This window comes from Dama dama, chromosome 32, assembly GCF_033118175.1.
Source record: "Dama dama isolate Ldn47 chromosome 32, ASM3311817v1, whole genome shotgun sequence".
Taxonomy (NCBI): domain Eukaryota; kingdom Metazoa; phylum Chordata; class Mammalia; order Artiodactyla; family Cervidae; genus Dama; species Dama dama.
This window is the reverse complement of record NC_083712.1, coordinates 22,592,560-22,727,575: the sequence shown is the minus strand read 5'-3', so window position 1 is coordinate 22,727,575 and position 135,016 is coordinate 22,592,560. Positions and strand designations below refer to the sequence as shown.

General features: G+C 40.6%; 3 protein-coding genes across 4 annotated transcripts; all 3 read right to left on the bottom strand.

The window, feature by feature from the left end:
• Positions 1–71,529: 71,529 nt before the first annotated feature.
• On the bottom strand, positions 71,530–90,558 carry F11 (coagulation factor XI). The gene is made up of 15 exons (XM_061134761.1): positions 90,451–90,558; positions 89,518–89,573; positions 86,907–87,069; positions 85,508–85,614; positions 84,444–84,603; positions 82,716–82,825; positions 81,846–82,005; positions 78,971–79,080; positions 78,715–78,877; positions 78,519–78,625; positions 75,570–75,738; positions 74,305–74,480; positions 73,417–73,512; positions 72,578–72,717; positions 71,530–72,032 (listed from the first exon to the last, which is right to left on the bottom strand). Exons 2-15 carry the CDS (start codon positions 89,570–89,572, stop codon positions 71,871–71,873), a joined length of 1,878 nt encoding a protein of 625 aa, XP_060990744.1. The 5' UTR covers position 89,573; positions 90,451–90,558; the 3' UTR covers positions 71,530–71,870.
• A 4,828-nt stretch (positions 90,559–95,386) lies between these two features.
• On the bottom strand, positions 95,387–114,343 carry KLKB1 (kallikrein B1). Its single transcript, XM_061134801.1, has 13 exons — positions 114,295–114,343; positions 112,436–112,598; positions 110,743–110,849; positions 109,940–110,099; positions 108,356–108,465; positions 102,644–102,803; positions 101,483–101,592; positions 101,178–101,340; positions 100,971–101,083; positions 100,640–100,805; positions 98,744–98,919; positions 97,731–97,826; positions 95,387–95,391 (listed from the first exon to the last, which is right to left on the bottom strand). Exons 2-13 carry the CDS (start codon positions 112,540–112,542, stop codon positions 95,387–95,389), a joined length of 1,473 nt encoding a protein of 490 aa, XP_060990784.1. The 5' UTR covers positions 112,543–112,598; positions 114,295–114,343.
• A 3,063-nt stretch (positions 114,344–117,406) lies between these two features.
• LOC133050526 (cytochrome P450 4V2) lies at positions 117,407–134,240 on the bottom strand. 2 transcript variants are annotated; one of them, XM_061134774.1, is made up of 11 exons: positions 133,698–134,238; positions 129,964–130,076; positions 129,505–129,590; positions 128,541–128,731; positions 128,072–128,141; positions 126,665–126,791; positions 124,869–125,060; positions 122,390–122,492; positions 121,275–121,409; positions 121,001–121,180; positions 117,407–119,881 (listed from the first exon to the last, which is right to left on the bottom strand). In XM_061134774.1, exons 1-11 carry the CDS (start codon positions 133,933–133,935, stop codon positions 119,709–119,711), a joined length of 1,608 nt encoding a protein of 535 aa, XP_060990757.1. In that variant the 5' UTR covers positions 133,936–134,238; the 3' UTR covers positions 117,407–119,708. The 2 variants fall into 2 exon arrangements, with proteins under 2 accessions (XP_060990757.1, XP_060990758.1); XM_061134775.1 differs by lacking the exon at positions 124,869–125,060 and having other exon boundaries at positions 133,698–134,240.
• Positions 134,241–135,016: the final 776 nt, after the last annotated feature.

Sequence of the window (135,016 nt, the reverse complement as noted above, 5' to 3'; positions counted from 1 at the left end):
TCTGTTTCTTCATTTGCTATTATTTTCTCCCATTCAGAAGGCTGTCTTTTCACCTTGCTTATAGTTTCCTTTGTTGTGCAAAAGCTTTTAAGTTTAATTAGGTTCCATTTGTTTATGTTTGCTTTTATTTCCAGTATTCTGGGAGGTGGGTCACAGAGGATCTTGCTGTGATTTATGTTGGAGAGTGTTTTGCCTATGTTCTCCTCTAGGAGTTTTATAGTTTCTGGTCTTACATTTAGATCTTTAATCCATTTTGAGTTTATTTTTGTGTATGGTGTTAGAAAGTGTTCTAGTTGCATTCTTTTACAAGTGGTTGACCAGTTTTCCCAGCACCACTTGTTAAAGAGGTTGTCTTTTTTCTATTGTATATCCTTGCCTCGTTTGTCAAAGATAAGGTGTCCATAAGTATGTGGATTTATTTCTGGGCTTTCTATTTTGTTCCATTGATCTATATTTCTGTCTTTGTGCCAGTACCATACTGTCTTGATGACTGTGGCTTTGTAGTAGAGTCTGAAGTCAGGCAGGTTGATTCCTCCAGTTCCATTCTTCTTTCTCGAGATTGCTTTGGCTATTCGAGGTTTTTTATATTTCCATACAAATTGTGAAATTATTTGTTCTAGTTCTGTGAAGAATACCGTTGGTAGCTTGATAGGGAGTGCATTGAATCTATAGATTGCTTTGAGTAGTATACTCATTTTCACAATATTGATTCTTCCAATCCATGAACACGGTATATTTCTCCATCTATTTGTGTCTTCTTTGATTTCTTTCATCAGTGTTTTATAGTTTTCTGTGTAAAGGTCTTTTGTTTCTTTAGGTAGATATACTCCTAAGTATTTTATTCTTTTTGTTGCAATGGTGAATGGTATTGTTTCCTTAATTTCTCTTTCTGTTTTCTCATTGTTAGTGTGTAGGAATGCAAGGGATTTCTGTGTGTTAATTTTATAGCCTGCAACTTTACTATATTCATTGATTAGCTCTAGTAATTTTCTGGTAGAATCTTTAGGGTTTTCTATGTAGAGGATCATATCATCTACAAACAGTGAGAGTTTCACTTCTTCTTTTCCTATCTGGATTCCTTTTATTTCTTTTTCTGCTCTGATTGCTGTGGCCAAAACTTCCAAAACTATGTTGAATAGTAGTGGTGAGAGTGGGCACCCTTATCTTGTTCCTGATTTTAGGGGAAATGCTTTCAATTTTTCACCATTGAGGGTGATGCTTGCTGTGGGTTTGTCATATATAGCTTTTATTATGTTGAGGTATGTTCCTTCTATTCCTGCTTTCTGGAGAGTTTTTGTCATAAATGGATGTTGAATTTTGTCAAAGGCTTTTTCTGCATCTATTGAGGTAATCATATGGTTTTTATCTTTCAATTTGTTAATGTGATGTAGTACATTGATTGAGTTGTGGATATTAAAGAATCCTTGCATTCCTGGGATAAAGCCCACTTGGTTATGATGTATGATTTTTTTAATATGTTGTTGGATTCTGTTTGCTAGAATTTTGTTATGGATTTCTGCATCTATGTTCATCAGTGATCAGACTTTCTTCTATTTTAAAGTTATGCAAAAATAAAAACAACAACAACAAAAACAAACTATCACATTCTTGAATGTATTGGTGTTTTGCAACTATATGCAGAAGAAAAAAGTGATCTGGATATGTTTGCTAATATCTCTACAGCTGTATAGTCAGAATCTCCTTGGAAAATTCTAGGGTCAATAATTGTAAAAGATATCTCTGATAATTTGTTTGATCAAGCATATTTGGGAAATACTAAATTATTACAGACTTTACTTTCTTTGGCTCCAAAATCACTGCAGACAGTGACTGAAGCCATGAAATTAAAAGACACTTGTTCCTTGGAAGGAAAGCTAGGCAGCATATTAAAAGGCAAAGACATCACTTTGCCAACAAAGGTTCGTATATCAAAGCTATGGTTTTTCCAGTTGTCATGTATGGATGTGAGAGCTGAACCATAAAGAAGGCTGAGCACCAAAGAACTGATGCTTTTGAACTGTAGTGTTGGAGAAGACTCTTGAGAGTCCCTTGGACTGCAGGGAGATCAAACCAGTCCATCCTAAAGGAAACTGAATATCCTAAATATTCAGTCCTGAATATTCATTGGAAGGACTGATGCTGAAGCTGTAGCTTCAATAGTTTGGCCACCAGATGTGAAGTACTGACTCATTGGAAAAGACCCTGCTGGTGGGAAAGATTGAAGGCAGGAGGAGAAGAGGGTTCAGAGGATGAGATGGTTGGATGGCATCGCTGACTCAGCAGACATGAGTTTAAGCAAACTCCGGGAGATAGTGAAGGATGGGGTACCCTCGTGTGCTGCAGTCTATGGGGTCTCAAAGATTCAGACAGGACTTAGCGACTGAACAACAACAACAAATTATAGTTTGTGGTGACAAGTTATAGTTGATGGTGATAGTGATGGGGGATATGTGTGTGTGTGTGTGTGTGTGTGTATGTTTGTAAGTTATCTCTAAAACTTTTCCCATCAAGTCATGTATGTGTTAAAGGTCTAGTCAGAGGTAAATTAAATAGTAAATGTCATTTTAAAGCTAATGTTCCAAATTTCAGATAACTGAACATTCAAAAAGATTAACCATGGTAACTCTTTTTGAAAGATATTATACTTTGTTCTTGATGCTGAGGATGAATTACTGTGTTGCGAACTATGTGTAGTATGATTTCTTGCTCTTTATAGCATTTTATTTCATAATTTATACAATAGGAAAAATACTGCACAGAAACTATGCCTTTTAAAAATTATCTGCCAAGTAGAGTATCTCAATTGAAGATCAAGTATGTGACTTTAAAGTCTAGAAATGTTTTTCTTCTCTATCATCAAAATATTAGCTAGTTAAAAGAATGATAATGAAAAAGTAACTCATAAAGATCAAAGACTGATATTTTCCTCTATTGAAATCACATTGTAAAAGATGTGTAAGCCTTCAAGACACAGATCAGCGGTGTCCTCACTGTAATATTAATAAATAGAAAATGTTTCTCTCCTGAAAAAAACCTCAGATAGGTAGGTAATCTGCTGGGCCTGATTTCCCCAGTGTGTAAATCACTTTGTGAACTGTTTGAAAGATTAACTCTTTAAAGACTACTAGATTACTATTGATCCAATGATAAGTACTGTTGTATAGTACAAAATGAATAGCTGGCAATGTGTTGTGTTATTAAAGGGAGCACATTTTCATCAGGTCTGCTATGTTAATTAACTATAAGCCTCTGATAAGGTAAACTTCTTTAATCTATCAGAATTACTTACCAATGTAATAGTTTTTGTCAACCTTCCCTCTTTCTGTCAGAGTACTGGTGGTAATATGAGGGTTAGCAGTGAAATGAAATGACATTTGAAGTGGCACAGTTTACAGATTTAGTTTTATGAGTTTCTGTAGGTTGCATTTCACTGCCTAGGCTGGTTGCTTTGTGAAGCTGATAGCAACATCTATGTTGTAAGGTGAGGAAATAGCTTTTTTTTTTTTTTTTACCAGAATCTGGATACACAAGGTCTACACAAGACTGTTTGATGTAGGATAAGAATAGTAAAAACAAAAACAAAACCCCAAAACTATCGTTGTCTTTTTAAAAAGTCAATTGCTAGAATCATGTGCAATTTCTAGCATAATATTATTTACATTCCTACACTAATATCCAGCTGTAGTGGACAGACTCCAGAGTCTGACCATTCCAATTTACATCAATCATTTGCATATTAACTCTGGAGTGTTTGCCTCAATTGTATTTCTTTCTGAAAAATTTAAATCACACAGAATTCTGGTTTGCCCCTGTTTGCCCCTACTGAATCTCACTTTTAAACATATGTTGTATTTCTTATACCTGTTGAAACATATTAGTTTGGGACTTTTATTGCCTATGTTTCTTTATGTAAGCATCATAATCACACAAAATAGGATTGTTTTTGTTTAAAACTAAGGAGTTAATAGAGTATTGTGCTTTGAGGGAGGAATAATTTCAGTTTTCTACTTTATTTCAAGTTCCATTACCATATATTTGGGTATATAAATCATTTGTGTGCATAAACAACATTATTTCTTGACAAAGCAGCAGAACTACTTGATATTAAATATTCTGGGAAGCAGTGTGACACTATAACCAGTCTTGGATATTAAATCTATAATTGCTCATTGAGTAAACACATTCAACTTGAATGTTTTGTAATAATTTTGACCATTTTTTGGACTGCCTCTGATGCATTATCAAATATTTCATTGTGAATAAGCAAACACATGTGGCCCATAATAGATGCATATCAAATTTAAATGACTGAATGTTACATTTGAGAGTTATCTCAGCATAAGCGTATCTCAGTTATCTCAGCATAAGCGTATTCCCAGGTATCTCAGTGGTAAAGAACCTGTCTGCCAATGCAGGAGACACAGGAGATGGGATTTTGATCCCTGAGTTAGGAAGATCCCCTGGAGGAGGAAATGGCAACCCACTCCAGTATTCTTGCCTGGAAAATTCCATGGAGAGAGGAGTCTGTAGCCGGCAGGCTACAGTCTGTAGTGTTGCAAAGAGTCAGACACAACTGATCGTGTACACACACAATCTTCTTTAAGCAGCCTTTTCTTTTTTAAAAAATAATTTTCAGAGTTTTTTTTCATTGTTTTACTTCTCTTTACTCTTATGCTTGAAAGTAAATCTTTGTTTAAAAATTATTTTGTACAGAACAAAAAAAGCTAGATTCTCTACAAAGAGGAACAACAGTTTTGTTATTTTTTGTTGCAACTTTTGTAAATCTCTCAAAATAGCATGTTGGTGAAAATTTAGGGGAAAAGGGAGATTTCAGTTGGGTCTGATATTTATGTTACTGATGAGTGATTACTTGTTTCAGCAAGGGTCTTTTGGAACACCAAAGACTGAATGTAAAGGAGAATTGTAAAATATAGGAAAAGGCCAAAATATTTGGCCAAAGTCTTAATCTACATATAATGTAGCAATAACAAATAGGGTAAAATTTTAGGAATAAAATAAGCAGGTACCAGGAGATGGTCTGGTAATTGTAAGGTTTTTAGATAGATGTGATCTAAACTTTTGTGACAAGTTCCTGAAATGTGGGAGATATCCTAACTGGGTTCAGCTTACACTACCTACCCCTGAAGTCACTGCACAAGATGTGCAATCATCTTGTTTTGTTTTGTTTTGTTTTATTCTCCGTAGCATGTGGGATCTTAGTTCCCCAACCAGGGTTCAAACCCACAACTCTTGCAGTGGGAGTGTGGAGTGTTAACCACTGGACCACCAGGGAAGCCCCTTAATCACCTTACTTTAAGGTGGCAAAGGGAAGTTTAAATTCCACTATGAGATATCAATCATAAAGGAATATATAATTACAATCACAAGACTTAATCACTTTTGTAGTATGTACCATCTTCAGAACAGAAACATTTTAAATTAGTAAAAATGATTATTTCAGTCAGTTCAGTTCAGTTGCTCAGTCGTGTCTGACTCTTTACGACACCATATGCTGCAGCACGCCAGGCTTCCCCATCCATCATTAATTCCCAGAGCTTGCTCAAACTCATGTCCATCGAGCTTTCTTTATGGTCCAACTCTCACACCCATACATGACTACTGGAAAAGCCATAGCTTTGACTAGACAGACCTTTGTTGGCAAAGTAATGTCTCTGCTTTTTAACATGCTGTCTCAGTCAGTCAGTCAGTTCAGTCATTCAGTCATGTCCGACTCTTTGTGGGGCCATGGACCACAGCATGCCAGGCCTCTCTGTCCATCACCATCTCCTGGAGTTTACTCAAATTCATGAACATTGAGTGGTAATGCCATCCAACCATCTCATCTTCTGTCGTCCCCTTCTCCTCCTGTCTTCAATCTTTCCCAGCATCAGGGTCTTTTCACATGAGTCAGCTCTTCGCATTAGGTGGCCAAAGTATTGGAGTTTCAGCTTCAGCATCAATCCTGCCAATGAACACCCAGGACTGATCTCCTTTAGGATGGACTGGTTGGATCTCCTTGCAGTCCAAGAGACTCTCAAGAGTCTTCTCCAACACCACAGTTTAAAAGCATCAATTCTTCAGTGCTCAACTTTCTTTATAGTCCAACTCTCACATCCATACATGACCACTGGAAAAACTATAGCCTTGACTAGATGGACCTTTGTTGGCAAAGTAATGTCTCTGCTTTTTAATATGCTGTCTAGGTTGGTCATAACTTTCCTTCCAAGGAGCAAGCGTCTTTTAATTTCATGGCTGCAATCACCATCTGCAGTGATTTTGGAGCCCCAAAAAATAAAGTCTGACACTGTTTCCACTGTTTCCCCATCTATTTCTCATGAAGTGATGGGACCAAATGCCATGATCTTTGTTTTCTGAATGCTGAGCTTTAAGCCAACTTTTTCACTCTCCTCTTTCACTTTCATCAAGAGGCTTTTTAGTTCCTCTTCACTTTCTGCCATAAGGGTGGTATCATCTGCATATCTGAGGTTATTGATATTTCTCCTGGCAATCTTGATTCCAGCTTCTCATGATGTACTCTGCATATAAGTTAAATAAGCAGGGTGACAATATACAGCCTTGATGTACTCCTTTTCCTATTTGGAACCAGTCTGGTGTTTCATGTCCAGTTCTAACTGTTGCTTCCTGACCTGCATACAGGTTTCTCAAGAGGCAGGTATTCCCATCTCCTTCAGAATTTTCCACAGCTTATTGTGATCCACATAGTTGAAGGCTTTGGCATAGTCAATAAAGCAGAAATAGATGTTTTTCTGGAAGTCTCTTGCTTTTTCGATGATCCAGCAGATGTTGGCAATTTGATCTCTGGTTCCTCTGCCTTTTCTAAATCCAGCTTGAACATCTGGAAGTTCATGTATTGCTGAAGCCTGGCTTGGAGAATTTTGAGCATTACTTTACTAGCTTGTGAGATGAGTGCAATTGTGTAGTAGTTTGAGCATTCTTTGGCATTGCCTTTGCCTTTCTTATGTAGTCTAGGTTGGTCATAGGTTTTCTTCCAAAGAGCAAGCGTCTTAATTTCATGGCTGCAGTCACCATCTGCAGTGATTTTGGAACCCAAGAAAATAAAGTCTGCTGCTGTTTCCATTGTTTCCCCATCTATTTGCCATGAAGTGATGGGACCAGATGCCATGATCTTAGTTTTTTGAATGTTGAGTTTTATTTAGGAATGTTTTTATTGTTGAGTTTAACATAAGAGAAAGTGTTTGTGTGTGGGTATCTGTGCGTATATGTACATACATATCGTGTGTTTTAACTAGTTGACTGCTTTTTGTTTCTTCTTTTAATCTCAATGATTTCAGAGAATGTGAATGTTCTCCATAGCTTTGAAAAGTGAAAAGATTATTTGGGTATTGTGCTCTGTTGTTAGTAATAATGAAATGATGCTTTGTCCGTAGGAAGCAGTACCTTTACTGTGAGAACACATTACTGTTCTGATTACAAGAGGGCTATGATTAACATGACTATTTCAAAACCAGTTGGTTATTGTTGCTTTGATATATTAGGTACTGATTCTGTCTTTTCATGGGTCATCCGGTGCTCTAATTCCTGATAAAACTGTTTCTTTGAAGTGAGTGATGTGAGCATATCTGTCTTAGTAACATAGAGGGGAGAAAATAGTTTTGTTAATTTAAAATAGAAAAAATTGTACCTTCTTTTGCCACGATGAGTGTTTAGCACTCTGACCATTGAGCTAAAGTTTAGACAAACTCAAAATAGGAAGTATCAACCTGAGTTCTGACATTTTTTTTATACTTGTCACCATTTTCTTGTTGTTTGAGTATAAATTTAAATAAAAACCTACAAAACCTGCTTTTTCAAAAAACAGTTTATTTTTATATTTTTGAAAAAGCAACCCATCATGTAATATACTTCATATTTTTCTTTACTTCTTTTTACCTGTCTGTACCTAGTAACTGCCAAAGATGAAATTCAGTGGGATGTTTGCTTGTATTTATTTGTTCTAATAAAACTTATATGTGTGTATATGCATATATATATCTGTATACATGTAAAGATGGCTGATTTCTTGTCATTGTTTTCAAGGTGGTTAGTAAATGTTTCCTGTTATTTGTTGGAAATTATAAGCTGATTAATGATAGAGGGTCATTTGACAGTTATTTAAGATATATGCCTGTTTGTCAGCAATAAGCCTGTCTTTCTGTTTTTGGCATTTTACTTAGCAGAATATAAATTACATAGCTATTCATATGTGTGTGTGTGCTCAGTCGTGTCTGACTCTTTGTGGCCCTATTGACTTTAGCTCCCCAGGATCCTCTGTCCATGGGATTTTTCCAGGCAAGAATACTGCAGTGGGTTGCCATTTCCTACTCCAGGAGATCTTTCCAACCCAGGGGTTGAACCCTCATCTTTTGTGTTAACTGCATTGGCAGGTGGATTCTCTATCACTGCGTCACCTGGGAAGCCCAGGTGTTCATATATCATATATTCATATATTCTTGTCCATCATGGAAGGGAACTTAGATTAATTGAACATGATTTTCTCCGGCTTGATTTGTGCAACCAATAAGCTGTACTCTGTTTCAAATATAAATTTGTTGCACTGTCTAACAAATGTGTTTCTATAAAATAATTTTTTTTAATCCCAAAACATTTTCTCTTGTTCCATATACATGCATGGGATTTATTTCTTTATTTCTTCCTGAAACCTCTGGTGGTAGGGGAAAGACAGCTTATATTCTAGACCTTGGCATGACTGTTTCATAGAAACATCAAAAGGAAGTTCAAGGCCATGTTCAAGTCAGTCCTTGACTTGAATGTATTAGTTATTTGTTACTCTGTAACAAACTACCCCCAGACTTACAGGCTTAAAGAAGCAACACTTATTAACTCACAGTTTCTGTGGGTGGGTGATTCTGGTCTTTGGCTGGTCTGAGGAAAGCTCTTTAGGTTAGAGTCTCCCAAATGGTGCAAGTAGGTGTAAGCTGAGGATGCAGTCATCTCAAGGACTGACTGGGGGAAATTGACTTCCCAGCTTATCCACCTGGTTGTTGGCAGCATTCATTTTCTTTGGGCTGTTTGGACCCAGGACCTCAGTTCCTCATTATCTCTATTTGGAAACCATCTTCTCTTCCTTGTCCCATGTGCCCCTTTCTTAAAGCAGGTCCCAAGAGACAGAAGCAGCCAAATAGAGCCAGAGAGCAGGAAGTGAAACCAAAGAAAGTCAACTGCTTTAATAACTGGTGTCTGAACTAACATTCCCATCACTTGTGCTGTATTGTTTTTGTTAAAAGCAAGTCACTGGGTCCAACTAATGCCCAGGGTAGGTGATTACTTTGGAGCACGAATGGCAGGGGGTGGAGATCACTGGAAGCCACTTTAGAACTACCTATCACATCCAGATACCCCTAGACCCTCTGGACATGAAGAAATGGTCCATTTCTCATGTGAAAGTCTGCTGGTCCCCCTCCCCCTTGCCTGAAGGTGAGGCGGAAGCCTCTACCTTGAAAGACAACAAATGCCCTGCCGAGGCTCTATCCCCATCTTCCCTCCCCTCCACCTGAGTCATAATTAGAGTTAAAACACATCACCAGGCTAGGGAAGTGCTAGAAATAGTAAGAGAGGAAAGAGGGTGCAACCCAGAGAAATTCTAGAACATCGCTCACGTGTGAATCAGAGCTAGTTAGTGCATGTCAGGCTGGATCCTGAGGATTCTGGTTCAAGGGGAAGGAAACTTAGAGTTTATCAATATGAGAACACTCTCTGTTCTTCTGGGTGAACACTGAACACCCTGATAGGGGCTAATGGGTTGGTAATGTGGTTCTTAGAAGCTTGAAGAAAGTGATAGCCCATATGAAGTGTGAAACAGAATGCTCAAATTTCCTTTGCAAATGCTACAAGAAGGTGTAGATAGATTCAGTGAGTGTATAGCTAGAGACACTGGATAGGGAATGAATGTATTAATGGGCAGAAAACCTATCAGATGACTGTGCTCCCCAAGACCACCAGTAGGAAACTTCATAGACCAAGTGTGTTAGCTGCTCAGTCAGGTCCAACTCTTTGCAACCCATGGACTGTAGGCCGCCAGGCTACTCTGTCTATAGAATTCTCCAGGCAAGAATACTGGAGGGGCTTGCCATTCCCTCCTCCAGGGGATCTTCCCCACCCAGGGACTGAGTGTGGGTCTCCCCCATTGGAGGCAGATTCTTTACTGACTGAGCCACTGGGGATGCCCATAGGCCAAAGCTATCAGAAATTCACCAGTGAGAAGGTCATCACTGTGGTGCTCAGTGTAGGTGTCCAGTTCCATAAGCTCAGCCAATGTTAGGAAATGTCAGTACATAACTGGACTCTGTGATAGCATTGGGAGTAACAGGGTGTCAAATAATAGTGCCTGGAGACTCCCCTGGCTGGTCTAGTGGTTAAGACTTTGCCTCCCAATACAGGGGGTGCAGATTCCATCCCTGGTCAGGGAGCTAAGAGTCCACATGCCTGAATGCCAAAAAACCAGAATGGAAACAAAAGAAGCAGTATTGTAAGAAATTCAATAAAGACTTTTAAAATGGTCCCCATTTAAAAAAAAATTAAAAAAAAACAAAAACAAACACTGTTAAAATAAAAACAGTGCCTGGGTAGGAGCATTTAACCATTAGTAGCAAGGTGGGTAGAGTCATTGTAAAGCCTGGAAAGGTTGGGAAGAGCAGCTTTCGGCTCTGCTGACACTAGCTTCTCTGTTGCTGCTTTTCTTCACCTAAGCTGAAATCTGTGTTATAATTCTGAACACCCATCATCTCGGACAACGTTGAGTACATCGTAAATTCTCAGATGCTTGCAGTTTAAAGTAAAAAGGAAAGAGCTCTCTTTTCTAGCTGCCTAAGCCAAAGAAGAGTTTAGAAAAAATTTAGGAAAGAGAGACAAAGTAAAAACAAATAAAGGAATATGCTGAGATATTTCCTAGTAAGTCTGTCTCAAGGTGGGATTGTTTTCAGTCATCTCATATTTTTTCTATCACCGTTTCCTCTAATCAGTCTCTGTTCCAATGATAGAAATAGGGGATGATTTTTTAACAAGGGGGCATTTGGCAGTATCTGAAGGCATTTTTGTTTTTTGGGCTTCCATGGTGGCTCAGATGGTAAAGAGTTTGCCTGCAATGTGGGAGACCAAGATTCGATTCCTGAGTCAGGAAGATCCCCTGGAGAAGGAACTGGCAACCCACTCCAGTATTCTTGCCTGGAGAATCTCATGGACAGAGGAGCCTGGCAGACCATGGGGTGTGGGTGGATGCTGCAGACACCTAGTGAGAAGAGGTCAGGGATATTACAGTGGATAGGACAGACCCCTGCACAGAGAATTATCCAACCCCGAATGTTAATAGTGCTGAGATTGAGAAAACTTCTTCATCACAGTCACAGGAGCAGTGTAGCAAAGTCATTCAGAACTTGGATGCTGATACCATGGTACCTGAGTTCAAACCCCAGCTCTGCCACTGATGGACCAGCTGCGTGACCTTGGGCAAATTACTCAGTCCTTAGATTTCCTCATGTTTAAACGAAGAATATGACTCTTTTTGTTCTGTACAAAATAATTTTTTAATGGAGATTTATTCTCAAGCATGAGAGTGAAGAAAAGCAAAAGGGTGAAAAAGAAATTGTGAAAGTGATTTTTTAAAAAAGGAAAGCCTGCCTCAAGAAGACTGGGTGTGTGCATGCTCAATTGTGTCCAACTCTCTGCAACCCTATGGACTGTAGCCTGCCAGCCTCCTCTGTCCATGGGATTTCTCAGGCAAGAAAACTGGAGTGGGTTTCCATTTCCTACTCCAGGGGAATCTTCCTGACCCAGGGATAGAACCCGTATCTCTAGTGCCTCCTCCATTGGCAGGCAGATTCTTTACCACTTTGGCCACCTAGGAAGTCCCAAATGAGTCAATAATCATACTTAAAACAGTACTTAAGCAGTGTACTTAAAACAGTGTTTGCAATGCAATAAGATTATAAGTTTGTTAAGGAAAACACTCTTTCCATGAGTTTTATGTTCTGTAAGTTGGAGATGCTATCCATTCTGAGGGTGTTACCCAGTCTCATTATCAAGGAGAATATCTGAGCAAGATGTTGTGTACAGAGTTTAGCCTTGATTGACTTCATCGCCCGTGGCTGAACGACAGACAGATCCCTGTTTTGACATTGATACCTGTGACCATCTGAAAAGTAAAAAGTGTGTTGTGCTAAGTCGCTTCAGTTGTGTCTGACTCTTCGTGACCCCATGGACTGTAGCCCACCAGGCTCCTCTGTCCATGGGATTCTCCAGGCAAGAGTACTGGAGTGGGCTGCCATGCCCTTCTCCAGGGGATCTTCCCGACTCAGGGATCAAACTCATGTCTGTCATGCCTCTTGCATTAGCAGATGGGTTGGTTCTTCACCACTAGCACCACCTGGGAAACCATAAAAAGTGCAACTAGTTTAATTCAACTTTAACATGGTAATTCAACCTTTCAGTGTTTCTCTGAGAGGACTGAACTGTAGTAAATAAATCAGTGGTTGAACAAGCTCTTTCAAGTAAGAGCTGATATGTTGATTTGAAGTTTTCACTGAATTCCACATAGGGAGAGCCGCACATTGTCAGCCATGCAAATGGCCAGGTCCAGTTCAACAGAAAGGACACTTAGAGGTTCCTCGGACAATTAGGATAATTAATGGGAACTACATAGAATAAACACACTCTTTTCTGAGAGGAATCATTTTCTATGGCTTTTTCCAGGTTTTCAATTTATATTTTTTATTATTTTTAATTTATTTTAATTGGACGATAATTACTTTATGATATTGTGATGGTTTTTGCCATGTATCCACATGAATAGGCCACAGGTATACATGTGTCTCCCCCAATCCTGCACCATCCTCCCACCTCCTTCCCTACCCTCATCCTCTGGGTTGTCCCAGAGCAGCGGCTTTGGCTGCCCTGCTTCGTGCTTGAACTTGCATATGGTCATCTGTTTTACATATGGTAATGTACACGTTTCAATGCTATTCTCTCAGATCATCCCACCCTCACCTTCTCCCACAGAGTCCAATAGTCTGTTCTTTAGCCTCGGTCTCTTTTGTTGCCCCGCCTATAGGATCACCAGTACCATCTTTCTAAATTCCATATATGCGTTAATATACAGTATTTGTCTTTTTCTCATCTCATAAAGCAAAGAGTATAGTGTGTCTGCGTGTGTGTGTATGTGTGTGTGTTTAAAGTACTCATCATAGCAACTTCACATCTGAATTGCAAAAGTACCGTGGTTATCTACAAGTAGGTGAATTTCCCCTGTATCATAATGAATTTTCTTAAAATGTGGATTTTTGTCTCCTGATTCTTTCTGGGAGCTGGACTCACAGGAGCGTTAGAAAGACTGAATCTAAAATGTACTGTATTATAACTTTTATAACCCAAGGATAAATATAATCAGACCATACCTTAGTCTTTCCTAATTCACCTTAAATATAAGACTTCTAAAAATAGTTGGCAACTGGCTTCCATTTCCTTTGCGTTTAAGTCTCTGTGTTGCAAGAGAGGGTAGAAAAATAAATTAAAATTAATTAATATGTGTTTTCATCATTGATAACAATTTCTCAATGTCCTGTAGGAATAGTCAGATTCTGGGAGCAGCTGAAATCAATATTTTAGGGTCTCATTGTTTCAGTAATATAGTAACAAGAGTCACTATATATTAAGAATAATCATTAATTGGGGTGTGAGATAACAAAACATAATCTAAGGGGAAACAATAGTACTACACACAAAGCTTGTGATATATATTGTTCTCTAAGAAATGATATTGGTTAATTATGAAAATTCAGGTTTATTTTTTATTAAAAGATATTGTAAACTTCCCTTTTTTTTAAAATTTATTTATTTTAGTTGGAGGCTAATTACTTTACAATATTGTGGTGGTTTTTGCCATACATTGACATGAATCAGCCACGGGTGTACATGTGTTCCCCATCCTGAGCCCCCCTCCCGCCTCCCTCCCCATCCCACCCATGGTATGCTTATAACTCCAAGAAGTGTCTCCAAGAAAAGAAAGAAGGTCTCCTTTGAAGGCCTTGATTGTAAGTTCTAGGAGAGGGAAAATTCTGTTTGCTGCGGTGTAGCAAAATGAATGCTGGACGTGTAATTTTAATACTTGTGTCGGATTTAAGTTATAGCTATATATTTTATTCATGTTTCTTTATGTGAACAAAATAAAATTATTCAACACTAGTTCCAATATAATTGTATGATTTCTTAGTTGCCAGTAAAAATAATGGTGTATGTTTCAGAGTGAAATCTTAGCTGTGCTAAACCATGAGGGAAAACATTGATGAGTAGTCTGTTTTGCTGGTTAATGATTTTTTCCTCCATAAAAAAACCCTTAAACTTAAAAATACCTAACCCCTTTTAATGAAAAACTTCTAAAGTCTTATATCATTAAAAATGAAGAGAATACACGCATGTGATTAAAATTTCAAAAGGAATGGGAAGGTATAAAATATCACTTCTACTCCCAAATGCTCAGTTTCATTCAGCTGTAATCACTATGAACAATTTATTGTGGATTTTTAATGTGTTTTTATATGAATATAAGCTATAGTCTTTTTAGAAACATAGGAATTCATATTATAACTGTGAGTAAATACCAATGTCACTTGGTTCATTTTGAAGATTTTTCTATATCAACAGAGTTCCTATATCCTAACTTATACTCTAAACACCTGCCATTCCCATTATATAGTTCAGAGTTTAAACCAGTCCTCCACAAACAAAAATTTACAATTTTTTTCTATTTTTCACAAGTAGTGAAAATGCTAGAATGATCTTACTTGTACATATTCCCACCCTAGGTGTGTGTGTGTGCATGTAGATAATTGCCTAATAACGAAAGTGGTATTTTTATCTTAAAATGATAGCTTTTCTCAACATTATATACAAATGCCTATTTCATGCCTTGTCAATACTAGGTTTTATTTATCTGTTCAGTTTTTACCAGCAGGAGCTGTAAAAGGCAGTAAATTACATTATCTTGGTTTTCATCTTGCCTGAATTTACATGGCCATACACTAATTGGCCATCATTACACCTTTTAATTTTCTATTAAATTTTGCTTCCTTTTGATGTGGAGGAGTACTGAGTACTTCTCTAAATGACTTTTTTTCCTCTAAATGTCATGTATTTCGAACTTGAGAAAAGCCTGTGTTGTGCTTTGTTTGTATGAGCAGGCTGTCGGGTGGGCTGACCGTATCTTCCGCCTTCAGTTGCTTGCATCCCTGTCTTTCCCTCTGTGTTAGTATTTCTGGTCCTTCCTTGCTGCCACCAATTTACTTTGCAGCTCTGATCGTTGTTTCTTGCTGTTTCTAATTTATTATGTTCCCAATGGCATTCAGTCTTCTATTTCCTTTCCTAAATCTCCAGTCTCCTGTTGACCCATTTTAACTTTTTGTTTGGTTGATTCCTGCTCTGTTTAACTGTTTTCCAGAGTACAAAAAGTGCATTAAATATATAATTCTTAGCTCCTTTGTATGTTTCCTCCTGAATGTGGGCCTATCCTGTATCTTGTATATACTTCTTCCTATGATGCTTTTGCATATTTACTACCCTCTAGTGCCTAAGAGGCTTATTCCTTGGAAGGAGAGTTATGACCAACCTAGACAGCATATTAAAAAGCAGAGACATTACTTTGCCAACAAAGGTCTGTCTAGTCAAGGCTATGGTTTTTCCAGTGGTCATGTATGGATATGAGAGTTGGACTGTGAAGAAAGCTGAGCGCTGAAAAATTGATGCTTTTGAACTGTGGTGTTGGAAAAGACTGTTGAGAGTTCGTTGGACTGCAAAGAGATCCAACCGGTCCATCCCAAAGGAGATCAGTCCTGGGTGTTCATTGGAAGGACTGATGCTGAAGCTGAAACTCCAATACTTTGGCCACCTAATGCGAAGAGCTGACTCATTGGAAAAGACCCTGATGTTGGGAGGGATTGGGAGCAGGAGGAGAAGGGGCTGACAGAGGATGAGATGGTTGGATGGCATCACTGACTCGATGGACATGAGTTTGAGTAAACTCCGGGAGTTGGTGATGGACAGGGAGGCCTGGCATGCTGCAATTCATGGGGTCGCAAAGAGTTGGACACGACTGAGTGACTGAACTGAACTGAACTGAGTGCCTAATACCCAGCAGCACAGCAAGATCTCCTTGAAATAGTTTTGAAAATTCCAGTGCCAGGGACCATTCCAGAACTCACTGACCAGGCATGGCCAGTTGCCCCAAGCTCTCCTTAGGGTTGGAAGCCACAGGAGGGTTGAGAAGCTTGCCTCTTACAGTCCTCCATGCATCATTTTATATAAGGGTATTGAATATCTGTGGCATTTGGTATTCTTGGAGGGGAGGGGTTCCTGGCATCAATATAGGACCATATCCCAGAAGCATTTGATTTTTTAAAAAATATTTATTAATTTTGGCTGCACTGGGTCTTAACTACAGCACACAGGTTTCTCTCTAGTTGAGGGGTGCGTGTTTAGTTGCCCCACAGCATATGGGATCTTAGTTCCCCAACCAGGTATTGAACCCCAATTCCCTGCATTTCAAGGTGGATTCTTAACAGTTGGACCACCAGGGAGGTCCTCCAGAAGTATTTTTAAATCACTTAACAGATACAAACCACCTTACGTAAAATAAACAATAAGAAGTTACTATATAGCACACGAAACTATATTCAAAATCGTATTGTAATTTACAATGGAAAATAATCTGAAAAAAAAAAATATGTATAGCTGCTCACTTTGCTGTAGACCCAAAACTAATCCAAGTAAATAAACTGTACTTCAATTTTCAATTAAAAAAAAATCAGTTAAGGCTCATTTTGTCTGAGTCAACTGACCTTTCTTTAGCTTGCTAGAACATACCTTGCCGGAGTCTAGCTTGGGCTAAAGTAGAAACGAGGTCTAATCATGTGGCTTTTCACTCTTCTGAGGATTAATCTTGGGCAGTGTCTTTCCAATGTCTTCCCTTCCACTGGGGTGGCACATGTGGTCTCTTACCCTGGCTTATGTCCTAAGGGGTTGAGGAGTCCATTGTTCTTGTTGCTGTCCAGTCTCCTAGTCGTGTCTGACTCTTTGAGACCCCACTGGCTGTAGCACGCCAGGCCTTCCTGTCCCTCACCATCTCTTGGAGTTTGCCCAAGTTTATACTCACTGCATCGGTGATACCATCCAGCCATCTCATCCTGTGACACACTCTTCTCTTTCTGCCCTCAATCTTTCCCCAAATCAGGGACTTTTCCAACGAGTCATCTGCTTGCATCAGGTAACCAAAATACTGGAGCTTCAGCTTCAACATCAGTCCTTGCAGTGAATATTCAGTGTTCATCTCCCTTAAGATTGACTGTTTGATCTCCTTGCTGTCCAAGGGACTTTCAGGAGTCTTCTCCAGTGCCATAATTTGAAAGCATCAATTCTTTGGCATTCTGCCTTCTTTATGGCCCAGCTCTCACAACCGTACGTGACTACTGGGAAGACAATAGCCTTGACTATATGAATCTTTGTCAGCAGAGTAATGTCTCTGCTTTCCAACACACTGTCTAGGTTTGTAATAACTTTCCTGCCAATAAGCAATCACCTTTTGATTTCATGGCTGCAGTCACTGTCTGCAGTGATTTTGGAGCCCAAGAAGAGGAAATCTGTCACTACTTCCACCTTTTCCCCTTCTATTTGCCATGCAGTAACGGGGGTGGGTGCCATGATATTAGGGGGTTTTTTGTTTGTTTGTTTTTAATGTTTAACCTTAAGCTGGCTCTTTCACTCTCCTCCTTCACCCTCATCAAGAGGCTCTTTATTTCCTTTTCACTTTCTGCCATAGAGTGGTATCATCTGCATGTCTGAGGTTGTTGATGTTTCTCCTGCCTATCTTGATTCCAGCTTGTAACTCATGCAGCCCAGCATTTCTCATGATGTGCTCTGCGTATAGGTTAAACAAACAGGGGGACAGCAGAGAGCCCTGCCATACTCCTTTCTCAATCTTGAACCAATCAGTTGTTCCATACTCGATGGCATCCTCCTTTAGGGATCTGAGTAGTTCTGCTGGAAATTCATTGCATCCACTGGCTTTGTTAACGGCAGTGCTTCTTGAAGCCTACTTGACTCTGCACTCCAGAATGTCTATCTCTGGGTGACTAACCACTCCATCATTGTGATCTGGTTCATTAAGATCTTTTGAATACAGTTCTTCTGTGTATTCCTTCCATCTCATCTTGATCTCTTCAGTGTCTACTAGGTCTCTACTATTTTTATCCTTTATTGTGCACAACTTTGGGCGGAACACTCCCTTGATGTTTCCAATCTTCCCCCGTCTTTCCCCTTTTGTTGTTTTCTTCTGTTATTAAGCACTGCTCATTGAAGAAGGCCTTCTTGTCTCTTCTAGCTATTCTTTGGAACTCTGCATTTAATTGGATGTGTTTTTCCCTCTCTCCCTTGCTTTTCACTTCTCTTTGTTCTTCCACTATTTGTAAAGCCTCCTCAGATAACGACTTTGCCTTCTTGCTTTTCTTTTTCTTTGGGATGGTTTTGTTCACTGCCTTCTGTACATTATTATGGACCTCTGTCCATAGTTCTTCAGGCATAATGTTAACTAGATCTAGTCCCTTGAATCTATTCATTACCTCTACTGCAAATTCATACAGGTTTTGATTTAAGTTATACCTGTTTGGCCTAAGTATTTTAAGCCTGAATTTTGCTATGAGAAGCTGATGATCTGAGCCACAGTCAGCTCCAGGTCTTCTTTTTTTTTTTGCTGACTGTCTACAGTTTCTCCATCTTTGGCTACAAAGAATGTAATCAGTTTGATTTCAGTATTGACCATTTGGTGATGTTCATGTGTAAAGTCATCTCTTGTGTTGTTGAAAAAGGGTATTTGCTGTGCCTAGTGCATTCTCTTGGCAGAATTCAGTTAGTCTTTGTCCTGCTTCATTTTGTTCTCCAAGGCCAAACTTGCCTGTTATTCCAGGTATATCTTGACTTCCTACATTTGCATTCCAATCCCCGATGATGAATAGAACATCTGTTTAAAGTGTTAGTTCTCGGAGGTCTTCTAGGTCTTCATAGAACTGATCAACTTCAGCTTCTTCAGCATAGTTGGTTGAGGCATAGACTTAGATTACTGTGATGTTAAATAGCTTGCTGTGGAAACGAACTGAGATCATTCTGTTGTTTTTGAGGATGCACCCAAGTACTGCATTTCAGACTCTTTTGTTGACTATGAGGGCTACTCCATTTCTTCTATGGGATTGCCCACAGTAGTAGATATAATGGTCATCTGAATTAAATTCCCTAATTTTGGTCCATTGTAGTTTGGTGAGGAGTTCATTAGTGGTTCCTAAAGCAAGGTTCCTTTGGCTGGCTGGCTCCAGGTAGGGGGATGAGGTAGGGTAAGATGTAGTAAGGGACAAGGCTGTCACCTCTCTCTGGGAAATGCCACCTGTGGTCCCAGCAGCAGCCTAGTGCTCCTTCTGGACGGGCTCCTTCACAAGCCTGCAGGAACATACATTTGCTTCCTTCTCCCAAGAGTCTTCTCCAGCTGCTCTGAGCTTCACTTCCTTAATGCACAGAGGCAATTAGGAGAACTCTTCCCAAACTCCCTAACCGTCCCTTCCCCGCCCCCTGGCAACCATAAGTTCGTGAGTTTGGGATGGACAAGTACACACTGCTATATTTAAAGTGGATGATCAGCAAGGACCTGCTATATAGCACATGGAACTCTGTTCAATGTTATGTGGCAGCCTGGATTGGAGGGAGGCTTGGGGGAGAATCGATCCATGTGTAAGTATGGTTGAGTCCCTTTGCTGTCCATCTGAAACTATCACAACATTGTTAATTGGCTATACCCCGATACAAAATTAACAGTTTTTTGTTTTTTTTTTTTTTTTAAAGAAAACTTAATTCTCAGAGCTATTGTGATAAGTACCCAAGTTGACAGCTGAGTGTAAAAACGTAGCCTGCCCCATCTTGGAAGCCAGGAGACAGAAATTGTTTATCTGGCCCCACCATTAGTCAATAGTGAAAATGCTATACACTCCTTTCCCCTCTGCAATCTCAAATTCTTCATTTATGAAATTTAAGAGTTAAAGTCCTGTTTAATCCTGTATCTCTGAATTTCTTTTTGGAATCTGGGCTAAGTATAGGTGAGTTTTTACTCCCTCTGCTGGTGGATGTAAGTAAAACAGCGAAGCAAAATTTCTTGCAGAATTCTGGTTAGGTCTCCCAACCTAAGTTGGACAGTCCTCATGTAGACGCATTGCTTGCTTGAAGTGGCTTTTATTGGCTGTGGCATGTTTATATCGATACCATCTTTTATGTTCTCTCTAGAATATGTAATTAAGATTTACTGAAATGTCTCAGCTCTTTTTATTTGACCATAATTTAGGCTTTTAATGAATAGTGTTTTAGGTCAGGGGCTTCCCTGATGGCTTCATGGAAAAGAATCTGCTTGCCAATGCAGGATTCGTGGGTTTGAACCCTGTGTCAGGAAGATCCCCTGAGAAGGAAACGGCAACCCACTCCAATATTCCTGCCTGGAGCCTGGTGGGTTACATGGGGGTGGCAAGAGAGTCAGGCATGACTTAGCAACTCAACAATAACAACTTTTAACTTAGAAGAGAAAGTAATTCAAATTTTAACTCTGTTCAATTTCACAGTTTCTTTAAATGTTATTTGACATTTCTTCATCAAAGAACTCAAAGAGAATACCAGCTTTGCCTCAGATCTAAATGATCATCAAGTAAAAAATAGTGGTATTCCAAATTATTAAACCATAAATGGCACCATAGTGGTTTAAATATAACTGGTAGTTTGGGAGCAATTTGGATTTATATTTCTAAAATATGTGAAAAGCTCTATTAAGTTCCTCTATAGTTTTATCTGCAAATGTCGAGTAAGTTTATCCAATTTTACTCTTCACCAATTTTACTTGTTTTTTGCATATTAACTTAATTGTTTCAGTGTATTGTTTCACAAGTATTGTTGGGTTGATTACAACACTCATGTGACTATCTAGAATATGAATTTAAAGAGTTCATGACAGGATAGAGAATAACATGTTTGATTATGATGGCTTCAGAATTAACAAATTATAATTGGAACTAGATAGACACATAAGAAAAGAGCTAGAGAAAATTATGTGACAGTCATTCTGTTAGATTCAAGGCCATTTTCATCAATAAGATTGCCTGGAATTGAGATAGAAATTTCAAACAGGTCATCTGATTGGTTTCTTTTTTTAGTCAGGTAGTTAAAAAGACTCAAGAAAAAAAAATCTTCCTTTGAAATGGGAAAAAAAGGAGAATAAAGGGATATGGTACTTAAGTTCTGTTACCTGATTTTACCTTTTTCACAATAATATATAAACCAGCTGTTCTCAAACTTTAATGTGCATGAAAATCAACCAGGGGGCTTATGTAATACAGATGACAGGGTTGTGTTTTCAGAAATTTTGATTCAATAGACATGGGTAGGATCCAGGATTTCAAATTTTTTTATACAATCCTGATTCTCATGCAGGTGATTGTTGAAGTGCATTTACAGAGGCATCAGCTATAAAGCTCATGACCCACTATTATGCTTTCCTACCCTTTCATGAAACACTGCTAGGCAAAGTTGATATTTGGCTATATTAAGATATGTCAGAGCTAATTTCATGAGAAAATCTTAAGAAAATTTTAGATTCTTATATATGTAGTTTCATGTAATAATTCTACTAAATTATGACAGAAGCATTTCCTCATTTGTATACCATTATGAGTGTTAAGGGGCTTCCCAGATGATGCTAGTGGTAAAGAGCCTGCCTGCCAATGCAGGATACATAAGAGACACAGGTTCAATACCTGGGTAGCGAAGATCCTCTGGAGGAGGGCACGGCAACCCACTCCAGTATTCTTGTCTGGAGAACCCCATGGACAGAGGGGCCTGATAGGCTACAATCCATGGGGTCGCACAGGGTCGGACACGGCTGAAACAACTTAGCACACAGCACACACATGAGTGTTAACACACATTAAAGGTAAAAGTAAGTGTTACACTATAAAGATCTTTTCATAGTTAACTATCGTAAAGCCATGGAAAATTCATGTCTAGCCCGAGAGCTTGGGAAGAGACTGAGGGTCTGCTGTCTACTTTACTATTGCTTTTTCTCTTAATCAAAACTTTGTAGGGTACAGGCAAAACTTCAGAGATGTTGAGGGTTTGATTCTAGACCACCACAATAAGTTGAATATCGCAATAAGCAACTCATATGAATCTTTTGGTTTCCCAGTGCATATAGAAGTTATGTTTACACTTTATCATAGTCTAGTAAGTGTGTAATAGCATCATGTCTTAAAAAACTATGTTACTACCTTAATTTAAAAATGGCTTATTGCTAAAAATGCTGCCCATCATCTGAGCCTTCAGTCAGGAGTTATTATTATTATTATTATTATTATTATTTTGCTGGTGGAGGGTGTTGCCTGGATATTGATGGCTGCTGACTGATCAGGGTGGTGTTTGCTATAGGCTGGGGAGGCTGTGACAGTTCATTAAAATAAGACAGCAGTGAGTTTGTCCCATCAAATGATTCTCTGTTTCATGAATGATTTCTCTGTAGTATGCAACCGTGTTTGATAGCACTTTGCACACAGTAGAACTTCTCTCAGAACTGGAGTCAGTCTTCCCAAACCCCGCTGCTGCTTTGTGGTGAAGATCATGTAATTTTCTCAATCCTTTGTTGCCATTTCAACAATCATCACATCCTCTTCACCAGGAGTCGATGCTGTCTCAGGAAAACACTTTCTTTCTTGTGTGTGAATGTTCCTTCATCTATTATTTGGCTGCCCTGGATCTTAGTTGCAGTACTCGGGGTCTTTCCTGGCAGTGCATGGACTCCAGCTGCAGCACACAGGCTCCAGAGCGTGAAGGCTCAGTGGTTGTGGCGTGTGGACTTAATGACTTAGTTGCTCCACAGCACGTACGTTCTTAGTTCATGGGCCAAGGATCAAACCACTGGCATTGCAAGGCGGATTCTTCACCCCTGGACCACCCAGGTAGTCTCAGGAAACCACTTTCTTTACTCATCTATAGGAAGCAATTCCTCATCTGCTACAGTTGTATTATGCAATTGCGGCAATCCAGTCATATCTTCAGGCTCCACTTCTAATTCTAGTTCTCTTGCTGTTTGTACCACATCTGCAATTACCTCCTCCACTGAAGTCATGAACCCCTCAAAGTCATCTCTAAGGGTTGGAATTAACTTCTGCCAAACTCCTGTTAATGTTCCTATTTTGACTTCTTCCCGTGGATCAGCATTGTTCTTAATGCCATCTGGAATCGTGAATCCTTTCCAGAAGGTTTTCCATTGACTTTGCCCAGATCCATCATAGAAATCATTATCCATGGCAGCTATAACCTTACAAAATACATTTCTTCAATAGAAATGCTTGAAAGTCAAAATTACTCCTTGATCCATGGACTTCAGGATGAATGCTGTGTTAGCAGTCATGAAAACCACACTAATCTCATATACCAGAGCTCTTGAGCAACCAGGTGCATTATCAATCAGTTGTAATATTTTGAAAGGAATCTTTTTCTAAGCAGGTCTCAACAGTGGACTTACAGAATTCAGTGAACCATGCTGTAAACAGATGTGCTTTCATCCAGGCTGTGTTCCATTTATAAAGCAAAGGCAGAGTAGATTTAGCAAAATTATTAAATGTCCTAGAATTTTTGGAATGGTAAAAGAGCATTGGCTTCAACTTAAAAATCACCAGATGAATTAGTCCCTAACAAGAGACTTAACCTGTCCTTTGAAGCTTTGAAGCCAGGCATTGACTTCTCTCTAGCTATGACAGTCCTAAAAGGCAGATGGCATCTTCTTTCAATATATATCATTGATAACATCGATCTTAAAGGTTGAACTGACTTTGCACATGCCATGGACAAATATTTACTGAGCATCTACTAATATTCCTGGGCAGTGTTCAAGGCAATAGGATTCAGCAGCAAATGAAACAGACCCTGTCAAAAAAAAAAAAAAAAAAACCAGTCCAAGGGAATTTAAGGTTTATCTCCAAACACTGCAAAGATGCTGAGGTAAAACAGAAGACATTGTATCAGAAAGTCTTTTAGCAACAAAACATAAACTAAAAACTCACTTTTTTTGTAAGATAACATTTGGGTTCATATAAATGCAAAATCCGAAAATATACTTGATCTGAAGTTTTCCTCCGTATATCAAAAAGTCACAAGGACCCAGCTGGCATCTGTCTCACTAATCTGCTTTTCCTGTTACACACAGGACCCCTTGCAGGCTAAGAATGTCTCAACTGGCAGCAAAATGGTTACTATAGTTTCAGTTCTCCAACCTCACATCCAAGAGAGGATGCCTTTCAGAAGCTCCTCAAACCAGAAGAAAAGACTTTAGTTTTGCAGAATCCCCAGAATATACCACCTGGGTTTTTATTAGGTTATTTGCCGCTCTCTAAGAAAATCTCTTTGGCAAAGGGATAAGAGATTTGGCTTCCCTGATAGCTCAGTTGGTAAAGAATCTGCCTGCAATGCAGGAGACCCCAGTCCAATTCCTGGGTCAGGAAGATCTGCTGGAGAAGGGATAGGTTACCCACCCCAGTATTCTTGGGCTTCCCTTGTGGTTCAGCTGGTGGAGTATCCACCTGCAATGCAGGAGATCTAGGTTTGATCCCTGGGTTGGGAAGATCCCTGGAGAAAGGAAAGGCTACCCACTCCAGTATTCTGACCTTGAGAAATCCATGGACTATATAGTCCACAGGGTCGCAAAGAGTCAGACACAACAGAGCAACTTTCCCTTTCACTTTTCAAGGGGTAAGATGTGTTGATTGACTAAAACCCTTCACATTTTACCTTTGGAGTTGGAGGTGGGTTTTCCCCTCCACCCAAATCAGAGGAGACTGTCCTCCAAAAGAAAATTTTAAGAGAAACAGAATATAAAGTGAAAGCGTTAGTCACTTAGTCATGTCCAGTTCTCTGTGACCCCATGGACTGTAACCCGCCAGGCTCCTCTGTCCATGAAATTCTCCAGGCAAGAATCCTGGAGTGATGACAGTTTCGATTTCCTTGCTTGTGATGGGTCTGTTTAGATCTTCTATTTCTTCCTGGTTCAGTTTTGGAAAGTTACACTTTTCTAAGAATTTGTCCATTTCATCCAAGTTGTCCATTTTATTGGCATAGAGCTGCTGGTAGTAGTCTCTTATGATCCTTTGTATTTCAGTGTTGTCTGTTGTGATCTCTCCATTTTCATTTCTAATTTTGTTAATTTGGTTTTTCTCTCTTTGTTTCTTAATGAGTCTTGCTAATGGTTTGTCAGTTTTGTTTATTTTTTCAAAAAACCAGCTTTTAGCTTTGTTGATTTTTGCTATGGTCTCTTTAGTTTCTTTTGCATTTATTTCTGCCCTGATTTTTAAGATTTCTTTCCTTCTGCTAACTCTGGGGTTCTTCATTTCTTCCTTCTCTAATTGCTTTAGGTGCAGAGTTAGGTTATTTAATTGGTTTTTTTCCTGTTTCTTGATGTAAGCCTGTAATGCTATGAACCTTCCCCTTAGCACTGCTTTTACAGTGTCCCATAGGTTTTGGGTTGTTGTGTTTTCATTTTCATTCATTTCTATACATATTTTGATTTCTTTTTTGATTTCTTCTATGATTTGTTGGTTATTCAGAAGCGTGTTATTTAGCCTCCATATGTTTGAAGTTTTAACAATTTTTTCCCTGTAATTGAGATCTAATCTTACTGCACTGTGGTCAGAAAAGATGACTGGAATGATTTCAATTTTTTTGAATTTTCCAAGACCAGATTTATGGCCCAGGATGTGATCTATTCTGGAGAATGTTCCGTGTGCACTTGAGAAAAAGGTGAAGTTGATTGTTTTGGGGTGAAATGTCCTATAGATATCAATTAGGTCTAGCTGGTCCATTGTGTCATTTAAGGTTTGTGTTTCCTTGTTAATTTTCTGTTTAGTTGATCTATCCATAGTTGTGAGTGGGGTATTAAAGTCTCCCACTATTATTGTGTTACTATTAATTTCCTCTTTCATACTCGTTAGCGTTTGCCGTACATATTGCGGTGCTCCTATGTTGGGTGCATATATATTTATAATTGTTATATGGGATATTTCAAAAGAACAGCATGTATGCTATCTATGGTGAAACAGATCACCAGCCCAGGTGGGATGCACGAGACAAGTGCTCCGGCCTGGTGCACTGGGAAGACCCAGAGGAATTGGGTGGAGAGGGAGGTGGGAGGGGGGATCGGGATTGGGAATACATGTAAAAAAATAATAATAAAAAAAAAAAGAATCCTGGAGTGGGTTTTCATTCCCTTTTCCAGGGGATCTTCCTGAGCCAGGGATCAAACCCAGGTCTTCCGCACTGCAAGCAGATTCTTAACCATCTGAGCCACCTTCCCCAATGGCTCAGAAGTAATTAAAAGATACTACATATAGTAAAAATAGCATGTCAAACACTAGTACCTTCAGGCCACCTGAAGTGTTAATTATCATATTGTCAGAAACATGAATAGAGTTTGTCGGTTTTGATCTCCTTGGCCACTTACAAGAAAGACCTGGCCTCCGGGCTTATAAGGAGTATGATAGGTCATCTTAGACATTCTCAAAACATGTTAATATTTTTAAAAATATAGTAAATGAAGGTTAGGACATCTGGAATCTTTTATAATTAACACAGTTATTCCTATCAGTTCAAAGGAAAAATGGGAAACATATTTAACAAGGATTAAAGGATCTCCTTTTTGTGTTCTATTAATTTTTAATAACTCACAGAAATTTCTTGGTGACATCAAGGGCTTCACTCTGTTTCAACAAGGTAAATTGGGAGAGAAAACTGTTTTCAAGGTAAGTGAGAATATAACAGACAGTAAACCACTGCATAGATGCCTATGGTGGATTCTGGAGAAATATGTAGATTGAAGGCTCAAACTTACAATGTCTGAGAAAAAATACTTGTCTTTAAGTAACTGCCATGGATTATGAGAAATGCAATAGTTAACATATTTTTTGAGTGACTATGTAACTGACTTCTAAGTTTTAGGTGTTTTTCTCCAAACCTTTCTACGCGTAACTTTTTTTCACATGTATTATCTTTTACTTTCAAGTGCATGTCTACAAAATAATTTAGGCCACAGTTCAAAAAACTGAAGGCCTTATTAAAATTTGTTTCTCTTCTTCAGAGGATGATGAAAACAGGAGACTGACAAGAAGGGGCTCTGAATTTTAGAGTCAGCCTGAGTCAAGCCACTGCAGATCTCTTTCTATGTCTAATATGATTATACTTTCATCTCTCGGATTAAGTGGCAATCTGTCTAGTGACGTCAGCAGTTTCATCTGTCATGTAGATGCGCCTTTGCCGTTTTAACCTAAATCCCACCAGCGTCTAGTGGTAACTTAATCAGGTTCTTCCCTCCTAGATCCTCAAGAGAATTTAAGGACAGCAATTCACCCAGGGATCTCAATTGCAACTCCTGATGACACACAGTCTCCTCTATGAGGCTGGTTGGAGCAGGGGTGTCTCAGTTACCTACTGCTGCATAATGGACTGTGCTAATACTCAGTGGCTTAAAACAACAACCATTTTATCAACCATCCTAACTGTTGTCGTTGTTCAGTTGGTAAGTTGTGTCCGACTCTTTCTGACCCCGTGGACGGCAGCACGCCAGGCTTCCCAGTCCTTCACTGTCTCCAAGAGTTTGCTCAAACTCATGTCCATTGAGTCAGTGATGCTGTCTATCCACCTCAACTGTGGGTCAGGGATGTGGGCTGTGCTCCTGTGGGCGATTCTGTTACACACAGCATTGACCTGGGACAGCTGGTGGCATTTTGTGGACCACTGGTCTGATCTGGAGGATCTAAAATAGCTTCACTCTCAGGGTTGGCACCTTGGTGGGCACAATGGAAGGCTGAGCTCAGCTGGGCACCTACTCCTTTCCATGTAGTCTCAGAGTCTCTTCCTATGTCTTTCAAGCCAGGCAGTTAATGTAATGGCTCAAGGCTCCAAGAGAGACACTTGTTCCACCAGGGACCCTGATAGAAGCTACAAGACTTCTTCTGATCTCACTGTGGGAGCTCTTCTTCCAAGTTGCTCCTTCTGTATTCTACTCCTCAAGCAAATCACTAAGGCAAGGATGGTTTTAAGGGGGAAAATATTAGACTGCATCTTTCAATGACAGTAGAAAGGAATTTGCAACCATCTGTATTCTGCCTTAGGCAGCAAATCCATGGATTGCTAGGCATTCATCCAAAGCCATACTGAAAAAATAAATTAGGTGAATCACATCCTCCTCTTAGCAATCTGGAATCAGGAAAGTGATAAGATGGGACAGGTAGCAATGATGAAGTGAGGCACAGGTGGCTATTAGAGGACAACTTTGAGAGAGACAGCATTTATAGATCCACCTTGCAAGGGATTACTGGGCTCCTGAGAGATGGGGAGATGGTGAGGGCAGCTGCCTAAGTCCTGCTGGCCTTTTGATACCAATCCTCTTGTACTTTTTAAAAATTTATTTTGTTTATTTATTTTTGGTTGCACTGGATCTTTATTGTCGTTCACAAGCTTTGTCTAGTTGTGATCAGGTGTGGTGCGTAGACTTTTCATTGTGGTGACTTCTGTTGTTGGGGAGCACAGGCTCTAGGGTGCATGGGCTAAGCCACCCTGCAGCATGTGGGATCTTCCCAGATCAAACCGGGGTCCCCTGCATTGCAAGGTGGGTTCTTAACCACTGGACCACCAGAAAAGCCCAATCCTCATATATCTTGATGATGAACCTTGCTATCTTGGAGGTTCGTTACATGAGCCACTATTTCTCAAAACCAAAAATTTACTGAACCAGCTCTTCACTACCTGTACACCATGTTTTTGCAGAACAAATTTGAATTTTAAAACAAAATACTACATCTTACTGCATCTTCTGCAGCAATATTTACTTCTTAAAATATTTCTCATGTGGAATCATACTAAACAAACTCTTTAGAGTTATGGATCTACTTTAGTGTTTTTATTTCTCTCCAACCAACATTGTATCCAGTCTCAACCACATAATGTGTTTATAGTTTTGAAAAATGTTCAATCTGAAGAGAAAGCATATAACAAGTACAAAAAGCACACTGTCCTGTCACCCATTTGCAGAGATTTTAGTGGGATCAACAGAATCCATCCTAAGTAAAATCTACATGGCAAGGCTTGGAGGTGGGAACATCTCAAATGGTTCAAACATCATCTCCGACTTTAAGAACACTATATTCAGGCAAATGGTGCTTCATGCACCCTTTCTGGAAGAGAAACCATCACTGCCATTACAAAGCCTTCGTGTTCTTTTTTGCTTATTAGATGCCATATTAACGTGACACTGAAACAAATGTTTATCTTCTTATACAGAAGCGCAAAACTGAAGGTGAAATTAAACTATGCATTTTTTATGTGCCACATACTTAGCTGATTGCTCTCTGAGTATTCTCTTTGATGCATATATGTGTGTTGAGAATGTGGTCATGCTATGCTTAGGGATGATCCTTTTCTGTGAAAGTAAACTGTTTAAGGTAGAGACCACGGTGGAGGGCTGGTCTCAGAAGAGGGTGCCAGGCCCTGCCTCACCAGAAAATGTTGCAGAAATTTGTAAAGGTGGGGAGGGTAAACCTCCCCCCTCTGCCAAATGTGATTTAATGAATAATAGAGTCTAGGCACTGGGGATCAAATGAAATTAAAATTTTTTATGTTTTTGCTACTTCTGCAAACAGAATGTTTGCTTCTGAGGCAAAGATACTGTCATTTCCACCTTATGATTGAACATTTAATTAAACAGAATGTTACCCTAGTTTTTACATCATACTAGGAACATTGCAATTAGTCGTGAGGATGAGGTCTCAAAAAATTGTTCTATATAGCAACATAGTGTACTCACCAAAAACTGATTGCCACAGAAAATATTATTTCCAATAAATACAAATTAAAACATATGCAAGTAGATGTTTCTGGTCTGAGCATTGCTGTATAAATCATCATTTTTCTCCATCTCCTGCTGGAAATCATAAAGGAAAACCCTCCATTTTGAGCAAAACTGGGAGATGGATGTAATCACTATAGTCAAAAATACCTGTATCACATGTTAGACGCAGTTGGGATCTAGCAGAAATATGTAGGCAAACCTGAAGCATAAAAACATGAAGAATTATTGGTACCTAAGTGGCCAGATCTCAGGAAATGGCAAGAAAAGTACACCTCCTGAAAATGGTGCCCTCAGCCTGATCTTTTGGGTTCTCATGCAAATGGATTTCTCCCCAAGAACCCTGTTCTCTCACTGGCAGCTCTCTTGTTCTCCCCAGGTGAGGAGGAATTACTTACCTAATGCGTGATTTAGAGAAACGCCCCCCCCCCCCCCCCCCCCCCGCTCTTTTCTGCAGAGGGCATCAGCTCCCTGCCTCCCACCCCGGCAGGGTCCTAGGCTCCGTCTGCAGAGCATTGCCCATGAATGGTGGGCGAGCCTGCCCAGCCCTGTAACTTGGTCTGTTCAGGCAGCTGTAACAAAACACCACAGACCGGGTGACTTATGAACAACAGAAATTTATCTCTCACGGTTCTGGAGGCTGGAAGTTCTAGATCAGGTGACCCACATGGTCAGATTCTGTGTCTGGTGAGACCTTGCTTCCCAGTTAATAAATGTCTGTCTGTGGCTGTAACATCATGTCATGGAAGCATCTTTTTATAAGGGCACTAATCCACCTGAGGTGAAGAACTGACTCATTGGAAAAGGCCCTGATGCTGGGAAAGATTGAAGGCGGGAGAAGAAGGGGATGACAGAGGATGAGATGGTTGGATGGCATCACCAACTCAATGGACATGAGTTTGAGTAAACTCCGGGAGCTGGTGATGGACAGGGAGGCCTGATGTGCTGCAGTCCATGGGGTTGCAAGGAGTCAGACATGACTGAGCGACTGACCTGAACTGAACTGAATCTCTCTTCTGAGGGCTTTGCTCTCATCCCCTAAGCACCCAAAGGATTCGTCTAATACCAGCACAGTGAGCATTAGAATTTCAACATATGAGTTTCTTTGTGGGGGCGGTGGGGGAGGCACACAGACATATAGCACCCAGGGTCTGGGAGTTAGGAGTTTTTTGTGGTCTTAGAACCAAGTCGTATTCTTAACGGTTCTATCAGTGACAAAAGTTGACCTTCTCTCCATCTGCTGGGTTCCTTTACTGATCTCTGGGTTGGTTCAGGACTGAGGAAGTGTGAAACATGGCCTCCCGTTCCCTCTCGCCTCCCTCCTCCCCTCCCTCATCCCCTCCTGTCCTCTCTTCTGCTTGCCTTTCCTCAGGGTCAGAGGGCTCAGTCCTCATGGCCCTCAGCCCCCCGCACCTCATCATCACTGGGCCATGTGAGGACTCTCTCTCTAATTTTATTTCTCACCCATGTGTGTGAGTGCTCAGTCACTTCAGCTGTATCTGACTCTTTGTGACCCCATAGACTGTAGCCTTCCAGGCTCCTCTGTCCATGGGATTCTCCAGGCAAGAACACTGGAGTGGATTGCCATGCCTTCCTCCAAGGGATCTTCCTGACCCAGGAATTGAACCTGTGTCTTTTGTATTGCAGGTGGATTCCTTACTGCTGAGCCACAGGGGAAGCCCTTCTCACCCACTGACCCCCTCAAATCCCAACCAAACTCATCACTTTATACAAATGTAGAATGATTTGTTCCTTCCTTCTTCAAAGTGGGAACTTTCATTGGAAGCTCAGAGTGTGCCTGGAGTGAAAACTGACCATTTGCCTCCCTCTCAACCCTTCCCATAGGGACAACTCAACTAAACATGCAGGATTTCTAGGCATTAAACTTCATTGAAAGGGAGGATAGAAGAGGCTAACCCATGGCCTTTTCTTTCATGTGTCTTCCCCTATGGATGTTAAGGTACAGCTTCTTCTTGGCCATAGCTTCTCTGTGTAATGCCCTAGATCAACCTCTTACACAGAGCAGGTGGAGGATAGACCCAAGGGACAGTTTTGTTGTTTTGTTATTCAATCACTAAGTCATGTCTGACTCTGTGACTCTATGGACTGAAGCATGCCAGGCTTCCCTGTCCTTCACTATCTCCCAGAGTTTGCTCAAATTCATGTTCATTGAGTCAGTAATGCCATCCAACCATCTCATCCTCTGCCACCCTCTTATCCTTTTGCCTTCAATCTTTCCCAGCATCAGGGTCTTTTCCAATGTATCAGCTCTTCGCAGCAAACGACCAAAGTACTGGAGCTTCAGCTTCAGCCCTTCCAATGAATATTCAAGGTTGATTTCCTTTAGGACTGACTGGTTTGATCTTGCAGACCCCCAGGCAGAAATATGCTGACTGCCAATGCCAAGGCTCAGAGTAGAGGAGGGGTCCCAGCCTTTATGGCCCTTTTCTCCCACCTTCCCCTTCAGACCAAGCAGCCTGCTGTTGACTAGCCCATAGATCCCAAAGTTACTTTATTCAACGTGTGGGTAATTCTGAATTGGTTCATGTACTCCAAAGCTTTACTCATTGAAAGCCTGATCGAGCTGATGTAGTGCTTCCTTGAGCCCTAAATCTCTTTTTTCAATTCACATCTCCTTGGAAGGTAAACATCTCTAATACTAGCACACAACATTTTTTTTTTTTCATTCCTTTTTACCCCAAGAGTAGAAAATCATGACAATACTATTGAGAAGCCCACACCCCCCTGCATCCACTTTCTTGAGCAATTTATAATATGGTATTTTACACAGGAAATGTTGACATCCATTGCTGTCACATGCCTAATTTCTTGTTGTTTCTGCTTTGAGTTTACCTCCTAGTGAGGTTAGTGGGATGGCTAGCTTTCCCTCAATCATGCCAGTTGTCCATAGTGTGAGACTTTTAGGACACTCTCTTCTATCTGTTCAAGTAGAGCCATTTCTGCTAGTTAAGAATCTTCTAGTGCACAGAGTTCCATTGAAAAGGAAAGTGAGACACACAGGAGAGAAGAGAGGAAAATGAAGGCTTCTTTTAGTGCTTCCTTTAACGCCTCAATCTGTGAACCCATGTTTTGGAAAAGAGACATGTCCCACTCTAAGTCTGTAGCCATTTCTAGTGTCTTTGTTTCAGACAAAGAAGCTTTTTAGAGATTCAGATGGCAGGTGCTTTGTTTTTATTTTTGTTTGGTTGGTTTTTGGTTTGTTTTGCTGTACTGTGTGGCCTGAGGGATCTTACTTCCCTGACCAGGGATTGAACTCATGCCCCTTGCAGTGGAAGCACAGATTTTTAACTACTGAACCACCAAGGAAGTCCCAAATGGCAGGTGCTTTAAAAGTTAAAAGGTTGAAAAGATTCCCCTCTAATACTGTCAACTATCTTTTGTCAGATCTGGGCAACATAGGAAAATAGTATTCCAGTTTGACCGGACATATCTACAATCAGATCTAGTTTCAGACGCATTGCTCCATGTTTTTCTAATTTATTCAATGGATATAGTTTGTAACTACTGTTATTTATTTGTTTTAATGCTCAAATTGCCCCCAGTTTAGCAAATAGAAGCCAATTAAAATTGTCTCTCTGTTCTTTTATATATCCTATCATTTTTGAGCACTTCTTCATATTCTGGTACTAGATGTTCTAGTTTCATCTTGCAATTTCCTACATTACACCTTGTACGTATTCTGCAACTATTATTTTTTCCAATAACTAGTATATACTCAAAATGGAAATCATAAAATTTTTTCTTTCTCATCTTAAATCTCGTAGGCACATTTTAAAAATAAAGTACTTGAACCAGATGTTCTTCCACTAAAATTATGATAAAATGTATAGCAAAAAAATATGAAAGAAAAAGCAGTAAAAGATAAAAAGCTGTTTTTGCAATTAGGTGTTGTTTATAATAACTTAGTTCCTGTTATTGGTAAGGACCACCTGTCTGGGATAACCGCTCAATTTAAGTAAGTGAAAGCATAGTCTTAAGTGAATAGATCAAATCAGTTACAGGAAGTAGCTCTTAAGGATGTTGTGGTTTTTAGCAATGTTTACACATGTGCAGTGTTGAGTCGTTACATAATAGTCATAAGGACATTTTTATTGTGTAGATAATTAATATCTAGGCAGAGTATGAGAAGTTTGACTCAGGGAAATAAGAATTGGAAAAAGTAAAACTGGTATGAAGTAAAAGACACAAAACACCTGCATGAGGAATAAATGCATAAAAGAAATGTATGTCATTCATTCAAATGTTTATTGATCACCCAGTGTGTGCCAGGCACATATTGGTTCTGGTTCTCTGGAGAATGCTGACTGATGCATTGGCTGAGAGGAGAGAGTACTTTGATGGAGAGAGTGGAAGAGAGGAGCAGGGAAGGGCAAGGGCATCCTTCAGAAGAACTGGACACTAGTGAGAACCTATGTACAACTCAGGGAACCCCACTCACTGCTCTGTGGTGACCTAAATGCGAAGGAAATCCATAAAACAGGGGATGTTTGCGTACCGATAGCTGATTTGCTTTGCTGCAAAGTAGGAGCTAACACAGCATTGTAAAGCAACTATACTCCAATAAAAGTTAATTTAAAAAAAAGAACTGATCAGAAACATGACCAGTGGCCAGCATTACAAGACATGCAAAATAGGGATGCAATCATTTTTCACATTTTTTACTTTAGATAAAGTCACTTCTCATCTACCTTATTTCCCACTAACTTCATCTTTTTTCAAATAGAAGTATTTATCTCAATTCATTAACAGTAAAAGCGAAAGGCAACCTTGAATTCCTCCTATGAGAACATCCTCGTAGTTGTCATATCTACTAGGAAGACAGAGCTGAACTCCAGAGAAAAGACCTGTTCTTGATCTAGCAATTTCTGGTTTTTAATATTCGAACAGCCAGCCACACAGTTTGGGGTCATAAAATGAGGTCTACAAACTGCAGTGATTTTGAAGTGATCCAGAATCCCATAACAACAAAATGTCATAACCAGAAGTACGTTAGATATTCATTTATTTCTTTAGACTGAAGTCATATTTTAATGGAATTGCAGTTTGTTCAAGATGAACTGACACTTTGTTACTTGTTTTATCAAATGTTCTATTTCCTGAGGAGACAGAACAGCAAACATATACACATTTGTATATATACAAACATATATTCATTCCATCTCATTTTTTTTTAATGAAAAAAAACTTTTTTTTTTTTTTTGGCCACACCATCCGGCATGTGAGATGTTAGTTCCCTGACCAGAGAGTGAACTTACACCACTCGCAGGGGAAGCACAGGGAATTCCCATCTGTTCCTTCTCTTTTAAACCATATTCTTTTATTCTCTGACTTTATAGAAAATAATGGGATAAATTGCGATATGTATTTGTTATCACCCTTAAGGTAAAAAGTTTAAATCCATAGTGTAGGACTTCCCTGAATTCCCAGGCTCTGCTCACCCTCTTCCCTCTGCCCAGAATGTTTCCATCCATCCTCATCTTCACCTGGCAAAGTCACGTCCCTGCTCCAAGACTTAGTGTCACATGAATCAATGTGACTTAAATGTCACACTGTCAAAAACCTCTCATGTACCCCTCCTTCCCCCCAGCTTCTGCAACCAAGGTAAGTCACAGCCTTACACAGTCCTCACACCAAAGTCTAACTTGGTCAATGAATGTGTCTAGCACTAACCACAGTCCTTGGCACATGTTAGGCACTCAGACGTTTCTGTCACATAACATCAATATAGTTCCAAAGGCTAAAAGCTGGAAACATATTTATTACACAATTAACACAAGTAATCTTTGATCCCAAATGTCTTTTTTACTCAAAGACCTCATGGTTAAAAAAATATGCTTGTGATGGTTCATTTTATATGTCAACTTGGATAGGCTACAGTGCCCAGTTGTTTGGTCAAACACGAGCCTCGATGTTGCTAAAAAGGTATTTTTGTAAATGTGATAAACACTTACGGTTAATTGACTTAAAAGTAATGCTAGCATTGAAATCTTGCCCGTATTTTCAGACTACTGGTCTGACTTACAGATTGCAGTTTCAACACCATCACTTGAGTTTCCAGTTTTCCAGCCTGCCAGGACACAAAGATAAATAAATAAATTTATTAATTCATAAATGAACAAATCCAAGTGAAAATTTATCCGTAGTTCTTTTTAAGTAATAGCATTATCTCAAACATATGTCAAACTCAATCAATGTTATATATTTCCTTAAGATATCATAGAAAGTAAAAGAATAAAGGATATTCACTTTCTATTTATCTTTCCATATATTTATATCTAAATCCTTTCTGTGATCTTTTAGGGTAATATATAACATTGACCAAAATAGAATATATTTGTTAACTCAGAGCAGCTCCCAAATCTGAAAATATATTTTGAATTATAACTCTTTGTACCCACTATGTGATAAATTTTAAAGCTTTTCTGCATTATTTTCATATCATTTTATTGCTGTCTTTCCCTTAATATATAAGATGTCAGTGTGTACCTGGCAAAAATTATAGTCTTCATCCCCATTAATAAATTTTAGCTGACTCACCACACTAGAAAACTCATAAAAACAACTTCATTAGCATATGGTATATGAAATTTCTTAACAATGTTATTAATATTTTCTTTGAAGCTTTTAAAATTCAGTGGTTCTAAGTGTAACATCACTATATTTCAATCTTATTACCCAATTTTTTTGAGGTCATGAAAAGAGTTTGACAGCCACAAAAAGAAATCTGGTTTGTTCATACAGCATCACATACAGTGTCAGTGTTCTGTCTTGAATAGATTATTCTATGAGAGGTAAAACCTGAGCATTTCCAAATTGTTGCTATCATTGTGGACTTTAAAACTTTTATTATGAAAATTAGTGTTTTCGATACCCTATATTGAAATAGCCATTTCAAATACATATAAACTCCAACTTAATGGTATAATAATCCCTGTATTTTCAGCATCCTGTTTCCAGAGTTATAAGCTTGAAGACAATCTTGTTTTATCTAACCCCTCCCAAGTCTCTGCACTCATATTATTTTAAAGCAAGTGCAGACACTAATCTGAGGTGTTTTTGTATGTATCTCTAGAAGATAAGAACTCTGAAAATAAAATAACCACCAACTTCTCATTTTGTATAAAAACGTAATAATTCTTCAATTCATAAAATGTCCTGTCAATATTAACTTTTCCACTTGTCTTATAAATGCTATTTAAAATTAAGTTTGCTCAAATCAGGATCTAGTTGGGGTCTTCTAGACTGATTCGTTGAGATAGCTCTTAAATTTATTTTAATCTATGGATTCTCCATCATCTCCTTTCACCCTCTTATTTTATTTCTTGAAGAAGGTGGATTATCTTTCCTGCAGCACTTACAGTGGTCTGGATTTTGCAGACCACTGCAAGTTTTCTAATGTCTATTTTCATTTGTCCTCAATGTTTTTGCAAATTAGTAGTTGAGTATTCAGACTTGTAGGTCTTGATAGAACTGTTCAACTTCAGCTTCTTCAGCGTTACTGGTTGGGGGATAGTCTTGGATTACCGTGATACTGAATGGTTTGCCTTGGAAACAAACAGAGATCATTCTGTCATTTTTGAGATTGCATCCAAGTACTGCATTTTGGACTCTCTTGTTGACCATGATGGCTACTCCATTTCTTCTAAGGGATTCCTGCCCACAGTAGTAGATATAATGGTCATCTGAGTTAAATTCACTCATTCCAGTCCATTTTAGTTTGCTGATTCCTAGAATGTCAACATTTACTCTTGCCATCTCCTGTTTGACCACTTCCAATTTGCCTTGATTCATGAACCTAACTTTCCAGGTTCCTATGCAATATTGCTCTTTACAGCATTGGACCTTGCTTCTATCACCAGTCACATCCACAACTGGGTATTGTTTTTGCTTTGGCTCCATCCCTTCATTCTTTCTGGAGTTACTTCTCCACTGATCTCCAGTAGCATATTGGGCACCTACTGACCTGGGGAGTTCCTCTTTCAGTATCCTATCATGTTGCCTTTTCATACTGTTCATGGGATTCTCAAGGCAAGAATACTGAAGTGGTTTGCCATTCCCTTCTCCAGTGGACCACATTCTGTCAGACCTCTCCACCATGACCCGACCGTCTTGGGTGGCCCCACACGGCATGGCTTAGTTTCGTTGAGTTAGACAAGGCTGTGGTCCTGTGATCAGATTGGCTAGTTTTCTGTGATTATGGTTTTAGTGTGTCTGCCCTCTGATGCTCTCTTGCAACACCTACCATCTAACTTGGGTTTCTCTTACCTTGGACATGGGGTATCTCTTCACAGCCGACCCTCTTGACCTTGAACGTGGAGTAGCTCCTCTGGACCCTCCTGCACCCGCGCAGCCGCCGCTCCTTGGACGTGGGCAAAGGAGAAAAGAAAGATATTCCCATTTGAATGCAGAGTTCCAAAGAATAGCAAGGAGAGATAAGAAAGCCTTCCTCAGTGATCAATGCAAAGAAATAGAGGAAAGCAACAGAATGGGAAAGACTAGAGATCTCTTCAAGAAAATTAGAGATACCAAGGGAACATTTCATGCAAAGATGGGCACAATAAAGGACAGAAATTGTATGGACCAAACAGAAGTAGAAGATATTAAGAAGAGGTGGCAAGAACACATGGAAGAACTGTACAAAAAAGATCTTCATGACCCAGATAGTCACGATGGTGTGAGCACTCACCTAGAGCCAGACCTCCTGGAATGTGAAGTCAAGTGGGCCTTAGGAAACATCACTATGAACAAAGCTAGTAGAGGTGACGGAATTCCAGTTGAACTATTTCAAATCCTAAAGGATGATGCTGTGACAGTGCTGCACACAATATGCCAGCAAGTTTGGAAAACTCAGCAGTGGCCACAGGACTGGAAAAGGTCAGTTTTTATTCCAATCCCAAAGAATGCTCAAACTACCACACAATTGCATTCATCTCACACACTAGTAAAGTAATGCTCAAAAGTCTCCAAGCCAGGCTTCAGCGATACATGAACTTCCAGATGTTCAAGCTGGTTTTAGAAAAGGCAGAGGAACCAGAGATCAAATTGCCAACATCCGCTGGATCATTGAAAAAGCAAGAGAGTTCCAGAAAAACGTATATTTCTGCTTTATTGACTATGCCAAAGCCTTTGACTGTATGGATCACAATAAACTGTGGAAAATTCTTAAAGAGATGGGCATATCAGACCATCTGACCTGCCTCTTGAGAAACCTATATGCAGGTCAGGAAGCAACAGTTAGAACTGGACATGGAACAACAGACTGGTTCCAAACAGGAAAAGGAGTATGTCAAGGCTGTATATTGTCACCCTGCTTATTTAACTTATATGCAGAGTACATCTTGAGAAACGCTGGGCTGGATGAAGCACAAGCTGGAATCAAGATTGCCAGGAGAAATATCAGTAATCTCAGATATGCAGATGACACCACCCTTATGGTAGAAATTGAAGAGGAACTAAAAAGCCTCTTGATGAAAGTGAAAGAGGAGAGTGAAAAAATTGGCTTAAAGCTCAGCATTCAGAAAACTAAGATCATGGCATCTGGTCCCATAACTTCATGGGAAATAGATGGGGAAACAGAGGAAACAGTGTCAGACTTTATTTTTGGGGGCTCCAAAATCACTGCAGATGGTGATTGCAGCCATGAAATTAAAAGACGCTTACTCCTTGGAAGGAAAGTTATGACCAACCTAGACAGCATATTAAAAAGCAGAGACATTACTTTGCCAACAAAGGTCCGTCTGGTCAAGGCTATGGTTTTTTCCAGTGGTCATGTATGGATGTGAGAGTTGGACTGTGAAGAAAGCTAAGCTCTGAAGAATTGATGCTTTTGAACTGTGGTGTTGGAGAAGACTCTTAAGAGTCCCTTGGACTGCAAGGAGATCCAACCAGTCCATCCTAAAGGAGATCAGTCCTGGGTGTTCATTGGAAGGACTGATGCTGAAGCTGAAACTCCGGTACTTTGGCCACCTCATGTGAAGAGTTGACTCATTGGAAAAGACCTTGATGCTGGGAGGGATTGGGGGCAGGAGGAGAAGGGGATGACAGAGGATGAGATGGCTGGATGGCATCACCGATTCGATGGGCATGAGTCTGAGTAAACTCCGGGAGTTGGTGATGGACAGGGAGGCCTGGTGTGCTGCGATTCATGGGGTCGCAAAGAGTCGGACATGACTGAGCGACTGAACTGAACTGATACAGACTTGATGTGATTTGCTAGAGTGATTTATTTAATTTGGGGAGGAGAGGCAAGACCACTTTAGAAGTTTTCTTCATCGAGAAGGGTTATTTGTTTTCTTTAAAAAAAACTGTTATTTTACATTGGTGTATAACTGATTATCAATGTTGTGATAGTCTTAGGCAGAAAGCAGAGCAACTCAGCCATGCATATGTGTATCCGTTCTGCCCCATTCTGCTTCCCTGGTGGCTCAGATGGTAAAGAATACACCTGCAAGGCAAGAGATGCAGGAGACCAGGGTTTGATCCCTGGGTCAGGAAGCTCCCCTGGAGACGGGAATGGCTACCCACTCCAGTATTCTTGCCTGAAGAATTCCATGGACAGAGGAGCCTGGCGAGCTACAGTCCGTGGGGCCACAAACACTTGGACGTGACTAAGCGACCAACATTCTACCCCAAACACCTCTCCCATCCAGGCTGCCACATAACATTGAGCAGAGTTCCCTATGCTATCCAGTAGGTCCTTGTGGGTTAACCATTTTAAATATAGCAGTGTGTACATGTCCATCCCAAACCGCCTAACTATCCCTTCCTCTCACCCTTCCCCTCTGGCAACCATAATATGGAGAGAAAGCTCATTTCTGATTGTCTCTTTTTGTGGTGTTAATAACCATTTTAACTGTCAATAACATTCATTAATTTGTGCCTGTGTGCCATGTCGCTTCAGTCATGTATGACGCTTTGTGACCCTATGGACTGTAACCCATCAGGCTCTTCTGTCCATGGAATTCTCCTGGCAAGAATACTGGAGTGGGTCACCATTTCCTTCTCCAGGAGATCTTCCCGACCCAGGGATCCAACCCACGTCTCTTTAGGTCTCCTGCCCTGGCAGATGGGTTCTTTACCACTAGCGCCACCTGGGAAGCCCTCATTAATTCATGAGAAGTTGCTAAAGGGCTATATTCTAATTCTATCCTTTCTTTCCATTTACTAGCTGGGATATTTCTGAGTAAATTTTTCTCATTTACCACTTGGGCATTTGCTGATATGGTTCGTAAAGAAATGACAGGATACGTGATTGTTCCCCTTTATTTAGAAGTTTTCAAATTATTGAATTTATCACCCACCAATCATGACCCTTAGAATGTGTGTATGTTTGGGTGTGTGTGTTGCAGTCTGAAGAAAGACCGCTTGCAACAAAGCCAAGTAGGCTTTTTTCATGCAGGAAAAGCTGACTGGCTTTACTCTGGCAAATCCAACACAAACCAGGGGTGGGGTTTTCAGAATGGAAGATTCTGAATCTGATCTGACAGCTGACACCTCCTGGTGGATAGACTTACCTTATTAAAGGTCATGGATTTGAAATATAAAAACCAGAAGGGTGGTTCATCATTTTCAGTGAGAAAGAAAACTCTCCAGCCAATAGGAGATTTGTGATCACTGGCCAGTGTTTTCTCACCTGGAGAAAAATTTAAATAGGGAGCTGCAATAGTAAATGAAATTTGTTTGGTGGAGCTGGTGTCGTGACAGCTGGCCTGTTAGATAAGTTGTTAGCTGGCGTCACTGCCCCATGCACCCGATGCATCTCTCTGCTCTAGAAATATACTTGCGAAGGAACTGTTTTGTTGAACCAGAGACATGTTCAGACAGTTATTTCCCCTGTACTCCTTGGATTGACACATTTTTGTCTTTCAACTTAACAACCAAGGGTTGGTTTGATAGACTCATTTTATTCTTTAAGGATGACTTTTTCTTATCTTCACTGGGAGCTGGAGGGGGAGCAAAACATTTCAACCTGAGAATGAAAGTTAAAAAAACCTATTGATATGTTCATCAGAGAGGCACTCACCAAGACCTGCTGAGAGAAAAGACCATCGGGCTCAATAAAATAGGAAGGGGATGTACAGGGAGGGAAGAGAGTGCTGGACTTAGGGTTAGAATCCTATGGAGACTCAGTTCCAGCATACACCCATCATGAACACACGCGGCAGTAGAACAAGATCAAAGATGAGCCTAGAGCCCACGCCGTGAAGCCCAGCACAGGGCATGACTGTGGTGTGGGTGGGAGCCAAGTGGTCAAGGACCCCCAGGCAAGTGGAGATGTGTTCACTGGACCAGACAGCATGGATTTTGAACAGTTAAAACTACCAAAACCCCTGTGCAACTAGACAAATCAGGCTCCCTTCTTGTTCTTGCTCTGTGGCCCTGGAATTCAGAATTGACCTTTTAGCCCTCAAGACCACCTGCTGCTGCTGCAGCTAAGTTGCTTCAGTCGTGTCTGACTCTGTGCTTTAATTTGCGGGGTTAGGAGTATGGTCTCAGAGAGGAAGAAAGTCTGCTTCTTTTGTATAAGGCATCTGAGAACTAAAGTTGGTGACCAGAAAAAATAAGAAATTTTATCTGCATTTGTACCATAAATTAGTGATTTAGGTTGCACTGGTTATAATCAGCTTCATCCTCTACTTCATCGTCATCATTTGAGCTGCCCTATGTACATGGTACTGTGGTAAGAAGTGGAATATTTCCTGCCACATAGTAAACAAGGGTGTCATAGTCATCAGCAATTACAGCCACCATGGGTGGTGAGCTGGTGAGCCCTGAGAGAACTCAGGAAGGAAAGAATACCTGCCATCTAGCAGCCGTCAGACTGCAGCCACTCCCTGTGGTGAGCCTTGGGGAAACCCAGGTCTGAAAATTCAGATACTGGCCCAAGATAGGTGAGGTGCATATCAAAGGAATGAGTTCTGTGAGCCCAGACTCTTGCATCTCCCCACACATAGAAAAGCACTACATTTCTTGAGATATCTGGTTTTCTTTAATTTACAATAATCTTTTGATTTTTCAGACTACCTTCCCTTTGTTGCAAAATTTCTATATATCCTAGCTCCCCACCTCACCTCCTCCGAGCAGTTCTCTCAGGGTTACATGAGATGCTGCCTCCTGGGCTTAGAAGTCCTAGAAATTCCCACTGAATAAAACATAACTCTCAACTTTTAGGTTGTGAGTATTTTTTAAGTCTATAGTGGTGAGTGTTAGCTCACAGAAGTTTGTAAGTCACATCCCTAGTAGAGACTGATATACTTGAAGGGGTATTAATAAAATTTAAGAAATAGTAAAATAAAGTATGAGGAAGATGGAAACAAACAAAAGGGTAAACAAAAGTAACAAATATATATATATATATATATATATATATATATATATATATATTTTTTTTTTTTTTTTTCTTCAAATGAAGACTAGAGGAATTTGTAGTTACTGAAGGTGGAGGTGGCCAGAATAAGCCCATAGAACCATGCTGGTTGTGAAGGAGCCATGCAGATGGACTATGCTAAGGAATAAGGAAACCATAATCTTCTTTTGAAAATATGACTTAAAAACTGGACACAGATTGCCTTTCTGTCAATGGCCGATAATATTCCAGATGGCTTCTTGGTGAATTTTTATCCAATGTTTAAAGAAAAAGTAGCAAGTCGTTTCAAAAACTTTCAGAAAATAGAGGAGATGATAATCCACACCTCATTCTCTGAGTCCAATTTAACTCTAATATGAAATGCCTTCTACTTACTATGGTTTCATTCTGTTCTTGCACAGAAGCAATGGTGATTGGCACCATGCAGTTATGTGTCTGTTCGTCTGAAAGGGAAGGCAAGTTGTTGTCTTGTGTAGTTTAATATACAGCCCAGGTTATTTGATAGCTAATGGTAAAGGGGAATAGATTCGATAAAAGTTATATCCTTCACAACACATGCAGTACCTTTTTTCAAAAACTCCCTCCCGTTGTCTTGTAACAAAACCTAGCAATGCAGAATGAGGCTGTTTGGACTCGAATGTAAATGAAAATATTAGGAGAGCACATGGGAATTGAACTTGGCATGCCTGTATTAGAGAATTCTCCACAATTGCTTGATTGGGGTTGAGGATGAAGCAAATGGATAGGGGTATTATGGCTTTTTGCTATTTTACCTCTGAATCAAATGAGATGTGCTCAGATGAAAACTCCCACATATATTTGTAGCGCTGGGCAGGAAGTGACAGTAGATCTATTAACTTCTCAAAGAACTCAGATCAGAAACCCGTACAGAGCAACTGACTCAGAAGTGCTGACTCATGCAGCAAATTTTGTGTTCTAAACAACTGGGGAATATTTCAGCCACTGTTTGTTCCAGGTAGAAGACTTCTAAAACCAAAATAAAAGCTGTCCTGGCTTTTTACTTCAATCAATTCTGCCAGCAAGTTGGACTATAAAAATCATCACAAAGTCACTTTTTTAGCTTTATTGTTCAAATTTCCTGTCAATTGGAGTTGTTGTTCAGTTGCTCAGTCATGTCCGACTCTTTGCAACCCCATAGACTGCAGCATGCCAGGCTTTCCTATCCTTCACCATCTCCTGGAGCTTGCTCAAACTCATGCCCATTGAGTCGGTGATGCCATCCATCCATCAATTCTAGAACCATCAATCTGTCAATTCCTGGTGTAAGGTGGATGCATCTAAGGAAGTTTCTGATAGCAGGCAATGTTCTAGGATTACAACTCTTCTGGAATTGAGTATCTTTCTTGGCTAAAATGCTATTTGCTGTCTCTCCACAGTGAGAATGGAATCTTCCTGATGACAGGTACTTTGTCTACTGTTTTCACCCCTGTGTCCTTAGCACGTGTAATAGAGTCTGGTCCAAAAGTTCAAGCTCAATAGATCCATGAGGGTATTAGTGAGGTCTACCAGGTATTTCCAGTTCTACTCTCAGGCATAGGGAAATACTACACTTCCATGCCACGCCACTTCCTTGGATTGAGGTCTAGTCATGTGACTTCCTTTGCAATAAAAGTAATCTATGACTCTTTATTTACTGAACAATAGGCATTATTAAGAGGATATACAAGTGAAAGATGAGACTGGATCCTCCACATCACATAATCCATAAAACTCAATTGAGGTGACTCGTGAACTTAATTGTCAAACAAAACTTTAAAAATCCAAATAGAAAATACAGATAAATGTTTTTCAAATAGGAAAAGATATATTAAAACATAGAAAGTATTGATTATACAAGAAACAATGGATACATTTGACATATATATTAAAATTAAAACCTAAAGGCAGGGGCTATAATCCTTATTTCATTTTTAAAAATTCTCTATAGGTTTTATTCTCTCTATCACTCACCACTGCAAGTCTGCATAAAATTTAAACATTACAAGAATGTTTGGGGGATTAAATCCTCCTAGGGAAGTCAGGCAATGTATGGAGTGTATGAAAGTAATAAAACATCTCAGGCACAAGATTAAAACACTCATTTCACTTGGAAGAAATAGATATGCTATTTTCCAAGGCGAATAATCACTAGTATAAATGGAAGTGTTTTGTTTCTTCTTGCTTCCATTGACTGAAGTGTAATTCACCCCAGACAGTCAACGGGCAGAATATCAGTCTCATGAAAATGGAATAATTCTGGGAGAATTGTTAAGCTGAAGAATTCTAAATAGATGGGTGACACTTTTACTAGCAGGGATTGAACAAAATGTTCAGATGGACAGGTGCAGGCTTAATGCCTTGAGGGACCTACCGTGCATGTTCCTCTTTGACTTGGTTGCCCTAATTCAGACACTGGGGTGTGAAAGGTGCTCTCCTGTTATTGTTCATTTTTTAAAGAGACTAGAGTCCACCGCTCTCTGGTGCAATCTAAAGTTTGAACATTGCTGGCAAATAATTGCCTTTGAGTGGCTTGTATTTGGAGACCAGTCATTCTCAAACTGTAGCGTACAATGGGAAGCAACTGAGGAGCAAGCCAAGTGCAGAATCCCAGGCCCCCTCAGTGATCTGGATCCCCCAGAACTGGGATGGGAATCAGACTATTTTTGAGATACTGACTTGAACCTACAGGGAAAACCCTGAGAAGAGCTTTTCCTTATCATTTATTCCTGCAATCGAGGTTAACCTAGACTCCCCAGTGAAGCATTCTTGGCCAATCTATGGTCCTCTGTGCCATGCTAGGGCTTCTCTTCTGTCTTCAAAAGTAATCTGTTGTTGTTCAGTCATCCAGTCATCTCCAACTCTTTGCAGCCCATGGATTGTAGCATGCCAGGCCTCCCTGACCCTCACCATTTCCCAGAGTTTGACCAAGTTCATGTTCATTGCATCTCATCCTCTAATGCCCTCTTCTCCTTCTGCCCTCAATCTCTCCCAGCATCAGGAACTTTTCCAATGAGCCATCGGTTTGCATCAGATGACCAAAATACTGGAGCTTCAGCTTCAGCATCAGTCCTTGCAGTGAATATTCAGGGTTGATCTCCCTTAAGATTGACTGGTTTGATCTCCTTGCTGTCCAAGGGACTTACAGGAGTCTTCTCCAGCCCCACACTTTGAAGACATCAATTCTTTGGCATTCTGCTTTCTTTACGGTCCGGTTTTCACAACCGTACGTGACCACTGGGAAGACCACAGCTTTGACTACGAACTTTATCAGCAGAGTAATGTCTCAGTTTGTCGTTGCTTTCCTGCCAAGAAGCAATCATCTGATTTCATGGCTGCGGTCACCAATCTGCAGTGATTTTGCAGCCCAAGAAAAAGGAATCTGTCACTGCTTTCACTTTTCCCCTTCTATTTGCCATGTAGTAATGGGAGCTGATGCCATGATCTTTGTTATTGTTGTTGTTTTTAATATTTAGTCTTAAGCCAGCTCTTTCACCCTCATCAAGAGGCTCTTTAGTTACTCTTCGCTTTCTGCCACTAGAGTGGTATCATCCACATATCTGAGGTTGTTGATCTTTCTCCCACCTATCTTGATTTCAGCTTGTAACTCTTCCAGCCCAGCCTTTCTCATGATGTGTTCAATGTACCGGTTAAACAAACAGGGTGATGGCAGACAGCCCTGCTGTACTCCTTTCTCAATCCTGAACCAGTCAGTTGTTCCATACAGGGTTCTAACTCTTGCTTCTTGACTCACATACAGGTTTCTCAGGAGACAGGTAAGATGGTTTGGTATTCACATCTCTCTAAGAGCTTTCCACAGTTTATCGTGATCCACACAGTCAAAAGCTTTATTTAGCATAGTCGATGAAATAGAGATAGATGTTTTTCTGAAATTCCCTTGCTTTCTCTCTAATCCGGCAAATGTTAGCAATTTGGTCTCTAGTTCCTCTTCCTTTTCTAAGCCCAGTTTGGACATCTGGAAATTCTTGGTTGACATAATGCCAAGCATGACCTTACTAGCATGGGAGATGAGTGCAATTGTCTGATGGTTAGCACATTCTTTGGTACTACCCTTCTTGGGACTGGGATGAGGATTGACCTTTTCCAGTCCTGTGGCCACTGCTGGGTCTTCCAGATTGCTGACATATTGAATGAAATACCTTGATGGCATCATCCTTTAGGGATTTGAATATTTTTGCTGGAATTTCATTGCATCCACTAGCTTTATTAACAGCAGTGCTTCTTAAGGCCCACTTGACTTCCCACTCCAGTATGTCTAGCTTTGGGTGACAAACCACACCATCATAGTAATCTGGTTCATTAAAAAATTTTTTATACAGTTCTTCCGTGTATTCTTTCCATCTCTTCTTGATCTCTTCAGTGTCTATAGGTCTGTACCATTTTTATCCTTTATTGTGCCCGTCTTTGTGTGGAATGTTCCCTTGATGTTTCCAATTTTCTTGAAGAGATCTCTAATATTTCCTCTTTGGTTGTTTTCTTCTATTATTAAGCACTGTTCATTGAAGAAGGCCTTCTTTTCTCTTCTAGCTATTTTTTTTGGAACTTTGCATTTAATTGGATGTAACTTTCCTTCTCTCCCTTGCTTTTCACTTCTCTTCATTCTTCCACTATTTGTAAAGCCTCCTCAGATAACCACTTTGCCTTCTCGCTTTTCTTTTTCTTTGGGATGGATTTGTTTGCTGTCCCCTGTACAATATTATGGACCTCTGTCCATAGTTCTTCAGGCACACTGTTAACTAAATCTAGTCCCTTGAATCATTACCTCTACTGCAAATTCAAATGAGATTTTAAGTCATACCTGGATGGCATAGTATTTTCCCCAGTTTTCTTTGGTTTAAGCCTGAATTTTGCTATGAGAAACTGATGATCTGAGCCACAGTCAGCTCTAGATCTTGTTTTTGCTGACTGTGTACAGCTTCTCCATCTTCAGCAACAAAGAATGTAATCAATGTGATTTCGGTGTTGACAATTTGGTGACGTTCATGTATAAAGTCATCTCTTGTATTGTTGAAAAAGGGCATTTGCTATGACTATGCATTCTCTTGGCAGAATTCAGTTAGTCTATGTCCTGCTTCATTTTGTTCTCGAAGGCCAAACTTGCTTGTTATTCCAGGTATATCTTGACTTTCTACTTGTGCATTCCAATCCCTGATGATGAATAGAACATCTGTTTAAAGTGTTAGTTCTAGGAGGTCTTCTAGGTCTTCATAGAACCAATCAACTTCAGCTTCTTCAGAATAGTTGGTTGGGGAATAGATTTTGACTACTGTAATGTTGAATGGCTTGCCTTGGAAACAAACTGAGATCATTCTGTCATTTTTGAGGTTGCACTCAAGTACTGTATTTCAGACTCTTTTGTTGATTATGAGGGCTGCTCCATTTCTTCTGTGGGATTCTTGCTATATAATGGTCATCTGAATTAAATTCTCCATTCCCATCCATTTTAGTTCACATATTCCTAAGATGTTGATGTTTACTCTTGCCATCTCCTACTTTACCACATCCAATTTACCTTGATTCATGGACCTAACATTCCAGGTTCCCATACAATACTGTTCTTTGCAGCATCAGGTTTTACTTTCATCACGAGACACATCCACAACTGAGCGTTGCATCCTCTTTGGCCCAGTCGCTTCATTCATTCTGGGGTTATTGGTAATTCTCCTCCACTCTTCCCCAGTAGCAATATGCTCCTTCAGACCGTGGCGACTCATCTTTTGGTGTCATATCTTTCTGGCCTTTTATACAGTTCATGAGGTTCTCACGGCAAGTATACTGGGGTGGTTTGCCATTTTGCCATTCCCTCCTCCAGCGGATCACGTTTTGTTAGCACTTCCCACTATAACCCGTCCATCTTGGGGGACCCCGCATGGTATGGCTCATAGCTTCATTGAGTTACGCAAGCCCCTTTGCCACGATAAGGTGGTGATCCATAAAGTTTTTTTTAGCCCTTATCAATTTGTGATAAACAAAATGAAACATGTAATTTATCTTGTGAAGAGAGGAGCCCAGGAGCTATGAAATTTCCAAGGATAGCTTAAAACCTGGAGGAACAGGAAAAAAAAATTACTTTCCTTCTCCCAGGAGCTATCTAAGGTGATTCAGAATACTTTTGTTTCAGTCCTAACCAATTTTGACTTCAAGCTTTCTCAAATCTAGCTAAATGCACTCTCCTAATCAAATGGATTAATTTTCAAAGACATGCACAATAGAAATTTGTTTTAATTTGTGCACTTAAAAAAAAGATTTATTTACTTAAATTTTTTTTGGTTGCAGTGGGTCTTCACTGCTGCAACTGCAGTGAGCAGGGGCTACTTCTCATTGTAATACCCAGGCTACTCCTTGTGGTGGCTTCTGTTCTGGAGCACAAGCTTCAGTGGGGTGTGTGGGCTTCAGTAGTTGCAGCACATGGGCTCAGTATTTGTGTCACTTGGGCTTAGTTGCCTGTTGGAATGTGGGATCTTCCCGGACCAGGGATCAAACTGGTGTCCCTTGTCTTGCAAGCCAGATTGTTAACCACTGGACTACCAGTGCTAAGTTGTTTCAGTCATGTCTGACTCTTAGTGATCCTGTGGACTGCACCCAGGATCCTCTGTCCATGGGATTCTCCAGGCAAGAATACTGGAGACTGGATGACCAGTTCAGTTCAGTTCAGTCGCTCAGTAATGTCCAACTCTTTGTGACCCCATGAACCGCAGCACACCAGGCCTCCCTGTCCATCACCAATTCCTGGAGCCTACCCAAACTCATGTTCATTGAGTCGGTGATGCCATGCAACCATCTCATCCTCTGTCATCCCCTTCTCCTCCTGCCCTCAATCTTTCCCAGCATCAGGGTCTTTTCCAGTGAGTCAGTTCTTCGCATCAGGTGGCCAAAGTATTGGAGTTTCAGCTTCAACATCAGTCCTTCCAATGAACACCCAGGACTGATCTCCTTTAGGACAACCAGGGCAACCCCTAACTTGTGGCCTTTTATTATTAATATGGTACTTAGCACCTTCGCATGTTATAAGCTGTTCCAGGGTGAAGCTGACAGTGACTGATTTTGTTGACCCTGGATAAGAACTAAGTGCTTTTCACACATTGGAGGGAAGGTTTGCAGCAGTTGGTATTTGTTAAACTGACTGTCTGAATCAACCGCAGTGACCTGCCACCATCGTCCCTCTGCTTCCCTGCAGGCCTGGGAGTGGCTTGGGGGGACTTCATTCTCCAACACAATGGAATTTAACTGCTAATGTCCACATCAATCCAATTTTCTGCTTGTTATGTCAATCCGTATAGAGTAACAAAAAATAATGCACAAGATAAGTAAACACAATTTTAATACATTTAAAAAACATTTATTAGGTCTTGGCCTTAGTATATGGGGCTTCCTCGGTGGCTCACTGGTAAAGAATCCATCTTCGTTGCAGGAGACGTGGGAGATGCATGCTCAATCCCTGGGCCTTAGTATACAAAGTCATCAGTTCACAGTAACCTTCAGTTTTTTAAAAAATTAGATGTGAAAAGGTTTACCATTTCTTCCTATTTGGATATCATTAGCAGTCCTACTGTGATTCCAGAAGGAAAAATATGGAGGCAACAGACCTGGGTTGTTGGGGAGCCCCAGGTATCAGACTCCTTCCCCGAGTAAGACTTTGTCTCATGGGCTGTCTTGACTGCCAGCTGCCCCACAATAATTTTTAAAGAAATTCTCTGTTGTGTTGATTCATATTGATGCATCTCTTTGCATAGTAATCTCTGAACATTTTTTGGTGATTTAAAATGTCTTGGGAACAGTAGGAAATTAAGAATGAGTTTGTTAGCACATCAATAAACTCATTAAAGTTGGTTAGTGAAAATCATTGTAACGATTCACTTCCTAGAAATTAGATCTTTTTTTCAGTAGTTCTCCTTTCTGCTGAGAAAAACAGTAAGTAGCCTTCTCTTTTACTCCTGTAGTTGTTATTGTGCTTGTGATAATAGTCATTAATGTTAACCAGGCCTAAGACCCAGAAACATGAGGTGATAAACTTGGTCGAAGTGAGAACAAGAGAAGGTATTTTAAGTGGGAGAAGTAACAGTATGTGGTACACTGATGGGATGACTCAGTGGATCTTGAAGACAAGATGATGGAGAAGGGGTGCAGCTGCTGAAGTGTGTCTTTTGGTGGGGAGTGGGGATGAACCCTGAACACGGAGGAGAGTTGGTATTATGTGTGACCAGGGACCATTCATTTAAAGCAGCTCAGTTAAAAGCAAGTTCTTTGGTGTTGAGGTACTCATGTCAGAGTTGTGTTGGTGAGTGAGGGGGCTGTCTTTTTAGTATCAAGGCTACTATTTTGATAGCGTTTGTTTTCTATGGCATTATTTTAAGTTTTACTTAGTGTAGGAATCATGTTTTGTTTACAATGTGTCTGTCATCATGCCATCTCTTTTCTTTGCTCATTTTGGGGAGGGGGGATTTGGGGAAGGTGTCCATTCATTACCCAGTAAGTTGACAAACCTGCTTTTGCTGTATTTTTCAATAATATTTTTTCATTCAATCAATTAATTCAACAGTGACATAGATGTTTTATTTTGCTGGACAGTTCCGTAAATCTTAACACATGCACTGGTTTGTGTAGCAACCACCACAGTCGAGATGCATAACAATTCCATCAGCCCCAAAGCTGCCTTTGTGCTAGCCCTTTATATTTAAATTCTCATCTCATCCATAACCTTTGGCAACCACTCCTTCGCGTTTATTTTTAAAAAATTAGACTACACTTGTGTTTTGTAATTCTTTGGGATTTTAGAAAGGTTTGCTTTTTTTTTTTCCCTTGGTGGTAATTTTCATATTAATATCTCTTGCAAAGCCCTTAGCTTCCTTTCCCCTGACTTAGGTGTTTACTGTTTGGTTCATTATCTTCTATTATCATCTATTCTCCATACAGCAGTCAGTGAGTTTAGTCTGTTTTCTCCCCCTTTCTCTCATTTTTAAAATGGAATTGTTTTCACTTTCTTGGAGTGTTTAACATCTGCACACCATTCTTCCATCTTTATCCCAATCTTGTTTTAATCTTAGATTTACATGTAAATATATTTAATGCTCAGTACTTTGTTCAAAGTTTCTCCCATAGCCACATGTTCCGATGAAGCTTGTCTTATAGTTGATTTCTCAGGAACAAATTGTGATTGCAATATTCCAAATGGTCTATGTGTTTTAAACTATTTTCCAAAGCCTTGGAAGTTGCAAAAAAAGAAAACTTGGCTGGATAGAAAGTAATTGAGTCATACTTTCCTTGAGTTTCTTGAAAATGTTACCTCATTCTTTTGCTTTATATATGCTATTGAGAAATCTAAGGTGAATCAAGATTTCTTTCCTCTGTAGAGGTGCAGAAATACATTTTTCTTGATCTGTAAACATTTGTAGTTTTACTGGCATATGTTTCAGTGTTGAGAATTATGGGTTCTTTTTGCCCAGATCCTAATGGGCTCTTTAAATGAGTATTACATTGAATAAAATGAAGTTGACATTGATAAACATACATAATTTTGAATATTAGCAACTTCATGTGGTTCAGCTTCATAGATTTCAGTCTTGTTTTTACTTCAAGAACTTTATTTTTAATTATAACTTAAACTTTAGAGTTCAGATGTTGACTGGAATGAACCTCAAAAACAGTGGGGTGATCTCCTAGCTTTCTTCTGATGTAGTTGTAGCTATGGCAACTTGACCAGCTTGTTGACCTGGCTGTGAGCAGCTCTCATAACAACCGGGTGACTTGAGTGACCTAGGACTGTCCATTCCCCTCACTCCCAAAGGCAGATGGATTGTTATACGGAGGGTGCAGGATTCACTCAGAATTGAGGTCAAGTTCAGAATGTATTTAAATCGTTCTTTAATAAACTGGGACTATTCTTACTAATACATCTCTATAAATACAGTTGGGGTCTCAGTGGTGGGTCCTATGGTGCTATGGGTTAAACAAACAAACAAAAAAGGCAATTAACTTCTTAGAACATTTAGTTCGAAATGATGTACTTTTGGGCTTCCCCTGTGGCTCAGCAGTAAAGAATCTGCCTGCAGTGTAGGAGCTGTGGGTTAGTTGCCTGGGTCGGGAGGATTCTCTGGAAGAGGGCATGGCAACCCACTCCAATATTCTTGCCTGGAGAATCCTGTGGACAGAGGAGCCTGGCGGGCTACAGTCCATGGAGTCGCACAGAGTCAAAAATGACTGAAGCAGCTTAGCATGCACGCATGCACTCTTGACCTTACCAAAGAATCTGTCTGCTATAAATACTATCATATATTTGCATGTTGGAGCTTCAAGAAAGCAGTTGACATCTCTGAGCCATCCAAATCCATCTGAAGCTTATGGTTTTCTTTTTCTCGGCAAACCTGAGTCCTTTTTTCTTTTTTTAAGTAATGCAAGCATGCAAAGAAATAGTGTCAGAATAGTCCATACAGGTAATGCTGTGAAAGAGGTGAATCACTCTCTGAAGCAAAAATCTGAAGGCATAAAGCTTGCTGAGATGATGCAGCCAAGGTGTGAGGAGTGTTTATATGACGATCCACCTTGCCTCCGCCATCACCTGGGTTTGTGAACAGCTTCATCAGGGCTTCCTGGTAACAATATGAAACCTGGAGTATCAAGCTCGGCACGTACAGAAGGTGACCTGGACTACAGCCTGGCTGAATGAGGGAATCAATGACTTGGAGGTCACCAGGCAGGATAATGAATAGAAGTGGGACAGATGCAAGCAAAATTGGCCAAAAAAAATGAGAGCACCAAGAGTGGGCAGCCAATGGCAGGGCACAGCTGCAGGAAGTTGTGGAACCGGCACACTAGAGCCCGACCTGGGAGGTGCTGACTGAAATGACCATGCTCTCTCTTGACCTCTTTTTTAAAAAAAATTAGTTTATTTATTTTTGGTTGTGCTGGATCTTCATTGCTGCGAGGGCTTTTCTCTATTTGCAGAGACCGGGGGCCACTCTCATTGCAGCTGCTGGGCTCCAGAGCTCTCGCTCAGTAGTTGTGGCTTGCAGGCTTAGTTATGCCATTCAGTTCAGTTCAGTCGCTCAGTCGTGTCCGACTCTCTGCGACCCCATGGACTGCAGCATGCCAGCCTCCCTGTCCATCGCCAACTCCCGGAATTTACTCAAACTCATGTCTATTGAGTTAGTTGGTGACGCCATCCAACCATCTCATCCTCTGTCATCCCCTTCTCCTCCTGCCTTTGATCTTTCAGGGTCTTTTCCAGTGAGTCAGTTCTTCGCATGAGGTGGCCAAAGGATTGGAGCTTCAGCTTCAGCATCAGTCCTTCCAATAAATGTTCAGGACTGATTTCCTTTAGGGTGGACTGGTTGGATCTCCTTGCAGTCCAAGGGACTCTCAAGAATCTTCTCCAACACCACAGTTCAAAAGCTTCAATTCTTCAGTGCTCAGCTTTCTTTATAGTCCAACTCTCACATCCATACATGACTACTGGGAATATCATAGCTTTGACTAGATGGACCTTTGTTGGCAAAGTAATGTCTCTGCTTTTTAATACACTGTCTAGGTTGGTCATAGCTTTTCTTCCAAGGAACAAACATCTTTTAACTTCATGCACCAGGGATCAAACCCGTGTCTCCTGCCTTGGCAGGCAGATTCTTTACCATTGAGCCACCAGGGAGGCCTGAATTTTCCAAAGACTTACAAAATCTCTGTTGACCAGAAGCTAACAACGGTCATTGCCACAAATCCACGGTCACCAACAGCCCTTGCGTTTTTCAGAGAAATATCTGGGAAAAATGTCAAACACCACCCTAGTCACTACCTCCTGTGCCAGATATCTGAATGTGACCTGTATCTCTAGGTTACACACGCACATAGGAAATGTGATGCTGGAAAGAGGTGCTGAGAAGTGGTGCCTTCCCAAGAAAACACACCCCAGGGACTTTCATGTATGTTTGCTAAATAGTCAGAAGGGCTTCCCAGGGAAGTAACAGTTGAGCTACAACTGGAAGAAGAATCGATTCCTGGGAAAGGTGATAGAGGGCTGTGTAGAGAGGTCACGGAAGGAGACGCGTGCTGAGAACAGATGGCAAGGGGCGGGGGGCTCGTGTTTGAGAGGAGACTGCAGGGACTGTCAGAGGCCAGGTGATGCTAGGCTCCGGAGGCTATCGGAGGAATTGGGATCTTCATCCCACCACCACTGAGGAGCACTTCAAGGGTTTTAAGCAGAGTGATTACATATTCAGGTTTTCTTTATGAAAAGATCATTCAGGAATAACTAAATACACTTAACAACCAAAACGCTCCCCACCTACACATTTTACAGTGTGGAAAACAAGGTCATCCCACAAGAAAGGCGGCCCATAGGATGACGCAGTTTCAAGGAACCACATGTGTTAGCTCCGGCCATGCAGCAGAAACACAGGGAAATGTTTAAGGCCAGAACAAGAGTTTTTAATATGGTTTTATTTTCATCCGTCCAATAGGGATTAGTGTTGGCAGGCATCACGCCGCAGAGCTAACCCCTCTCTGGTTCTGTTTACTGAGACAGAAGCCGAGCCGAACCCCCAGCTGAGCATGAGGCTAATTACCCGTGTTATATAAAGAAGCTTTCTGTTCCCCAAAGCAAAACGTGCCAATAGTTGATAGAATATGTGCTCGGGGTGCCTGCAACCGGGAAGCCATTGCATCTCTCCAGCACATCGTTTGCATTCTTCTTCTTGGTCGCTGGTGCACAAAGCCTTTTTGTGTATTTCCATGTCAGCAGTTACTTCAGAAAGTTCCCTCATCCAATGGTGGTCAAGTTATACCCTCAGGGGAGGAAATTCTTCACAGTGGACTTTTACAAGTATTAGTGGTTTTACATAGGATATTTTGGAAGCAGAAAGAGCCACACATAGCTCTCACAGAGTTTATACAGTAAAGCATTGCCTAATTCATGCCTGTGTTTGTCGCAATACAATATCTTAACATTATTAGATTAAATCTAAGCCTTGATAGGGCTTCCCTGGTGGTGCTAGTGGTACAGAACCCGCCTGCCAATGCAGGAAACATGGGCGTTGCAGGTTCGATCCCTGGGCGGGGAAGATCCCCTGGAGGAGGTCACGGCAACCCACTCCAGGATTCTTGCCTGGAGAATCCCATGGACAGAGGAGCCTGGCAGGCTACAGTCCATGGGGTTGCAAAGAGTCGGACATGAGTGAAGTGACAGCATTGCCAGACAAGCCTCTATAAAAGGAAAACTAATTGTTACCATGTTTGGAGAAGTGGGGGCACTGCTTTGATTATGGAATATCGTTTGTCTAGCACTAAACCCAGTATAGAAAGACATCTTGCAGGCAAACTGTCCTTTGGGAGGGGAATGGATAAATAAACTGTTGTACATGCAGACAGTGGAATACTAGTCAGCACCAAAAAGAAATGATCTGTGAAGCCTTGAAAAAACACCGAGGAAACTTATTATGCCATCTATAAGAAAGTTATCGCATCAACTCACACTAGAAAACCAAGTGAGCACTGCCATGATTTTGAGTTTATTTCATGGGAGAAATACAACCCGTGGGGAGTAGGCAGGAGGCCACCGTGTTGGTTGGAAGGGTGTGTAGGAAACAGGGTCTGGTATGGAACCTTAGGGCAGATGAATAGAGTTTGGGGCAGGGTCAAGTCATAGTTGGCAGGAGTGGTACTGAAATCTTAGGTGGAGGAAATTGAAGCCTAATATCACTGAGATGAACTGGTCCAAGCGGTCCTCCCATTAACAGTGACCATAAAAATAGTAACAGCTGCCATCTATTGGGTGCTTTGGTGTATTACTGGAGCATTATCTTGTATCATCTCATTTGCATTCGATTTTTACAACAACCCAATGAAGTAGTTGGGCTTGCCTGGTGGTGCAGATGGTGAAGAATCCACCTGCAGTGCAGGAGAGCCAGGTTCAATCCCTGGGTTGGGAGGGCATGGCAACCCACTCCAGTATTCTTGCCTGGAGAATCCCATGGATGGAGGAGCCCGGCAGGCTACAGTTCATGGGGTTGCAAAGAGTCGGACACGACTGAGCAACTAAGCACTACAGCACAATGAGGTCTCCACTTTTAGAGATGAGGAAAGTGAAATATTAGAAGATGTGGTAGGTTGGGCGAAGTCACACAGCTTAGTAACAAGCCGAAGTGGGATTGGAGCAAGGCTTTCTGACTTCCCACACCCATCCTCTTGGCCGCATGAGATACAACTGGGGAGTCAATTCTCTGACAAGCTCTGTCCTGCTTAGAATTGGATGAGAATCCAATGACCTGAACCAGCTGCTGGCGTTGTTGGAGATTTTATTAAAGAACTGAAATATTCTCTTTTTTCCATATTGTTCTTCAGTCGCTAAGTCGTGAAGTCTTTGCAACTGCCGCACACCAGGCTTCCCTGGCCTTCACTGTCTCCCAGAGTTTGCTCAAACTCATGTCCACCACCCAACCGTAGTTCACGGTATGCAGTCCATGACAATTCCTTGTTCATTTTGGCTGGTTTGGAAGTCAGGAAGATTAAGGATTAAAATAGCAATAGCCACAGCAAAACTTTCTCCTCTGTTGCTCCATGATGAAGTTGTATGCTGCTTGGGAGAAAGGCAATATTGCCTCCAGAGAGGCAATATGCAATGCATCTTCTCATAAATCATGAGCCTCTGGGACCCGCCTGGACTCGCCATCTGTATGATTTTAAACAGTTGGCCAATTATGTCATTGACCCAACGTAATAAATGTACATGTAACTTGAGTTCAACATCCAGTGGCTAGCCAGATGAACTAATTCAGCTTGTCTTTTCCGGGATTCCCTATTCCCATGAGTGTCTGGCATATAGTAAGCTCTCAGTAAAAGTTGGCAGCTCTTATGTATGTTGTTATTATTATTATGTACAAAGTCATCAGTGTTACAGCTGCCAAGGTTTTAGACTGAGAACCTCCATTAAAATGCTTCTGTATTTCTAGTGGCCGTTAACCAGGACATCATTTAGAGACTCTGGAAAAGATTAGCTAATGAGCAGCTCAATTCATTAATGAGACAACTCAGCTGTGCTTTTTTTTTCCCCTTAATGGCAGATCTCCTTACTCTCCAAGGCACCATTTAAACTATTAAAATAACTAATGGGATCATTACCATTGTCAGAAAAGTTCTAGCCTGAGCAGATATCTTTACTAGTAAAAGTAAAGTATTTCTTCCTCTAGAACTTCTCACACACTTAGTAACACCCAAGAAGAAGCAGGTAACAGCTGAGCAGAGAGAGGCAGCTCCAGGACTTCTGGATCCAAACAACTACAAAAGTATATTAAATGAACGTTACATTTTTTTCAGGCTGATGGGCAGTTGGAGTCCTTTCTTCTTGTGAAGACAATTTCAGGTTGAATTTCTCTATGATTTTTAAATTGAATGAACACAAAGGCCTTAACTGTCAATCAGACGCACACAAAACACATTTCATACCCAGCAAGACTGTTATTGATGATAAATAAAATATACAATAAAAATAATAGCATGCACAACAAATCAGTACCCAGGAGTGCCCGAATCCATAACATAGAACTACCCAGTCCCCTTTTCTGCCAGAATGAGGTTTGGTTTCTGAGAGAGAACCTTGTAGGGGAATAGATTAGTACAAACCTGCCACTGAGTTTAAGGGTCTTTCAGCTTATTTATCTTCCATATCATGTAGCTTTATCTGGTCCAAACATTTATTCTTCAACACAGCTGCAGTCCACACGTCGCAAGTTTATTGACAGTAAGTGATCTGTTCTAGACAGACAAGGAGTATCTTGGTAGAAGCATTTCTAGATGCAGGTGATACCACTTTAATGGCAGAAAGCAAAGAGGAACTAAAGAGCCTCTTGATGAGGGTGATAGACTAGAGTGAAAAAGCTGGCTTTAAACCCAACATTCAAGAAATTAAGATCATGACATCATGCCCCATCATTCCATGGCAAATAGAAGAGGAAAAAGTGGAAACAGTGACATATTTTATTTTCTTGGGCTCCAAAATTGCTGCAGACAGTGACTGCAGCCATGAAATGAAAAGACACTTGCTCCTTTAGAAGAAAAGTTATGATAAACCTAGACAGCATATTAAAAAGCAGAGACATCACTTTGCTGACAAAGGTCCGTCTAGTGGAAGCTATGGTTTTTCCAGTCATGTATGGATGTGGGGGCTTCCCTTGTGGCTCAGCTGGTAAAGAATATGCCTACAATCCAGGAGACCTGGGTTTGATCCCTGGGTTGGGAAGATCCCCTGGAGAAGGGAAAGGCTACCCATTCCATTATTCTGGCCTGGAGAATTCCATGGACCGTATAGTCCACGGGATTGCAAAGAGTTGGACATGACTGAGCAACTTTCACATGTACGGATGTGAGAGCTGGACCATAAGGCTGAGCGCTGAGGAATTGATGCTTTTGAACTGTGGTGCTGGAGAAGACTCTTGAGAGTCCGTTGGACTCTCAATCTCAAAGGAAATCAAGCCTGAATATTCACTGGAAGGACTGATGCTGAAGCTAAAGTTCCAACATCATTGGCCAACTGGTGTGAAGAGCCAACTCACTGGAAAAGACTCTGATGCTGGGAAAGATTGAGGGCAAAAGGAGAAGGGGGTAAGACAGAGGAGGAGATGGTTGGAGGGCATCACTGACTCAATGGGCATGAGTTTAAGCAAACTCTGGGAGATAGTGAAGGACTGGGAAGCCTGGAGTGCTGCAGTCCATGGGGTCTCAGAGAGTCAGACATAATTTAGAAACTGAACAACAACAGATGAGTGGATTAGTATATGGCAACCCTGAGTGACCCCAGTTTAACAGTTGATGTTTGCAGGGGTTTCTGCTCATGGCCAGGTTTGCTTCTGGTGTTCATAAGGAAGGAGAAACTGTTTACAGACCTCTAAATACCCCTTTCCTTTCTAAGAACAGAGAGAAGTCAGTGGAATGTTAAAGACATTTGAAATACAGAGCCATTATTCTTATCAGAACATCAAGTGCTATGGAGGGTCAACCATTTAAGTTCTATTTTAACCTGAGTGCAGCAGAGTATGAAAATCACCATTGTTTGATATCACAGTGAATCAAAACTAAGCTAAATTTAAGTGTGGTGGAAGTAAAACTTTCTTCTGCCCTTCTTTTTAGAATCAGAATAAAAAGCAGTGGAAGTAAGCAATGAGAGATAGGTCTCTAAACACTTTGAACTTCATTGGAAGATATTAAAAACAATTATTGACCTGTGATTCATTTCCTGACATTGATTTGTCATGACTTATTTGTCTTTGCGAGTTAAAGCTACCACTTTTGGACTGATTTTTATGAGCCAGTGTGCTGTGCTAGGCATTTTTTATCTTAGTCAAACCTACAACAGCTTTGTGTGATAGGTAATATATGTCTGATTTGCAAAGAAGAAATTATTCTCTCAGAGGAAAATGCTTGTCAACCAAGATCCAAGAAGCGACAGGCCAGAATGTGAGCTCGTGTTCTTCCTGTTCCAATCCACTGTCGTCAAAGCCACAGCATCTAATGGTCCTTCTGCCCGAGAAGTTTCTCTTGTGCTTATCCTGGAAAATTCCTACGTATTTGCTATCTGACTCAAATATAATTTCTTCTGTTGAGTCTTTCTTGACTGTCAGGCAGAATTCATTACTGAGGATAATGAATTCTTATCGTCTTGAGAATTTTGTATATGCATGCCTCTTTCAAAGTACTTTTTACATTCCTCCAACTGTCTATCTATTCCTGAGACTCTGAGATCCCATAGGGTAATCGTTCATTTTATTGTACTCCTAATATCCAGCATCGTGTACACTTAGGGCAATCACAACCAACGTTTATTATTTGAAAGAAAAAAAGGTAAAAGCTCTTTCACAAATGAGATAGAATGCAAACTGTATGTGCATGCAGTGTAAAATCAGATAGAAAGCAATCATGAGTGCTAATTAGGCTGCCTTGTGTAATTGGAGCTGGCCTCTCTAGGCAAGGCTGATGAGTAATTTCCAGATATGTCTCTGGCCTTTAGAATGAGCTGCAATTCATCTACTTGCCAATTTTACATCTTCTTGTGGGTGATGCTCCCAAAGATATTTGTGTTTCAATTTATTTGTTGTATTCAATAAAAGGTTATGTATAAACCAAGTTACAAATGACTTGATAAGATCATATTTCTGATTTTGAAAAATATATATATTCAAACCATGTAAAAAGGAAGCAAACTGTCCTCTTTACTTCCCTTGTCTTTGGTGAGTTCCGTACACCAAACATTTGCCAGGCTGAGTAGCTGACATAGAGGTGAATAGGCCTCAGTGTTTCCTTTCGTGGGTGGTGGGTGACAGGACCTCTCAGAAAGAAGTCTGAGAGCAATGCTCAAGCGCAGGTCCATGTAAGCAAAGGAGAGCAGAGGGAAGATAGGAGCGTGATCGCAAGTGAGTAGCACTGCTGCTCGTTCCAAGGTCCTGGCTGCCCCGTGCGGACTTCACTGGAGGTCAGTAACCATTTACAAGGTTCTTCTTTCAGCAAAGCGAGTGCATAAGCAAACGCGAAAAACTATATGGTGCCTGCTTGCATTGAGCATTCCCCAAAGCATTGCTGTCAAGTTGAAATCGCCTCATTTCACCACTCCCCAATGGGCAAATGTGTGGAAAACCAGAAAGGACAGCGTCAGTGTCAGCCTTCATCACTGTCCACCTCAGATAAGCCTACTGCCAAAGAAAGAACGCCCTTCAGCTGCCTTCCATCAGGATCAGCACTTCCCTGGATTTTTTGGTTTTTTTTTTTTTTATTTATTTTTTTTTTTGTAGCAACTGGGAGCCATGAGTGATAGTAAGTGGCTTCCTAAGAGTTAGCCTTGAGATATTTACTTTTGGCAGAATGTCAGACTGGATATTCTCAGGGACCGTTTCCCGGGGTGGGAAGGTCGAAACACCTCCAGCCTGCCCTAAACATCTTTCAGAGGCACACGTACTAAGCATTATTCACATAAAAGCAAGGTTCCTCTGGAGATCCGCTGCCAGTAGGCAAACCAGGGCCAGCAGAACGTGCAGCAAAGTGAGTGCAGCCCCCGGACTGCACTCGCCCTCACCTCCCTGAAGCTGAAGGGGTTCTGAGGCAGAAGGGCTCCCTGGCTGCAGGTAGGAGAAAATGCCCTTCCTCTCTAGAGAAAAAAACATTGCAGCCACTCAGGCTCTTCAAATATTAAATTAAACCAAATATTTTTGCATTAAAATGATTGAATCTGTAATCAAAATTCTTTGCACAGAGAAATTAACAGGCCCAGATGGCTTTCCAAGTAAAATCTACCACAAAAGCCAGATGCTCAGAAATGCATCTAGTGAGAGATGTTTAGGATAGCATGGAGAACACTAAAAACTGTACTGAAAGACAATAATGAAGACAAAAGCAACGGAAAAATTCTGTGTTCCTAGCTAGGAAAACCCAATATCATAAAATACTCAGTAGTATTCACTACTGAGTACTCAGTAGTATTCACTCTCCAAATTAATCTAGAGTCAACCCAATTCTAGTCAAACACCTATAGGCTCTTTTTTTTTTTTTTTTTAAGAAACTTGACAATATGGTTCTAAATAACATGGACTAGCAAACACATAAGAATAGATAAGATACTGAAGAAGGACCGTTTGAGAAATCATTTCCTACCAGAGAGGAAGACATATTGCAAAGCCATGGTCAATTAAGAAAATGTGATGCTGGTACTAAAATCAACAAATCGAGAAGAGGAACACAATAAAGAGCAGAGAACTAGACTCACACACACGAAAAACCACAATATAAGTGATGGTGGCATTGCTGATAACTGAAAAAAGGATCAAGGTTTCAAAACAGCCCTGGGACAGTTGGTTATCCACGTGGGGAAAATTGATCCTTTCTACATACCATATACCAAAATAAGTTCCTGATGGATGAAAGACTTCAATGTGATACCAAAAAACCTCAGATATTTTAGAAAACAATTTTATAAAATTAATAGTGAAGAAGCATTTTCAATAAGACCTAAAACTACTAATCATAAAAGACTGGTAGTTTGATATAGAATTATATCAAATTATTAAAGTATATCAAATGACTTATTAAAGAACATAAAATCAACAACCGCAAGCTGCGAGAAGATTCATGCAATACATATTTAAGGGCTTCCCTGGGGGACACAGGTTTGATTCCTGCTCCAGGAAGATCCCACATGCCCGGAGCAGCTAAGCCCGGGAGCCACTGCTGCTGAAGCCCATGTGCCCCAGAGCCTGTGCTTTGCAACACAAGCAGCCACCACATGAGAAACCCAAGCACCACAACTGGAAAGGAGCCCCCGCTCACCGCAACTAGAGAAAAGCCCGCGTGCAGCGACGAAGACCCAGGTCTGTGCTGTGCTGAGTCGCTTCGGTCAAGTCCGACTCTGTGCGATTCCATGGATGCCAGGCTCTTCTGTCCATGGGATTCTCCAGGCAAGAATACTGGAGTGGGTTGCCATGCCCTCCTCCGGGGGACCTTCCCAACCTAGGGATTGAACCTGCATCTCTTATGTCTCCTGCTTTGGCAGGTGGGGTCTTTACAACTAGCACCACCTGGAAAGCCAATTTCTACTTCTAAGTTAGATCAATTATCAGGAGAAGGATGTGGCTGACTAGCCACCAGGACTCCAGGTCAGCTGGAGAGAGACCTGTGTGACTGCAGGGCTGTCAGCCCCGGAGCACGAGAGGTTCTGTGTATATAGGGCAGGGCCAGGTGACTGGATGGAGAGCCCAGAGGAAACTCCACGATGGATGGTGGTGGTGGTTCAGTTGCTCAGTCGTGTCCGACTCTTTGCAACCCATGGACTGTGGCCCGCCAGACTCCTCTGTCCATGGGATTCTCCAGGCAAGAATACTGGAGTGGGTTGCCATTTCCTTGTCTAAGAAATCTTCCCAACCCAGGGATCGAACCCTGGTCTCCTGCATTGCAGGCAGATTGTTTATCAACTAAGCTACAAGGGAAGTCAAATGCAAAGATGTAACCTCTGCACAGAAATTTCCTCCTGTGCTTCTCTGACAACCTCACCAGAGCTGGACAACCATTTTTTTTTCCCCCAATAGAAAAGAATCAAGTTTTATTCCATTATGAACAGTATCGAGAATCTTCTCTAATGTTCTATTTTTGATGAACCAAAAGTAAGGCCGTGGGGAGAGGGATTTTGGCTCCACAGATCAGCCCCTCAGCTCCAGAAGGTGATCTCTTGGGGATCTGCAGGTGCTGGCAGTTTTCTGGAGTGGCAGGTGGAGGCCAGAACACAGCGAAGATGAAGCAGCTGAATTCCTAGGCCAGGCTCTTGCCAGCAGAGAGGCAATGTCCCACACAGCGTCTGTGGCTCTAAATAAAGGCTTGAATTATTTAGCTCATATCATTTTCTCATTTTGCAACAAGGTCTAGTCAAAGCCGGTTTCAAATTGGATTTTTAAATTTCCTTTGTCGGGATGGGAATTCACAGTCTCATCTCATTCTGATCAGGGCATTGGCACTGCCAGAAACCAGCCTCGCTCTCTGGAAATCGGCCTTTTTTCTTCTGCTGACAGTGTGGATCGTTACATCATCCTTAGCAGCCAAAGGAAAACAGCCTGTCTTCCGTGAGAAGCCGGGGCTTCCCTGATAGCTCAGTTGGTAAAGAATCCGCCTGCAATGCAGGAGACCCCAGTTCAATTCCTGGGTCAGGCAGATCCCTCTCTCTTGGAGAAGGGATAGGCTACCCACCCCAGTATTCTTGGGCTTCCCTGGTGGCTCAGCTGGTAAAGAATCCGCCTGCAAAGTGGGAGACCTCGGTGTCATCCCTGGGTTGGGAAGATCCCCTGGAGAAGGGAAAGGCTACCCAATCCAGTGTTCTGATCTGGAGAATTCCATGGACTGTATAGTCCATGGGGTCGCAAAGAGTTGGACACAACTGAGCAGCTTTCACTTCACTTCACTTTCCCTGAGAAGCATCTACTGCTTCTATAGACATTCCTTATATGTTCTAATAATCAAAGAGGCAAGTGGCACTAAAATGAGGTCCCAAATGAGAGGACAGCAGAACAATGGTTGCGACTCATCCCTATGATCAAAAGTAGAATAAATCTGAAATATAACTAATTCATGAAATTTAAAATAATGTCAATTTCTTTAAAGATTTTTTTGATGTATGTCTAAAAATGTGGTTATTTTGCTATCAGTGGATCCAGTCGTATAAAATAACCATTAAATACTTCATTATGTGTTTCAGTGCTAAAAGCTTTCTATTCTTTACTGGGGGAAGCTTTTGGCTTATGTTCATGTTCAAATGATCAAGAATAAAAATTTAAGTCTTAAATATTTAGGAATTTTAATGGTATTTTCTGCATAGAAATATAAGACATATTTCTTGAGGAAACTTGTAAAATACACCAAAATACAGAGAGAGAGATGAATAAAAATCCCTTCCACAATCCCAATGCACTGCTCATATTCTGACTTAATTCTTTCCAGTCATCTTTATATTTCTAGAACCCAATTAACAAACCTTAAAAGGGGAACTTCAGAGCAATGTCAAATTTGAAAACAGATGGGAAAATTCAACATGAAACACAAGCACAGGGAATCCAGATCTGTATTAAAAATTGAGATAAATCATGCTGTTAGATGTAAATGTCAGGTTCTTTTGGTAAACGTTCCAACAAAGTTCCGTGTAGTCAAAGCTATGGTTTTTCCAGTAGTCACGTATGGATGTAAGAGACCTTAAAGAAGGCTGAGCACCAAAGAATCTATGGTTTCAAACTGTGGTGTTGGATAAGACTCTTGAGAGTCCCTTGGACAGCAAGGAGATAAAAGCAATCAGTCCTAAAGGAAATCAAACCTGAATGTTCACTGGAAGGACTGGTGCTGAAGCTCCAGTACTTTGACCACCTGATACAAAGAACCAACTCATTGAAAAAGACTCTGATGCTGGGAAAGCTTAGGCAAAAGGAGAAGGGGATGACAGAGGATGAGATGGTTAGATAGCTTCAATGGACATGAATTTAGCAAACACTGGGAGACAGTGAAGGACAGAGGAGCCTGGCGTGCTGCAGTCCATGGGGCTGCATAGAGTCAGACATGATGTTAATAATTGAACAACAACCCTCATAGTTAGAGGAAAGTGTTTGCTTTATACTCCCTGTTCCCACTAACTCCCTATAAGATGGTATGTGACAGAGAAAGTAAATCTTAGACCAAATTATGCCAAATAAACAATTTAATGGCTTATGTTGGAATAACATGACTTCTAGAGGCCTTATTCCCCCCCAGATATTTCAGGGCCCTGAAATATCTGATGAACAGGCCCCTCTAACCAGGGGGCCGCCATGTGAACTCAATTTCTAAAAGGCCTCCCCCCTTTTTTTCTTCCACAGAAGGCGATTCTAGTTAGTGATATAGTGGCCGAAATGCAGAGGTGTTTCGAGTCCATTCCTACCATGTCCAGGCACAGCTAGGGGGACAGAAGTTTCTAGAGCTTTGTGGGAGTCAGAGACAGATTTGTGGGAGCCCCAAAAAAAAAAGCCTGGAAGGTAGTCCCCATAACTGTCCAGGGGCTCTACAGAACAGGCCCTCCACAGCACCTGAGTATATCTGATTAGTAGGAATTGTAATTTTGTTATGTGATGCTCAAGCTAATACTGGACTCCAGTAATTTTTGGAAACTCGAGGCCTACAGATTGAAGACAGGCTAAAGTTGAGCTGAGAGGAGAGTAACATGAGTCCTCAAAAGTGTCTCAGTTCTAGATTCTGGATTCTAGATTAGTCTTCGGTTCACAGAGTGACTGCGCCCTCTGGTGGGCACACATGGAAGCTCTGATGGTTTCACACTGTTCTTGCTTCTCTTGCACCTACGTCCCCCCTCCCTAGACTTTCTTCCCACGGGTTTTTAAAATCTTTCAAGTCCCTAAGTCAGCTAGCTGGCTTGTTAAATATTGTCCATGACTCAGGGCAGGTTTGTACCTCACACTGTCTCTCTGTCCCATGTGGTGGACAAACCCAAATGCTAATGTACCCAAATGGTAAGCCTCCCTAAGAGGCTTTCTTCGTCAAAGCTACAAAATAGTATGCTTCCGCCCCAAGCCCACTGGTCTCTGCAAGCTGGGGGGTTCAAGGAGACACACGGCCAGTAGGGAAACCTTCATGGAACAACTGGACTCACGGAGTCTTGGAGTAACTGTATCCTTGAGTGAGTGAGTGAGTGAAGTAGCCCAGTCGTGTCCGACTCTTTGCGACCCCACGGACTGTAGCCTACCAGGCTCCTCCGTCCATGGAATTTTCCAGGCAAGAGTACTAGAGTGGGTTGCCATTCCTTTCTCCAGGGCATCTTCCCAACCCAGGGATCGAACCCGGGTCTCCCGCATTGCAGGCAGACGATTTACCGTCTGATCCACCTGGGAAGCCCAGTGTATCCTTACCCACTTCCAGATGTGGGCTGTGCGTGCGTGCATTTGTGCGTGTGCGTGCGTGGTGTGTGTGTGTGTGTGTGTGTGTGTGTTTTGAGGGGAGGTGTATTTCTCTTTTCTTCTTTTCTCTCACCAAGCCTTCAGAATTCAAAGGTTTCTGCTTGTTTGTTTTCAATATTGCAGTGTAATCTTTAAAGTACTCTGAACAATCAAGGGAAGGGGATTGTGTTCACGTGTGGACCAAGCAAGGTGCAGGGAAGGGGGGACACATATACAGCTGAGGGTTGGGAGAAAGGGTTACAGAAGCTGAAAGGAAACCACAGAGAGACCATAAGAAAAGGTCCCGAGGGACATACATGGTGGTCCAGTGGCTAGGACTCTGTGCTCCCAATGCAGGATGCCTGGGTTCGATCCCTGGTCAGGGAACTAGATCCCAAATGCTGCAACAAAGAGTTGGCATGCCACAACTAAAGATCCTGCCTACCACAACTAAGACCCAGTGCAGCCAAATAAATGAATAAATATTGTTTAAAAAAGAAGTCCCAAGCCATATGACTCAACCAGATGGCAAGTGACGGGGGACGGCCTTTTAGAAGACAGGTAAGCACTCCGTCTGCAGCACTAGAGGTCTTTGGGAGCGCACCGTGGTACCCAGGGACAGTGTCACCTACTGCTGGGGGCTCCTGTAGTTGGTCACTAAGGGGAAGTGAAGTCCCCAAAGCTGGGGGGCTCTGGAGCACATGGTTTAAAGGACAAACTACTGTCTAGGGAGTAGATATTTGCAACCATTATATTTGAAAAGTCATGCGAATTTGAATTGAAGCAGTTGATTTGATTTAGTGCTTCCAGATATATATCAATACACAGAATTTGTTTACATATATCATAAATTAAGTGCATTCTGTCAGATCCTAGGGTTTAAAATGAGGCCAAAGTGCCATCTAGAGGGAAAGTGGAGAATTGAGAGGAAAATACTTGCAAGGTGTTTTGTCCTTTTCTTTTCCCTGTGAAAGCAACCACATGATATTATGCTATAATGGGGATAATAATACCTTGTCTTACATGGTGGTAACAAGGACTACAAGGTATGACAAGAAGTAAAGCACACAGCAGGCATTCTGCAAGAAGGACATATTGTAATATTCTTAGTTGCATTATTTTCTTCTCTTGTTGGGCGTCCCTGCTATCTCAGACGGTAGATACTCTGCCTGCAAATGCAGGAGAACCAGGTTCAGTCCCTGGGTTGGGAAGACACCTTGGAGAAGGGAATAGAAACCCACTCCAGTATTCTTGCCTGGAGAATTCCGTGGACAGAGAAGCCTGGCAGGCTACAGTCCATGGGGTCTCAAAGAGTCAGACACAGCTGAGCGACTCACACTTTCACTTACTCTTGTTAGCCAAAAATGATGTTCCTATTATTATTAACATCACTGATTGCTGACTGATGGGCTGACTGAATTTTAAGTCTAGGATATCCACTTAGCAAGCTGTTAACTCTAGGATGTCCATTTTAACTCTTTTGGATCAAATGAAATGATAGAAATGATATCCTTAAGGGATTGCTTAAATGGCTGCTCCAGAAGCTCCTAATTGAAGAATTCCCTGGTGGTGCAGTGGTTAGGACTCTGCTTTCACACCCGAGTGCCCTGGGGATCTAAGTGAAAGTGAAAGTCGTTCAGTCGAGTCTGATTCTTTGAGACCCCCCCAGACTATACAGTCCATGGATTTCTCCAGGCCGGAATACTGGAGTGGGTAGCCTATCCCTTCTCCAGGGGATCCTCCCGACCCAGGAATCGGACTGGGGTCTCCTGCATTGTAGGCAAATTATTTACCAACTGAGCTATCAGGGAAGCCCCCCAGAGATCTAAGATGGCCATAATTTAAAATTTAGAGACCAGGAAGGAACTGCCCCTGGGGGCCTTGGAGGAAGCATGACCCTGCTGAATCTTGATTTCAGGTTTCCAGCCTTTAGAGTTGTGAGAAAAAGTTTCTGTCATTTTAAAGCGTTCAGTTTGTGGCAATGTGTTACCCAAGCCCTAGGAAACTAAATCTGCATCTGAAGATGAGGGATCATCAAGACCCAGACAGGCAGTGAAGCTGAGTGAGTGTTCAGTGTTGCGGTTATCAGAAACATTCCTTTTCATTCATTCCCTCCCGCCCCCCTAGACATGAGCATGCACACACACACACACACAGAGGCACATTCCTAGTTGAAAAATTGCTTGGAAGAGTTAGTTTCAGTCTGTAGATGGCCTTGGGAAGGACAGAAGGAAAGAAAGAAGCTTGCCTGCTCTGATGGATGAACACTGCATACACACTCTTGGAGGGAAAGGGGATGGATGCTGGGAGGGGCCCCCAGAAGCCCCGCCCCCAAGGGTACCAGGCAGCCTCCGGCACTCTAGGGGAGAGGCGGGCTGAGAGAGGAAACCACGCCCCCAGCACGGCGCCACCCTTCACGGCTGCTGGAGCCTAGGGCAGTAGTGAAGTCTCCACATGTGAATTTCGAAGCCCTTATCCAGAATGTGGAAAAGTCTCTTGCAACAGGACAGGGACAGGCCTTTTCTGCCACAGTCTGATGTAGGCCGTGGGGAAAGCCCATAAGAACAGCAGAGAGGATGAGGAGGACCCAGGGGGTGAAGGGAGGAGGGGGTCCAGCAGGACCAGTCGGGACAAGCCTCTTCGTCAAAATGGAGCAAAGTTTCCCCGAGTCTTTAATATGGTGGGGTGGTAGCTAAGATCTTAATGCCATTCCAGTCTTTTATATTTGGTGTGGTTTTTTTTTTTTTTTCTTTTGTTTTTCTTGTGTCTTCCTCGGAAAATTCCTTTTTATCCCAATCTTTGAGCCTGCTCCAAATTCTCTTTTCCTCTTCCTTCTCGTAGAACCCTATGCTGCCTCCTCATTTCCATTTAAAATTCTGTATTTTATACATGTGTAATTATTTTCTTTTTGTGGCTCCTGCTAACCAGACTGGCAGCTTCAGGAAGGTAGAGATATTGACTGATTCACCACCATATTCCCCCCAGTTCAGTCTGCTCAATCAATACTGTGCATATTAGATAGAATCTTGACACAGGTTGTTGGCATGGATTGAAAACTGGTGTGGATAGTGCAAATTTTAGATTATTAGACTATATCAAAAACAATCACCATGTAAATATTTGCATGGCAGGGAACATCCCAGTACTGAGATTACAAGGTGCTGCTTTGAAAATGCTGAAGACACTACTGTACCCATCCATGTGTTCCCAAATCATTTTCACCTGTAGGATTGGTGTATGTTACATTGATTTCTGTCCAGTACATTTATCATCTACAAATGTAGATTTGTGAACCCACACTCACAAAATGTGGTTGTCTTAGAAAGTCTTTAGCTTACCCCCCTCATCTTCACCAGCCCTCCTGTGCCCAAAACTGTGTCAAATGCAGATGAAATCCATGCACAGAGGACCCACTTCAGGTGGATTGCTGCTTTTAATCCTTTTCCTTACAGAAATTCTGGAGTCCACATTCACACTCATTCATAGCTTGTCTCCACCCAAACCCATTTAAAAATTAACGACAAGAATTCTTGATTATCCTGAAACCGGCCATCAAATTCAGTTAAGTTCTTTCTTCCCAAAAGAGTTACCCATACACAGAGCGCAGAACCTAGCAAATGGATGATGACTGTCTCGGTTCATATTTTCTCCTCTTCCCATATTTCATTTACCACACCTTTTTACAGTGGTTTCTTTGAGCAGTTCTACCCGATCCTTTGGTGCCGCCACTGGATTCTTTTCTGGTCTATCTGGCTATGCTTTCATTTTTAAATATCTTAATCTTTATAGTATTTCTTTGGTTTAGAAGAGGTATAGCCAACAGAACAGAGACTAGATACTGAAGTCAGACTCTGATCATCGCAGAACCCTGGGAGCTTAGGGATCCTGACAGTTTGGTTTTTCTTGGTGGGCTCTTACCAATACCCAGCCCCTACATCTGTTACAGTCTCAGAATTGTAGCCTGTGGAGGAAAATGAAGGTGCAGTGTCTTCTTCAGTGAAATCCAAACCCTCTTCAGGGAACGATCTGATTTACCCTTCAGGAAGTCGAATGGTCTCTGAGGACCCTTTCAAGGGCCTTGCGTTTTCTCCAGAATCCAGTCCACATACTCGACCACGTTGGTGTAAACACCTGGCCGCTCCCTTTGGCCGCAGCCTTCACCCCAACTCGTGATGCCCACCAGGTGCCACACCTCGTTGTGTTTACAGGACAGGGGCCCCCCCGAGTCCCCCTGTGACAAACAGGGAAAAGAAGAGGGCACGCAGATCAGTTCAGACACTTCGCATCTTAAATGCATTGTCCTGGGAGTGATTTCACCTGAGATTCTGTCCTGGCCCTTTAATAAACTTCAAAGAAGCAGATGACCTGCCCCCCACACCAATCTATCCATGGCAGATTTTAGGGTAAGGAAAAAACAAATCCACTGTGTTCCCTGCTCATTGGCAGAAGACTGTTCTTTACAAAATGCACCAAACAGAGGACTTCCCTGGTGGCCCAGTGGTTAAGAATCCACCTGCCTATGCAGGGGGGACTCGGGTTCGATCTCTGGTCTGGGAACTAAGATCCCACATGCTGCGGAGCGACTGAGCCCATGTGTCACATTAACTCGGGAGTAGTCCCCGGGCCCTGCAACTAGAGAAAGCCTCTGCGCAGCAACGAAGACCCAGCGCAGCCAAATATAAATAAGTAAAATAAAATTAATTTAAAATTTTTTAAAAAGTTTGCTGCATTAAACATTCTAATTTGAGGTTTTCAAGTGGCTGAAGACAGGGTTACCTTACAGGCGTCCTTCCCTCCTTCTCTGTAGCCTGCACAGACCATCTTATTGGTTATTCTGTGCCCTCTGTATCCTGCCTGGCATTCTTCATTTGTCATCAAGGGTACCTTGGCTTTCTGAAGAGTATTTTGTATTTTGTCTAAAAAAAAATTTTTTTTTTGGTTCATAAATGGAATAACCACATACATATAATATAAATTTAAATATACGTACATATGTTTAAAATCAAAACCACACCTATGTAAAAATCCAGAAGGAAAAAAAACTCAGGTTTAGTTCACAGACCTTTTGTAATTACAGAGTGTAGCTGCTGCTGCTAAGTCACTTCAGTCGTGTCTGACTCTGTGCAACCCCATAGACGGCAGCCCACCAGGCTCCTCCATCCATGGGATTCTCCAGGCAAGAGTACTGGAGTAGGGTGCCATTGCCTTCTCCGTACAGAGTGTAGAGAAGATGTTATTCTCACTATTGTACCATTTTATTCATGTTAATTAAGCTCAAAATTAATTATGGCTCTAACTGGAATTATTTCCCAGAGAAAATAATTGGATAGCAGCCTAAGACATCTACTGAAAAGTGCTAGGTTTTGAATTAAATTTCATTAAAAGTAATGAGTCTTTAAAGAGATTGTCATATTTAAAATTTCCAATCAGGCGAGGTATCATCTTCATTTGGGTGATTTTCGCCTTTCCTTCCTTATGAATATGCTTTCTGCAATTGAATAATGTTATGATTTTACTCTCATTTTAGCTGTGCAACTTGAGATAGCAGAAAGCATTGTGATTAAACGGTGTTCTGTGTCTTCAGCTGTAGCACACAGAGAAATATAGTTTCTTACCTCTTAATTTTCTGTATCCCCATCCAGTCACCCAGCATTCAGTATACATCACATTTCTATCTCCTTTGGAAGGTAGGCATATGGGCCGTTGAGAATCTAGATTTTAAAAATCACAGTTTAGTTGTCAGAAACAGTATACATCACATTTCCCAGGAAAGACTCTCTTCCTTCACTTTCTATGATCAGGGTGTGTTCTCAGTTTATTATATTCGGGTTTTTTGTTTTGCCTCTTTGTCATACGTTTTCATCCCTCACGGTCAGAGTTATCTATCGCACATCAAGGAGGAGGGAACGAGGGAGAACCTCCTCCATTAACTGTCACTCTCGTGAGGTCTGGGATCCTGTAGAAGCTGCTTCATCATTCCTGATCTGCCATCCTTTCTTCCTTAAAGAGGAGATATAAATCATCTTTAATATTATGATATATTATGAAGTTATGTCATCCTGTGCACCTGAAGAAAACTTGCCATTTTAACCCCTCCCCACAAAAAAATAGATTCAATCATCAGGACAGCATGTCAGTCTTTTATGTGAATATGCATTTTTTTAATGTGGACCATTTTTAAAGCCTTTATTGAGTTTGTTTCAATGTTGCTTCTGTTGTTTATGCTCTGATTTTTTTGCCTGTGGGATGTGGCATGTGGGATCTTCAGTTCCAGACCAGGGATCAAACCTGCACCCTCTGTATTGCAAGGCAAAATCTCAACCACTGGACCACCAGGGAAGTTCCTAGCACTCAGTCTTAATGGACTGAAAGGGGAGCTTTGCAGCCCCTCTTCCTTTTTAATGACAGTAATACATGGAGGGATTGCCAGGGTCAGGCCATGAGTCTGGGAGTGTGAAACTGGGCATCATTGTAGACAACTTGCTGTTTAAAATTTTCCATACCTGTGTAATTCATTGCGGTTTCTAGTTTCAACAAGGCAATATCATATCCACTTTCTGCCTTTTTATATTGATCATGAATTATTATTTCTTGAACCCCAAAGAAAGATGTATCCTCTTTTATTTCTGATTGATTTAAAATGCTGCTATAGACACGCAATAAGTTAGGTGACTCGACCCTAAGGAGTAAGCAATAGAGGAAAAGAGAATTCCTTTAGCAAATAATTCCCAACCTTTTGAGATACAGTGCTATTTAACTAACTATTCCTATCTGGCTAATATTTTCTGCCGGTGGGGGGCTTTTAGGTGGAAAGAAGTGATTTTCTGCTAAGATTTTGCAGTCACATAGTCCTCTTTTATGGAAGGTCCTGGGCTATCATTTACCTTATATGAAACACACAAACATCAATGAATACTTTTTCCACCCTTCAACACACACACACACACACACACACACACACACAGAGTTCTGGGTTCTAACTTTCAGTGCCGCTGTTGATTGGCTGTGACCCTGAGAAATTCACTCATACTTTCTGGCATCCCACTGTCCCATATGTAAAAGCTAAAAGAGACTATTGACCTCAAATCTTTGAGTTATGAGTAAGCTGCATACTGATAAAAATAAACCAAGAAAACCACAAATCTGAGTCTAAAAACAACCCAGAAGATACTGCGGTGCAAAGAGGAAGTCTGGTCAACTAAAATTCCCTGGGATACACACCCTTTGTATGCTCTCGATGGAGCTTTTATATTTGGCCGGTAATGAAAATGACTGAAGTAGGGAATCCAATATGATGATGTATAATAAACCCTTCTTTCTGCGTCTGGAAATAGAGTGAGGGGTGGGGAGAGGGGTAGGGAGAGAGAGAGGAGAAGAAGGAGGAGGAGACAGAGTCAGAGGGGAGAGGGAGAATAAATGGGAAATTACATTCGGGAAGCAGGAAATTCTCTTTAAGTTTCCTGAATCCAAAGCCCAGGACAGTGCACAGAAGGTGATATACTCAACAGGAAGTAACCAGAAGTCCCCTGGGGATGTGTATACATTTAACCAGAAAAGTAGAATATTATGGAGCCATGTTCCTGCACCTCTCTGATGCTGGTATAGAATATGAACAGTTCTTCCTTTTTGCTTTTCTCCCCCCACTAAAACAGAAAATTAATTTAGCAAATAGGAAAGTTTACATCTTTTAAATAAAATACTAGAGTAGATTTAATATTAATATATGCGTGAGCGTGGTGAAGGAGTAAAACCAGCAATGGTACTGAACTCGTTGAAACAGTGAGCAGCTGTTAATATCCACTGGTTTCCGATGATGGCGCCTCCACACAGGTGTCTCTGGGTGGGTGATATCACGTGCAGAGTTATCTGCCACGGCCACTCTCCATGAACAGACTGGGTTCCTCCAACAATTCTGGTCTTGATCTTGGTTGTACACACTACAACAGAAGGATTGCAGTGAGAAGCTTCCTAAATCTTCATTTTCCATCAGTAGCTACATTCCTTCAGGCTCACGGTACAGAACACCTTCTCTGGGTTCAATAATGTACCGTGACCTTCACTTGAAGATACTTTAGACTCAAGTTGGCAAAGCACAATATGAACATAAAAGCTGAATGGGTGGGTCACCTTGTAATTGCACATTCCCAAATAATGCCTCAAATAATAGAGAAGGGCCGGGCAGCCTGGCATGCTGTAGTCCATGGGGTCGCAAACAATCGGACACGACCGGGCGACTGAACGACAATAAAATAATGCCTCATCTGGGACTTCGAGGCTTACCCTCCCTCAAACAACAACCCCAGTGGTTCTTTTAAAGTGATGGTTGTCAAGTGTGGCCCCCAGACCGACCTCCCAGGCATGACCTGGGAATTTGTGAGAGATGACCACTCCTGAGCCCCACCTTGGACGTGGTGAATCAGAAACTCTGACAGCGGACCCTACCCACCTAAGTTTTGATCAGCCTCACCAATGTTTGAGAACTGGTTAAAGGTGAGCGCCGTGCACTCACTTTGCAGCCTTTGTCCAGTTCCTCCCACTGCCCTCCACCCCAGCTGCCCTCTGGGCCCCGTCGCTCCAGCTCCACCCACGTCCCAACCTGGCTTCTCTTCTGTTTGTGAACTGCTTCTGCCCTTTGGTCTTGTTGACAGACTGGGGTTTTATGCGCGACCCTTGATATTTCCGAGGACTTTGATTCAAACTCACCCCTCAGTTCCTTTCTTGACTTGGAAAATTAATATGTCAGCAGTAACTAAGCTATATTAACAACATGTAAATAAAGACCTTGTTAAGATGAGTTATAGATCTCGGTGTTCGTTTCTCAGTTCAAAGTGCTGAAAATACCCATGCTTGGCCTTGCATTTTGAACTAATAGATGTTTCTTTGGATGGCAATTGCTCTGTGTCTTCAGAAAGTTACGTTATAGTATAAACCAATGACAGTATAAGATATAAACATCTCGGTCAGATATTCCCTTGTATATTAGCACATTTTTAATGATGCAGCAAAATGTAATCAATTCATTTCACTTATATCAGAAGGTGCACTAAAAAGACATAAGATTTTATTTTCCTTTACCTTATATTTTCTGTTTGGCTGTCAGTCTACACCTGATATAGTCTGCAACCTTTAAAGACCAGAGTCCATAGATTCATTAGAAAGGAACATAATGAAGGAAGGAGGGTAGAGAATGGATTCTGCAACTTAGGGTGTAAGTGCTGCCTCCCCTTTTTAAAACTATATCACCATTACTGACAATAAAATTGGCTGCATCCTTTCTATTGCTTGGTAGCACCAGGACAACAGAAAGATTGTAAATGCTCCTTTTTGTCTTGGGTAAATTTATTGTTAAGGAAAACAGAGAAGGTATGAGATACAAGTCAACTGACTGTCCTTGTGAAGAAGCTAGAATCGTCCAGGGTCCCATCAGAGCCCCTCTAAACTCTAGAAAGGCAGAATTTCCCAGCTAGAGGGGTAATATTGGACACAATGTAACATTGTGTGTTCTACAAAACAAGTTCTCAGGGAACCTCAGGATTTATTTCACCTCTCAGTAGAGCCAGTATTTCTGACACAGAAGTTTTTCATACTTTGAAATCTACTACAAAGCATAATTATCACTTCCATTTTACTCATTAAATCTCAGCTGCAACTTAATTTATATTGCATTGTAATATTGGGCAGTAAGCGATAAAAGTCCAGAAACATGCAGTGTATGTAAATCAGTGAACACTAAAGTCGTCATAGGTTATTATGATAATTTAGGGAGGAATGCGTGTAGGGAGAATGCTCCTTTTCTATGTCTTAGACAGTCTTGTTTGCCTACAAACCATCTTTTGTTACTATGCTCAGAAACTGGCCACTGGAATGGAAGTACTGCTGATCTGCCATTATCCTTTTTATATTATTATAGGTCTTGCTTAATATAGATAATCTTTTTATTTCCACTCTCTCATACTCATTGTTACAAGTTAATAAGGTTTTATTGTAACTTTTGCTAATATTCATAAATACTCATAAACACTTGCAGGAAATTTGAAGGCCCTGGAGAAGGAGTTACTGAGTACTTCTTGCATAGATAACATAATTTTCCAAACATAAGATGATTATTTATATTTCAATTAAAGATCAAGTAACAACAAATAGAAAGAAAATGACTAATTAAGATGCTGGTTGATATTTCTATTATAAAGGATAATAAGAAAGATCATTGACCTTGATATCAACAAACAGACATAAAAATGTTACCTAAGCCTGAGCCTCACCAGGAAATACTGGTTATATAAATGTATCAAATTTTTATAAAATGTTTATAAACATTTATAAAATGTTTAAGCAAAAAATGTCAGTGGTGTCTGACTCTTAGCAACCCCATGGACTATAGCCCACCAGGCTAGGCTGCTCTGTCCATGGGATTCTCCAGGCAAGAATACTGGGGTGGGTTGCCATTCCCTTCTCCAGGGGATCTTCTTGACCCAGGGATTATAACATATATTTAATTAATGCCAGGCAATGCAGAGTTCAGTTAAAGCCCAATATTTACCTTTAAAACAGGTCAGCCTGATTGATAGCAGTGAAAATAACAGAAAATTGCAACTAGATTCATTGTTGTACTAATTTTCTCCCCTCTGTGGCTATTATTGATTCTCTTAGTCATGACATACTCAGTATAAAATAATTCCTTCAGGTTATTACTTTTTTCAAGTGACATTAAACTCACCATTATCCATTTTACATAACCTTAATGTGTATCCAGAGATGCTTCCTGTCCCATGAAGTATTTTAGTTGGAGATCCATTTGCAGAAAGTTTTAAGTAGCATTTACCCCTGCAGGTTGGAAGCAAAATGGTATAAACATAATGCATCTCTCAACAAGCTGGGACAGGAGCGTCTATGGAACTTGACATATGTCTTACTTCCCTCCGTTGCATGATTCTTGAGATGGAGAATAGGTAAAGAATTGGCAGCGGATGCTGTCGGTACATGTTTTCTGGCAGGCTTCATGTCCGTCCACGTCTACAATGTCCAGTTCTTCTCCCAAGAAATCAGTGTTGCGATAGAATGAAGAATGGCAGAACACTGGACAGCAGAAGCACATATTGGGATGTGAAATGCAAAACCCTCTCACCCATTTGTTGACCTTGATCAGAAGAAAGAGCTTGCACTGATTACCTGGGACACTGTGCCGGCAGTTTTGTAGACTAAAACCAGAAAAGGCTTTGTTCTTTCTAAAGCGTGCGCTTGGCAATCCACTTGAAGATGTTTTAAGGAGACACAGATTTCTAAGAGTGAAAAAGGGAAGTACAGAGGCACCATGTAAAACATATCAAAGAAGACATTTTCATAGTGCATATAGAAATCAGTTCCTGTTGGTATTTAATAGGGAAGGCGTTCCCATTTTGAAAGTATACCGAGTCAGACTCTAGGTTGCAGACAAATTTTCCAAACTGCCTCTAAATTTTCTGAGCTTGCTCTGTTCAACATCACCATTCCTAGCACTTTCCTTTTTCATTTCCTTTCTCTCAACTTTCCTAGACTATCTCAACCATTCAAGGATTTTCATGCTGCCTAGAAATCTCCGACTCAGAGTTGCTGTAGTGAAGTTGCTCAGTCGTGTCCAACTCTTTGCGACCTCATGGACTGTAGCCTACCAGGCTTCTCCATCCATGGGATTTTGCAGGCAAGAGTACTGGAGTGGGTTGCCACAGACAGAGATAAATGCAGGCTCCACACCCAGGCGGCATTTCTCTGGGAAGAAGTAACCTTTCCTAACCAGCACAAAATCCCAATCCGGGTCAGTGATGTCCAACAGAGTTTTCTGCAACGAAGTGAACACTCCGTGTCTATGCTAGTCACTACAACAGGCACCAGCCAGCCATATGATGAGTACTTGAAATGTGGCTAATACAGCTGAGGAAATGAAGATTTAGTTTTATTTAATATTCATTAATTCGAATTTAAGAGGCCAAGTCTTGGCTTGTAGCACCCATGTTCTTCTCTCACCCTGTAATGATGATCAAATACCTCCTCTTATAGGTATTGATTGGGAATTTTATAAATGGAATATGAAAGAAAAAGAACCATGATTAAGACAAAATAACACCTTACAAAGGCATCTTTATAAGTTCTGAAATTTTTAATGCCTTGAGGCTCAATCTTTGCCCTCCTTCTTTCTGTTCAATTTTTTGATGATCTCATCAGTTTCAGCAGCATTAATTACCAGCTGGGGATACCTAATCACTGACTTAAATCTCTCTTTTTAACTGCCAATTCAATATTTCTTTCTCATTGACTACCAGACACCTCTTCCCTCTGGAAATCAACTCTGTGGGAAATCTTCCCTCATCTCTTCATTGGTATTTCCATCCTTCCAACTTTCTTGAGCCAAAAATTGTGCAGCCATCACTGACTTTTTCCTTCATGCTGGTATTCAATCCATCAGCAAATCTTACTGGCTCTACATTAACAATATATCCCAATCTGATCACTTCTCTTTTACTTCCACTCTGGCCCAAGTAGTACAAGGTTTTTAATCTATTGAGTGTACTTATCATATCCCCATGTTAGAACCATATTGAGAAAATGAAAGTAACAAACATATTCTCATGTGACAAACCTAGTATTGATACTTCTGTAGTTCTATCCTCCTGAGTCATTTCCTAGGCAGGTTGATAAGAAGTCTAGGGGTGCCCAAGGAGAGAGGGGTCTGGAATCCTCAAGGAGAAGGAGAGGACGAACTTTTTTTCCCTCTATATTCCTTAGGATTATATAACAATAATGTATCCTGCTTGAGGAGAGTCTCTGGAAAAAACCTTCTGGCTAATCCTGTTATCTTAAAATGTAAATTATGGGAGGCCTTTACAACCTCCAGACATCCCTTTGATTCACTGTAATAGCTAATTAGAGTATATAATGCCATTGCTAACACTAGCAAAGGGGTACTCTTTCTGCCCCCTTCTGATGCCTATGTCAGAAGCTTTCTCTATCTCCTCTATACTTTAATAAAACTTGATTACACAAAAGCTCTGGGCGGTCAAGCCTCGTCTCTGGCCCCGGATTGAGTTCTTCTCCTCCAGAGGCCAAGAATCCCGGCGTCTTTTCATGTGTCAGCAACAACCTTACCCCTAACCCTAACCCTAACAACAACCTTTCACTCCCTCGATAAAAAACCAGTCTTGCTTGATGGACAGGAGTTCAAGGGCTTATTTTGGCTGAATTGCTCTGGGGGACACTCTCCCCAGGAATGAACAGCCATGTCAAGCAAATGCCAAGGACTCTGAGAATTCAGATTCAGATAATACCTACAATCTAGATTTTTAAGCAGTCTTAAGATGATTTTTTAAGTGAATTTTGTTAATGGGGGCAACAAACATCCTTTTGATGATCATAGCAATTTCCCATGCTTTTATTACAGTTTCCTGTGTTAATATCCATCAGTAGGGAAATGGCCTAAATTCTCAAAGCTTCCTCCACCATTATCCCGAATTCTTTTGATGAAGGCCATCGTTTCCACCGCTCTCCACTTTGGATTTGACAGGTCACTGCTATTTCCAGCCTTTTGTACTCCAGGGTCAATGATCTTAAACCAGGCATTGGCCTGAGATACCTCTCAGTGACTATCATTATTTTCTTCTTTCTATTCAGAACTAGCAACTCTCTCGTTCTTGTCATTGTTGTTCAGTCACTAAGTTGTGTCCGTCTCTTTGGGACCCCATGGACTGCAGCACACCAGGCTTCCCTGTCCTTCACTATCTCCCGGAATTTGTTCAAATTCATGCCCATTGAGTCACTGATGCTATCTAATCATCTCATCCTCTGTCTCTCTCCTTTTGCTGAAGGCAAAGACCTCCCTAACCTAAAGAAAAGCAACAGTCCTGCGGTCAGTAAGTGGGAAATGGAAAGAGAGGAGCTAGGATTCTTCCTTGCAGTTTTTGTCTTTTCTAGACAGACATTTAGATAAAATTTGTAGTTGCTTAGAATTTTCAAGGGTGGGTTTTGATCAACTGTTTTAAAAGGTAACACATGACCCTTAATCTTAGCTCCTTACCTTTCAGATGCTGTTGGCCATTCTTCAGACAAGAAGGTGAAAAACAGACAGCCGGGGTGGTGAGTACAAATACTGCGACAGACAAAGGGATCTGGGGCCTTGACGGTGTCGATGGTAATGTCCACAAACGCCGTTCTAGGGAAAATGTCCCTAATACAAGCTGCACGACAGAAGAAATCGTATTCAGAAGGTCAGTTCATTGGTAGCACTGGTAAAGGTAAAACCCCACTCACAGTATTCGTAAATTCCATATAAAAATTTTTTGGGAGATGAGGGAGGGGTGAACAGGCAGAACACAGAGAAATTTCAAGGCAGTGAAAATATTCTGAATTGTGCTCTGATGATGGAAGCATACCACTATGTATTTGTTCAGACCCATACAATGTACGACTCCAAGAGTGAATTGTGATGTAAACTGTGAACTTCGGGAGATTATGATGTGATTATGATGTTGGTTCATCAGTTGTAACAGATGTACCTCCTGGTGAGGGATGCTGGTAATAGGGGAGGCTGACTACGTGTCTGGGCAGGAAATAAAGGGAAATCTTTATCCTTTCCTCTCAATTTTGCTGCGAGCCTCAAACTGCTCTAAAGAAACAAGGTCTTACTAGTAACTTTTAAAGATTTGTTTATCCCAAGATCTTTTACACTTTTTAAAATTAGGATAACTGAAGTGATTGTTTTAAGCTTTAAATTCCAACATAAATTTTAATCATATAGAACATAATGAATTTTTTCTCACGAGGAAGATAAAAGGTCAATGGGTCCATTTTTCATCAGTGAGCCCAAATTGGTATCCTAAGTAAGGCCCATTGTACGTATCATTAGCATTAAATGGCTAAACTACCTCATTAAGAAAATAGTAGTTACCCAGGTTAGAAAGGCCGCAGGACTTCAAAGAAAATCCAGATACCACTTCACGGAGCTTCGTTATGCTGTTTGGTGTCCCTGTTTGGGTGTTCTTCAACAGACAAATGTTACTGAATAAAGACCAAAATGGAAAAATATTTTATTCCTCCAAACGCAAGTAAGGAAAAATACAAGATAATAAAAAATTCACATTTAGAGATGGCCTGAGCATGGAAGCTAAAGAATTGCTCAGAAAACAGTGATCTGAGAGACTAGACAGCTGCTCGAGTCCCGTCTCTGCTGGGAGCTGGTGGTCCTGTGAATTTTGTCAGTTTTATTTTTTCATCAGTAAAATGACAGCTTTAGATGGGTAGTGACATGAAGAGTGGAGATGTAGGGATTAAAGACTTCTCAAGCTCGTCTCAATTTTAGCATTTTAACTTTTCAAATAATACCTAGCAACTCCCACTGTCCTGGCTTGCTGTTCACTTTGCATTGAATCTTAACACATAAAATACGTAAAAAGGTGGGTTTGAGCGGAGCTAAAGATAAACCACAAAATCTTAATTATTGATTTGAGAGCTTCATCTTGTGTTATCATCCATTGCTTTTCTTCAAGTAAATCTTTAACACTTTATTTCCTCTCATCTCCTTTTTGTGAGTGTGTAGACCAGAATGTTAAAATCCAAATACTAGTCATTTTGAGTTCTTTCATTGTTGGATTTCAGATGAGCATAGTGCGTGTGTGTGCTAAGTCGCTTCGGTCATGTCCGACTCTCTGCGACCCCATGGATTGTAGCCTGCCAGGCTCCTCTGTCCATGGAATCTCCCAGGAAAGAATGCTGGAGAGCTTTGCCCCTTCCTTCTCCAGGGGATCTTCCCAAACCAGGTATTGAACTCACACCTCCTATGGCTCCTGCATTGCAAGCAGATTCTTTACCCCCGAGTCACCAGGGAAGCTCCAGATAATTGTAGTTCCCTATACAAATCCAGAATATCTCAAATATTTCTAAATTAAAAAGTTAATGATATTTTCCCTAAAAATATTTCTTAAAAGAGGTTAATCAGTTTCAAATCAGATCCTCTTATATTTTTACATAATAGATTTATCCCTGGAATATTTCAAAATCTAGCATGGGGACAAGTTTTAAAGTATTTCACACTGGTTTCAGTTACTTTGTCTCAGGTGGGGAACTGTTATTTGGGAGGATATCTAAGTAGGTTTTACTTTTTGAGTCTACAAGTTCAGACTGTAACATCCTTTAGGCTGAGAATGGAACTGACTGACCATTGCAATTGTTTTAAAATTGCCAATTAAAAAATGTAGCACTCTATAAATTAGCAGCAGACACGGGTTCAGTCCCTGGGTCAGGAAGATCCCCGGGAGAAGGAAATGGCAACCCACTCGAGTATTCTTGCCTGGGGAATCCCATGGACGGAGGAGCCTGGAGGGCCACAGTCCACGGGGTCAGAAAGAGTCAGACGTGACTTAAGAGACTGAACAGCAATAGTAATAAATTAGCTAGGAGGTGGATTTAACATTTTTGGTAAGTGTCATTGAAAGGCTGACTCTGTATTATAAAAGGAAGTGCATCCAAGTTAAACCTTAAATACATTTTTCACCAAAAAATCTATAGTATTAGTATTTTTAGAATTGTCTTGTATGGGTTAAAAATAAAATTTGACATCAAGTTGATAGGAAAAAAAAAGAATTCCATTTTGTTTTCCATCAGCCCACAGCTCACTCACCGATCCTTTATGCTTGGAAAGTGTTTTGTGGCGAATGTAAAAAAATGACAATGCGTGTCATCTGTACACCTCTCTTGGCATTCCTGAGCACTCTGGGTAACAGAGCTATTATAGTTCATTCCCTTCATGTTTAGGTCCACATACACATCTTTGTTGCAAGCTGGAAATAAAATCAGAATATATGATTATTTTCCAGTCTCTGGGGTCAAGTCTGACAATTCAATCTTAGCCACTGTTCCTCCAGACTTACTCTTTCACTCTTTCACTGATTTTTTCTCAGAAATCCTCTAGTTTCATTTTAATCTGCTTAATTCCTACTCTTCCATGGAAACAGTAAGAGAATGCCAGTGTCCTTCTTACACTGCGGCAATATGAGACGAACATTTCTGCTTCAGTTTTATGAACTGGCCTCTCTTGTCTCCTTAACTCCACTAATGGACTGATTCACTAGTTAACCTATACTAGTATCTATTTCACTCTTATGGCAAGTGTCATCTCAACCTTTATAGCTGCTTTCCTTGATTTGAATTAATATATTTAATAAGGACTTTCATATAAAACTTTAAGCTGGAAAGGAGGGGGCAAAAAATGAATGATGAACTAATGTAGTTGGATGTGTCTGATGAGATAAATATTAATGAACTGTAATAGGGTGGGGCTTCCCAGGTGGCATTAGTGATAAAGAATCTACCTGCCAGTGCAGGAGACACAAGAGATAGGGGTTCTATCCCTGGGTCAGAAAAGTCCTGTAGAGTAGGAAATGGCAGCCTACTCCAATATTCTTGCCTGGAAAATTCCATGGACAGAGGAGCCTGGCGGGTATGTCCATGGGGCCACAAAATGTCAAAAACATGACTGAGTGATTAAGAAGAAGAGGAACATAATGCAGTGGTGGGGAAGACATGCATGTGTGCTCATTTTTACTCTATGTGAAGGGTACTTCACTGAGAGGCTTTGTTTCCGTATCGCAGGATTTTATTTTATAGCCATAAAACCATAGCTGGTGTAACTACATGTATACATCACAGTAACTAATAAATAGCAATTCTAGAAAGACATCTTACCACTTATTTGGTGCAAGCATTGCTTGGAAGAATATCCAGAAATTGCTCCTGTCATATTCACCATTGGCAGTGTTTCTGTAACACTGTCTTTCAGGATGCAAGTATACCTGTTTGTTTGTTTGTTTTTTTAAAGAAATAACATTATTGGGTGAAAATGTATGTTTTAAAATAATGGATCTTAAAAGTCAGCCCACAGAGAGTCAAAGAGAAGGAAAAAAACTCCTCTATCTCATGCCAAAACAAATATTTCTTAAGAGACTGTGAGTTTCGTTTTCATTCCAACATCCTGACATTGGAAAGAGGACATAAAATTTTCCTTCCAAACAAGAAATAGGAGTGGGTGAACTATGTATGACCTTTTGGTTAAATGCAGCTCTCTCTGCCTGTTTCAGTATATAATTCATGAGCTAAGAACGGTTTCTGTAGTTTTCAATGATTATATTTTGAATCATTATATAAGTATTTATATAATATTCTTGATTTTGCTATTGGATCCACAAAGCCTAAGATATTTACTTTCTGCCTATTAAGAAAAACTTTGCCAACCTCAGTCGTAAATTCTAGAATAGTAAATTTTATAAGTTCAGGGAACTATGTAAATACTCTGGATGCAGCAATAGTGCATAAAGATGTTGATAATGTCATTCTGCAGTAAAGCTTTATTATTAAATGTTAAACTCAGTGTGAAAACAAAAATGGTAGGTGGAATGTCCCAAGATTTTTAAGAATATGACTATAGAGCCAAAACCACCAACTGTAATTTGTGAATCTTGATAAGATTCTGGTTAATTGCTGTAAATTACATTGAAAGGACAACTGAGATGGTATAAAGGGATTCTCATTAATTTTTAATGTCTTTTGTGTACAATAATGTATGCTGAAATATTTAAGGGTGAAATATTATGATGGCTTCAAAGTATTTCAAATGGTTAGACATCTACACATACATGATAGAGAAGACAAAAATGGCAAAAAGTCTTGGGATGATATGAAGTCATTGTACTATTCTTTCAAATTACCTTTATAAACAATGAATTTTTTTCTAATAACATCATTGAGGGAAATGTACTAATTTGAATAATATAAAATATCAATAATCAATGAAAGGAAAAGAACAAAATGATGAACTAGCTTTAAAGTAGAAAAAAATCAGACAGAGAGTATCATTAATATTGAGACCACAAGAGAAGTTGAAAAGTCCACACTGAGGGGCATGTCTGTTCCCCCTGCCCTGCCTAAACGCTGCTCTTTCTCCTGTAAATATTTAATATTTCAGTTGAACGAAGATACATTTTCCAATGTTCACATTAAGTTTTATAAAATGGTAGATGACTATTCATTGTTGGTAATTGTCTGTCATATACAATCTATTCCTCTATGTAGAAAAGCAAACATTTACCACTTGGTAGGATCTTCTGATGATGATTCAGTCATAAAAGTGAAGAACAAACATCTTGGATGGTGGGTGCAGATGATCTGGCAGTGCTTGGCATTCGGCGTGAAAACCACAGTGACATCTCCTCCTTTAAAGTAGGCATCTTGGAACAGCGTGGTCACACACTCTAGGTTGTAATACATGACACGTGTGATTTTGGATTTTCTGGGGCACATGTCCGATCAGATAATAATCTCACAAAGGCAAGTGAAATAGGTCTACTTAACAGGAACTATGTCAGAACTTAGAAATCAGGGCCATCAACACTTTTAGTTTACTGGATAAGCAGCCACAGATAGAAAAGAAAATTATAAAATGGCATGTGTGTCTCAATAGAATGGTGCTTCTGAGTGATTGTCTGGAGATGTGGGTGCTTTGCGAGTAATTGATTTGTTTTTCAGATCTTTTCTGGCAAAAATGCCCTTTAGGACCCCATCCAGGTCTAGAATGGTCTCTGCTTTTCCTTTCCCCATCGCTTCTCTGTGTCTAAACGCCATGCTTGTGTGAAACAAAGGCTCTGTGTAGCCTTTGGGTAGCCACTCAACTTTGTGTACCTACTGCTTTGGGTAGTGTTTGATGACCCTTGATGGGATAAGGTATCACATCACTTCACTCTTTTAAATGGACCAGTTCAGTTGACCTACAACACTAGGTTAGTTTCTGTTGCACAACATAATGATTGGATATTTCTGTACATTTCAATTTATCATCATGACAAATCTCGTTACCATCAGTCACCATACAAAGATAGTACATAATTATTAACTATATCCCCCACACTGTACAGTTTATTACTATGAATCATTTATTTTGCAGCTGGAAGTTTGTACCTCTTAATCACCCTCACCTGTTTCTCTCTTCACCTTCCCACCTCCTCTCTGGCAATCACCTGTTTGTTCTGTGTTTCTATGACTCTATTTCTGTTTCATTATGTTTGTTCATTTGTTTTTAGGAATTAACATAGCATTGTACATCAATTATACCTTAAAAACAAACATTTTTAAAAAAGAGATCAGATTTGTGTATACCAGAGACAGTCACTGGAGGAAAAGGGTATTGGATATAGATAGTCAAAAGGGGGATTTCCCTGGCAGTCCAGTGGTTAAGACTTTGTGCTCCAATTACAGAGGGCATGGGTTCGATTCCTGGCTGGGGAGCAAAGACCTTGCATGCTGCATGGCATGGCCAAAAAAAAAAAAAAGTCAAAAGGTGCAAACTTCAAGTTATAAGATAAATAAGTACCAGAAATGAAATGTACAATATGATAAATATAATTAACATTGATGTACATTATATGTGAAAGTTAGGAGAGTAAATCCTATGAGATTGTATCATAAGGAACACATTTTTTTCTGTTTGTTTAATGTTGTATCTATATGAGATGATGGATGGTCACTAAATCTATTGTGGCCATCATTTCATGATGTATGTAAGGAAAACCATTGTGCTGTAAACCTTAAACATATACAGTGCTGTACATCAATTATGTGTTAATAAAACAAAACCAAACAAATAGGTCATTTTAGTAACAAAAACTTTAGACTCTTGGAAAAATTATTGAAGCCCCTTCTACTGAAGGACTTCCCTAGTGGCTCAGACGGTAAAGCATCTGCCTACAATGCAGGAGACCCGGGTTCAAACCCGGGTCAGGAAGATCCCCTGGAGAAGGAAATGGCAACCCACTCCAGTATTCTTGCCTGGAGAATTCCATGGACAGAGGAGCCTGGTGGGCTACAGTCCATGGGGTTGCAGAGTCGGACATGACTGAGCAACTTCACTTTCACTTTCCACTGAAACCATAAATAAGTTAAAAATACAAACAAAACTAAATTACATAAAATTGAAATTTTCTTCTGTTTCTAGAATGAAACATCTAATATTCCAGATTTTGGATTTTTAGGTCATTATTATTTAATCACTGAATAAATGTATTGGAGTTTTTAATCTTGGTATATTTTCCTTGACAAATACTAAGATACAACCCTTGGTCTTCTTAAATATATAAGTGTATATATATAAAAGAAAAATTTAAATATTTGAGCAGGACAAAATATAACTCAAACTTATTGTAGCAACAAAAAAATAAGTAAAACTAAAAATAAGTAATTTTATCACAGTAATAATCAACATGTCAGTAAGTATGTGGAAAAGTACATAGGTAAAGAACAGTAGAAAGTATCACTAGAGGCTGATAGGATTATGTAGTCCATGGACTTAATGGGGAGAAATTCCAACTTTATTTTCACTAACTTCTAATTAAAATATGGCATATCTTTCTATGACTAGTGTAAGAGCAAAATGCATTAGTGTCCACAGGACCTGTGCCTTTGTATAATAAAAATAGCAGATTTGAAAACTCTACAGTTTCAGATATCTCAAAATATCATTATCACTCATTACTAGTTTGATGGTAATTACTATACAGGTTTAGACTCACCACTAGACCTTCTTAAATAAAATATTAATAAGACAATGTGTGATTTTCCCTTTGGGGTTTATGCCCTCCTGTTTTCTAATCCACAAGTCAGGGAACCAAGCTATTTCCAGCCCACACTAAATATAAAAGTCTACTTACCACCAGCAACTGAGGCAAATAAAGTGAAATGTACCATTTTATATAATAAAGTCATCCTACAAAAAATGAAAAATGTGCATATGTTTAGCACATAAGACATGAATTTGTAATTAATTTACTGACATCAGAGTTTATAAGAAATTTGGAGGGAAAGGAGTAAATATTTCAATAGTGTTCACAGAGCTCCTTATCATAGTGCTGAATTTTATCTTCCCCCCAATCCTAGAATATTCCTCGATATGGTTATTTGTGCAGTGGTCAACACTTTCACGGTTGGGTGGAACCAAGGAGTCAGAGAGAAGGGTTGTCCCCTTTCCTTCCTTCGCTCCCTCTCTTTTGCCTCCAACTCACTATTTTTTTTTTCCAACTCACTATTAATCAGACATTTCTCATGATCATCTGACCCTCTCTCCATCTCAATTTTTCCATGTTTATCTTCTCTTCCAATTCATTTCCTTTCTTTCCATTGTTGAAGTTTCTTTTCTAAATTTATCAAAGAAGCTATAACTGATTTTCTACTTCTAAAATTTTCTATTTTTAAAATGAGATTGCAAATATATTCCTAGATTGTCTCGGTCTTCTACACACATATTTATCCCCACAAAGCCCTGAATTGACATCTCTATGGAAAACTTGAGACAATTCTCCTGTCTCAAGGGAAATCTATGAGACAGATCATCTTCTGATGTGTATATATTATTCTTGAATATCTTTTTAATTTCTAAAATACTTGCTACTGAGTACAAACTATTAGTCTTCTTCCATTCGGCAATCTCCTCCCACCTTGCTTAGGATATTAACTAAAAACTTCCAAAATATTAAATCAGACATGTTTTATTCTCTATTGTAAAAAATTTTTAACTCCACAGAAAAAGAAACTTCAAGGAATAATTGTTTGAGGGACATCTTAAATAATAATTTTTGAAATCATACCTGAAACACCTTGTTTGTTGCAATTCTCAATAAGAATGTTTTTTGTCTTCCAAAATGGCCATCCTCTTCTAAATGAGTTTTTGCAGGTACTGTTCACTTAACTTTAATATTTACTTTTACTGATTCCCAGTGTGATGTAACACTGTTTCCTTATGAAGAATGCCTGTGAAAGTCCTTAAAATCTTTGCATGTCAAACATGTACTCTGGTAGAGGTGCTTGCTTTTTCAATACACTGATTTTTTTTTCTCTCTTGCTTTACTGTGTATTCAAACAAGTGACCCAGAGAGACGCTTAGAGAACTTAAATTTGCCCATGTACCTTAACCACTGGGCAAACTCAACATGAGGATGCCTGCTGGCCAAAGCTGCACTTAACCACATTTTCAAATAGCAACTGTTAATCATTAATTCCAGGCTAACTGGAGTCTCATCATCTGAAAAGAAAACAAGGGAAGTCTGATGGACTTACTGATGTTTGGAACAGTAGAGAATTGAAACTCAGCTGTTCCAGGGTTGTGGAGCGGGTGGGGCCGATTGTAGATCCCTGCTTTTCTGCAAGCCCATTTCCCTTTATACAGTGTTACCTCCTCGGAGACCTGGAAAGAGAGGATTAGTTGTACTGAGCACGAGTAACTCAGTGGTAAAGCACCTGCCTCCAATGCAGGAGACCCAGGAGGTGTGGGTTCAGTCCCTGGGTTGGGAAGATCCCCTGGAGGAGGAAATGGCAACCCACTCCAGTGTTCTTGCCTGGGGAGTCCCATGGTCAGAGGAGCCTGGTGGGCTACAGTCCGTGGGGTCACAAAGAGTAGGACTCAACAGAGTGACTAACACTCACTTTCAGGGAACTAGATCCCATGCGATAGGGCCAAAAATAAATAAATAACAATAAAAGTACATTTCAGCTACACAAAAACCATATGTCTATAATGCACTGTTTTTTTTCTGCAGTTCAAACATAGAATAGCAAATTTATGCCAGGAAAGCTTTTTGTGGAAAAACGATACGTGAAATTATGTAAGGTCCTTATATCCTTGTACTGTTTACTTCATGAAACCCTATCTCTATCCTAAAGCCTTAGTACAAAGGTTACAATGATAAGCCTCCAACTCTATTGAGAGAAACAGAAAGACTCTGACAAGTGATATACATCATTGGGACACCAAATAATATTTTCCTAAATTTGGTCTCGCTAAATTAGTGAAATTTCTAAAGCTTTTGAAATAATATAAGGATTCTGAAATATTCTTGTCTATTCAAATGAAAATAGAATAAGAGTCTTACCTGCATAGGAACTCTTCCATAGTAAACAGAGCTTCTTTTCATATAGACACCAAGTATTCTAAGAATTCTCTTCAACCAATGTTTTGCACATTATAATTCTTATGTTAAATGCTTTTATCTTAAAGTTTTCTCTCCCCCTACTCCCACAGTGAAACAGAATGCTTTTGAAACTTAATGAAAATATGGAATTACTGGACAAAATCTCAGGAAAAATCCAGAACTTGGTCTAGAGAGACGCAAGGATAAGTCAGAAGCTGGAATCCTTGGTGGTCTAAAATTCTCTGTCTGGGACAGGAAAAACACACAGGGGCACTTTCTCAGTCCCAGCCAACATCAGCTTTCTCTTGGTGCTCCCTTCTTATCAAAATTCGCTTTGAAGAAAAGCACAGACTCCCATGTCCTGAAATCTCTTCCTTGCTGTCCCTTTTCATTCTCTTTTAATACTAACCTTTCAACCCTGGCATTACTAATATTTGGGCCAGATAATTCTTTGTTCTGAGGAGCTGTTCTGTTCATAGTAGGTTGTTTACCAGCATCCCTGGCTTCTACTCACTAGTATCCACATCATCCAGGTGTGGTGACCAAATGTCTCTAGATATTGCCAAAAGTCCCCTGGCTGGGAGTGTATCCAACTGAGAACCGGTGCTTTAGATGATAATGAACATAGCGAATGATGGCTGTACGTGCTCCTGTCATTTTTAATCTTCCTCATAATACAATATGATACCGACCTGGGATACATCAGTTCAGTTCAGTCTCTCAGTCATGTCCAACTCTTTGTGACCCCATGAACTGCAGCACGCCAGGCCTCCCTGTCCATAACCAACTCCCAGAGTTTACTCAAACTCATGTCCATCAAGTCGGTGATGCCATCCAACCATCTCATCCTCTGTCGTCCCCTTCTCTTCCTGCCCTCAATCTTTCCCAGCATCAGGGTCTTTTCACATGAGTTAGCTCTCCGCATCAGGTGGCCAGAGTATTAGAGTTTCAGCTTCACCATCAGTCCTTCCAATGAACACCCAGGATTGATCTCCTTTAGCATGGACTGCTTGGATCTCCTTGCAGTCCAAGGGACTCTCAGGAGTCTTCTCTAACACCACAGTTCAAAAGCATTAATTCTCTGGTGCTCAGCTTTCTTTATAGTCCAACTCTCACATCCATACATGACTACTGGGAAAACCATAGCCTTGATTAGATGGACCTTTGTTGGCAAAGTAATGTCTCTGCTTTTTAATATGCTATCTAGGTTGGTCATAACTTTCACCTAGGATATGAATGCCAGTCCTAGTCCTGACTCTGTCCTTGCAGGTGACCTTGAACTAGTCTCTTTACCTCTTTGGACCGCCATTGCTTCATCTTGAGTATAAAGACGTCCTCACTCATTAGACATGAATGCCCATTTATAATGTATGAGATGTGAATGAAAGTGGCTCCCACTTTAATACATTTTAAGTATACCTTAGAGGTTTCCTATGCGTCGGTGAGGATTGAGACAGATGCTGGAGCCCTGGGCTAACCTCGTATCAAATGTGTACATGTGCTGGGCATTCCACGGGTTCCTATGCTGGCAGCTCAGTGCTGGCTTCCCGGCTCGGTGCTGCCCCACGCCTCCCTGCCCATTTGCCCTCGTGAAGCTTAAGTCATGCCAGCCTCTGGCCCTCTTAGCCTCTTACACACATCTCAGTCTGTTGACGCTCTTACTGTGTGACGTGCTATTTCTGCTCCCCCTTGTACTGAACACGTGATCGGTAATAAAGAGACCAGTCCAGCACCATTGGTTCCAGTTGGCAACTTTAAAATGATCAGCATATCCTGGAGGAGCTTCACATTTAAAGCTCTCCTCTTTTGCCCAAAGGAGGTCATTCCCTGACCAGCAAGAGCCCAAGCATAAAATAAATAAATAAAAAAAGCCCAAGGATTACACTGCAAGCCCTTCAAGTCCTATTCAAACATCCTTTAGGACACTAGTAGCCAAGATAAAAGATTTTCACTGCAAACCACTTTTTTTCTTTTTAAATATAAAACAACACCCACAGTATCTGTGTCGCACACTAAAGTCAAAGTTGAAGTTGTGGGGTTTTGTTTTTTTTAAATCATTTCAGGGAATCCAGTCGGATATTACAAAATCTGGGGAATTTATTTGTGGAGTAAGCACTTAACCCTTCAGTTTCCTACTGTGTGGTTTATGAATAACTCAGACCTTGTGGTTTTCTTTCCAGCAGTCCCCTCCTTCTTTACTTCTATCTACCTCTTAGTGTGTTTGTGAGCATAGAAGGAACAACTCAACCTCTTTTAGGAACTTTGCTTTTCTATTTTTCTAATTCATTTACACAGTATTTTGTGAATGGTCAAATTCTGTGTCAATGTCAAGTCAGTTCAGTGGAATGAAATATAACTACCTGATATCACTTGTGGTGGTTGGTCACTGACAAGTTTGGAATTTATGTTACATAAGAATTGATATTCATTCCAGGACTGCTTCTGACCACCAGGAATTTACCTGTTACTGCCTTTGGGTTACTAGTGCAGAATCCAGTATCCGCTATGTGTGCTAAGTCACTTCAGTTGTGTCCAACTCTTTGCAACCCTATGGCCTGTAGCCCGCCAGGCTCCTCTGTCCATGGGATTCTCCAGGCAAGAATACTGGAGTGGGTTTTGAAGCCCTCCTCCAGGGGATCTTCCCAACCCACAGATCAAACTTGTGTCTCCTATGTCTCCTGCATCGGCAGACGTGTTCTTCACCACTAGAGACACCTGGGAAGCCCACTGAACCCCCAGCAAATCAGACCCCCTGCCTTTCACGAAGGCCACATGAGGGTCTTGTGGCAGAAGCTGCGCCCAGACAATTGCAGGCCCACAGGTCTCCCCTGCTGGGCCAGTCTGGAGCCCTGTGGCAACGCCCAGGGAACCAAGGTAAGAAGCCTGCATGGAAAGCTGCGCTGCTAATCTTCCAGGTTCAGAGAACCCATCTCTTCCTTGCAAAAGTCCATATTTCACTGGTTTCTTCCATTCCACTTGGCAGAACAAAATCCAAGCTCACCGGCTCTTCACCCCAAGTGAGGCGGTTAGTAGTGGGTATGAATGACCATGCAGGTGAGGCTGAGAGAAGAATTTATTATCCCTGGGATAGCCCGAGTTCTGGAGGCAGTGCTAAGGTTAGAATGATCCCAGGCAATGTGCTACAATCTGGAGTCACTTGTCCTCCCTTCTGTTTCACTATCAGAATAAAACACGTTAATCACACTCTTTGGCCATTTTTATTTCATAACACACAATTGTAGAGATACTCGGTTGTTTTGCTCTGCCATTACGGTATTATTACTGAATGCCGAAAGCGCTATCCATTGTTCCTTTTATGACAAGGACAAGAGGTGGGGTTTTGGCAGATGAGAAACCCCAAGGTTCAGCACGTGAATTGAATGCAGGTTGTTAATTGAATACTCCAAGGGGGAGCTCTTCCCCATGTCTATGAAGCTTCTCAAGCTGGCTACTTCCTCAAAGGCTGTCCTGGGTTTTCTCTAAAATCCAGTCCACATACTCAGCAACTTTGGTGTAGACTCCTGGTTGTTCCCTGCGGGCACAGCCTTCACCCCAACTAGTGATGCCCACCAAATGCCATGTTTCTTCGTGTTGACAAACCAAGGGACCGCCTGAATCACCCTGTGTCACAGTGGGTGGAAAAAAACAAAATGAGAGAAGGTTATGATGGATGTGCCTTTAAAATTGTGTAGTCATACCACACACACCATGCAAACAGTTTCTCATAGCTCTTCAGATATTTCATGGGTCTCACGAGCTGTCGGACGTGGTAAAAGTGACCTAATTCAACAGTAAATAGTTGGCGTTTTCTGTTCATTCCAACACGTCATCACAGCCTAAGGTGAGATAAACTTAACGTGCTTGTATTTTAGCACAATGAATGCACAATTGTCTTCCCTTAAAGATGGCATACGCCTGCTGTGAGACAGATAATATATAAAAATTATAGGTGCATATTCAATATTTTTTAAAGATTTTCTATGAAATTATCAGATTATTTGGTTCCAAGTCATTTAGAAAGCTTATAGAGAACTACTCTTGGAAAAACATATTTTGAAATGATTTTTCTCAAGTGGCCTATTGTATGTTTTTCATACTCCAATGCATTACCTTGCAAGCATCTTTTCCTCCTTCTTTATAGCCAGCACAGATCATCTGTTTGGTTATTTTATAATCTCTGTAACTTTTCTGGCATTCTTCATTTGATATCAAAGGAATATTTGCCTTTTGTAGGGTATTTTGGATTTTACCTGTGAGGTAACACCAGAAGGAGGCAATAAAATAAATATAGAAGTAAGACTACAGTCTTAAATGAGAATGATGAAGTTTCCATGAAGGTCATTTCTTCATATAAATATTTTTGTATGTCTGTATCTGTAACAGGGGCTTCCTAGCTGGTGCTAGTGGTGAAGAACCTGACTGCCAGTGTAGCAGACATAAGAGATGCAGGTTCGATCCCTGGGTCGGGAAGATCCCCTGGAGGAGGACATGGCAACCCATTCCAGTATTCTTGCCTGGAGAATCCCATGGACGAGGAGCCTGGCGGGCTACAGCCCACAGTGTTGCAAAGAGTCAGGCTCTACTGAAGTGACTTTGCACACATGCATCTGCAACAGATGATGAATGCTAACCAAATTTATAATAGTGATCATTTCACAACATATATAAGTCAAAACATTATTCTGTACAGCATAGATTATGCAGTCATGTATGTCAATTATATCTCAATTAAATTGGAAAAAGTATACATATGTGTGCTCAGTCACTCAGTCAAGTCCTATGGGATTCTCCAGGCAAGAATACTGGAGTGGGTTGCCATGTCCTCCTCCAGGGGATCTTCCTGACCCAGGGATCCAACTCTAGTCTCTTATGTCTTCTGCCTTGGCAGGCAGGTTCTTTGCCCCTAACGCCACCTGGGAAGCCCCTCAACATATATAGTAGGTCCTTACTGGTTATCTACATATACACACTACTATACATAAAATAGATAACCAGTAAGGACCTACTGTATAGTACGGGCAATGCTACTTAATACTCTGCAATGACCTGTATGGGCAAAGAATCTAAAAGTGGATATATGTATAACTGATTTGCTTTGCTATACAACAGCAACTCACACAACATTGTAAAGCAACTATACTGCAATTTTAAAAAGTTTTAAAAAATCTATAGTTCTCAATTTGTCAGGAATGAACTATACAATTTATAATAAAGTTGATTTACATTATTTGCTAAGAAATAAAGGCTTCCCTGGTGGCTCAGATGGTAAAAAGTCCACCTGCAGTGCAGGAGACCCAGCTTTGATCCCTGGGTCAGGAAGATCCCCTGGAGGAGAACATGGCAATCAACTCTAGTATTCTTGCCTGGAGAATCCCATGGACAGAGAGGAGCCTGGCGGGCTACAGCCCAAGGGGTCTCAAAGAGTCTGACATGACTAAGCTATTAACACTGTCATTTTCAAAGTATTCCGGTAAATTGCAGTTTCAGTGGTTCTCTTTGTAATCCTATGTGTTTTATTTATGGGTGTAAAAGCATCATTAGAGAAGAGGTTCACAGGCTTTACCAGGTTGTAGGAAGGATATGTTTTTAAAAAAAGATTTAAAAGCCTTCCAGAAAGAGAGATGACATGTCTGCCTGTACTCCTGGTTATTAATGCAAGGGATAACAGTGGCCTTGGGAGATGGGAACTCTATTAATTCTGAGGACAGGATGGGCTTGGGGAAGTTGTTAGTCCTGTATGGGACCAATCCTTTAGAAGTCAAACAAATGATCTTAAGATGCTTAAGAGATTACCCTATGAATTTTTCCAGGACCAAGCAAAACTGTCTTCTCAAGAATTACTGAATACATATCTGGGAATGAATAGTTAGGAAAAAAAATCACGAATCTGGATAGAACTTTAGAGGCCAATTAAACAGATCCACTCTGTATGTTTTAACATATAAAATGTCATGTGGTACCTTTTTCCTCTGTGAAGCCCCATCCAGTTATCCAACAGTCAGTGTAAACAGGTTTTGTATCATCTTTGGAAGGTAGGCATATTGCTTTTTGCAAATCTGAAAGGGAATTTTTACATTAGAGTTTGGCTAGATTTAGTTATGGACATTGACTTTAAATATACATACTGTCCCTGCCCCGATATTCTCCTTCTCTAGAGTAGCACTAAGTAGAATACACCTTTTACTTTCCACTCAGTTCCTAAGGTCAATGACTCAAGAAAATGTCTCACCATCACAGTCATTTTTTGGTGTTAAATTTTCTGGATTAAATTTTAAAACTCCAAACCCAAATTTACTGTCAAGAGCCTTTACAAGTTCTTGTGTATGATTCCCTTAATTGTAATGGGGGGGGGGGCAGTCTACACTGCTTTAACCATGATTTTTAGGCACTTTAGCTTATTAACTGATTTTTAATAATAATCCCATGGGGGTAACAGGAGGCAAGGACATCCTTCCTGAGGTCACAGAATCTCTAGCAGACCCAGCGGGCATCCAGCAACTGTGAAGAATTTGTACCTCCAAACGCAGCCCGTCCAACCACAAAGCTACTGTCTCCCAGAACTGCCTTGACCAACAGTCTCTTCCCTACTCAGGTTTCACCTGGAAATTAATATTTGAATGTGCTTGCCCTCATATACTCCTAATACGATATGCCTATGCCCAAGGCAATGCTAATTCTGCTACTCTTGTCAAAGGAAGTCATGCTCCCCTCCATGTCTGTTATTATTTCAATAGTATAAAATGCAGCTATATTCCTTCCTGAAAGAACTAAGTAACACATCTTGGCCCTTAAGTAGAAGACATTTTATGTCAAGTCTCAAATTATTTTTCCTGGCAATACCCATCTTTCCTGCAACTTCACTAACCAGAAAATAAAGACAGTCTCCTTAGAGTCTGACCCCTCCTTGAAACTGATGTGAAAATTTAAACCAATACAATTCAGCTATACACATCACCTTAAATATGCTACATACCAGTAAAATTCAAAGGAGCCTCAAGTTTTATTATGGCAATGTCATGACTGCCTTCTGAGACTTTATAATTTGGGTGGACAATGATCTCTTTGACTTGTGAGAAAGATGTCTCTGTCGTTATCTCTGACAGATTTAAAATGCCACCATAAATGCGCCAAATATTTGACAAGAGAAGCCTAGGAGGGAAAAATAAGAACCGATTTGAAACCAGAAAGACTGGTCTTTGATATTGCTCTTTTCTCCTTTCACTTTACCTTTCAAAAAAGAATTGGGAAGAAAATACTACATATAATGTATGTTTACATACCTAATTTCTCCTCCTTGCAATTTAGCACCAACAGCAGCAGTGCTGAACTCTGAAGATTTAGTTTAAAGTATTAGAAATTGCATAATTATGTCGTGTTTTCTGTAAGTGAATATAGAAGAATGTTGTTGTCTCTTTCTGAGAGAAACTGTGTTCGGGAGATGTCTCGCAGTTTATCATAGAAAATCATGCTTCATTCACGAAGTTGAAAGCAATCACTTCCATCAAATTCAGAACTGGCAAGAAAGAATGACTGTATACAAGTCTCTCTGTAACCAGATAGGATGGGGGTTCCCAGAGAAAGAGATCCAGGCATGGTTTTCTTGACATAAAAGAAACCATTTTTAGCCCAAGCTGTTCTGTGATCTAAGCCGGGCCACAGCGGTAGTCCTTGAATGTGCTCAGTTGTTTCAAATGTGTCGGACTTTTTGCAACCTCATGAACTATAGCCCGCCATTCCATAGGGTTTTCCTGGCAAGAATACTGGAATGGATTGCCATGACCTCCTCCAGGGGATTCTCCCCATCCAGGGATCAAACCTACGTCTTTTGCATTGCAGGCAGATTCTTTATAGCTAAACCACAGGAAAGCCCTGTCCTTGAATAGGTCTCAGTAATTAATGATCTTAAAGGGAATAAAAGATTGCAGAGACAAAGGACTATTACAGGCAAGAGAAGTAACAATAGCAAAGATTATGGATCAGCTGTAAAGACTCCTAGTTGTCTTTCGATGACAAAGATTAGCCAGAAGCACTCAACCACCAGATCAACTGGAACCTAAGGCGTGATGATGTTGACCTCTTCTGACCCTCACGACTTCAATCAACTAAGGCCTGGACTCAGCCCAAGGCCCTTCAAGAATATGCATGTACCCTTAGCTTAAAACTTCTCCAGTTGTGCTGTCTGGGGACACAACTGCTTTGGGAAAAATCCCCAGTCTTCTCCTTACTCGCTGCAATAATAAATCCTTCCTTCTCCCAATCTTTGGTTTCGTTGTGTCTTTTGACTTGACATCCAACCAAGAGGAAAACCCAGTTTTTATGTAACACCTCTAATAGTGCAAATGAGAGGAACCTCAGCACTATTTAAATTATATCTATATTTTGGGAAGTGTGAAAATTTAAATTAACTCTTTAAACATGGATATATGCAAAATAAGTCTAAAATTACTTAAAGTTATAGGATAAATAAGTTCTGGTTATATATAGCATGGTGACTACAGTTGACAATGGCATGCATGCGTGCTCAGTCATGTCCAACTCTGTGACCCCATGGACTGTAGCCCACCAGACTCCTCTGTCCTTGGAATTTTCCAGCCACAAATACTGGAGCAGGTTGCCATTTCCTCCTCCAGGGAGTCTTCCCAACCCAGGGATTGAAGCTTCCCTGGAGGCAGGAGGATTCTTTATCCCTGAGTCACCTGGGAAAATTGCTGAGAGAGAAAATCTTCAAAGTGTTTACCACCAAAAGCTATTGTAACTTTGTGGAGTGATAGATATTAATAAACTGACACGATGATGGAGAAATTGATTATAGAGTCTTCAAAACGAAGAGGCAAGATACGACTCCAGATAAGATGCAGCCAAATCTTACCCATCGAAGCAATGGGCAGCAGTTAAGACCCATTGGCGTCCAATGATTGACCCTCCGCACAGGTGGCTCTGAGCTCTCAGCTTCACTTGCAGGCTGACCTGCCAGGGCCACTCCCCCCAAGAAGCATCTGTTCCTCCAACAATGCGTGTCCTTTTTGCTGTACAGACTAAAAAGAGAGCATTGAAGTTAATGGTTGGGATCAGGGGGTGAATCACAGTCCCCTTCATCAAGGAAAACAAGACACATAGTTCCATTATAGAAGATTAAAAAAGCTATCTAAACAACTCAGACATCCCTCTACAGTTTTATGAAAAAAGTGAGATTTACTCACCACGGCTGTCCCCACGTTTACACAGCCTCAGAGAATAACCAGAGCTTGCTTGTGTCCCATAAGTAATGTTAGTTGGGGAGCCATCCAAAGACAAGCGTAAGGAGCACTTACACCTAGACAAGATGATCAGCATGAGATTAAACCTCAGAGGATGAAAGCCCAGGAAATTATCTGCCAACTGTCTTTGAAAAATAAGCATTCACTAACTTTTCTCCTCTACAGTCTTCTGGGAATAAAGAATAAGTAAAAAACTGACAGCGAATCATCTTTGTACAAGTCTCTTGGCAATCATCCACTCCTTTAACGAAGGTCACATGCAGCTCTTCTCCTTCAAAAGCAACTTGCGGGTAAATTTTGGAGTGGCAGGGCTCTGTGCCTATGACAAACATAAAAAAGATAAAAAGTGAAATGATAAGCCACACGTATACAACTTTCTGGAACATTGAATCTTGTTAGAAGATCATAAAATGTATCACATTTTGGGTAATATTTTTTTAATCAAATCACATTACCAGGCAGAGTTTGTTTGCAGGTTAGAAGGCTGTATCCAGAGATGGCATTTTCCTGAGGAGTAGGGGAACTTGGGCTCCCACTTTGGGAAGTCTTAAGGAAACAAACATTTCTATTGTCAAAAACAAGCAAGAGAAAGAAAGAAAACTCCATTAAAGGCAAATACAAGAACACCTCATATAAAAAAAACACCCCCCTGCAAATTTATTCTTCTGAGAAATTCCCTCCAAAGAACATCAGACTACAGGACTCCAATGAATTACAGAGATTAAATGTAAATGAAGCCACATCTCCCTCTGAAGAAAACTTACAGGTCCAGATAGCCCGAAAAGAGGAGAAAGGTAAAGTTCTACCTTCTAATTAAAAAAAACAAAGAAGAAGAAAGAACAGATTCTGGGGATGTATAGTGCTGATACGATTATAACTTGATATCCTTCTCTTAGCTCCGTCTTGTGTATAAAGAAAAGGACAGGTTATCTCAGGGTCAAGAGTTGGAACCGGAACCTTGATCAGGATAAACAGGGCTCTAGTTTCTAAAACACTGGGGTCAGAACAAAGGAGCTTAAAGGATATGCTCCCAGTGAGTGGTTTACTTCAAGCTAATACAAAAGATTAAGATTAGCAGGAAAGGTATCCATGGCTATTGTTTCATTGTTTGGATGGTCTGTTTAAGTAAGAGAAGATGGGTAGGAAAGTCCACTCATCTCTTAACTAATCTGCACCTGGTAGAAGAGCACCTATTTAAACTGAGTTCAAGTGATTTTTGTTTTTAATTAAAAAAAAATTATTTTATATTGCAGTATAGCCAATTAGCAATGTTGTGATAGGTTCAGGTGGAGAGCAAAGGGACTCAGCCATACATATCATATATGCTTCTTCCCCGAACTCCCTTCCCATCCAGGCTGCCATATAGCATTGAGCAGAGTTCCCTGTGCTATACAGTGGGTCCTTGTTGGTTATCCAATTTAAACATAGCACCGTGTACATGTCCACCCCAAACTCTCAAACTATCCCTCTCCCCGACCACCTTCCCCTCTGGTAACCATAAGTTCATTCTAGGAGTTCAAGTGTTTCGAGGGAAATGAATTAAACTTAGGAAAAACTCAAAGTATAAAATTAAAATGATGTCAAGACAGTAGCAAATGTGACACATGTCTACTGACCTCTGTGAGTCATTCTTCCATGCATTTGTATAGAATGTGAAGAAAAGGCAGCCGGGGTGATAGGTACAGATGGTTCGACACACAAAAGCATCTGGTGCGATAATTCTGGCAACATTCACATCTGAAAATGCACGATGTTGGAAAATATCCATGCGGCAGCCTGCGAACCCACAGGGGAAGATGTACATGTCACAAGGCTACATATGCTTGTACTTCGTCATCATAACTAAGGAAACTATGACTGTTATTTGTTCATAGAACTACACATCCGTAGTGAAAAAAATGTCTATTGAAACATCCCCAAGCTTGTTGTTTGCCATTTGGGAGAAGAAAAAATTGGTCTCAATCTGATAAAAGACAGATTCCCACGTCAGAGAAATAAAATGTCTTAAACTGTGCTTTATCCTACTCAGTACAAAATACCTATGCTACTCAGCTTGTGTTTATATTTTCTTTATATTTCCCTGACCCTGAAATTTAGGCCTTAGGAACATAGGTTTCGTTATATTTTCCTGAATGTTCTGAAAAAATTTTAATAAAGAGATCAACAAAAACCTGAATTTCTAACAAAAATGCCATGTACCCATTGAAATTAGATCAAGAGGAAATCCACTTTCATTTTCCATAACATAATTATATCTCAATTATACTTTTACTTATGTTCCTATTATTTACTCAATTTACTCACTTTGATAACACATAAAGTATTTCAATTCCTGGGTTGGGAAAACCCACTGGAGAAGGGATAAGCTACCCACTCCAGTATTCTTGGACTTCCCTTGTGGCTCAGCTGGTAAAGAATCTGCCTGCAATGAGGGAGACCTGGGTTCGAACCCTGGGTTGGGAAGATCCCTTGGAGAAGGGGAAGGCTACTCACTCCAGTATTCTGGCCTGGAGAATTCTATGGACTGTATAGTCCATGGGGTCGCAAAGAGTCAGACACAACTGAGAGACTATCACTTTCACTTTAAAAGTCTACTAGGGCCTCTCAGGTGGTTAAGTGGTAAAGAATCTGCCTGCAATGCAGGAGACACAGCGGGAGCCACAGGTTAGATCCTTGAGTCAGGAAGACACCCTGGAGGAGGAAATGGCAACCCACTCCAGTAGTCTTGCCTGGGAAGTCACATGGATAGAGGAGTCTGGCAGGCTACAATCCATGGGATCACAGAGTTGGACATTTGGAAGGAAAGTTATGACAAACCTAGACAGACTATTAAAAAGCAAAGACATCAGTTTGCCAGCAAAGGTCTGTATAGTCAAAGCTATGGTTTTTCCATTAGTCATGTATGGATGTGAGAGGGGGGCCATAAAGAAGGCTGAGTGCTGAAAAATTGATGCTTTTGAACTGTGGTGCTGGAGCAGACTCTTGGGAGTCCCTTTGACTGCAAGGAGATCAAAGCAGTCAATCCTAAAGGAAATCAACCCCGAATATTCATTAGAAGGACTGATGCTGAAACTGAAACTCCAATACTTTGGCCACTTGATACAAAGAGCTGACTCATTGGAAAAGGCCCTGATGCTAGGAAAGTTTGAAGGCAAAAGGAGAAGAGGGTGGCAGAGGATGAGATGGTTGTATAGCATCATCGACTCAATGGACATGTTTTTGAGCAAACTCCAGGAGCTAGTAAAAGACAAGGAAACCTGGTGTGCTGCAGTCCATGGGATTGCAAAGAATTGGACATGATTTATCCACTGAACAACAAAAACAAATTCAATTAAAATTATGTAAGCTTAAAGAATAATGGTAACAATTATGAGAAATACAAAAAGAATCCAAATGTAAATGAACATGGTTGAATCAAGAGAGTGTGCCTGCCACACATGATATCTTCAGATGGGAAGTTTAGGAAATTAGACCTCAACTAATTTAATCTATTAAAAAAAAAAAAAAATCAGACTTTAAGCTGGAAGAGAATTTATGGGATTCCATGTCTACCTACAACTGCATCCTCTCAAGTAGTTCAACCTTTGTTTCAGACGTTTATAATGACAAGGAGCTGACTACCTCATGACTACCTCACTTCTGGACCACTCTAGGAATCAGAATTTTTTTCTTATTTTCATCATAGTAGTATCTATTTTATGAAAGCACGCAGATTAGTCTAATCCTTTTCCCACTGACCATTCTTCAAAAACAACAATTTAAAACAGTCATCCTGACTTTTTCAGGTTAAATGTCTAATCTGTTTCTTTAATGGTATCTTATTTTCGTATGTTTCTAGATATCTCAGGATCTTGGTTACTCTCTTTTGACGTGTCTGTTGCTCCAAACAAAATATGGATCACATTGCTGAGTACAAAGTGCAGTCACAGTCTGACCTGTCCAGATGACAAAAGAACAGAGATTAACTATGTTCCAAAGACCATGTTGCTTTTTAAGCTAGTTTCATTTTCTTCTGTTTTGTTTGTCAAAGGCGCTATAAGATGTCAGTAGGAATGACAGAGTAAAGACCTTCCAAAACCCTTTCCTCCATTTAAAAAAAAAAAAGAAACAAGAGCATTGGCCAGACTGTCAAAATTAATGTCATTTCAGAACTCTAGAAATGAACCAAAGGCTTATAACAACCCAGGGAGTTTTTAATCCAAGAACAACAGCCAAATCTCAGCAAGAACCCTGAGTTCTGTGAGGTTTTAACTTTCCCCTCTCATCCCCTCTCCACAGCTCCATGGAAGCCTTGAAAATACCCACAATCATGGGGAAAACCAGCAGCCTAACGGCCTCAGGAGGGGGCAGAACAGAGCTGGAGCTACGCTCAAGCCCTGTCCCCAGATAACTGCCGTTATTTGACTAGAGGTTCTCAGGAAAACCCCACTCCCAAGGACTGAGTTTCTTTGACCTGATTCAGAACTTTCTCAGTGTTAACAGCCTTTTCCTGGAAAATGTTTGTCAAAAAAAAAAAAAAAAAGATTGTGACTATTATACAACATTGTAGCCGTGTAAGTCAGGAGTAATAACAGGGACATGCCACAAGCCCATTAGAATTTTAGAAGGAAAACCAAGGATTGAAAATCTCTGAGATATCCCTGGGAATCTGGAAAGCCATAAGCTTGTATGGAGCTGATTGTGTGCATGACAGAGGCTCTGCACATATCCATAAGAGATCTGGGAAAGCCCCAAGCCCTCACCGGGGACTGACTTTGACCTCTATGAGCTCTGGGGCAGCAGAAAGTGGAGGCCAGGGCCGGGCAGTGAAATGCATGACCTAAGTCTCACCAAAAGCCCCTTGTCCAAGGCTGGGAAACTCACTACTTCTAGGCACCCAAGGAAACTTCTGCCCTGTCATTAGAAAACTGTGGAGGAAGCTGAGCACAGACATCCGTGGTCATGTCACAACAGAGACTAAACACTGTACATAATTAGCTCAGGGAAGTCGCCAAACAAACAGCAACACAAAATAGTAACAACAACAATAAACTCTGAGGAAGGAGGGAATTTGATGTCCAGAGTTTGTCACATGCTTGTATTTAAAAAGTCTAATTTTTTTTTTCCAAAAAAATCATGAGACATGTCAAGAAACAAGGAAATATGGCCCATCCACAGAAGTAAAGGTCAATATAAACCATCACTGAGGGAGCACGAACATTGGATTTACTATACCAAGACTTTTACATCAGCTATTTTAAATATGTTCAAAGAACTAAAGGAAAGCATGTCCAAAGAACTGGAGAGGGAACTTCCCTGTTGGTCCAATGGTTAAGATTTCGCCTTCCAATGCAGAGGATGTGGGTTTGATTCCTGGTAGGCAAGCTAAGATCCCACATGCCTCATGGCCAGAAAAATAAAGCCCCCAAACATAAAACAGAAGCAATATTGTAACAAATTCAATAAAGACTCTAAAAATGATCCACACACCAAAAAAAAAAAAAAAATCTTAAAGAAAGGACTGAAGTATGAAAACAATGTCTCACCAGACAATATCAATAGACAGAAATTAAATTACAGAAAAGAACCAAATGTGAATATTAAAAAAATAAATAATACTTAATTTGAAGCAATAAATCTAGAGCACCCCATGGAGGAGGTGTGTTGGGAGAGGCTGGGAACCAATGGGAAAAGAGAGGCATTGCTGCCAACTCCCCAGTCTTCTAAGGCAGGAGCCTAGCCTAGCTCCCCATTCAGGGCTTGGCACAGAGTCAGCACTTGATACTGTATAGAGGTGGCTATTGATAACTTGGTTTCAATAACATGTTATCATTGACATGCTGATGTGCTAAATAAGAGAGAATATCTTAGCAAATTTTCTGGCTCTTTCAATTAAAATTACCCCTATATCTGAAACTACAGGGTTTCATTGATTTATTATGCTAGAGTCCTTTCACTAGATAATAGACACCACCAAGAAATGACCATAGTTTTCTCTACAATGTCACTGTGCTAGTTTCCTATGGCTGCTTAAAAAATTATCCCAAACTTAGTGGCTTAAACAACACAAATGTATTATCTCCCGGTTCCGGAGATCAGAAGTCGAGAAGTCTGAAATGGGTCTCTGTCCTTGTTGTTTAGTCCTTACATGATGGGAATAATGTGTAGTGCTTAGTCATCAGTGTCTAACTCTTTGCAACCCCATGGACTGTAGCTCACCTGGCTCCTCTGTCCATGGGATTTTTCCAGACAAGGATAGTGGAGTGGGTTGCCATTTCCTTCTCTAGAAATGGGTCTTACTGGCCGGGCTTTGGTCCTTTGGGAATCTGTAGAACATTTGTCCTTACCTTTTCCAGATTCTAGAGGCCACCTGCATTCCTTGACGTAGGGACCTTTCCTCCATCTTCAAAGCCAAAAGTATAACCTCTTCTAATCTCTCTCTCTCTCTGACTCCCTGATCATTCTGCTCTCTTTCTTTTATCAGGACCCTTGTGACTACATTGTGTCTATCCATATAATCCAGAATAATCTCAAAGTTTTTAACATAATCACATATTTAATCAAACCTTTTTTGCCCTGTAAGGTAACAGATTTACAGACTCCAGAGATTAGGATGTGGGTGTTTTTGGGAGGTTCTTTTTTTCTACCTACCACAATCACACAGTGAAATGTGTGTGTGCGTGCATGCATGTATGTGTGTGCGCTCAGTCATGTCCAACTCTTTGTGACCCCACAGAATGTAGCCCGCAAGGCTCCTCTGTCCATGGGATTCTCCAGGCAAGAATATTGGAGTGAGTTGCCATTTCCTTCTCCAGGGGATCTTCCCGACTCAGAGACTGAGCCTGTGTCTCCTGCATCTCCTGAAATGCAGGCAGATTCTTTACCATCTGAACTATAAGGGAAACCCTTAATTCTCCGTGGTGCAAATCAAATGAAGGACTGCATAAATATCTGCCCTCATTAACTTTCTGGTTGGTTACCTTCCTTATGGTACAGTGTTTCACTGACTGATGTGAACATTATTCAAATGTGCGTTATTCTACAAAGCCAAGGTATTTAGCATAACAACTAGCATTCCCCTGTTAATTGTTTAGTCACTAAGTTGTCTCTGACTCTTTGCAACCCCATGGACTGTAATCAACCAGGCTCCTCTGTCCATGGGGTTCTCCAGGCAAAAATACAGGAGTGAGTTGCACTCCCTTCTCCAGGGGATCATCACGACCAGGGGATCGTCATGACCCGGGGATCGAGCCTGGACCTCATGAATCTCCTGTATTTCAGGCAGATTCTTTACCACCGAGCCATTGGGGAAGAAGCCCACACAGTGAAGTAGGAGCCATAACGATTACCAATTTTCGAGTTTCCACACGCCTTCAGTGAGAATCCAGACTCCACGTCAGTCAGCACCTTTATACTCGTAGGTGTCCCCTGTGGGCTGTGTTTTAATAGGCAGTTGTTCCTGAATGTGAAAAACAGAGGTTACTTTGCTTCCTAAACTTCAAGGTGCCTGCAGAAGTCCATTCCTTGTTGAAAATGATCTATGGTCAGTGGAAAATAAACAAAGCAATCAGAACAGTGACGTCAGTGATGAGTGAATTAGGGATTGTGTTATTCATCAAATAGACATTGAGGGTGCAGTAGGAGCTGTTCTTCTATGGGACATTATTCTACTGAACCCTGACTCTACAAGCACAGGGTATTTGTGGACCAAATGGAAATTTTTCTCTTCAGGAAAAATGATGCCAAAGTTGAATAAAATAATAAGAAGACTGTTGTTCAGTTTCTAAGGCCTGTCTGACTCTGTGACCCCATGAACTGCACACACCAGGCTTCTCTGTCCATCACTATCTCTCTGAGTTTGCTCAGACTCATGTCCATTGAGTCAGTGATACCATCCAACCATCTTACCCTCTGTTTCCCCCTTCTTCTCTTGCCCTCAGTTTTCCCCAGCATCAGGGGCTTTTCCACTGAGTCAGCTCTTTAAATCAGATGGCCAAAATATTGGATCTTCAGCTTCAGCATCAGTCCTTCCAATGAATATTCAAGGTTGATTTCCTTTAGGATTTAACGGTTTGATCTTGCTGTCCAAGTGACTCTCAAGAGTCTTCTCCAACACCACAGTTCAAAAGCATCAATTCTTTGGTGCTCAGCCTTCTTTATGGTCCAACTCTCACATCTGTACATGACTACTACAAAAACCATGGGTTTGACTATATGGACCTTTGTCAGCAAAGTGATGTCTCTGCTTTTTAAAACACTGTCTACGTTTGACATAGCTATTCTTCCAAGGAGCAAGCATCTTTTAATTTTGTGGCTGTAGTCACTGTCCACATTGATTTTGGAGCCCAAGAAAATGAATTCTGACACTGTTTACACATTTTCCCCATCTATTTGCCATGAAGTGATAGGACCAGATACCATGATCTGTTTTTTGAATGTTGAGTTTAAACCCGGCTTTTTCACTCTTCTCTTTCACCTTCATCAAGAGGCTCTTTAGTTCCTCTTCATGCCATTAAAGTGGTATCATCTGCATATCTGAAGCTGTTGATATTTCTGCTGGAAATCTTGATTCCAGCTTGTGATTCATCTAGCCTGGCATTTTGCATGATGTACTGTGCGTATAAGTTAAATAAGCAGGATGACAGTATACAGCCTTGATGTACTCCTTTCCCAATTTTGAACCAGTCCATTGTTCCATGTCCAGTTCTAACTGTTGCCTCTTGACCTGCAAAACAGGTTTCTCATGGGCAGGTAAGGTGGTCTGGTATTCCCATCTCTTTAAGAATATTCTTATTCTCTTTAAGACTAAGAAGACTGATTAGACCTAAAAACTTTCTCTGATTTTCAGTTGGGGGAAAAATGGTTATGAAGAAAAAAAAAGGTTATGTTTCTGAAAACACCATCAGAAAGAATAGACACTGAATTTTACTCACCGGTACTCTGCATTGAAGAAGGTTTTTGTGGCATATGTGAAAAACTGGCAGTGAATGTTGTTGGTGCACCTTTCTTGGCATTCTTCAGCACTTTTCACCTTAGATACATTGAAATTGACTCCTCTCATATCAATTCCTTTATAAATGCTTCGGTGGCAAGCTGCCCAAATAAAACACATAGAGCAAATTCAATTAGCTTCCCTTCTGGAAGTGAATCATCAATTTGGGCTGGGTGGCTTTTTTTTTTTTAATTTTATAGTGGACTTAGCTGATTTAAACTCTTGTGTTGGTTTCAGGCACAGCCAGTTGATTCAGTTATACATACACCTGTTTCCATTCTCTTTCAGATTCCTTTCCCATATAGGTTATTATAGAATATTGAGCAGAGTTCCCTGTGGTATACAGTAGGTCCTTGTTGGTTATCTATTTAAATATAGCAGTGTGTACATGTCCATCCCAAACTCCCAATCTACCCCTCCCCCCCATCCTTCTCCATTAGTAACGGTTAAGTTTGTTCTCTGTGGGTCTGTTTCCATTTGAGAATCAAAGGCAGACTATTGTTCAGCTGTGTATTTACTTTTTGTACATCTTACACCAAAGTGCTAGCCTCATAAACAATGGAGGCTCCTCAAGTATGAGATGACTGATGAAGATAAGAGGGTGTGTCCAGTATACAACCCCATCTCTGTTATCTTTCTAAGTTTTCCGTTCCAAAAGTGCATGGTGCTACAGAGTTTGAGCAGAAGCTGTTCTAAGGTAGACCCACTGTCCATTCAAACTGAGCTCAGAAATCCACACCTTACCACTAATTTGATGACCACATCGCTTTAGGGAATGTCCCGAAATTGCACCTGTCCGTGACACTCTCGGCAGGGTTCCTGTCACACTGTCCTTCAAGAAGCAACCAAACCTATTTATTAAAAGTAGCTTAATAAGAAGTAGAATGATAAACACACATTGAGGAAATGTCTAGCATTTCTATGCATTTATGAATACAGCCAGAAATAAGGAAAATAATACAGCATGCCTGACTCCTGCTGGGAAAAACATTCTGAGAGGCAATTCCTTAATACCTAACAATCTTTGTAATATCTAACTTAAGCATTGTTTTCCTTTGTTTCAAACAAAGAGGGAATGATTCTTCCTGCATTCCCAAGCTTTGTGGGAATTATGTTCCCAGCTGGTGATTGTTGTTATAAATATTTTCATTTACTTAAGAAATTAAATCAGTCATGAGAGTTGCATCTATATTTGGTATTTATCCTGATTACTAATTCCTTACAGTCCACACCTACTAAAAAACTTCATTCTGTCTTTAATGTCAACTTTAATGTAATTTTCTTATTTAAAAGGATTCTAGAACCTAATCCAACTTTGTAAGTGAAAAGGTGCTACCTCTAACATACAGTCTAGGTTTGCTATACAAGTTTCCCTGTAGAGGGCTTCCCTGGCGGCTCAGATGGTAAGGAATCCACTTGCAATGCAGGGGACGTGGGTTCGGTCCCTAGGTCAGGAAGATCACCTGGAGAAGGGAATGATTACCCACTCCAGTATTCTTGTCTGGGATAATTCCATGGACAGAGGAGTCTGGTAGGCTACAGTCCATGGGGTCGCAAAGAGTCGGACACAACCACATGACTAGCATTTTCACTTTCATTTCCCTTGGAGAATCAGGGAATGACAGTCTAATTCCTAGTTTTTAATTCAAATAGAGTAAAGATAAAGGAAAAGAATTATGGATTTGGAAATGGGAACAAGGAAGAAACATTCATTCTGGATATTTGATCAAAATTTAAAAAAATTATAATAAAACTATGGTTGTACATGAGCAACTTTATGACTGAATAAGACTTTTCATTACCAACTACTTTTCAAATACTCGTACTTTTCCAAATTACCAGTTAATAATAAATATTCATGTCCACACATGCATGCACACACACACACACACGTATGCATGTACATGCAGGCATACACATATCACGTATACTAGAGGTGCCCAAACTGTCTCATTATAGGCATCATTCAGACCTACCTTCTCCCAAGGTTACAAGATCTGGATTTTAATTATTTTCTCAACAAAATGCTTGCCTTCTATAGTTAAGAACTATGCTATCCACAAGTGTGATCATGCGTCAGACAGTAAATAGCTTTCTTGTTCAGGTGAAATATTCACCTGTTATTAGGCCCTTTCTTGAGATAATCTTGTAACTCAATCATTTTCAAGTGTTTTCCTTGAGGTCTTGGATAGGAAAAGACTACCTTCTATGGCTCTAAGTGAATGAGGTCATTGTTTAAAATGCAGATTTCCAGGCCCAAGAGACTTAGGTTTGATAAGTCTGGGCTTGAGCCTAAGAATCTGCTTAGATAAGAACTACGCAGGGTGATTCCGATGAAGCTGGCCATTTAGAAACAAAACCTCGCTATGTGGTGCACACAACTGATTCCATTTTGAAAAGTGACTGGCTTCTCCAATAAAGAAATATCAGCTTTTACCTTTTGTCTGCGTGACTGGTTGAATTTTCAGGAAGAAAGCTAAATAGCAAGCACCTCGGATGGAAGGTGCACATCATCTGACAGTATTGGGCATCTGGGGTGTACATGGCAGATACATCCCCGCCTCTGAAGAAGGTGTTGCTATATAGTTGAGTCAAGCATCCTATGACAGAATCATTGAAAAAAGGCACATTAATTTGGAAGAAATAATAATTTTAAAAGAAATGTATCTGCGTTCTAAACCTTCTTACTTTGTCCCTGGAATACCCAAAGATCTTAGGATGTAACTAAATGCAGAAGCAGGATGAAATATACCTGCTGTGCAGTGTGTGGGATCTTAGTTCCCTGACCAGGGATCGAACCCATGTCCCTGCAGTGGAAGCACAGAGTCCTAACCACTGGACAGGCAGGGAACTCCTGAAATAGTGATATATTAGGGTGTGATGTGTGATGTTGAAATTATTTTATGGGTACTTATGCATAAAAATACTTGGTTGATTTTCATTTATCGTGCTGAACCATAATAATTTGTACATAAATTATTTTCCCTCAAATGTGATCTTAGCTTGGTTTCTCCCTATCTTCTAACATGGGAACAACTTTTCTGGAAGATAATTTGATGATATATATCATAAAACCTTCAAAAATATGCATACCTTTACTATATCTGGTGTTTTAATTTCCAAAAAAATTTTTCTACAGACATAAGCATGTATATAAGAATGTGCATACAAAAATACCATGGATAGAGAAGAATATTAAGCTCCAAAAACATGATAAATTTTTATCTGCATGAAAGATCACTATATAAATGGGAAGCATAAGTTACAAAAAAAAGTATCTAATAACATCTTTGTTGAGTGTGTAAAGACACATGCAGAAAAATATCTGAAAAAGTTATTTTGAACAAAGGCTGTCTCTGTATTATAAGACTATAGATGACAGGTATTTTCTCATTTTCTGCTAATTTGCACCTCTAATTTCCCTAGCATGATCATAATTTTTTTCAAAAATAATAAAATTGAAGTGACCATGGTTCACAGCATCTCTGGCTTCTACTCCTCAGCATTCAATGTATTTGTATGCAGTAATGATTTTGGCTCAGAAGAGCAATTTGGAATGAGGGGACAGATGGAGGGGAGTTTGGTTTAGGGGAAAAAAACTTCTTCCTTAAGAATTTATATTTTTTGCCAAATGTAATCCTTACCCTAGACACCTGGAAGTGTTTGTCTTAGCCATAAACATTGTTGTGATGTGGTCTTCTTAAGTCAACAAAGACTCAGAAACCACCCATAATGGTGGCATCCTGAAAACTCCATTCTACAATGATTAATGAAAAACAGTGTCTAAAATCATTCCTATTCTGTGAAATTTTAATGGATAGAAAGAGAAATAAGATCAAAGCCTGATGGTGAAACGCAAAACTATTCAAATGGATGACTTCCTAAATTAAATATAAACTAGGTACTTTTCTGAAATGATTCCCCAGAAGTCTAAAACAATAAAAATATGTACTGAGTACGTATTATCATACTTGGGTTGGACCCAGATGCTATAAAATACCTAGCACTCTTCTGATTCAGATAAAGTTGATTTTTTAATGTTGATAATAAAAATAGAGGGCTGATTGTTTTATGATCTGCTTTGTAGAGAGTCTTTTCCAAACAGAAGTTTCTGTCGACACCTGCCAAGACATTCTCGTTTCTGGGCCCCTCCTTCTGGCATGTCTAGGATGATATATCTGCCAAGTGGTAGTTGGTGCTGAACCTTAAAAGGATATGTGTCCTGAGGGTCAGATGTCTTGCTTAACTACTCTCCCCCTCACCCTTAACTTTGCCTCTTAGAGATAATCCACTCACCACAGGAAACTGTAGCAAACAAGCAAGTGAAGTAAGCTGCTTGCCTGAGTGCAATCATCCTAAAAGAGAAAGCAACAGGCACATAACTCTGCTGTTTATAGATCATATTTAACACGAATCTTAATTTAAGGTAGTCCAGATTTTCTTGTAAATGTCTGGATAGCAAATCTAAGCACACAATTATCAGTATAGAAAGCAATGGTTTTCTGAACATTTTAATTCCAAGGACTTGGCATGAGATACAAATTGAGACCTCTAGATTACTGTGGTGTTTATTGTCCATTTGGCACCTATGTTCTTAGCAATTATGGGAAGGGAATTGGTAGAGAGAAATTAAACATTTGTGAAACCTCTTGATTTGAGCAAAAGGAAAATTTTTATAAACCATGGCAATGGTATTTGTCCAAAATCCCTAAGGAAAGATATTCAAAATATTCAAGCCTGTTTTAAAATTTTTAATCAATGTTCTCTTTGATTGAAAAATATCTTGCACCTATATGTTTCCATATATAAGAGCATCAGTTCCTTCTACATTCTCTAAATACACAGGAAATTAGAATGTCAACTAATAGTTGCTTTATAAAGTAAAAATAATGCTTAATAAAAAAAAAAACTATTTGGAAACGATCAGAATAATAGAAATTCTCTACCTGAAAGCACATTTGCTTCCGTGGTTCTGGAGCTGAGGGTGTTTCTTGCCATTGAAAAATGGCCAGTCTTCAGGCTTTCCCAATAGGGCTCTGCACTCAGTATTTGCTTGGCTCTGATATTGACTTTGGTTTTCTGCCGAGAGTTTCAACTTTTTGTCCTGTCAACATATTCTATGAACATCCCATTTCTGTGTTCAACTATTTAATATGTTTACTATTTCATAATAGGACCACAGAATTCATGTACATGGTTCCATTTTTTAAAATGTCCCCAACATTCCTAGCTATTTGGGGCTCATAATATATCTAACTAGATGTTTCCAATATAATGACCTGGATACATATGAATAAGGGGGTGGAAAGGGATTCACCCTCCTGGAAGTCATGATGAGCCTTTTAGCAAATGCTATCCATGCCTTCCTTTGTCCCAGTGAAGGATTCCTGTAACAGTGAGGTTTGTAGGATGGAATGGAATTGACCAATGTTTAGGACTTCCTCCCATCCATTTCAGGAAATAAAACATAGCAGGGTTTGACAGTTTGTTCACAGACCAAATCTGGTCCAGTGCCTGTCTTTATAAATGAAGCTTTATTGGAACACAGTCATGCTCATTCACTCCTGTATTATCCATGGTTGCTTTAACCCTATAGAGTTAAATAGTTGTGATAGAGACAGTATGGCCTGCAAAGCTGAAAAGATTTACTATCTGCCCCCTTCAGATAAAGTTAGCACTCCTAGCATAGAGTGTAGTCTTCTCTATCAGGACACCTAGACCTGAAAGAAACATACTGGTTTTCCTAGGAGCCTATTCTTGTTCAGGGAATTTTATTTTTATTTTTAAGAAAAAAATCTCCCTATATACTGAAATATATCTCCTTGCCACTTCCATCCATCATTCTAGATTGACCTATTATATCTATACGAAATGATTTACTCTCTTTCTTGTACTTTTAAAAATATGTAAAGACTACAGTCCCTTGCCCACTAAATCTCCTTTGTTTTCTAACTGTTCTTCAAAGATGCAGTACATCTTTCTGGCTAGTAAATTAGATTTTTAGGGAGTTCTTAAATAAATATTTAATGCATATTACTGCAATGCAGAACTGTGTTTATTGAGAATGTAGGAAAATGTTGCCAGTAAACCATTTTTTCTGGCTGTAATGAGGTAGCATATTTAAAATATTCATACTGCATATTTAAATATCCATTTAAATTTGGGATATACCAGCATCCAGTATATCCAGTATATACCAGTTGGGATATACCAACTGACATAGCAGCAAACAACAAAAGGGAATCCTCTGACTTGTGCAATATTAACGAATCTAAATTGGTGATTTCATTGGCTACCAGCCTCATCAGGAAAAAGAAGGTGACTGGAAAAAACTGCCCTCTCTCCAGATCACAGCAGAAACCCTCAGAGGTGGTTTCCCTAAATGGTGCGATTACCGGTTTAAATCTATTTAAATATACTCCTGTGTTTCTTCTGAATTTTTCTTATAGTGGAACGTATGTTCTCGTAATATAATAAAACTAAAGATTTGCTTGTGGATTCAGAAAGAGCAGATCAGAAAGAAATTGGAAAGAGGCAATGGTAGGCAGAATTCTAAAATGTTCCCCAAGGCTTCCCTCTATCATCCCAGACATCAAAGAAAATGGGATACCGCATTTGTCCATGATTACTTTTATGTTACAGGACAAACACAATTTTGCAGATGTATTAATAATTAAGGTTACTAAACTGTTTTAGTAACTAATCAAATGGGGATTATCTGGCTGTGCCTAATCTTACCACTGAGCCCTTTAAAAAGAGAGCTTGCTTCTGCTGTCAGCATAGAAGTCCTAGAGATTCAAAGTGTGAGAACCTTTGGGCAGGAGGGGAGCTCTCCATGGCTGGCTATAGAACCACATATTTACAGTGTGTGTGGTTTAAAGAAGCAAAAGGAGGAGAAGAGAAAGTGGGGGTATCACAGGATAATTCTAAAAATAAAGAAGGTGCTGTTCCTAGAAAGAGGGAATCTCTAGGCAGAGTAAATGAAGTTAAATGTATCTATCAGCATTTCATTAGATGCTGGAAATAAATACATTTGATTGATCCAAATACATTCCAGGGTAAAAACTGACCTTTGTATGACCAGCATCTCTTTGTGAGACAGGTCAGGTGGTTCAGAAATTGACATTCATTGGTTGTCTGTGACGGAGAATAGAGTGTCTGTTCAATAGGTCCCCTCCTGGAGAGGTTTTTAGGCTGTAAACCCCTGGGACCCAGTGATGCTATGGTTTTTGCTTACTCCCAGGGAGCCCTTAAGAGGGATTTTACTTTTTGCTATCAGATGAACAAAACGTTCTGGGATTTCTGCTTCTCCTCTATTTTATGCTTCAAATTATGAGAAACTTGAAATCAGTCTATGATAGCAGCATAAGGATCATTTTGTTAGAAAGTATAAATGACACTAATGATGTCAACTCAAAAGTACTAATACTTTTATTGCATTATGAATCAGTCATCCACTAAATTATCCTTTAAAGTTATCCATATTTCCAACTGATGTCAACTCTTAGGATAAAATGTAGCACCCATGTTTAAAATGTAATTTATTTTTCTTGAGTTACCTCTTTTGAGTAGAAGACAGGTAATAGGGATATAGATATTTGATCATCCTTGTATTTAAAAAAATCAGCATCTGCATTCCCATATTACAAAAGATGACATATTTCTCAGTTCCAACTCTGACACAGTTTCAGAGAATTTCCAGGTTAAAAAAAATAAATTATTCTGAGGCTAAATGAAGATTTTAGATCAAAAGACAACATGTAGCAATATTTTAATTTACATTTAACTTTACATCATATTGTAGGATCACTTAAACACACACAAAGGTTTACATATAAGTGCATGAAATTCAGAAATAAGACCAATTTCCACAAATAAAATCCCAATTATCCAGGGTCATTGGGGAGCAAGATTTCTACACATACCCAGTTTTTAAGTAAGAAGGTTAACCATAAGATGGAAGTCTTTCCCTTATATCTTATATGTTCTTGACTTTTTCTGCTCAGCTTAGGGCCTGGGTGGTCCACACTGGGGTCTCTGGGATATGAAAGTGGGGAGATCTGCTGACCCTGCCCTTAGTACCACAGCCTGTGGTGCTTCCCAAGTGGTTTTGGTTTTGTAACCTCTTTATTTGATATCCATTGAAGAATACATCATGCATCTTCTTAATTTGTTGTTTCTATTGGTTATTGTCTTGGAAAATTGAAGAAACAATTTTATTAAAATTATTTCTTAAAAGACGTTTTTAAAAGTCACTGAGTGAAGGACTAGAGATGTTGTCTACGGCATTAAAATTTGGGGAATTGGTGTCCGTTATCAACTTGACAGGTATGTCCTGGAGGATTCAATTTACTAGAAGTCTAACCCTATACTAAGTGAGATGTGACTGGGTTACTTAATATAGATGAATGGCTTCTCTTTTCCTTTAATAATGGAAGAGGAAATATGCCAAAATCAGAGGCAGAACATCTATATTCTAATAACATATCTAGGCATGGGTGCCATGAAGCAAGATCCTATTGTGGAAGTGTCACCATATTGGGAGTGGAGAGATTTAAAGATCTCCATCGCCAGCCTCATCACCCACTAGTGGTATGGCTTTGGGACTTACCTTTCCCCTGAACTCAGCCTGTTCTATTAAGAGGGAGTACCCCTCGGTATCCACAAGGGATTAGTTCCAGGATCCCCACAGACACTAATCTATGGATGCTCAAGTCCCTTATACAAAATAGTGTAGCATTTGCACATGGATCTGCACATCCAACTCTCTACTTTAAATCAACTCTAGATTACTTACAATACCTAATACAATGTAACTGCTATATAAATAGTTGTGAATACAACGTAAATGCTTTGTAAATAGTTTTGCTTTCTGGAACTTCCTGGAATTGTTTTTTCAAATAATTTCAATCAGTCCTTGGTTGAATCCATGGATTCAGAACCTGTAGACAGGGAGAGGCCACTGCATAACTAGAAAATCTCTAAGGTCCTTAGACCTTCCAAAGCCTTAGAGCTCCCAATCAATTCCCTGAGGCATGGTAAGGGCCTAGAAATTACTAGGAGGAATCTCTCCCAATAATATACAATATAGAAAGGTAATTGTGATGCTCTGAAAAACGAAAGGAAAGCTATAAGTACACAGTCCAAAGGGAAAGAGGAACAGAACCTAAGAGTGAACTTATAAATGATCCACTGTATATGATTAACCCTTTGAAAAGTATCATAAGGATTATTCTCCCCAAAACTGATGCCACTGATACAATTCTTGAAATTTAAGCTCCTTAAGTCATAGTGTTTAATTACACAGTCTTTTTGAACAAATGTATATGTGTACATGCAAATATTTATTCCTGAGTCAATAAGAACATCTTAAAGATATTCTAGAACTTCATTTAAATTATATCTTTTGGCTCTGTTGATTGGAATGGAATTGGCCTGTGGATCCTTCTGTGGAGAAGTTTTAATATGTTCATTTGCATATGGTCATCAGTTAATTGATCTTTTGGGATCAAGACCAGGAGTCAAAGCTATGATGGTGATGAAGATATGGAAACTCTTGCTTTGGTAGACTTGACCCTAAGCTAAGTGGGACAAGAAAAAAATTAAATTGAGGGATTAAGAATACTGAATCCATGATCTACAAATTGTACATGAAAAGTTCCCCTTAAAGAAAGACCTTTTTATGATAAGAGCATAACCCAGTAAAACAGTTAGGATTCATCTGTATTTCTCCTCTTCAACTTGATCCAGATGCCGTTACTTGGACGAAGAATTAGCTCTCCTGCCAGACCAAGTTCTTCTCTTTTTTGGTTGGATTCTACCCAAAAGTGCCTCAGGATGCAGGAAAGAATGGTCTTTTCTTCCATTATGGCAAACTTTTGACCTTCAAATTAAAGTAAATACCAACATCATTAGATAGATATATACCTTAAATGTGAGAAATCAGAAGTCTAATCAGAGGAAGCAAACAATTTTGTATTTTTTCAATGGGCCCTGGGAGAATCAGAATCACTTGGGATGCTTGTTAAAAATGAAGATTCTTGAGTGCCCTTTCCTTCTCCCACCCAGTACATCTGAACAGCTGAGATGGGCCAGGAATTTATATTTTAGCAAAAGCCTAAACGAATCCTGGGCTCATTCAAGCCTGAGAATCACTACTCTAGATTACTTTCTTATTGAGCCTTTAATTTAATTTACTACAGAGTCACCAAATAAGCTTCAGACTCACCCATTTAAATCTGGTCTTATTATATGAATGCCTGTATTTGCATAAATGATAAAATGTTAGAGATTCTGAAGCTGAGCGTGTTTATAACACTTGGTGATGTGCATTCGCTTTGTTTAAGCACTTCAGCTGGCCTTGTGGTGTTTTGTGTTTTGGTTTTCCAAAATGAAGTTCTTAAAAGCAACAAACAGAAATTAAATATAACAAATCATTACACATAAGTTTTCTACCATATGAAGTATATCCTCTTATCATCTAAAAGCTATAATATTGTCAGCGTCTACCAAGGAAAAGAATTATGCCTGTGTTTTGGAGACAGGATGTTTAAAGAAGTAATTAAATGAAAATGGTCAGATGGGTGGATCCTAATCCAATCTGACTGGTAACCTTATGGAAAGGAAAGATTAGAACACACCCACAGAGGCCATGTAGGGATGCAAGGAGAAGAGCATCAGGGATCCAACAAGCTAAGGACAGGCTTATTACAAATTCCGTTGTCACCTTGATCTTGGACTTCTAGCCTCCAGAATTGGGAGAAAATAAATTCCTGTGGCTTAAGCACACAGTGTCGGGTACTTTGTTAAGGCTGCGCCATAAAACTAATAAACTTTATGACAGTCACATTTTAAAACAATGTGTAGCAAAGGGGAGGGGAAAGGAAGTCAGTTTTTTTAAAAGACAGTTGCCTATGGGATGCTATATCTCAAGAAATTTTTGTAAGAAAACCACTATGCTCTGCCAACCTGAAAGGTGAGACTAGCTCTGGTGGATACAGACCTATACAGTTTCGGGGGCCCGCAGAGAAGGGCACATATGCGTATGTATGACGTCCTTTCGAATTCTCCGCAAAGAACCGTTCTGGCTTGAATTCCTCAGGATCCGGGAAGTACTTTGGATCTCTATGCAGTGCATAGGGCAGGATGATTACTTGAGAGCCTTGCACGATTTTGTAACCCACTGTCAAGAAGTAGTCAATAGGCCATGAGGATGGAGCAAGACAGACCATAAAAATAACCCACTCTCCCTGCTATTCAAATTATACAATCCTTACCAACTTCACAGTCTTGGGTAAGATTACGGGCAAAGAAAGGAACAGGCGGGAAAAGGCGAAGGCTCTCCTTAATAACACATTCCAGATATTTAAGTTTCTTCAGGTCTTCTAGGGTAACAGGACGGTCAGACTTCCCTGGTTTTAACAGAATACACAGAATAACAATGAAAGTGTTATTTGAGCTTGGGAGATGGGACATTGATGAAGAATACACATCAAAACACTGAATGTTAAATACCTACAGCTAAAATAGAATCTCTAATATTAGCCATAATCAAAATAAAATGAGATCTATTCAGTGAAAGAAACCAGACACCAACAATCACGTATTTGTAGGATTTCATTTATAGGAAGTACTCTGTTGTTTAGTTGCTAAGTCATGTCCAACTCTTTTGCGACCCAATGCACTGTAGCCTGCAAGGCTCCTCTGTTTGTGGGATTTCCCAGGCAAGAATACTGGAGGGGGTAGCTATTTCCTTCTCCAGGGGATCTTCCCTACCCAGCGATCCAACCCACATCTCCTGCATTGGCAGGTGGAGTCTTTACCACTGAGCCACCTGGAAAGCCCAGGAAGTACCCAGAACAGGTAGTAAGTCCCATTAGAGACAGATTAGAGATTGCCAGGGCCTGAGGGAAGAGAGGAGAGGGGCCAAGTAATGAGACAGGGTTTCCTTTTGGGGTGCTGGGAATCTGATGATGTTACTGCTGGCATCAGCCTGTAGGTTGCTGGCTGTGTAATAGAAATGTACATCCTAGCAGCTTAATGCATCTTCTCTCTCATTTGTGGCTAGATGCAATGAGGGATGAAACAGGTTTCCTTGACCTGGTGACTCAATGCTTTTGCATGTACTTCTACTTCATCTATTAAGCAGTGAGATGCCTGAGGATCGTACCATTTATCTGTGCATCATATGCCAGGCACTTAGCAAATGCCTATATTCTTAGCCAGGCCTTGCTAAGAAAACTGGTATTAGAAGGAACCCCACATCGGAGCCTTCCTGCCTACTGCAGTACCTTTAGAACAGATTCTACTGCATACCCTTTCTGAGCAAGAACAACTCTTGCTTCGGTGTACATGATACCCACTGTATAACTAGTGAAGGGGCTGAACATACCGAACACTTCTTCCAGTTCACTGTCCACTTTTTGCTGGACTTCTGGATATGAACCCAATAGATATAAGGACCAGTTTATTGCAGATGCAGTTGTATCATGGCCCTACAAATGCAAGGAAAAATAGCTTAGCAGAGTCGAATGGCAAAGATTAGAAGAGAGAACTCCATTTTGAACTGTCTGGATCTGACAGCTGCACCGTGACTCCAAACATAATAAATTAAGTGGGTGCAGTATTTCACCTTGATAAGAAACAAAAGAGTCCCTTCAAAGGGGAGATTCATGCTTAGAGAGGCATTTCAACGCCACACAAGGTTGCATACGTGGTGAGAAGTGGCTGGGTTGTGATAATAAGGGAGACTTTGGGCTTTCTGGTGGCTCAGAGGTTAAAGCATCTGCCTGCAACGCGGGAGACCTGGGTTCGATCCTTGGGTCGGAAAGATCCCCTGGAGAAGGAAATGGCAACCCACTCCAGTATTCTTGCCTGGAGAATCCTGTGGACAGAGGAGCCTGGTGGGCTATAGTCCATGGGGTCACAAAGAGTCGGACACAACTGAGCGACTTGACTTTCACTTTCACTTTCCCAAGGGGATAAGGTGCTTTGTTAGACAGTTTTCAAGGGGAAATGTCTGACTTTCATGAGCCAGTCTGCCAGACCTGTACTCCTCCACCTTCTAGCCTTTGTAAGGTGGGCTTTACCTGTGGACCCTGGAGGCCAGGAGTCTATGTGTGGTTCTGAGTAACATCTTCCACATCCAGAAGTTGATGCATCCCCTCCTGTAATACTGGCTGAGCTTTAGGCAAGATACTAAGTACTTTGCAGAAACTAACTCAATTATTCTTCAGAAAAACTTCGTGAAATACTTGATACCGCTGTTTACATTTTAGAGATTAAAAACAGATCCAAAAATTTTTTACCTGAGCTCTTCAGAAAAAAAAATTATTTGAAAAATCAATAATAATAGTATAGCTCTATGAATAAGACTTTTAGGGGGCACTAAAGACAAAATTATTCCTCTGTGGAAGTACTTACTTTTCCATTTTCTCTATGCAATGCAAGTGATGATTATCATTTGTCTTTCTCTGGGCAGAAATCGCCAAAGCACCTGCTTCCTGAAACAGCTTCTCAGTTGAATTTGTTGTTGCTGTTGAGTGACTCAGTCGTGTCTGACTCTTTGTGACCCCGTGGACTGTAGCCTGTCAAGTTCCTCTGTCGATGGGATTTCCCAGGCAAGAATACTGAGTGGGTTGCCATTTCTTCTCCAGGGTGTCTTTCCGACCCAGGGATCGAACCCACCTCTCCTGCATTGGCAGGCAGATTCTTAACCACTGAGCCACCAGGGAAGCCTCTGAGTTGAATTGTTTGAGGCTTATTCTGCAATTTTATACAACATGTATCTTTGGAGTCCGTGATATTGGTGTCCTTGCCTCTTCTCAGGCTTGTGGTGCCTTCAAGGAAGTCACCCTGAACTCCAGACAAGATCTGGCCCCTTTCACTCAGCTGTTCACCAAAGCCACAGAAGGAAGTGCTCTTGCTAAATAATTCTTAATAACTGCTCTTGAATTTGTAAGTGGAAGCCTGATCCAAACAAGTAAGAGACTCCTGCTGAGCATAGGGAAGCTGTGACAAGGATCTGGGGTGACAGGCAGCATCTCATAAGGCTAATCAGGAGAGAGCCAGAAGGAGAATTCAGGTCTAGGGACACTCAAGACAGCCTGCTTTCTTCCACTGCGCCCTCAGGAGCACGTGTGTTCGGCAGTGTCCCCAGACGCCTGCAGAGGGCGGCTCATACCACCCAGGGGCGGCCTGCACTGAGCCATCCTAAACTACCCATGCACTTCACTTTCCTCCCGGGATATTACCACGTGGCGCTTTTTAAAACATTTCTTCATCGTTATTTGGCAATCCATCCACTGAAAGATTCATTCTTCATTCTTTATAATATTTAATAACACTAGAATTACCTTTTGTAAAAACCACAGCTTTCTTTTAATGATGTGAAGACCAGAAATCCCTTTAGAATCCACAAACTAGTTAAATTCGCTATCAGAGGGCTCTTGCTAATCTTCTTTAGTTTGGGCAGCTCATAGCAGGAGTTCATTTGCTAGAACTTCAAAAAGGAGGTAATGAAAAGACAGACTTGTGGGTTTCAGAGTTTTTGTTTTTTTAAGCATGAAGCAATACAGGGAACTGAGAAATTTCTGGCTGCTTTTCTACTTGGAAAAGTCTGATGGGTTTTAGGTTATCCTGAGAAAACTGCTTTACTCACCACAAGTCAAAGGCTTTTTCTAAAGAAGGAAGTTGATCTGATAACTTAATCAGGTTCTTTTGTAATTTCTAGTTGTAATTTAGTGACTCATCCTCAGTTATATGAGGCTATTTTAAAACCAAATAAACTTTTAAAAATAATGCTAAAGATTCAAAAATGTAACTGGAATTTTTTAAATGATACCCAAAAATGATGTGACAAGATAAAATACCTCAAACATAAAGGTATCGACTTCTTCTCGAATATCTTCGTGACTCAACTTGTTCCCTTGGTCATCAGTCACGTTTAAAAGCAAGTCAAGAAAAGCCCTGCATTTAGTTTTGTGTGGAGGAAAGTCCTTCTCCTTGTCGTTACTTGTACCTTCTTCATGTCTCTTCATTTCATTGACCCGTTCAGTGATGACCTGTATGATTTAAATAATATGGTCTTGTGTGGAGTTTGATATAGCCCTGTAATACATTTTCCCATGAAAATATTCTACTTTCTTTCATGGATTTTTTCTTCTAAACCTTTTCTATTCTGACTCAACAATAACTTAGGCTGTTGTGGAAAATATAGAAAAGCTTCCTGTTAACATTTTAGGGCATTATTTGATAAGACTTTTAAAAACAAATTTAACATCAGACAAATCCAGCATATTCAAGTGCCATCCTTCTAACATGGGAATAGACTTGGTAGTCCCCTAAATGGTGCCCTAGAGATTTGAATGAGCTAATGAGAAAAAGCTTGGGTGGTGAAGAGAATGCAGTCATTATATAACAGGCTAATTATGGATCGCTCTCATTACTGGATGGATTGGAGAAAAGAAACAGCAAGTTCATAGGTTATGTCACCTGATGTGGTCGCTATTCCTGTTGCCTATACGTCTCTCTCTTCAGACGCCAGTGTGGCTGGCTCCCTCCTTTTTTAAGGTTTGTCCCCTCTGCACACTATCAGAAAGACCTTCCCAGATCACTGCTACCCCGGTCCCCAGCACTCACTATCTTCCTAACTCATTTTTTTCATTTCACTCACGCCCTGACATTATATTATACTTGCTGTATAATATAATGCATACCTCAAATATAGCATCCCCATGGCAGCAAATCTGTCTTTGTTCACTGATGTAATTCCCACCCTTCCCTTGTGGCTCAGCTGATCAAGAATCTGCCTGCAATGCAGGAGACCTGGGTTTGATCCCTGGGTTGGGAAGATCGCCTGGAGAAGGGAAAGGCTACCCACTCCAGTATTCTAGCCTGGAGAACTCCATGGACTGTACAGTACGTGGGGTTGCAAAGAGCTGGACACCACTGAGCAACTTTCACTTTCAGAGCACTGCCTGCCACTTAAGGATGTTCGTTAGATCTTTTCTGAGTGAATAAAAGAACTAAAGCCCATAAACTTAATTTGGTCATGTATTTCAACTTTTTCCTCCTATCAAGCAATTGACCAAACCTGCTGCTAAGTGGTCTGAATGAATGGATCTTAAGTTCTCTGGGGACAGAACACCATATTTCTCTTCATCCTTGGGGAAACTCCTAGTGCCTGGCACTCAGTATTCCATTTTCAGTATTTATTAAGTAAATAGTATTGTCCATCCAATTTACAGTTCACTAATTATTGGTATTGATAGTAATGCATGTAATTTGAGAAAATAATTAAATTATAGTTAAAACATACAAACTGTTGGTCATGCTCCCACCACCCAGTAATGGAGATTACTCTGTCTTCCACTGTGGCCACCTTGATCTAAAACTTCATTCATCCAAAGTCTCCTGCCAGTAACCACATACATAATGCTAACACATAATTAAGATGCAATCATGCTGTCTACTTTTTCCCATTATTATTCACCTTTCATGAGACACAGGTTCCAGACTATGGCAACACAACATAAAAATCTCAGACTTGTCAAGATCTGGACGTGGAGACTGGCGACGGTTCACAGCATCGTGAATGCACTTAATGGTAAGTTTTATGTTGACTATGTTTTATCACAAGTAAAAAAAAAAAAAATCAAGGGCTTACATTGTTGGTAAAATCATGTACAATCTTTAGGCTCCTTCTGTGTTCCCGTCCATCTTTAAACATATAGAACACAAGGTCAAGCCAGAGCCAGGGCGTCTTCATTCTTTGATGTATCGAATCACTCATCCTATAATGATAAAAACACATCAGCTGACACATTGAAAATGTGTATTTCTTGACCCCTGATGTGATGCCCTGTCTCAGCATGGGTGATATGGGGAATGGTGATGATTCATTTTAGAGGCTATTGAGAACTCCAGGCTTTACCATCAACATGAAGTCATGGACTATTATACATCCAGGGAAGCTTAAACATTGAATGCATTCTTGGGAGGAATGAAGAATCCATTATAAAACATTCTTACCAGATGACCATCTGATCTCTGCTGCTTTTTCTCCAGGGAGAGCTTTTGCCCTCCCCAGGCCACGCATGGCTCTTGCACCACAAGATCATATGAAATCTGCCTCTTTTTAATGTCCACTCATTCGCTTGCTCACTCCTCTGCAGTGCCAACAAAACAACTGACTTCCCTCTTCCACGGAAAAGTGCTCATTGATCCCCATCTGTCACATAGCTGTCACGAGCACCGCCCTCAGAATTTCCAGTGAAAAGCAGAAAGACCTACATAACCTCCTCCTTTGTGACCAGCTTAGATGCCAATTCCACAAAAAGGACTTTTCATGGCCACTCAATCTGTAAAATGTATCCTTGTTTCCCCTCTCACATCAACTTGATCTTTTCTTTTCAAGTCATTATCTTATCAGTTGCTTCAATGCCTGTCTCCCCTTACTCTGTTTCATGTGCCCATTTGAAACTAGTCCGTACCTTGTGCAGTGAATGGCAGGTTAGATGCTCAACAATTAATAAGATTAAGTGAAATGAGCAGTGGATGAAACATAGGATATGTTGAATCAGATCCTGGCTCTGCCTCTTAATCATCATGAGCAATTTTAAAAGTAAAGTTGATTATTTCTATTAAGAAATAATACATACTCAAGCATAGAAAATATAGGAAAGGAGAATGAACCACAACAAAAATAAAACACAATAAGAAAAAGAAGCACACACACAACAACAATAAACACAGCTAACACTTTGATGTGGTATCTTCTCATTTTTCCATGAAAATGTATATCTTTCTCTTACAACCTAGCATCATAATATAATCTCTCAGTGTAATATAAAATAGTCATTTTAAATTACTGTGTAATTTGAATGTGTTATAATTTACACAACTCTTCCTCTACTATTGAAATACATGCTTTAATTGATTAGGTTGATTTTTTAGTGTAATGTTTCATTTTGAAATGATGAAAAAGATACAATATAGACAGAAGTGATTGGCAATAATTTTTAAAGCCCTAATCAATAACAGTTTTAGAAATAATTGAAAGGATTTAATTTACCTATAAACGGCTCGAACATACTCAGAATCATTATTGCTTTGAGCACCAATGCTCTTTCCCATAGCTGTTTCTGTAAAATAGAGTGAGAAGTAACCATTCAATTCATGCACACATCTTGGGTACACTTTCCAGTGGCAGACACTTTAAAAAAAGACATTATGTCCTGTTCTGATATATTGCAGAATTCTTCTTTTCTCTCTTCTCTCAAATCTTCTGCTTTTCTTCCTCCCAGCTCCTGCCCTTCCTTCCCTCTGACCTGCTGGTCGTGTTGGCTCCGTAACTGCTGGGTTTGAAGTCTTATGAATGGCCACTGCTTCTTAGGAGGCTAATTTAGCAATAGGACTATCCAGATGAACCCCAAATCCCTTCTAAATACCACCCCCCAACACACACACCATGAACTGTTATTTTCTATTTGGGCCATTTTATCTTTACAGCCTAACTTTAAAAACAAATCAGTGAGACTTACCACAGATTATATCTAAGGTACAAAGAGTGACGTAAAAAAAGCAGTTAAACGCTTCTTGGTTAACATGCTTTTCAAGCTTAGTAACCAATATATTTGCTTGTTCATTCATGACATCTAAGAAATCCTCCAGAATTGTAAAATGGAAAGTGGGTGTTAACATTTTTCTCCTAGAGCGCCATTTGTTTCCAGTACTAGAAATACAATACATGGTTACAAAGAGAAAAGAAGCAACATCTGAAACAGATAAAATATAGTCAAGTCACCAAGTTCTCCTGAAATAGCTTATTCTGTAGATTCTCAATTGCTTTGATCAGAATGATAAAGACTCATGTATAGCTCCAGAATTGAATATTTTGGATACTGTTCTATATTACTAACATTTACAAAGGCATTTATTAAAAATGGAAACAATTAAAATTTTTCCTAAACTTCTAAGTTCTGAGGTTCTAAAGATTATAATTTTTCTCCCTTTTATCAATACCATAGTCCTCAGATGATCTGCTGCTCCATGATTTACTTTAATCTCTATTATCCTTGAATTATCTAAAGTCCCCACAAGGGTCCTGTCTTTCTGGAGTCCTGTTTCTGAACCGACTCAAGAATTGAGGTCCCTATGTTTGATATACTTCTTTGGGGGGATGTGACTGCTTTTTCATTATATTTTCAAGATTTCCCTCTTCCAAACTATGCTTTATTCCATTCATGTATCAGTACCTCCTCTTTGTTCTTGGAACACTAGTGATTATCACTATTGAATACAGTGCCTGGACATTACCATATATCCAGGACTCCTGTCAATCAAAGGCTCATTGTTAACTAGACTTTTCCTTCCACTTTCTCCCATAATTCTCAAGAGCTCAGTCTTGTTATTGGAAGAATACTTTGGGTCAGTACCTGAAATAACAAGTTACCCAGAGAAGAAACTGTTTCTATAAGACAGCTTTACAAATTTCCACTGACATACCTTGTAAGAAGTCCTAGTCCAAGCCACGGTTCTAAGAACTTGTACATATAGGATTTTTCAATGTGCTTTGAACTGTTTAAAATTACCTTAAAAAGAGAAAAAAAAAATTTGAGAGATATAGACATCAAAATGATATCAATTACAAGAACATCTGGCTAGAACACAACTACTTTTTAAAACAAGATTTCATAATTGTTATTTCTCTGTGATTCATTTTTATTCCTGTGCCTCAAAGAAATTCAATGAAGAGTTTTGAACATATAACTGTCACTCAGTCTTGAGGACTAAATGGAATTGAAAGAAAACACCCAAGATGATTCCTGGTTTCTGCCACCAACTAGGAACTGAATAGAGAATTTACTGAGGGAGGGGAGAGGCAGGTGAATGTGGAGAATGACCACAGCTAATGAGATTCCCACACCATCAGACAGACAGTGGAATATTAGCCATCATACTCACTTCTACATTTTCTGCATTATAAAGGACCACGAGAGGTACGGGCCCGAGCCAGAGTTTCAGCAGTGGCAGATGTCGGTATTCTTCAGTGTAATCAATGATCTGCTGAAAAAAATCTGGGAGAAATATTTAACCTTAAAATCAATCAAGACAAGAATTCTGTCTAATAAGGATCTACCGTAGAGCACAGGAAACTCTACTTAATAGTCTGTAATGACCTATATGAGAAAAGAATCGAAAAAAAGAGTGGATATATATGTGTATATATACATATGAAAGTCATTTCCTAGGCAGGTTGATAAGTCTAGGGGGTCGCCAAGGAGAGAGGGGTCTGGAATTCTCAAGGAGGAGGAAAGGACAAACTTTTTTTCCCTCTACATTCCTTAGGATTATATAACAATAATGTATCCTGCTTGAGGACAGTCTCTGGAAAAAACCTTCTGGCTCATCCTGTTATCTTAAAATGTAACTTATGGGAGTAGGTCTAGTGAGGTCTTTACAACCTCCAGACATTCTTTTGATTCACTGTAATAACTAATTAGAGTATATAACTCCATTGCTAACACTAGCAAGGGGGTACTCTTTCTGCCCCCTTCTGATGCCTATGTCAGAAGCTTTCTCTATCTCCTTTATACTTTAATAAAACTTGATTACACAAAAGCTCTGGGCGGTCAAGCCTCGTCTCTGGCCCCGGATTGAATTCTTCTCCTTCAGAGGCCAAGAATCCCAGCGTCTTTTTGTGGTTCAGCAACAACCTTTCACACACACACACACACACACACACACACACACACACACACATGTATAACTGATTCACTTTGCTGTATATCTGAAACTAACATAACATTGTGAATCAACTATACGCCAATACTTTTTTTTTTAAAAAAGACAAGAATTTTGTAATAAGTTCCTTATTTTAGATTCCGCAGAGAAGTGAGATCACACATTTATCTTCTTTGTCAGACATTTCACTTAGCATTAATGGCCTCCAGTTTCATCCATGTTTTCACAAATGGCAATATTTCCTTCTTTTCATGACTGAATAATATTCCAGTGTGTGTGTGTGTGTGACATTCTCTTTATCCATTTATCCAGGGATGGACACTTGGGTTACTTCATGCCGATATACTGCCTCCCTCAGTCTGATCTGACAGAGGAGAAAGGGAAGTCTGAATCTGTGGTTTGAAGGTATCAGGTCCAGTAGCAGGCAGCCGGTGAGGAAGACAGGTGATGACACAGAAGCAAAAGCAAGAGTCTACTAGAGTTCAAGAGGCTCAGGGGAAGACAGCCACAAAATTTAAGGCACAGCCTCCATGTGAGACAAGATGCCGAGGACAGGAAATATTTCTCAGAATATTCTGAAATCTCCAATTTTGTTGAGCTCAACACTGGGCACAAAGCAGGGCCTCGATAAATGGATGATTGACAGTCTTAAAGAACTTATTCTAACCAAGTTTGGACAGCGCTCTAAATTTAACCACAGGCATTAAATTTAATCCTTAAAATTACTCTGTAATACTTCAAGTCCATGGTTAAAAAAAAAAAAAAGAAAGAAACCACGCTAACTTAGAGTTTTAAACAACTTCCCAAAATCAAACAACTTGGTTCCAAAGCTGGAAATTGAGCCAAGGTTTGCCTGATGCCAAAATCCAGTATTTATATGCTGGATTAAAATGGCCCTTTATGAAAGACAGTACACTGTCATTCTCTTCACTCAGAAAGTAATTCCAAAGACAATTCACAGTTTGTTTTAAAATAGGTCTTATTCAGTGGAGATTTCAATTATTCTCAAAAAGAACATGAGACTCCTTAAGCATACTGTTTCTTTAGTGGGGATGGGAAGGTCTATATTTTTACATAAATTTTTTGTTTAATATTATAAAGCCTTAGAATAGAAAGGAAAGTTAGCTCAGCTTTTAAGTATTAGGGACTTCTCTGGTAGTTTAGATGGTAAAGAATCTGTTTGTAATGCAGGAGACTTGGGTTCAATCCTGGGTGGGAAAGATCCCCTGGAGAAGGGAATGGCTACCCACTCCAGTATTTTTGCCTGGAGAATCCCATGGACAGAGGAGCCTGGTGGGCTACAGTCCATGTGGTCACAAAGAATCAGACACAACTGAGCAACTAACACTTTCAAGATGATTTTACAAATGTGGTTTTGATATAAATAAATGTGTTGTTTTATCACTTGTGACATTAGTCACTTTGATGTTTGGCTGGTGAAAAGTTTACTTGGATTTCTTCTGCCCTAAAATATGTTCAGTATTTTGGTAAACACTCTCCCACGAGGCCTCGTGGCATTTTTGTGAGTTTAAGATGACAGTATTGTTTTGCTTGGGAAAACCGAGGAAAATAACCCTTCAAGCATTGCAGTTAATCTTTAGCCTGTAAAACCACTAGTATTTACAATTAATTGGAGGGGGAATTGGGTTCCGGTCCCTGACTTATTTTAAAATATGTCATATTGAGCAAATCTTTTCAGCTCTGGGTAATTCAATTTATACCCCCATGAAAATAAAGTATGTGTGTTCTTAGTTGTGTTTGACTCTTTGCAACCCCATGGACTGTAGCCCACTAGGCTCATCTGTCCATGGGATTTTTTTCCAGGCAAGCATACTGGAGTGGGTTGCCATTTCCTCCTCCAGGGGATCTTCCCAACCCAGGGATCAAACTCCAGTCCCTTTGAACCCGTTTCTTGGGTCTCCTGCATTGGCAGGCAGATTCTTTACCACTGGTGCCACCTGGGAAGCCCTGAAAATAAAGTGTTCATATCTGTTAGTAATTCATCCTCCCTAATGGAGAACTCCAAATCTCAGATACTTCTGAGACTTTTCTAGCTTACAGCGATCTTTTCCACCAACAAAACAATGTAAATCTCTCTCTTCAAAAAGATGATCTCAATAAAAATAAATTCACTCTTAAATAAATAAGAATTTTGAAACTTCCTGCATGTATTTTCAAGAAGGCCTGGCAGTAAGTGTTGTTATTACATAACCTCCTTAAAAGGGCTAAAATATGAAAGTCAAGAAGGAATCAAAGTTGTGGTCAAGTCTTGTGATGTCTGGATGGGGAAGAACCTCAAGTGCCTTTTGAGAGAGAGAGACAAAGAGAGACTTCTGTGTTCTAAGGGATTTCTCTTGTTCCAGGTGGTGCAAGTGGTAAAAAAAAAACCCGCCTGCCAACGCAGGAGATGTAAGGGACCTGGGTTCCATCCCTGGGTTGGGAAGATCCCCTGGAGAAGGGCATGACCACCCACTCCAGTATTCTTGCTTTGGAGACTCCCATGGACAGACGAGCCTGGCGGGCTACCGCCCATGGGGCCACAAAGAGTGGAACTCGACTGAAGCTACTTAGCACGCAGGCACAGGGAAGTTTCTGCCCTTAAAGGCTTGAAGAGCCCAGACAGAAGCAAAGACAGCAGTGTTCTGAGGTGTGGGGGCAGCTACGAGGTAGAAAAAGAAGCAGAAAAGCAGGACAAGAGCCTAGAAAGCTTGTGATCTATGCTGCACAAGCAGAAAAAGTTCGTTTGGACCAGGGGCACCCGCAATTTTGCCAGGTGTCACAGGGAACCTGGATAGGACTGGGAATCCGTCTTCTAATGAGTGGCTGACAAATTCTCTCTCTCCCGGCGTCGGCAGGCCGGGCACTTCAGTGTCCAGACTACATCCACGAGGGCCGGCGGGCGGCACGGGCCGGAAACCCGGGCCCTCGGATAGGGACGCGGCCGGCGCCCTTACCTCTTGAGTCCGGCTTCAACATCAGCGCGTGTCCCACCACGGGGTAGGGGTCCCCAACGGTCGGGACAGGACGCATCTGATGCCATTTCCGCGCGAAGCTCGCCACCATCTGCAGGAGATTCAGGGTGAGGGTGGCGCCTGCCAGGGAGACGGCGCACAGCCCGCCCCAGAGCAGCAGCTTCAGCCCGGCGCTCAGCAACCAAGGCGCCAGCATCGCGCCCGCGGGGCCGCTGTGCATCGGGGCCGAGACCGCGGGGAGTGCGGGCGGGATGCGGCGGGCGGCCTGCGCGGTCCAGCCCCCCGAGGTCAAGTTCGCGGCGCTGGGAGGTGTTCCCGGCCTCTGGGCGGTCCCGGAGCGGAGGAGGGGGCGCGCCGGGCCGGGTCACTTCCCTCCTCCGGCCGGTGGAGGGGGTGGGCACCCGCCTGGCTCCCACCCTGGTCTTCGAGCCGACGACGCCCGGCCGGGCTTGTTACTAGCCGGGTCAAAGCCTTGGTAACGCGCACCAGCCTCTGTTGTGCTTCCAGCGGAAAACGAAAGTCCGGAAAGCGGCTTGAGCGCTCAATAGGCTGCGCGGGTGTAAACGGAGGCGCGCTAGTGGGTGGAGACGGGAGGATAATAAAGGTGGAGTGGAAGGAAGCAGCTTAGTGATGGAGAAGGTGTCCAGGGGCTGGGGGCGCTGCGTGGGTTATGCCCAGCAGCTGCTGGGTCCCGGACAACTTCAGGGTACAGCGAGCAGGATGTTTTAAAGTGGGGGTGGGGGAAGCGTCTGGTCTGAAGCTCAGCCTCTGGAGCTCCGTTTGCGCCCCCGGCTGGGTATCTAACCTCGCTCCCTTGCACTCCGCTAGGGCCGGCTGCCAGCGCGGATGGAGATGAGTTGCTTCTTGGCTTCCACGTTAGGGTCCCCCGGGCAGCTACCTACGTTGATCCTGAGTAGCCTTAGGGGCACGACCTTCGGGGCACCAGTTACCAGGCTGCACTGGGCGGCCAATTGCGACACAGGTGAGTTGAGTAATCCAAGTTGTGATCCAGGTATTTTTCAGAATATTTTTTGGAACCTAGAAAAGTTAGCACCCCAAGAGAACAAAACAAGGGCGGGTGGGTGAGGGTGAAGGTGGGCGTCTCCGAAAGCGGTGGAGGTAAGTGATGCTGGGAGAGGAGGGTTTAATAAGGAGATAGCAGTTGGGGAGCACGCTGAAGAGGGAAAGACACACCGCTGAGCCCGCAGAGGGAAAAGGCAAGGACAGTGAGAAGGATGCTCCGGATCTGCCCAGGGCCTGGGTTCTCTGATTCTCAATTCCGCCCTTTTCTCCAGGTACCC

Coding starts and splice junctions, on each gene's coding strand:
- F11 (XM_061134761.1), bottom strand. CDS start 89,572: ATGACTTTATTATATAAAATGGTACATTTCACTTTATTTGCCTCAGTT. Junction 82,006..82,715: donor CTGCGGCCTTTCTAACCTGG/GTAACTACTATT, acceptor TCTGTCGTGCAG/CTTGTATTAGGGACATTTTC. Junction 78,626..78,714: donor GAATCATGCAACGGAGGGAA/GTAAGACATATG, acceptor TCCAACCTGCAG/GGGTAAATGCTACTTAAAAC.
- KLKB1 (XM_061134801.1), bottom strand. CDS start 112,542: ATGTACACCCCAGATGCCCAATACTGTCAGATGATGTGCACCTTCCAT. Junction 110,850..112,435: donor ACCAGTCACGCAGACAAAAG/GTAAAAGCTGAT, acceptor TTTAATAAATAG/GTTTGGTTGCTTCTTGAAGG. Junction 101,084..101,177: donor GAAGACTGTAGAGGAGAAAA/GTTAGTGAATGC, acceptor CATCTTGTCTAG/GTGTAAGTGCTCCTTACGCT.
- LOC133050526 (XM_061134774.1), bottom strand. CDS start 133,935: ATGCACAGCGGCCCCGCGGGCGCGATGCTGGCGCCTTGGTTGCTGAGC. Junction 128,732..129,504: donor GGACTAGGACTTCTTACAAG/GTATGTCAGTGG, acceptor TTGTATTTCTAG/TACTGGAAACAAATGGCGCT. Junction 125,061..126,664: donor TACATGATTTTACCAACAAT/GTAAGCCCTTGA, acceptor TAAATCATACAG/GTCATCACTGAACGGGTCAA.